General features: G+C 43.5%; 1 protein-coding gene across 1 annotated transcript; it reads left to right on the top strand.

Annotated features, from left to right (window-relative positions):
- The first annotated feature begins 30,834 nt into the window (after nt 1-30,834).
- On the top strand, nt 30,835-139,850 carry AMOTL1 (angiomotin like 1). Its single transcript, XM_067568086.1, has 13 exons — nt 30,835-30,846; nt 30,933-31,131; nt 58,632-59,541; nt 90,858-91,146; nt 97,623-97,767; nt 99,466-99,555; nt 111,567-111,712; nt 119,750-119,899; nt 126,132-126,322; nt 128,234-128,359; nt 130,878-131,104; nt 132,630-132,902; nt 135,008-139,850. The coding sequence occupies exons 2-13, from the start codon at nt 31,035-31,037 to the stop codon at nt 135,112-135,114; spliced, it is 2,751 nt and encodes a 916-aa protein (XP_067424187.1). The 5' UTR covers nt 30,835-30,846; nt 30,933-31,034; the 3' UTR covers nt 135,115-139,850.
- The last annotated feature ends 4,329 nt before the right edge of the window (nt 139,851-144,179 follow it).

Here is a 144,179-nt window from a genome sequence, read left to right as displayed (position 1 = left end):
AGATGGGTGCACAACTAGCTGAGAAATCATACTCAAAGAGCAGTTATCAATGATTCACTGTCAAACTGGGAGGATGTATCTAGTGGGGGCCTACAGGGATCTGTCCTGGGCCTGATGTTAGTCAATATTTTCATTAATGACTTGGATAATGGAACGGAGAGTATGCTTATAAAATATGTGGATGACACCAGGTTGGGAGGGGTTGCAAGTATTTTGGAGGACAGGATTAAGAATTCAAAATTATTTTGACATATTAGAGAATTGGTCTGAAATCAGTAAGATGAAATTCAATAAAAACAAGTGCAAAAGTACTATGCTTAAGAAGGGAAAATAAATGCAAAACTATAAAATAGTGAAGGTGGTAGTACTGCTGAAAAGGATCTCGAGTTTACAGGGAATCATAATTTAAATACGAGCCAACAATATGATGCAGCCGTGAAAAAGGTTGATATAATTCTGGGGTGTATTAACAGGAGTGCCGTATTTATGACCTGGTTTCCTGCATTATTCATATTTACAGTCTTACATTGTACATACTTAAAAACCTTATGGAGATCATTAGAAACAAAGATAGAAGAAAAAGGAAGTGGAAAAAGGAAGGCACTAGGCCAGGCTTCCTACCTGGTTGTCTATTGTCATCATCCTAGTGTCCCAGCAATGGATGGCTTTGACAAGCTTTTACACAGTTTCCCATTCCATCCATATGCATCCAGAACCATATGAAGTCTCAGCCCCCATTCAGATTTAGTATTACCAATTTTAAGTTTCCAGTTGTCCATATGTGGTTTTCCAGTTGACCATACTTACATATTTCTGACCTTTGACCCAACCATTTGTGTCCGGCCCTTTCCCAATAGTTTTAATTTGTAAATGCGGTTAGCACTTATTACAAAAAGCCCTTAAAATGTCTCTTATTTGTGGCTGATCTGTTTTATCACCAAATGCATTGCTAAACTATCACAAAATACATTTTGCTAAATGTTATAACCGTAAGTCAAGCTTGTCTTATTTCAACTGTCAACTTCTACTAAGTCTCACTCTACACCCTTAACACTTAATGCTTAAAACCTATAGCCAAGCCTATTTTCAATACATATATTTTGGTTCTTCTCATTGCTGTTACAGTTTAAATAACTTCCATTATTGTTTCTATAAGCACGCTTAGCAGGACAGATGATATTTTACCCAAAACTATAGAACCTCCAAGATCAGGTCAGGAGTCAACAGTCAACCATCTTGCTTTCCAGAATATCAGCTGTCATTTTTTTTTAAAGGCCTCTAGCTGTTGTAATTGCAAAGACAAGCTCAGAAATGTCCAAGGAGTATAACTGATGCGGAAATGAATCTGGAAGAACAGCTTGGAAAGGTGTGAATTGACTCATTCATCTCAGTGAGGGATTAATTTAGATGCCTACTGATCATTTTAAATGTCAGCGTTACCCATTTCATTCCTCGTGTAAAAAAGGAGAGAGAGGCTCGTAGATCTGCACAGTTTACTATGCGGAACTGCTCAAGTCGATGGCATTTGGGAGACATCATTTATTTTATTTCCTCCCAAATCAAGAAGCCAGCTCCAAGAAGACTGTTATATTCACAGCATACAAACAGAGAAGTTAAATTAAAAAACATAAAATACTCTTTCTGGAAGATTGCAACGTAACACTATACTTTTATTCTTAGAACACAGAATTTTAACACACAGTAACCAAAAAAAGAGAGACAAAGCAAGCTGCTCCTTAAATCAGAGAAGCACAACTCTGCTCACCTTGTTGCAGGGTGGCTTTTGCCAGACTGACTGTTGCACCCAGCTCACGTTCTTCTCTACAGAGCCTTCAAGCAGGACCAGGAGCTACTCTCTTGTCCCTCTCTCCTAAAGTGATAGCTTGCAATTACAGCACAGTCCTCAATACACTACAGAGCCGAGCAGAGTCCATGGATATAGTCAACCTCACTGAAATGGAGCCAAACTCAAGAAGCCCTGTGGAGCTCAGAGAGCACACACAATCATATTCTGAACTTCTGAAATCCAGAGTTAGCAGGATCTTATTTTGGTGACTCGCATAGCCCGAGCTTATTTTGTGGGCAAGATCTGGAAGAGTTTCACCAAAATCTGATGCCTGCTTGGTGCAGTCTAGGGGATTTAATCCCATGAATCTCTTGCTTTTGTATGTTAGTGTAAAGTTGTTACAATTTATTTTCCTGTTCTGGTTGTTTCCTGGTTGTTCTGGTGAATTCCGCACAGTTTAGTCTTAAAAAATTCTAGTGCAGCTGTTACTGTCTGGAGAACGCATGCAGCAGATTGTTTTAAACTGGAAAAATTCCAAACCAGAAGCTTAACTGACCTTTGTTCTCTGACATCTAGTTCTTACAGATTAGAGTTGTAAAAATGTTACTGAAATAATAATTCACATATTACAGTATTTATTCTACAGTTAGGGAGGACTTAAAAGTGAGGACAAAAAGAAAAAAGAATTGGATTTGTGCTCTTTCTTGCTCCTTTATGATGTGAAGGATGTGGGGATTTCTGTCCCACACATCTGAACCTTAGAAATATCAGGAATGTCAAGTCTTATCTTACTCGTTTTTGTTAGAGGACTAAGTTGGAGGTCTCGAGTGCATATCGTAATTTCTTCACCCTTAGTTGAAGGGGTAGGAAATACTTATGTAACCCACTGGTGAGAGTGTTATAAGTCCCTCACTGTGTTAATTCACAGAGGATCTGAGTTGTTATGGCTCCCAGCTACAGAGCCTTGGTTGTTTAGTGCAAGCTGTAGCTGAATGCTTGTAGGTCCCTGCTTCAATCAATCCCTAGTGTGTTGGTCAAGATGGCAGCCATCACTGAATCTTTAACATGTGCTCCTAAATACCTGAGGTGGTTTTGGACATCTCCCCTACCTCTGATCTTCTGTAGGGGTGTGTAAAGCATTTGAGCTAATGGGGTGTTCACCACCACACCACAACTCTCAGCATTCTAAACTGTCTGACTGAAAATCATGTCCCATCTCAACCAGCTTGTTTCACTTCCATCTCTGTGATGCCATAAACAAGCTACTGCCCTCTTTGCCCACAGAGACTTGCATGATGGATGGAAGTGCTGCTGGCTTCCCATAGCCTATATGTGAGTGGAGAAGGGTTCAGGTGGGGGAACCAGGTCTCCCCTGCTGCTTGGTCATGGAAGTAGTAGCTGGTTGGGGAGAGCTGAGGGAAAGAAGTCTTCCTCTGAGTGGCTGTAGGGGGAAATGGGCCCCCAGGCCAGGCTTTCTGCCAGTATTGGCACAACTAGCTCCAGGCAGATGCTCAGAGAGAGCCAGGCAGCAGGACTTTTAGTGATTCAGTGCAGCAGTTTTCAGGATGCAATTTTCAGCACTTCTGTATATAAAGAGAGGAGTTTTACACTAGTGTAACTCTATTGGCTCTGAACTACCTTATGTGGAAGTGAGGGGAGAATCAGGTCCTTCCCATTTAGGTTCCCTCTGATCTAGTCTTAAAGGTATGTGCTGGGGTGTGCTTTATCCTGTAAATCCTGAGGACACAGGTTATACGTCCACTGGGAAGCTTGAACAATTGATTGGTTATTTATACCTTACATTAATTGATGGCAGCTATGGTAGAAGAGGGAGTCTTGCCCCCTAACACACACACACACAAAACACATGGTGCCCACAGCCATAGCATCTACATGTCTAAACTACATTTGGAAGTAATGGCCAGGGCATGCCTATTCTCCACGAACTCTCCATGTGGACACTCTTATTCTGCACTGAACATCTTTTTGCAGTTTAGCTTAGTTCACTAAACTAAACCAGAGAAGGGCACCCTTAGTGCAGAATAATAGTGTCACCGTGGAGAGCTATTCCCCAATAGCTATTTTGGGATTTCCCCATGTAGACAGTTACCTCTTATTAGCTTCAGCTCAAAAACACCCTATGCCCCCGATACCAAGGTAAAAGGCCCCTACTCAATGTGAAAATCATCTAATATCAGTGGTTTTCCACCTGATGTCTGGCTATTGTTCTGCTAAGGTTATGTTAATAAGGTGATAATGGTGGTCCAGAATCTCCCCTGCATTAAGACTGCATCAGTGCAAAGCCGCACTAAAACCAGCACAGCCAGCCACAGCAGGATTGCTTTAGGCTATATCTACACTACTACTTAGTGTGAAAAAACCACATCCCTGAGCGACATAAATTACGCTAACAGAAGCACCAGTGTGGACAGCACTATGTGAACCACTATGAGAGGTTCTCCCACTGACATAACTACTGCTACTCGCTGGGGGTGATTTAATTATGTCAATTGGCAAGTTGTCTCCTGTTGGCATAGAGAGGGTACACAAGAGACCTTAGTGGTGCAGCTGCATCGGTACAGCTGTGCCGCTGTACGCTTTCTAGTGTAGACATATTATTAGCATTGGATCCAGTTCAAAACCATTCTCTTTGTGTAGACTTGCCTCAACCAAACACTTCTCTTTCTCCCCTCCCTTTCCTTTTTCATCAGCTCATCTAGCAGTGGCTTTCTCCTCATTTCTCCAAACTTTTCTTGCCAAAACAAGGGTGTCTTCCTCTATGGTTTCTGCTATCTAGAACAGTCATTCTATACCGCTGCCTGCCTCACTGACTCTTCATCTATTTTCAAATCTCATCTGGAATAAAGCTGTGTCATTTCCCAACACTGCTAATTACCTGTGGATATACTGGTGGTTGGTCATATAAGAAGGACTAGCAATGATTCTGGAGATCCTTTCCACCAGGATAAGATGAGAGGAAAAAAGTCTCTGCCTCCAAGTACTATTAACACCTCACAAATGCAAATCTCCAGGAAATCTGGAAATTGATCATTCAAAGTCTGGTGGCCATTAAAATAATGATAATAGTAATAATATAATTAATTAATATAATACTAGTGTAGATAGTAAATCATTAGGGTTCAGCTCAAAAGCACACTATACTCCATAATTAGAAACTGCTGAATAACATCAGAGAATTTCTAATGTTCAAAGACATGGTCAGGTGGTCTTCAGGGACTTAACGCAGGAGCTCTGGATCTAAAAGCAGGAGCTGCTGCTGCCTTAGTTAAAGGACCAGCTTCTTTAGCCTGAAAGCAGTAGCAGACTCAGAAACCTATTATGTGGCTTAGCCACTATAGGGGGCAAAGAGTCACACTGCATAGTGTGATATAATATATGATATACACTTATGTGGAATTTTTTAAAGATGTGCTGATCAAATTGTTATGCACATGGGCAAAACTTAAAGCAAGTAATTGTAAATGTTTTGATTTAATTTGGCTCAATGCTGATAAAGAGCTCTCCCTGACAACAATTCAAAAAGCCTACCTAGCAATCCTTCCAGTAGCTTCCTCTCATTTAAACAAAGAACCACAAGTTGAAGCAACCCATCTAATTGCTGCTGTTATGATGGTCTCTGAGATACAGGTTATACAGCTACAGAGCTTGCTGGCATCTTTTCTACATTTTTTTTTCCTGAAAAATGCCAATTCATTGAAACCCAAACTGTTCATAAAACAGCATCAGGTTTGAAACACGTGACTCAGAAAAATATTTGTAAAAATGTTTCAACTCTGAACTGGAAAGGTTTTGTGTTTTGAGTTGAAACAACTTTTTGTATTGATGTTTTAGTAAATTTACATTACAATGTTAAAAAGGAAAAGAGTAAAAACTGAAACGAAACATTTCAGTTGACTGGAACAGATTTTTTTTTTCCGGTTTATGACAGTTTTTGAGATTTCAACTTCATCCTGATGTGCAAAGGGATGGGAAAACTTTTTGAAATGTCAAAAAGTTCCATAGGACAGGAATACAAATTCCCATGCACCCTAGTTAAAACCAACACCTAAACATAATCTGGAAACTGTGGACCCTCTCTATCTCCTGCACCCCCATGTGTGGTCTGGGCACAATTTGGCCAATAGGATTAGAAATAGAAATACCAGTTTTACTCTGCTGCAGTGGTTAGCTACTCACAGATTTTGAAGCCTGGCAATTGCAATAATTCACAATAGGTTTTGGTTATTCCTCAGAAAGAACTACAGGAGGCGTTGCCAGCAGTTCTCTGACACTGTATGGAAAACATGGACCTTGGTGACAACTGGAAGCTGGATGAAATCAACTGGCTAACTCACAGTGGTATTTTTCACTTTGCCAGTGACAGAGGAGGTACAGTAGCTGTGCAGCTTTTAATTAGCCTAACCACTTAATGTGTGTCTTGCTCTTTGTGCCCTAGACCCAAAAACCTTCCCAACAACAGTCTTGTGGAAACCAAAATATTTTGCTTCAGCAAAAATGTTCCACCCAACTCTATTTATTTCCCTTTACTGCTGGTGATGGCCAATCCTGGACCTGTTACAAGTGATGGACATTGTCCAAGGTATGTCATGGCCTCTATTCCCACAGATGCTTTCAAACTATAGGGCTTTGTCCTTTGGCTCAGCAGCAGGACTTATGCCACACAACACAGCCAACCTGTGGCACTTGTTTCCCGGGGATGTTGTGAAGGCCAAAATTATAATTGGGTTAAAAAAGAATTAGATAAATGTATGAAGGATAGGTCCATCAATGGTTCTTAGCCAAGATGGTCAGGGATGCAACCCCATGTTCTGGGTGTCCCTAAGCCTCTGACTGCCAGATGAGGAGAATGGACAACAGAGGATGGATCACTCGATAATTGCCCTGTTCTGTTAATTCCTTTTGAAGCACCTGGCATTAGCCACTCTTGGAAGACAGGATACTGGGCTAGGTGGAACCATTGGTCTGATCCGGTATGGCCATTCTAGATCCATAGATACTGGGTTCACTCCCTGGAGACAATGAACACAACCACAAGGATGTGTCCTCATGACACTGATGCTATTCAGCAGTCTCTAGATATGGGGTATAGTGTGCGTTTGTGCCAAAGCAAATAAGGACGTACTAATAATGATATGTCTCTTCCCTGCTTACCAAGTTTGGATAGCACTTCGTGGGCATTGGCACCATCCTAATCCTGCACTCCACCTTTGATAGGTGGAATGTGCTGCATCAGGGGAGGGGGCAGGGAGAAGTCTCTTGATCATGGTCCACCTGAATGTGCCAGATTGTGGGTCTAATGTACTTAAATATTTGCACAAAAATGTAATTGCTTTTCCTCACAGTGCAACTTGGGAGTCGCAGGGGGAAAGAAGACTGTTCCACAATAGTCTATTTGTTTAAAAGAGGGTGAGGTGAGGCTGGATAAGGTAACAGTTAATCTAAGATTCCTAAAGTAATTACTATTAATGGATCTATTAATGGAATTTCTTTATATCCTAGCAAGAAGGAAAGGATGGAAGAGGATAAAATATAGGTAGGATCTGATGAGAAGCAATCAAATGGAAAAGAGTCCCATTCAATTACATCACATAATGGCAGATACCTAAAAAGTGAAATTTTTTTAAAGTACTTATATACAAATGCTAGAAGTCTAAATACCGAGATGGGTGGACTTGAGTGCCTCATAATGAACGAGGATATTGATATAACAGGCATCACAAAAACTTGGTGGAATGAGGATAATCAATGGGACACAGTAATACCAGGGTATAAAATATATTGGAAAGACAGAATAGGTCATACTGGTGGGGGAGTGGCACTATATGTGACAGAAAGTGTAGAGTCAAATGAAACAAAAATCTTAAATGAACTAAACTCTGCCATAGAATCTCTATGGATAGTAATTCCATGCTTGAATAATAAGAATATAGCAGTAGGGATATATTACTGACCACCTGACCAGAATGGTGCTAGTGACTGTGAAATGCTCAGGGACATCAGAGAGGCTGTAAAAATAAAAAACTCAATCATAATGGGGGATTTCAACTATCCCCATATTGACTGGGTACATGTCACTTCAGGATGGGATGCAGAGATAAAGTTTCTTGACACCTTAAATAACTGCTTCTTGGAGCAGCTAGTCCTGGAACCCACAAGAGGAGAGGCAATTCTTGATTTAGTTCTAAGGGGAGCACAGGATCTGGTCCAAGAAGTGAATACAGCTGAACCACTTGGTAATAGTGACCATAACATAATAAAATATAACATCCCTGTTGGGGGAAAAACACCAAAAGCAACCCATTACAGTAGCATTTAATTTCAGAAAGGGAAACTACACAAAAATGAGGAAGTTAGTTAAACAGAAATTAAAAGGTACAGTGCCAAAAGTGAAATCCCTGCAAGATGCATGGAAACTTTTTAAAGGCACCATAATAAAGGCTCAATTTAAATGTATACCCCAAATTAAAAAACATAGTAAGAAAACCAAGAAAGTACTATCGTGGCTAAACAAGGAAGTAAAAGAAGCAGTTAGACGCAAAAAGCCATCCTTTAAAAAGTGGAAGTTAAATCCTGTTGTGGAAAATAGAAAGGAGCATAAACTCTGGCAAGTTAAGTGTAAAAATGTAATTAGGAAGGCCAAAAAAGAATTTGAAGAACAGCTAGCCTGAAAAAGTAACAGCAAAAAAATGTTTAAGTACATCAGAAACAGGAAGCCTGCTAAACAAGGATGATTGAGACGCTAAAGGAGCACTCAAGGAAGATAAGGATATTGTGGAGAAACTAAATGAATTCTTTGCATCGGTCTTCACAGCTGATGTGAGGGAGATTCCCAAGCCTGTGACATTCTTTTTAGGTGACAAATCTGAGGAGCTGTCCTAGATTGAAGTATCATTAGAGGAGGTTTTGGACCAAATTGATAAAATAAACAGTAATAAGTCAGCAGGACCAGATGGTATCTTCCCAAGAGTTCTGAAGGAACTCAATGTGAAATTGCAGAACTACTAACTGTGATATGTAACCTATCATTTAAATCAGTTTCTGTACCAGATGACCGGAGGATAGCTAATATTACTTCAATTTTTTAAAAAGTCTTCCAAGGCAATCCCGGCAATTACAAGTCAGTAAGCCTAACTTCAATACCAGGCAAAATGGTTGAAACTATAGTAGAGAACAGACTTATCAGACCCATAGATGAATACGATTTGCTGGGGAAGAGTCAACATGGTTTTTGTAAAGGGAAATCATGCTTCACCAATCTACTAGAATTCTTAGAGGGGGTCAACAATCATGCAGACAAGAGTGATCCAGTCCATATAGTGTACTTAGATGTTCAGAAAGCCTTTGACAAGGTCCCTCACCAAAGGCTCTTAAGCAAAGTAAGCTGTCATGGGATAAGAGGGAAGACCCTTTCCTGGATCAGTAACTGCTTAAAAGATAGGAAACAAAGGGTAGGAATAAATGGTCAATTTTCAGAATAGAGAGAGGCAAATAGTGGTGTCCCTCAAGGGTCCATACTGGGACCAGTACTGTTCAACATATTCATAAATGATCTGGAAAATGGGGTAAACAGTGAGGTGGCAACATTTTCAGATGATACAAACCTACTCGAGATAGTTAAGTCCAAAGCAGACTGTGAAGAGTTACAAAGGGATCTCACAAAACTGGGTGACTATGCAACAAAATGGCAAATGAAATTCAGTGTTGATAAATACAAAGTAATGAACGTTGGAAAACATAATCCCCACTATACATGTAAAATGAGGGGGTCTAAATTAGCTGTTATCACTCAAGAAAGAGATCTTGGAGTCGTTGTGGAGAGTTCTTGAAAACATCCACTCAATATGCAGTGGCAGTCAAAAAAGCTAACAGTTGGGAATCATTAGGAAAGGGATAGCTAATAAGACAGAAAATATCATATTGCCTCTTTGTAAATCCATGGTATGCCCACACCTTGAATACTGCATGCAGATCTGGTCACCCCATCTCAAAAAAGATATATTGGAATTGGAAAAGGTACAGAAAAGGGCAACAAAAATGATTAGGGGTATGGAAAAGCTTCCCTATGAGGAGAGATTAATAAGACTGGGACTTTTCAGTTTGGAAAAGAGATGACTAAGAGGGGGATATCACAGAGGTCTATAAAATCATGACTGGTGTGGAGAAAGTAAATAAGGAAATGTTATTTACTCTTTCTCGTAACATAAAAACTAGGGGTCACCGAATGAAATTAACAGGCAGAATGTTTAAAACGAACAAAAGGAAGTATTTCTTCACACAGTGCACAGTCAACCTGTGGAACTCCTTACTAAAGGATGTTGTGATGACCAAGACTATAACAGGGTTCAAAAGAGAACTAGATAAGTCATGGAGGATAGGTCTATCACTGGCTATTAGCCAGGATAGGCAGGGGTTACTGTTTACCAGAAGGTGGGAATGGCCAACGGGATGGATCACTTGATGATTACCTGTTCTGTTCATTTCCTCTGAAGCACCTAGCATTGGCCATTGTCAGAAGACAGGATACCGGGCTAGATGGATCATTGGTCTGACCCAATATGTCCATTCTTATGCTCTTATGTACTTTGTCCATTTTGAATATCTAGAAAAAACATTTTATGTGGTCTTATCTCGTATCCCATTACTATTGATTTGTTGAACATTGGTCATGTGCTCAGGTCTGTGTTATTATTTCATATTTATATTATTGTAGTTCCGAGAGGCCCTGATCCTGATTGTGCTTGGCAGTTGAACAAAAAATGGTAGACATGGTTGCTGCCATCAATAATTTACAGTTTAGGGAGAGAGGCAACACAGAAGGGTAGAGAAGAGAGGGATGATCAGATATAATGGTTAGATTCATACAATTTGTGTATGTGTGTGCGTGCATCTATCAGTCTTTATTCCAATCCACGGTATAGTTCTGTAAATAAATATATTAGATCTGATGGGAAATATTTTTAAAACATTTTCCAAAAAATTTATTGCATTTTTGGAATTTTGAAAAGAGTTGCAATGTTGATGAAAATGTTTGAAAATAAAAAATTTCCAACCAGCTGTAAAGTAAACATTGTTTTAACAAACCCTCGGACACCTACCCCCAGTGTCCCTCCACCTAACCATTAAATGTTGGCTGATTTCTTGTTGGCACCATAACATAGTCTTGCCTCAGCTGAGATCAGGAAAAGAAGGATAGACTTGTGGCTAAGGGTTTGGCCTGGAACCCAGGAAATGTGAATTTCATTTTGCAGCTCTGCCATAGACTTTCTGTGCGAGTCTGGGGCAAGTCATTTTGCCTCTTTGTGCCTAAGTTCCCCATCTGTTAAGTGGGTATGATTCACAGATAATAAGGCAAGAAGGTACCACTCTGATCATCTAGTCTGACCTCCTGTATAACACAGGCCATACAACTTTCTTGTTTGAATTAGAGCATATCTTTTAGAAAAACATCCAATAGTGATTTAAAAATTGCCAGTGATGGAGATTCTACCACAATCTTTGTAAGCTATTCCCTTGGCTAATTACTCTTGCTGTTAAAAATTTGCACCTTATTTCCAGTCTGAATTTGTCTGGCTTCAGCTTCCAGACACTGGATCTACCTATGCCTTGTCTGCTAGACGGAAGAACTCATTATCAAATACAGTATAGCATAATAATACTGCCCTGCCTCATTGGGGTGCTGTGGGGATAAATTCACTGATGTGTGTGAAGTGTCAAGATCCTGTGGTGATGGTGGCTTAATAAATTTCAAGTCCCCATGTCTTATCCCCAGTGTAGGATCGTCCCTGATTATTTATTTTCTATTAGTGCCTTGTTAGAGTTTCTCCTGTGGGTGTTAACTTACAGGTGAAAATTCACAGAGCTAAAGGGCTCACTTGGTCTGCTATTCAGGAGGAGGGAGAAAACCAGGCTGTAGTACTTCCCCTCATCCCCATAGGTTGAAATGTACTCTGGCTACATAACATCCCTGTTTGACAGACAAGCGATTTCAGTATCAAGGAGATCAAATCCAGTGACTGAAGGGAAAGAGTCTCTTTGGTTTGTTTATTATTTATTTGTCTTTGAGGCTCTGACCCTATTCAGGGTTGTTTTATTTTAATAACTAAAAAACAAACAAAAAAATCCCATAGAGGGTCGGAGAGTTAATGCCTAATACGTTTGCCTGCTGTGGTTGCCTAGCAACCAGTGGGGAGGCAGGACGGATGGTAAAGAGGGGCCTGCAATAGCTAAGGGATGTATTTGTGTCCGTTCAGGTGGGCACAGGATCGGCGCACTCATTTCTGTAGCCTCTGCTCTGGCTAATGATGCTTCTTCTGGCCAAACTCTGGACCCCGGGTGGACAAAGGAAAGGAGATGGGAGTGGTGGGATTTCTGAAAAGTCTGGAGGACACGGCAGAAAATGAGGTCATAGTTTTGCATGGTGGGATACCAGACTGCACAAGGATCAGCAGGGTGCATTGCAGACCCCTAAGACTCTGCCAACACAAAGCGTATGGGTGCTGGAGGAACGACGAGGTTTCATTCTGCAGCAAGAATATGCTTTGGGTTTGGGGTTGAATTGACCCAAAGTTTCTTTGATAATTGCTAATTTCCAAACAGAGATGCTGAGACAAAGCACCACCTGGCGGAACTAGGGGCAAGCTAAGCAACGGCCTCGCTGCAGTGTTACCAGACGCAGTTTTATTACTCTAACAATATACACCTATGAATCAGGCTGTTTTTTCCAGTCATTTGTTCTTCTTCCTGCAGACAATGAGATTTCTGAAGGTGCACCAGCTCCATTCAGACTGGATCAGTTGGGTAAGTCCCATGCGGAGCATATATTCCTATTTCTTTTTCTTCTGTGCATCTTATACTGTAATTAGGATGAGAAGACTTAGTTAAAAAATAGGGCAGCTGCTGAGTGCAGTCTTGCCGCATAAATGCAACATTACCAGCGGCTTCTTTCTGTGTTGCTTTTGAACGCACAGATCCGAAAGGTGAACACTGCTGGATACTGGGAGATGTATTTAGTACCTTTATGAATCACCTTTGCTTGGGTACTTTTCTTTGTGCCAAGATGTTGCATCTCTCTGTTGCAGAAAGTATAAATGATGCAGCTTTTGGAAGTGTAGTTAAAGTTTAACCCATGCCTGGCACCAGCACTTCTGTGGCCCTGAGATGGTCAGTGCTACAAGGAACTCCCTAAATTTTGTCCTCCAGTATGATATGTTCCTAGTGGTTAGAGCAGAGGGCTAGGAGTCAGGACTAGAAGTGTGTGAAGTCTGAGGAGTGAAGAGTCCAGCTCAAAGACTGAATTCAATAGTTCACTTCATAGGGGTTGTTTTGCCAGGGTTCGACAGACTCAGACTTTCCAAGGGAATATACCACCCATAGTCAGCCCCTTGCTTCCCCACTGGCTGAGGATCCCACCCTCTTTACCTTCAAGGGGGGAGCTGGGTGCTGGTGGCCTGCCCTATCCCTGTTCAGTCTTGTAGCTAGGAGTTCCCCTGTTTGGGCTGCAGCAGGCACTAGATAGCTTCCTGGGGCCAGTGTAGGTGACTGGCTCAAAAGGACATAAAGGCTCTTTTGGGTACTGGGCGACCATCTGCCCAAATAATGCATCAGAAAGAAACAAACAGACTGCTGCTGTCAGGTCTACTGAACTGAGGCAGAGAGACACCCCCTAATCCTTTGCTTGGGGTTCTCCGGCACTTTCATTCTAGGAGAGATGATCTGTAATCTCAAGCAAGTTCATTAGGACTCCTGTAGGCAGTAAGGATCATGAGTCTTCTCTTAGCCCCAGCTCGGCAGGGCCCATGGCAGAAGTAGTCTGTTTCGTAGCCCTCGCTAGAATTGCTGTACTGAGGCAGGAGGGAGAGGATGAGCTGGACTACATGTTGCTCATCAGGAGATCCTCAACAGGTGGCTCATACCATCAGCTCCCTGTAGAGCCAGCTGAAGATATTGACCACCAGGTCTCCTGAGGGATGGGGAGAGGGTAAGCAGCCACAAGAATGGCGAAGCGTGTATGTGGCGGTGGGTGGTGCTGGTGTGGGTCACGCTGTCACGACCACCTGACAAAATGAAAAATGAGGCAAGAGGTTCCAGGGTAAGTTAGAGGTGGGAAAGCGTGGAGGTGTAACGTGCAGTAAACATGCAAAGGGCAGTTATTCCGAGAGAGCTCACTAAACATGTCCTGGCTAAACAGGCCAGTGGCTTCTTCTCAGAAAAGCTGATGGCGTCGCAGCCAACCTGGAGTGCCCAACCTGATCTCCATTGTCACATTGACTGTCCTGCCTTACTGCCATTGAGCGAGATGGCTGTCCAGCTGCAGGTTGTCAGTATAGGAGAAGTGGAAGCTGAGACGCTCACAGCAAAAGCAGCTTATCCTGAGGAAGAGGTCCCCTCTTCCCCATTTAACCCCTTGGTGCCAGTGGACCTAGAACAATGGCTTTCCCTTTGCTCTTATGCTTCAAATCAAAGTCTTCCTAAATTAGGATGGTCTCGAGTATGAGCTCTGTGCTGTTTGTCAGCATTCTGCACTTAGGGCTCTGGGACCAAGTGAAGTTACTAGACGATAGAGAGCAGACCCCTCTAAAACCAAACATTTTAATGATCTCACAAAGGGAGGTGGGCAGGGTCTAATCTGAGGTGCATTGATATTTCAGGACCAGAGTTCTTTGTGGTATATATTTCAACATTCTGTTTAGCTAGACATGAAGAAAGGCCCTTCTCTCGTGGTTCCCCCCAATCCTCCCCGCTGCCTCACAAAGAGTCATGCACTTTTAAGCTTGACCATTGGAGCAGAGCATCATGTCTCACAGAGGACAACATTGTGTCCATAAGAATGTATGATTTCCCACACTGGATCATTAAGTTCTGGTATCCCACCTCCAGAAATGGTCATCACCTAAACATCAGTGGGAAGTGAATCTTCCTTCCCCACCATTCAGAATGCACCAACTGTTTGTGCAATGTAGTGGGAGGGAAATGTCTTCCCTGGCTCCTTCATTGATCATTTTATGCTCTGAAGCCTGAGAGTTGAGTATTGCTGCAAACATACACACCTTTTTTTTTAAAAAAAAATGGATTTCTGGTATGGAGATTGGATTTTATGGAAATACAGCCTGTGATAGATCACCAGCATTCTCAGGTAAAACACAAAGTTGTCCATAGACAGAAGAAAAAATGAGAGACAAGGTGGGTGAAACAACTTCAGGAGACCTGAAGAAGAGCTCTGTGTAATTTCGAAAGCTTGTGTCTCTCACCAACAGAAGTTAGTCCAATAAAAGATATTACCTCACCCACTTTGTCTCTCTAATATCCTGGCACTGACACAGCTACAACAACACTGCATCGAAGAAAAAATGGTCATTTTATCATATACACATCTCTACTGTGAACCACTGGTACTCAGAGTCTGGATTTCTTAATGCAATGGCTAAATGCAAATTATATAATTGCTAGGTGGTTCTAAAAAGGGTTGATGAGCTGTAGCAGTTATTCTCATTGATAACAGTCATGTAATTATATGGATTGTAGGGGAGCTCTTGTGAGCTTTGTGTGCTTGGTGTCAGGATTGAGATTATTCAGAAAAAATTCATACTAGATGAGTGTCTAGTCTAGTGTTGAATAGCTCTAGTGATGCAATGTCAACAGCTTTTCTTTGGCGGCTTGTTCCATTGCCTAACTGATTTTATTAGTCCAAAAATCTGCAGATTACTGAAAATATACTTGCCCTTCTGCAGATTTAAACTATTCTCTCCGGTGCTTTTCTTATTGAGCCCTCACATCTTTACAGCTTCTCTTTACATATGTGTCCATTCAGCGGAGCAGGCCCGTTTCTTTCAACCTTTCCACATAGATCTGACTTGCTGAACATTTTGTCATTGTTTTCATCCTTTCTCATCATCGCTAGTGATGGCTGAACCTCAAAAGTTCTAAGGCCTGGTTTCGTTAAGTGAAACAGCAGAGAGTTTGGAGGTTCAATTAGCAAGATCTTTTGGACCCACAAAACTAGGCTAACTGTGTCTTTGCCACAAGCTCTGAGCAAGGGATAGAGCATTATTGTGCTGCCCTGGGAGTAGACCAGTAATTTTATTGTGACCTAGGACTCTCTGGCTCCATTCCTGCTCCAAGGAGGAAATAATTTGCACCAACCCTATACCCAGTGCAAATAATTTCCCCTGGTGTGCTGGTACAACTGCATTAGCAAGCAAGTTAAGGGCATATCCACTCAGTCCCTGCTCCCCACCTGACCACTTGTGTGGGAAGAGGAGTAATCTGGGTTTTAGGCCCGAAATGGTTATTAAAAATAGTTCTTCTTCGAGTGCTTGTTCATGTCCATTCCACTATAGGTGTGTGCATGCCTCCGTGCACGGTTACCTGGAACTTTTTTCCCCTTAGCAGATCCCGTAGGGCCAGCTCCGGCACCCTCTGGAGCTCCGCGCACATGCCACAGTATATGAGGCGCTGCTGGCCCTACGCCCCCTCAGTTACTTATTTCTGCCTGTGACAGTTGCTGGAACTAGCCTTGCTTGCAGCAAGTATTATTCCCCTTGTTTGGACTTGTTTGATATTCTAAGTTAGTTTTAGTTAGTTAAGTAATTGTTAAGTGTAGTTAGAGATAAGACGAGTCCCTGCGGGGACTCCAGAGCGGCCAGGCCATGCCCCGGTCGCCGGGATTCAAGCATTGTGCCTCCTGTGGGAAGGCCTTCCCACTCAGCGACCCCCACGACCACTACCTTAAGTGCTTGGGGGAAGCCCACAGGAAAGAGAAGTGTAAGATCTGCAGGGCTTTTAAACCGAGGACTCAGAAGGACTGAGAGATCCGGTTGAAAGCCCTGCCGATGGAGGCAGCGCCCGCCCGGCTTCCGAGCTGGTCCGCTCCACCTCGGCAACGAGTGTGACCTCAGCACAGAGTGCACAGCCGGCACCGGGCTTGACTCGGCACTGCACAACATCGCCGGTGCCGAAGAGGAAGAAGCAGCGTGTGGAGCACGGACACTCCCCTGCGCCGTCGGTATGGGCAGGGTCGAATACGGAGATGCACCGGACTCGGCCCGTTGAGTCTTCTCCGGTGCCTGCATCTCTGGTCAGGGAGCCTCCCCCAACTCTTGGGAGTGGGAGAGTGCCCCTGCCAACACTGTCGACACAGGAGGCTTTTCAGACGGCAAGAGCCTTGTTGGCTTTGCCTACGCCACTTCTGCCCCTTCCCCTCCCCCCGGCCGAGGGAGAAGGGGCCTTTGTCAAGGGGGAAACCTGCGTTGGGTCCTCCTGAATGGCGGTGGAAATCCCTGGAACGGGGAGGAAGATCTCCCGCTGGACGGTCTCTGAGGGTAGAGCAGAGCCACTCTCCCAGCAGTCGCTTCAGGTCGGTGTCGTCGAGCCGACCTGCTCTGGCACAAGACGCGGAGTCTCCCTCTCAGTGCCAACGTTGATCCCTGGCATCGGAGGCAGCGCATGCCAGGAGGTGGCACTGGTCGAGGTCTGCCAGGCGGCGCTCGGACAGCTCCCGTTCCAGATCCCTGACACTGAGGAGTCCACCTGTACCTAGACAGCTCAGAACCCAGTTGCCATTGGAGGACCTGGCACCGAGGAGTTCGCCCACACTGAGGTGGCGCAGAACCCGATCGCCATCGGAGGACCCGGCACTGCACAGTCCACGACGCGGAACCCGGTCACCAGAGTGTGGCTTGGTACCGAAGAGTTCAGAGCGGCGCCAACCTCAGTCACCGAAGGTGTCTGCAGGACCACAAAGCAAGCGGCAGCAGAAATCAGTGGTACCGAGATGACGCTCCGGTACCTCTAGCTCTTTGGAGCGCACCTCTGTTCGTCGGCACCGCTTGCGGCGATGGAGGCAGTCCTCATTGTCCTCGAGGTTGGAGGCGTCGAGAGGGTGGTCCCCGGCACGGAAGGGCGCCCAGGACTGAGGATGTACACAGCACCGCTGGCCCAATGACTCGGGGTCTCCCAGGGGAGACAGTCATCGGGAGAGCCGATGCCCTCACAAAGGGTCACAGCCTATGGCGCAGTCAGCCCCAGGTTGGCCCCAGGGTCAATGGCCTCAACAATGGCCTTATGGGGACCCATGAGGTATCCAGATGGGGCGGGGGCCCCAATCCATTTTGTCATCGGGGATACAATCCATGCCTCCGGCACAGGAGAAGGCCCATAGACACCACTCCTCGGACGAGGAGTCAGACCCCATGGAGGGACCCTCAATGGGTGCAACCCTTTGCCAGGAGGGGGCACACCTGCAGGATGAGCCTCAGCAGTCCTCTTCCTCCTCACCGGATGAGACAGTCTCCCAGGACCACTCAGCATCACTGGAGGATTTCAGGGCGCACCAGGAGCTGCTCAAGAGGGTGGCCTCCAACTTGGGGCTGGAGGTGAAGGAGTTGGAAGAGGCTGAAGATAGCCTCTTTAATGTGCTGGCGGTGGCTGCCCCAGCAAGAGTGGCCCTCCCAGTCCACGAATGGGTACTTAAGATCGTAAAGGGCCTTTGGCAAACCCCTTCCTTGGTCGCCCCTACGTCAAAGGTGGCCGAGAAAAAATATTATGTCCGGCCGAAGGGTTTGAGTATTTGTTCACTCACCCCGCCCCGGGAACCCTACTGGTAGATGCAGCTAACTAGCCAGACAAGCAAGGTCAGCCAGAGTCCAGGCCCAAGAAGAAAGACAATAAAAAGCTGGACTTGTTCGGGGGAGAGGTTTATTCTACGGCATGCCTGCAGTTCAGGACTGCCAACCATCAGGCCCTCCTGGGTAGATATAATTTCAAACTTTGGGACTCCCTCAGGAGGTTTGCTGAGGCCCTTCTCCAGGATCAGGCTGCAGGCTTTAGCACCATCATGGAGGAAGGAACCACGGTAGCTAGGGCAGCGCTCCAGATGTCCTGTGACGCTGCTGACTAAGCGGGCAGGGCCATAGTCTCCGCCATCTGTATGAGAAGGTGCTTGTGGCTGCAATCCTCGGGCCTGTCCCAGGAGGTGCAGCAGTCTATTCAGGACCTCCCCTTTGATAGGTTGGCCCTATTCTCCGACCAGAGCGATGCAAAGTTGCATAGTCTGAAGGACTCCAGGGCCACGCTTCGCTCCCTGGTCCTGTACATGCCCTAGTTTTCCAGGCGTCCGACACAGCCCCAGGCACAGCAGCAGCCAAGGCCTCTGCCCAAGCCTTTTCAACCCTATAGGAATAGGGGTTTAGAAGGAGAAACCAGGTGATGACGGACAACACCGCAGCCATGGTTTACATAAACAGGCAGGGGGGAGCGCGCTCCTCGGCCCCCTGCGAGGAAGCTATCCTTCTGTGGGACTTTGCCAAGAGGCATGATTCCCACTTGACTGCCTCTCACCTCCCGGGAGTGAGGAACGACGAGGTGGATCGCCTCAGCAGGTCATTTCTATCGCATCATGACTGGTCGTTGCACCCAGAGGTGGTGGCTATGATCTCCAAGAAGTGGGGTGTTTCCCAACTAGATCTATTCACGTTGGCTTGGAACATGAAGTATCCGAGGTTCTCCTCGCTCCCTGGTCGCGAGACTGGGTCGATTTCGAACGCGTTCCTCATGGACTGGATGGGGGCCCTCATGTATGTGTTCCTGCTCATTCTGCTCCTACCAAAGGTCCTGCTCGGAAACAGGAAACCTTCCACACAGCTCGTGTATCAGGCTAAGTGGAGGTGGTTTACCTTTTGGGTGGAGTCCGGGGGTATTCTGCCTAGTCTCTCGCCTATACAGGCGATCCTGGAGTACCTGCTCCAGCTAAAGCTCCAGGGCCTGGCACTGGCCTCATTGAAGGTTCACCTGGCGGCCATTTCGGCCTTCCATCAGTCGCTAGAGGGGAGATCAGTGTTCTCCCATCCCATGTTGGTCAGGTTCCTCAAGGGGGTGGAGAGGCTTTATCTGTAGGTCCATGACCCAGTGCCTCCCTGGGATCTCAACCTGGTCCTCTCGAGACTCATGGGACCCCCCTTCGAACCCTGGCTTCATGTCCTCTGCTCCTGCTTTCATGGAAGGTAGCCTTCCTGGTGGCCATTACCTCAGCCAGGAGGGTCTCTGAGATTAGGGCCTTGACCTCAGTGCCCCCTTATACAGTATTCTATAAGAATAAGGTCCAGCTGAGGCCACATCTGGCCTTCCCGCCCAAGGTGGTTTCCCAATTTCATTTTAACTAAGATATTTTTCTCCCTGTGTTTTTTCCCAAACCTCACGGTTTGGGGGAGTAGAGGAGATGGCATTCGCTGGACATGAGACGAGCCCTAGCCTTCCACATTGAGCGCACAAAGCTGTTCTGGAAATCGACGCAGCTCTTCATCTGCAGTGGCCAACCAGATGAAAAGCTCACCCGTCTCCACCCAGCGCATCTCTTCGTGGATTACATTATGCATCAAGCTCTGCTACGAGAAGGCGAGAGTGCTGCTTCTGGGAACCATCAGAGTGCACTCAACCAGAGCTCAAGTCTCATCTACAGCCTTCCTGGAGAGAGTGCCTCTGTAGGACATCTGCAAAGCTGCCACCTGGTCGTTGGTGCATACCTTCAAGTCCCACTACGCCATTGGCCAGCAAGTGAGAGAGGACGCGGGATTCGGCAGATTGGTGCTCAGGGTAGCTCACCAGTAACTCCAACCCACCTCCAAAGGTATTGCTTATTAGTCACCTATAGTGGAATGGACATGAGCAAGCACTCGAAGAAGAAAACAAGGTTACTTACCAGTAACTGATGTTCTTCGAGATGTATTGCTCATGTCCATTCCGCAACCCACCCCTCGTCCCCACTGCCGGAGTTGGCAAAAAGAAAGGACTGAGTGGGCGTAGTGCTGGCAGCACTTCATGTACCACGGCATGTGCGTGGGGCTCCAGGGGGCACTGGAGCCGGTCCTACAGGATCTGCTAAGGGGAAAAAAGTTCTGGGTAACCGTGCATGGAGGCGTGCACACACCTATAGTGGAATGGACATGAGCAATACATCTCGAAGAACATCAGTTACCGGTAAGTAACCTTGTTTTTCTGTTGCACCTTACATTTCCATTGTTTCTTCCAAACATAAAGTAAGACAGGATCTCAGATCTAAACTAGATAAGACCAAAACAGAATATGAGATAAGTGTTCAAAAATGGAAGAACAAGGAAAGATTAGATCTCACAAGAAGGAAGAGAGTTTTTAGCAAGACAGGTGTGTATGTGTGTGTGTATGTGTGAGAGAGACACAGAGAGAGAGATCCTCATGGTCAGATAGCAGGACATTGGTCCGAGTACAGAAGTGCACTTTCATGAGATTCTGAATCATGAGCTTCTGAATGAGATTCTAAATGAGATTTCATGAGCGTCTAAATCATGAGATTCACTTTCATGCACTTTCATGACAGTCTGGTCTTTCCTGCTTCCTATATAGCTTGAAATATCATGAGAACGGTCTTTATTACGGTATTTTGGTTCTTTGGCTTTCAGCATGAAACATAATAGAGAGGAAGAAAGTTTAACCAAGTTTTCCCCCAAACCTCATAAAAGGTTTGGTCAGGATGATCAGTTCTCACGTCCCTAGGAGTCACCGATGGGTCTGATCCTGCATGATGAAGGGCATCTCCTGAGGGGTGCTCAGCATGTTCAGTTTTCATAAGAGCATGGGAGCTGGGAGTGATGAGTAGTCTCAGGAAGTGCTCATCATCTGGCAGGATTGTGCCCTTATGTAGCTGCTAGATGAAGTGCCCCTTTCTCATTCCTAAGTTAAAATGATTGTGATAAGCAAACACTGAAAGCCTCATTTTGTCAGGGGTCCACAATGATTATCCAGAAATGAACTCCTCTCTCTTCTCCTCATTCATTCTGTCCCTCCTCTCCCACAATTCAGTTACAAGATTTCTACACACATGATTCCGCCTGTGACTGTTGTGTTCCTTTTGTTCTGTAAATGATTAAAACAGAACATTTCACATTTGCTTTGCAGCATAGCAGAAGAATGTTGTATTGTTTCCCCATGAGCCGTGTGGTGGAATTTTTGGTCTTGGAGAAATGCAGGGCAAGGGAGAGATGCTTTCTTGAGCAAGGGCATCAGCTGATGCTGCCACAGCCACATCCTGCTTCTGAGTCACACCCAACTGGAAGTGTCACTAGAAATTGGTCTGTCTGCTGCATTAGGATAAGATAGTTGAATATCAGGAGGAAGAGAGGTCAGATGAGGAAAAATGCATGGGGGGAAAAAGATCTGTCTCCTTATATGAAGGGATCAGAGAAATCTGTGATAGAATAATGGACATTTGAAGAAAGTAGAGTAAAATAGGAGTGAGATGGGAAACCAACCTGCCCAGAATCCAGGTCAGAATGCTTCTTTTTTGTAAAAGACATAATACATCTGTGGAAATTCTTAGAGGCTGTGCACCAAATTTCCTGATAGCTGAACACATGTGGGATTATCTAGATGTACTATTTATACCCACACTATGTATAAATCTGTTAGGGGAGGCATGCTACAACTACTGTGATTGCAGGAAATACAGCTTCTGTGGTACGTTGTTCCTGTGCAACCATTACAACTAGGAATCCAATTCCATTTGATTTAAAAAAAAAACAAAAAAAAACCCCTAGCCTGTTTGTTCCCATTGCTTAGTTGCCATCCAGCTGCTTTTTTTACTTATTGTTCTGACCTCATCTCTGGCTGGATTGAATCCAGAGAGCTAGTGCTCCATTTAGCAGAGTCCTCTGCCAGAAACGAAACAGGTCAAATTATTAGAGAAAAGAAAAATAAAAGCTCTTTGGCAAAATTGGAAAAACAGATGTGCAGAGATGACTTTGCTGTCTGTAGTTGCAATGCCGCCTATTAAACGCACAGCAGAGGGGAACTGATATATACGTACAGTCGTCACCATAGTGAAAACCTTGCAATGGCTATTAATTTAGCGCACTAATATATTTATTTTAGTGCCCACCAAGTTTTTGAGTTTATAGGCCATCTGGTGGCTAGATTGTTTAAACACCTTTTGCAGATGGAATTATGGAACGAATGCTTGAAGAGCGCAAATGGATGTGCCTCTGCTCATAATTTAAAACATTTCAGAAAAGCTGAAGACTGTTAAAATAATATCTGCTGAAACAAGCTGTGTATCTGGGATAAATGAAGTTAGTGACTAATCAGAACAACTAGCATTCTTTCCGTCTGACAGGGCAGGAGACATGGTAAGGAGATTTTTCTTTTAGTGGATCTGTGTTATTTATTTACTAAACTTACCCTAATGAAACTTCTTCTTTATAGACTCTATTCTAATTCCACGTTTCGTTTCACGCTGTTGTCCAAGCATCTTACCATGACAATTTTGATTGTTCCTATTTTAGGCTGGCTATACATACAGTATAGCAGTGGGTAGTACTAGTGGGGCTGTAGGTTGTGGGTTACCTACATCAGTCACATCAAGAAAGGAAACTGGGTGCAGGCATTTGGGGTTGCCAAAGTGTCGGCTGGAATGTGATTACATGCATGAATGGTTTTAAATGTAATGAGCGTCAATACCAGACTGAACTTACTGTTCAGAATGGCTGGGTCCCTTCCATGGGAGTTCAGTGCATGTAAGAAACAACACAGACCTATATAGTAACTGAGAGTTGCTAACAGAGAATTGACTGGAAACTCTAGATGGCCCATGAAGTTGGTAATGACTCAGTGCAGTAGGGTCACTAGAAATGGGTGGAAAAATTATCATGTTTCAGGGAATGTTTGCTCTGTCCCCTAGCTTCAGCAGAAATGCGGGGGGAAATCTGAGGGAGGGTTTTTTTTCCCCTCATGGATTAGAGGGCCTTCCACTTTTAGATTGCTGGTCTTAAATCCTAGGTCCTTTGTTATCAACAGGTGATTGGACACAGGCCTATGTGAAATGAGATGATATCGTCAATCCAGTTCATAGTGGACTGTTGTCTACACGACCATAATAGGCAGCTTCAGCAGAGAGGTCAAGGATTGAGTAGTCATGGGAAGTGAAATACCCTCTTTCCCCAATAAATGGTCCTTTTGGGGTTAAATTCTAAATCCATTAGATCACTGGCATGGAGAATCTTGAGCTACTGCTGGCCTGTACCATACCTGTTACCTACTAGAAAACTTCAATCTCCAATCTTGCACCCTTCACAACCATTACTTCATTGTGAAGTGAAAACAGAATTTAACAAGAGAAGGGCTTTGAAAGGCACTAGCAAACATGTCTCTAAAAATACAGGATCTGGGGGAAAAGAGAAACAAAATTATATAGGCAGAAAGGGACCATCATCCTCTGAAATTCGAGACGATCCAGATCATGCACCGTGGGTCAAAGGGGCTACACAAAGATGGATTTGGACAGTGGTGCCCAACCTTATTGTACAAGAGGGCCACATAAACCTAAGCACAGCCTTGTGTTGGCCAAACAGATTCTACATATTTTAATAAGATTTAAAGTCACCTGTATTGTTTTATATTTTAAGTTTAGCTTGTTTTGTATGTATTTAGCTAGATTGTTTCTATGTACAGTATTGTCTATTTACACATTTGTGTAAACTAAAATGATGTAAACATGACAACAAAATGCTAGTGAATCGGCCATTAGTATATTTTATTGAAGCAGGACATGGGCCTTATAAAATGCTCTGGTGGGCCGTAGGTTGGCACCCCAGATCAGGAGATAATCCTCCTTTCAGGTGCCTATGAGGACAGGCTGAAACATCAAAGCAAACCCTTCTAAACATTGGCTCAGAGGGATCTCTAGTGTAACTAGACTCAGTTAAATCCCACAAATCTAGTTTTATTCAGACTGTATAAAATTCAATATAGGGTCAAGTTAACTAAACAATGCTTCATCAAGCCAAATTAAGTTGGAAATGAAGAACAGCACTTAAATTGCCATTTTTAAATTGGCTTTGAGAGAGACCCTCCCTTTGACCCCCTGAGATTATAAATAGGCACATTACAAACAAAGGGCCAATTTCTGCCTTCATGCACGCCTGAGTAGGTCCATTGATTGCAGTGGGCTCATAGAAGTATAAATGAAAGAAGCGTTTACCTCCATGGGCTGGGTAGTGTACCTCTCCAGAGGGATCAAGGTCACACAGGAATTCTGTAGCAGAGCAGGGAATCAAATGCTTTCCAAATCCCAGGTTCATGCCCTAACCACTGAACCACCCTTCCTCTCCTTACAAATGTGTACATAGCATATGATCCATTGCGCCCCCCACTTTATCTCATGAGCTCTCATTTCCACTGGTGCATATCCTGTGGGTAGCTATTGACTTCAGTACAATCATTCTGATTTATGCCACTCTAAGTATGAAGCTGATCCTGCATTTTTGAGATTAATTGGAGCTGCTGCATGCTCAGCTCTTAAAAATCAGGCTGCTTACCTAAATGCCTAAATAGGGATATAGGAGGCTAACTTTAGGCACCCATTTTTGAAAATCTTGGACCGTGTGTATTGCGAATCTGCAATAGCACCCAAAGGCCACAATCCAGATAGCAGCCCTATTGTATCAGGTGCTGTACAAAAAACAGGAAGAATCCTTTCTGCTATGTCACCTACAAGATGTGCAAATGAGGAGAACAATTCTATGCTAACTGGTACCATAGAATATAGGTGCAGGTCAGAACTGAATAACCCTATGATTTTATTATTGTTGCCTTCTTCCTTCCTCATTGTTCCTCCCAATACCCTATTGGTTTGTTACTCTCCTTGTGTCATGTCCAGATTACAGGGCAGGGACTCCAGGACAGATTATGTGATGTGCTCCCCATCGTAAATGAGAGCAGCACCTAGGACTGCTGTAATTTACAGCAGCCTTATCCAAGCAGACTATGGAATGCAATACAGCCTGGAGGCCAGAGTTCCCATAGTGTTTTATCACTACAAAGAGTCCAGCCTCCCCCCCCCCCACTTGCCTGCCCCATCCTATCACACACCCCATGCTGGAGGCTGTGACGGGGCTAGCATAGCATCACATTATGGTGGCCCTACACTGCTGCTGCACTGGGGGAATTCTCCTCCGGTCTCTTGCAGCAACTCTCTGGACCCTCTACGCCATCTCAGCAGCACATAAGAACAAGGGCAGAGCCCAGGATCAGCTCCTTTGTCTTTTATGTAAAGCCCCTGGCACATTGTAGGCACTTTAGAAAGAACTACTAGGGTAGGGCTAATCCTGCAGTCACTCAGCCTCTGCTTGAGTAAAGCTAGCTGGAGCAATGAAATACAGAAACCTAAGGGGATGTCTACACTTTCAGCTGGGATGTGATACTCAGCTCGAGGAGACATATGCCAGCTCTGATCAAGCTAGCATGCTCAAAGTAGAGTGTGGCCATGTGAGTGTTGGAGGGGGGTGACCCCGAGTATGTTCCTGTGCTCTCGTATGGGTGTGTACTCAAGGTGGCTAGCCCCTCCTGAGGTGATAGCTACACTCTATTTTTAGTGTGCTAGCACAATCAAGCTGGAACTTGCATCCCAGCTCAAAGTAGAGACATGTCCTAACAACATAGCATCTCTCCTGATGAGAGACAAAAGAAGGAACTTTCCAATCATCATAAGAAATGTTGCCCCCAGGAAATAAAGTATAAGTACAGCACTGAGTAGATGGCATGAAGGGGGTATGCCTGCCTGGCTCCATGTCTCAGAGAGCTGAGTGCACCCCTTTGTACAGTGCATAGAGATCCTCTGATGAAAGGCACTAAGTGCAAAATAGTCACATACACACAAACACACACAACACACGAGCTACTGACATACCGGTAGGTCTCTCGCTTCGCAATCAGACCCCACAGCTTCATAAGTGTGAAGAATGGCTTGCTTAGGTAGAGTTGGTGAGGTTAAATAATGAATAATTCCAGCCATACTGAGAATGCATCTTGTGGAACTGGCATGCTGAACAGCAAAGAACCACTGTGTGCTGACAAATTTCCTGTGTTCCTGTTTCTACAGTACTGCTGTCCAGCACGGCCAATAAATCCACTGCTTGACATGAAGGAATATGTACAGTATGTGATTTATGTGAAAGTGAGTGGGGAGGCAGCTGTGCAAGAGGGAGAAGAGCCTGGATTTAATATCAGTAATGTTATTTACAATGCTCCCCCCATCTGCACATTCGGGATGCTGCTCAACAAGACAATGAGAGTACAAATACACCAACAAAATGCAAATTTCTCATTCAAATTCTAACCAGTTTGAGAGGATTCCCTAACAGAGAGCAAGAGTGCTCTTGGTTAAGGCATGGGACTGGGCTTCTGGAGATCTGGATTCAATGCCTAACTCTGCTACAGATTGTCCATGTGATCTTGGGCAAGTCACTTAATTTCTTGGTGCCTTCCTTCCTTCCTTATTTGTAAAGTGGGATGATGATGATACAGACACACTTTTTCTCCCACCCTTTGTCTCTCTTAGCTCTTTAGACTGTAAGCTCTTTGGGGCAGGGACTGTTATCGTTGGCTGGGGCCTCTGGGCCCTGCTGTAATACAAATAAGTGATGATAAATACTACCAAAGGGGAATACTGATATGTGGGATGGAGTGGAAGGTAATAAACATGGCTAAAATGGTGTTCATCGTTTCATGGAGTCTGAGGCCAGAATGGACCATTAAACCATCTACTCTGACTGGTAACTTGGGTTAGACTAAAGCCCTTCCAGTTCTCAGGAGGTTAAATTTGTGTCATAGGCAGAGAATGAGAGACTGAGGTGCCACCAATGTCTAAGGCCCTGTTTTCATAATAAAAACACTTTTCTATCTATGCAGCTTGGGTACTCATATGGCCCCATTCCCTTAGTAGCTGAGCACCTCACAATCTTTAACGTGTTTGTCCTCATAACAACCCCTGTGAGGTAGGGCAGTGCTATTATCTCCATTTTACAGATGGGAACTGAGGCACAGAGAGACAAACGTTATGTCCAGACTGCCAAAAATGACTCCTGCAGCAGCAAGTCTCAGAGGCCACGTCTATAGGCTCAGGCTCAGAGGGCTTACATTAGGTGACTAAAAATAGCCATGTAGATGTTCCCACTTGGGCTGGAGCAGGAATGTCTGCACAGCTATTTTTAGCACTGTTGCGTGAGTGCCACAAGCCCAAGTCTGTAGACCCAGGCTCTGAGACTTGCTACAGCAGGGTTTTGGTTATTTTATTTTATTTGCATTGTAGACATAAGTGACTTGCCCAAGGTCACATAGGAAGGCTGTGATAGACCAAGGAATCCCAGGTCTCCTAAGTCCCAGGCTGGTGCCCTAAACACTTAAAACAAAAGTCTTAAAGTGTTGGTGATGATGGTTGAAAAAGTGACCATGTAAAAATGGGACCTTCTTGCTCAACAGATCTGTTCTCTGTGTGTATTCTGAGTTATGTCTGTGCCTTTGGTGATTAAGCATTTTCTGCTATTGGGACGTCAGTCAACACAGCTAAGTGAGAATGAGTGCAACTCTGTCTTGACTTGTGTATCACCAAGAGAATTGTTAGATTCATGCCAATTGCAGGGCTAGATTCTTCCCTTAGTTACACCGGTGCAACCCAGTCGTGTTACATCACCTGTGCAATCCCACAGAAGACCCACCAGTTGCACAGATATATGAGCTCTAGTCTCTGCCTCATTCACTTGAAAAGATCATATGAAATAAGTGAGACCTCCATAGAATTTGGCCTGCAAAATCTTTATTACTAGTAGCTTGCCTTCCAGATCACAGGCTTTCAATTAAACAGTAAGCATGGCACCACATTTACACAATCTTTTGCAAAGTATTATCACACTATAAGGTGTGAAGAAAAATTAATTACATGGGTGCCAAGGGCAAGTGAGCTTCATACCCTAGGGTCTAACCAAGCAATAACATCAAAGGTAAAAAAAACCCTTTATCCCAGTATGAACAATGTTCACTGCTTGAGATGAAACTCTGAAACACCAATGTATAGGAGTCACTAAGAAGAACAGACCAAAAAACAATGCGGTACATTGTAATAGATGCATGCACAGAACTAGTGATTATTTCCTCACAATATAACATGCAAAACTAAGGCAGACTCTTACTAAACACAGAGTTGGTGGCCATAAAGTGGAGGTAGACACTCTGGGTAATAGAAAGTATAAATCTGGAGAGATGCAACGGTTTAAGCAAAGGGTAAAAGGAGAGAGAGAGAGAGAGAGAGAGAGAGAAAAGGAAAGATCATTTAGACTCCACTGTCTAAAACAGGAAGGAATGCAAGAATGATACCACCTCAAATTAACAGACATGAGAAGACTTTCTATTATGAAAAGCAATGAGGAAAAATTGTGCATAATCCTAGACAGAAGGAAAAAAAAAAAAAAAAAGGAAGAGAGTGGGCGGTGCTACATAGCAGCCTCACACCAAATCCTCTAGGGGCAATGACAAGCACATCCAGGGGATAAAACGCTATCCTAGGGCTGCTTCTGCTGTCAGTGGTTTACACCTGTGTAATGACACTGATTTGAGTGGAGGTACTCCTGATTCATATTGGCATAACTAGGAGGAGAATCTGGCCCACCATGCCTGCCTTTACCAGAGGTTTGAGTGTCCTGTCTTTTTATACTTTGGCAACACTTGTCTAAGTTGTCATGCCAGTAGAATACTATTGAACTGAAAGAAGTGCAGTAGCCATGAGATGAGGCTCATGGAAGGAGTCTCAAGTAAGAACAGATGACTAGTGGGGAAAATTATTAATGAATTATGAATGTATAAAATGCTTATATAAATATAATTATTGAATTATTTGCTTATTAATGGGAAAAATTGTTTGCTGAATATTGCTGGCCATCTATGCAGCTGGTTGAATAGTGGGAAAATGTATTTGTGAATCCTTTAGGGCCTGATCCAAAACTCTCTGAAGTCAATGGGAGAGTTTCCATTGATTTCAATAGGCTTTGGATCAGAGCCTTCTTCAGCACCTGATGGGATTAGAAACTCATCGACTCAAACTATTGTGATTACTCTGTGATCACCTCAAGGCCTGAATATAGCCAGGATATATACTAATGAGTCTTCATCCTGCAAACACTTATGCACATGCTTATCTTTACAATCCTAAAGTTGCATAAGTGTGTGTAAGTGTTTGCAGGATTGGCATATCAATAAACAAGCATCACCTAAACAAGCAATAGTTGAATTGATTTATGCCATTCCTTGGAACTAGTAGGGAGAGGAAAAAGGGATCACATGGTTCAGGGAATTCTTCTCTTTGCCTCCTTCAAAGGAAGATACTCCGTGCCGCGGGACCTGAAGTTTGCAGAAATCTGATGTCTGGCATATTTTAGGTGTAAGAATCCCAAGACTCTTAATGTTTCTGTTTGGCAAGTGACTGTTTTTAGAGAAGTGGAACTGCAGCATGGCTTTGAGGGAAGGGGGGGGCAGGATTGTGGGATGGTGAGATTTAAATATAAAAAACCACCAACCCCCCAAACTAGGGTGACCAGATAGGCAGTGTGAAAAATCAGTGCAGGGGATGGGGGTAATAGGCACCCGTATAGGAAAAAGCCCCAAATATTGGAACTGTCCCTATAAAATCGGGACATCTGATCACCCTACCCCAAACCAGCAAGATTTGAGTAAAAACCGTTATTATTAATTTTATATTCAAAATAATCTTAAATTGCCTTCAGGGATAGATTCAGTTCCACCCATTCCCGTGTAAATATTGGCAGAAGAAACCTGTGCAAGAGAGCATTCTGATTAGACAATTACCGGATTGCCCCCTCTGTGCTGAGGATGACTCTGCTCCATCTTTACTAGAAGACCACCAAGCATTTCGTCAGTTCCTGGAGTGGTTGCTCAAAATGGTTTCACTGTGGTTTATGCCCTAGAATAAAATCCTAGGGAGCTTTAGATCTGGATCTATGAAACCACTGTTAAAATCTCCTGCTAGAGGGACTTTAAAGGGAACATGCTGCTTTTCAACCACCAGCAGGCCTTACTGTGCCAGTGTCGCATTCTCTGTCAGAGGCTTCACTTGCTGAACTCGATCTCCTGCTGTACCCGGGGTGCACTAGGACCTGGTAGCCCGTCAGCGTGTAGTGTTACCATTGCGATTCCAGCCGGCTCAGCAAAGTCTGCCTGGGACTGAACTCTCGGTGGGTACATGGTGCACCATTAGGACCCAGCGGAGGCTGCCATGATTTGGGCAGTAGGTAAAGCGCTGACATTCCTTTCATTCCAGTGTGAATGGGGCTGATTGTTGTGTTCTGGATCGGAGTTTTCCCCTGCATCTCGCTCCGTTTTCTACACATCAAGTCAAGCACGTTTGCACTGTAGCCGCTTTATGCTATTTTTTTTTTTTGGTGGGGACAAAACTAACCATGGTCGCCTCATGTGGATCGCAAAGTTTCTGCCGGGAACTTGTGAGCAAGAAGTGAAAGGTAATAAACACCCGTTTGTTTTTGGAGGGGATCGGGGGGTTAGGGATTGCAAAAGGGATTTGCTTCATGCAATCTGCTCTAACAGAGCCTGGGGGACTGGGCGGGGGGAGCACTGGGGAAGGGTTGAAGCCTTTGCTGGCGGCTTTGGGGCTTGAATTTTCCACCCTGGCTGTAAACAGCGACTGGGGAGTCAAGTTCGGTGGCTTGTCCCCGAGAGAGGCTGACATATGGTCGCCGTGTCTGAGGTTCTTGCAGTCAGCGCTGCCTTGCCCGTGCAAGTGCCTGCTGCCGCCCTCGCTGCTGAGAGTGGAGCGGACTGGGGACGGGAAGAACAAATCCGGAACAGAGACCCGGCGGGGAGGAGGGGGTGGGGGGTGTCCTAGTGGGGTTTCAAACCGAGAAAAGCTTATGTAAGCCGCATGCTGCTAGGAAGGCTGTGATGAGTAACCAGACTTCGGGGCGACCTTCTGGTACCGGTTCTGCAACCAGCCGCTATGTTTGCACTGTCGGTCGGTCTGTCTTTGTTCCATGGTAGGCTCAGAAACAGGGCACTTCGAGGAAGCCTCCCGAAAATACTTGCCAGGGCTCGGGTGATCACTGGGAAGAGTGCACTGAAAACCTCCCAGAATCTTGGAAAGTTCTGGGCAAGCAACGTTTTAGACATTGGGCCTGATCCTCGGCTGGACTCAAGGCTGGGACTCTGGACGGACAGACAGGAGCTTAAGATCTGTCCCAGGGGCTGGAATGTGGCATGTGTGGCAGTGTAGGAAGAGAGACAGGGAGACATTAATTCATAGGGGCTGCTGTCAGGGAGCGGGGGTCCCTCCACATGTGCACGGTGCCTGTGACAGAGGTGGTACCTAACATAAAGAAGCAGCCAGGCAGTTTATGGTTCAGCTGATTTATATGTTGTCTTCAGGTTTAATACAGTGCTAGAGCCGAACAATCCTATATTGTGCAGAGGAGACTCCATGTTTATTGAAGCAGTAGTTTTTAAAACCTTCCCAAGCAACACACGTGATTTCTGTGCATTTAACGACTTAAAAATAGTTTAGGGTCAATAAATAAATGACCATAATAAGTCCAGTCATTATGTTTCCAGTTTTCTTTTAAGGTGTAATTTGTCAAGGGTTTGATGGGCGTTTTGGTTACACTTTATTAGAGAACAGTAAAACTATTTCCATCTGAACTTTAAGGCTAAGGAATGGAATATCTGTGGGTAGCGATGTGTCCCTCAAAAGTTCCTTATTAAAAAACCCTATAGGCCACTTGTAAAACTCTTCTCAATACTCATCAGAAATGTGCACTATTGAATGTAGTTGAAAGTGGTTTAGGCCATCAGTGCGAGAAGTGTTAACGAACTGCTTTCTTTTACATATTTTAATTACTGAGGTGTGATTAAATTGACATTAATAATTACTCAATCAAGTATCCTGCACTAGAAGTGAAAATGTATGTTTGAAAATACTCAGCAATCTTTAGCAGTTGGTGAAGCCAAAGCGATAGGAGCCTTCAGAGCATGTGTAGGTTAGAATTTGTCTTTCTGGATGTTTGTGCTTAGCAATTTTAGTGAGAGTTTAGACATCAGATGAGGGGAATATGCATGTAAGGGCTGTATGAAGCTAGAGGAGATAAGTAAGTAGAGTATTTTCTTCTTTTGCAGGCAAAGGGGTGGTGAGGTGGTCAGGAGAAGGGACTGATCTAAAGAAGCCTTAGTATTGAGGTTACACTTTATTAGAGGATGGTGAAACATACTAACACACCACAGGAAAGAATGAAGATAAAACTATGCATAAAGGGATAGGGATGCATCAATGGGAAATCTAGTCAATTTTAAAAAGAAAACAATTAAATGCAATTTCAGGTTCTAAACCTGCCTCAAAATCCCCCTGCCAATTATTGTGGTTTTACACTTTCCTATTAAAAAAAGAAAAGTTTTTTCTCTCTCCAGTTGCTGTATGAAAGATCCACAAGAACAACAGTAGAAATTGACTTATTGGCAATACAGTGGTAACAGTGCAAATGATTATTTACTAGATGTTGTCAAACGCACAGTGCAAATTCTGTTATATCTAATCCGTCTATCGAGGCTTTTGTAAGGCCCTGATCACTGTAGCATTTATAGTAATACTTTATAGTGTTTATAATAATCTTAGGTGTTTACAATAGTAGATAAAAAACAAAAAGCCTTAGAGAGAGAGAGTTTTTTAAGTTGATTGGGGTCCTTTTACATTGTCTACATGGAAATTTGAGGGGCTTATTTATGACAGCTATGTTGCAATTAACAAAAAGAGTTACTTGTTTGAAAAGTTCTTATTTTAAAGTTGGCCTGTAAATACTTTATCCAAAAAATGGTTCTGTATTGAGTGCTCCAAATAGCAAAGGTAAAGGGGATTTTCACTCTCTAGTTACATTAAACTGTCCTTTTCCCCCCCAGTTCCCCTTCAGTTGCAGTACCATGCCCTTGCCCATCTGTGATGCTGCAGCATGCCCCCTGTTGTGATGTCATTGTTAATAATAATTCTATAGCAACTTTCATCCAAAGATCTCAAAGCCCTTTGCAGTCATTAGCGGATTACTGTGAGGTGACTCTATAGCAGAGGTGTCAAACATCTGGCCTGTCAACCTTTTTGGTCCGGCTCCTGGCGGCAGTGCGTGCTGCCGCGACATCTCGTGACCTTGTACTCTTTGGCGGCGTCGCATGCTGCCGCCAGAGGGTACAACGCCATGAGATCTCGCGACAGCGCACGCTGCCACCAGAGGGTACAATGCCGCAAGATCTCGTGGCGTCGCATGCTGCTGCCAGAGGGTACAATGCTGTGAGATGTCACGGCATCACGTTCTGCCGCCAGAGAGTACGACGCCGTGAGATGTTGCGGCGTTGCGCGCTCCCGCCAGAGAGTACGACGCCATGAGATCTCACGGCGTCACGCGCTGTCACGAGATCTGTGTACTCTGGCGCAGCGCGTGGAGCGCTGTGTGCACGAGACCCAGTGCTCCAAAAGTGCCCAGTATTTCGATTTATGGTATGTATGGCCCACCTGAAGTACATTTAATTCAAATCCGGCCCGCCATAGCAAATGAGTTTGACATCCCTGCTCTATAGTGATCGCTTCGCTAAAAACACAGACACTTCTGAAGTGGTAGTGGTGTAATAGTAGTGGTGTAACATAGCACAGCAGTCTTGCATCTCATTTTAGTACAGGAGATGAAGTATACTGATTCAAGTGAAACTGCCGAGGGAATGTAAATAATAGGCGGAATGTTATTGGCCAAGTTACCAGAAAAACCCACTGAGCATGGAATCAGCCTATAAGGATTGTACAGCACCCTGCATACTGGGGCGCTGATGGTAGTCAGGGCCTCTGGATACTTCTGTAATACAAATATAAATATAAGTAGCAGGGTGAGGTCAGTGATGTGTTTGGAGGCAACGTGGGCCAGTGGATAGGGCACTGGATGGGCACTCAGGAGTCTTGGGTTCTGTTTTTGGCTCTGCCACTGGCTTGCTAGATGATGTTAGGCAAATTGCATATCGCTCTCTACCTCAGTTTCCCCTTGCTCTGAAATGAGGATAGTGGCACTTATTCTCTTTGTAAAGTGCTTTGAGATCTACAGTGATCTCTCTCACACTGATTAGACAGTGACTACTGCACTATGGGTGTGACACCAACTAAATAGGTAGCTAATTTTGGGCCTTGCAAATCAGTTTCCTGTTGTAGGAGAAATCAGTGACATGCAGTCTTGGTATTTTCTTATTGATGAGTTCCAGAGGGGTAGCCGCGTTAGCCTGTTTTCAGCAAAACAACGAGAGTTCTGTGGCACCTTAAAGACTAACACATTTATTTGGGCATAAGCTTTCGTGGGCAGAAACCCACTTCGTCAGATGGATGGTATTTTCTTAGTATAACTTGCTTTAGTTGCCCATATACAGCAATCCTGAAACAGAGGTAGTCAAAGAGCATGCAGGCAATTGTCTTTCAGGAATCAGCTTTACCCCAATACCCAGTTCCCAGGCAGCAACTCTGCCTCAAGAACTGACTCTAATTAGAGGGATTAAGACAGAGTGCAAACTCCCTTGTGGCTTGCACCAGCTCCCCTGAAAGGAATCTTCATCATGAAACTAACAATGGAGCAGTTCTTCATAGAATGTACATTACCTTCACTCTAAGGAAAAGAAACTTGTAACACTGTAATAATGCCAACTGGTGACTTCTGCTATATCAATAGATATCTAGCATAAAGCCAGAATGTGATATTTCATGCATAATGCTTTTGGCTATAGTGGAACTACAGGAAGAGTCCAATGCTACTCAGTGGGAATAAAGGGTCAGAATCTGGCCAATAGTAAACAATAAGTGAGCAGGAAGCAAAAAAATTCTGACATTTCCTGGCTTTTTCATGCTTTATTGTTATAGAGCTTGAGCATAAACCAGCTACAAATGATTTAAAGGGCAGTTCTGCTCTGAAAAGTGGCTATAAAAATGGCATCATGGAATTCTATATATAGTTACATTACAATGATTCCTAATAAAATTTGCTCAGTTTATATGTAAAAAGTTGTGTTTATTTCCTAGCTGCACCCCTGCCAAACCCAATCAGATCTCTGAAAGGCTTTGAATCTTATGCTTCGTCGATAGCTACAGGCCTTTACTTAAACCATTGTAATCCCATTGTCTTCGAATATAGTTGGGAATGAGTGGGTGCATGTGGACGCGTGTGCTTGAAGGCTAACGGGATTGAACAGGCAGGTATAGATGAAGGCAGAGTATTTATTCCCAATGATGAGGTGTAAGACGGAAAGAGCTCCACTGAACTCTCAGAGCAGAGGCTGAGTTTGTGGCGCTGGCAGGCAGGGAAGAGTATGTTTTTATTTCTGAGCTCTGCAGATTTGATCAGGAATCAGTGAAACAAAAGCCCAGTTCCCCACAATGCCATTTTTTTACACAGCCACTTTTCAGAGTAGACCTGCACTTTAAAGGCCTGAGCTGGTAAAATGTTACTCCAGCTTTTGGGTGGAAATAGCTTGCGCTTTGCAGCATCCTCATAGCTGGAGGCATTAGGGAGATGGCTGGATAAATATTTGTATGGATATGTCTGCACTGGAAACCCCACTCCCGCTCGCGGCAGTGCGTCTAAGAGCCTGACTCGAGTGTACAGGACGTATGCTGTGGGTTTAAAAATAGACGTGTCGAATGTTCCCATTTGAGCTGGAGCCTGGGCTCTGAGACCCACTCCCCTCGCTGGGTTTCTGAACCCGGGCTACAGCCGGAGCGGGAAAGTTTACACTGCTATTTTTTGCATGCTCCGCAAGCCCAAGTCAGTTGAGCTGGGCCCTCACAAGGGTGTGTTTTTTTGGTTTTTTTTGGCAGGGTGTAGATGTACCCTACTCCACACAGAGTTTCTATCTGCTAATATAATAGTCCCAGTGGAAACTGTTACACTCAGGAATATTTTGTGGATTTGGGAAAATCCCAGGAGGGTTTTGTTTTAATAAAACCCTTTTTTTGGGCAGCTTTGGGACAGATATAATCTGGTTCACATTTGTTTCCTGAATTTTAAAGGGAAGAGTCCTCATTCTACTCAGAGCAGCAGCGTTAAATTGAAGAAAAAAAATCACCTCTCTCCAAGAATAAATTTTCTACATGAAAATTCATTGGGCTTCATCTTTTGAAATGTCAGATATTTGTGAAGAGCAAATGGGCACAGTTTCCTTTTAATATTCTTTTAAATAACATCAAATTCTGCTTTTCATTTCCTAGGCATAAATCTGGAATAAATCCGTATAAGACACTGGAGTAACTCCAGATTTACACTGATGAGCTGGGAACAGAATTTTGTCTCACATTAGAAAGAATGCAGCAAAAGGGCAATTGCTTCATCTAAAACAATAGCAGATATTGCGATATTTATTGGCATGCATATCACGTCGTTTCAATTAGCTTGCCTATGCCATGCCATTCTATAAGGGTACCATAGCTGCAATGCAGTTGCCATGCCTTTCCCTGCACTGACGTATATGCCATATTCTGAAATCCCTACCACTGTTTTATTAATCAAGACTCCTGTTGACAGCTAGCATGACTCTTTCATGGTGTCTTTCACGGGAGTTACATGATCTTTGACCTTTTATTGATACAGCATTTTAGGAATACATTGTTTGGGATAATCTTCCCTGGAATGATCCTTACGGTCACAACAGATAATCCAATCTTCCACCACAAATAGAAATGTGCTTCAGATAATGTTAAATCCAGTTATAAGGCTCTTCTGGATACATTTGGGTTAGAGAATAACCAAGGTGCACTCTCTGAGTGAAATTCTGGCCCCATTGAAGTCAATAGCAAAACTCCCATTGACTTCTGGGGTGCCAGAATTTGGCCTCCTCTGTTTGCCAGGCAGCAGGAGTGTCCTTGAACTGACAGCACATACTTAAACAAGAGCTCCATATCTAAGGCTTGCTGTTTGAACATTTGAGAAGGGCAAATCTGGAAGCCTCTTCCATAGTGGTGTCCATGCAATGAGATCTATTGTAGGCAGTGAAGATTTGGATTGATTTCTGCTCGCTTTCTCATGCACTGATCTGCAAACTATTTGGGACTGGCTGATGGGTTTCCCACGGAATAGACCTGAGCCTTATTCTGCAGTACTTGGGGCAATTTAAGTCAAATGTTTACCACTTGTAAAAGCAGCTACTAGTGTCAGTGGATTCTGATCTCTGCCATGTGACAATGTGTGTCCTTCAGTAATCCTGACCTCTGTCATTTGATTGGGACCAGGAAATAAAAACAATTATTTTACCAGATCTTGTGTGTGTCACACCTTTAGTTAAACCACTACATTTTAAAAGCAATTCATTAGGAGTGACTGACTATAAATTGCCTGTAATGCTTTGAAAATGTAAGGCTATGTAATATTTGAACTGATTTTTTAAAATTTCTTTTTCCCTTTGATATGCCATTTAAAGAATTTGAGAAAAAAATCCCAATGCTTGTTTCTGTCACCCAGAAATCATTACAATTGATAAAGCAAAATATCGTGGATACTTATTCTGTGAGTTGTTGAGTCTACAAATTATAAAAGATACAGAAATCAGTAGTTTAGGTAATAAGGTATAGATAAACTTATACAGTTTAATTTTAAAAAAATACTGTACAATTTTTCTACTATTTCTGTTTTGGCCCCATCCCAACTTCCTTTTTGTGCTCACAAGTTTTGTGGTTTCAGTTCATGTCTCTTTGTACTTGCATATCAAGTATATAGTTAATCAGGTAGAATGTCTAGGTGAAATTAATTGTGATTGGTGTTTTCTGAGACCTGAAATTGTAATAATTTTTAAAGGGACTAACACAGTGAATCATGCCATGGATTGGAGTTTTGCAAATGTTTGTCCTGTAAATTGAAGCAGTTTGATATATGGATGACAAACAGGTGCTTCCAATGCATTGAATTGCAGGCTCCATGTCATCCTCTATATTTCAATGTTTTAAGGAGCGTTTCCTGCCTTTCCACTCTCCAGAATGTATAATACTTAACCTTCTATCTCTGAGTAGCAACACTGACATGAGACAGTATGATCATGCCATTGGCCCTTGATGTTACTGATGAGCAAAGTGGCAACTTAAAAAAAATTACTATTTAAATAAAAAAAATTAAAAAAAAAATCCTTATTATAAATCCAACTTGTTGTAGTACCGTAGATCCAGCTGGTCAGGCCTCAGAAGAAGAGAAAAATCCTAGCTAACACTGTCTAGAGGCTTCTAAAGTGCATGCAAAGTATCTTTATTCTATAGATCATAATACAGTTGCTTTAAGGGCGTTGTCTTCCAGGGCCAGAAGCAAATGCTGTATCTCCTATTGCAAACTGTGCACCTTGTGTAGTTCCTTAAATCTGTGCAAAAGAAAAGTGCAAAGTGAGTGTAAAATGTAACCATTTTAATCTGGTAGCATTTTACATCAATTTTGTACTTACTGGGCACGTGATGGAGAATCAAGGCCTTTGTTTTTTTTGTTGCCCCGAGTATTATGCTGTCATCTTGTCACTGATCTAGATGCAGGACTGATTATTGTTCTTCTCAGGGCAGTATAATTTTAATTTATTTTTGGGAGTGGAGTGGGGATGGGTTGAGAGTTGTGAAGAGAGGTATTTTGGAAGTATTATTTTTAAATAGCAGCTGTTTAAATGCTGCAACCCGGCAAGCAGATAAGGGATATTGGGCAGAGTCCAGGTGAAAACAGGAAAAGGTCCAAGATAAAAGCAAAATGGCATCTGAATATTACCATCATATAAGTGGTCTAAAATGTACGCACATGTGCCCTTTGAAATTAGAGCATGAAAAGTTCAGGGATCTATCAGATCTCCCAGGCAGTAGGCTCTCCCTCCTTTTTGGTCCACAGGTGATTTTAAGTTAGATTTTTATCTGACTGTGCTGTGGGGTGAAGGTTGGTCCTATGGTGAAGCCACTAGCCTGGGATTCTTAAGACCTAAGTTCAATGGCCCTGTTCTCCTGTATGGGTAGGACTCTCTTTCAGAGGTATCATGGCCAGATGTCAAAAGATGGGATTTTTCCCCATTGAAAATTTTGATGAAAGCAATTTATTTTCATTTTCATCTATACCACATCATTCATTTCCACTGAAAATGTCTGTTTTTGATGGAAATCTGAAAACAAAAAATAAAAAGTTTGATTTTTGCAAGTGCTACCACAGTGCCTCATGGCAATTGTAGTTTAGGTGCCTCAAGCTCCTATTCTCCTCCACGTGTTTGGCTCTCTGGTTAGGCTACATCTCCCTTTATGCACCACCTTCTTCCCTCTTGGAAAGGGGAGGTGGCACAGTGCAGGAATCCCTGGCCGTGATGCCTCAAGGAGGACACCCCTGGAGAACATGAGCTGTGAACTTGGCTCTGGAGAGTCTCAGGATAGTGTCTCTATAACAAGACCACCCTTCATCCCATGGTGCACTCAGTCTAATAAGATTGCTTCAGTCAGGTGAATCCTGGCTGGTGAGGGAGTATAAGATCCAGTGGTCTGTTTGGATGAACATCGCCTGTTGTTTTCCACATGAATCTTTTGCTTGGTGCCTTGACTAGTTTTGTATTCTACTGTGGTGGATTTTTCTATTATACTTAAAAAAAAAAAATGAGCAATGAGATTTAAGTTCTGTCCAGTCAAGGGAACACCGTATAGCAGGGGAAGAAAACACTACATATTCTCTTTTGTGTTTATAAGATGCATTTCAGATCATATAACTCACTGATGTGCAAATCAGATCCTCATGTGTAATGGGGAGCGTGTGCTTCTTTAATGTCTTTCATTTCTGAGCAAGCACTGGTACGTTAGTTCTTGCGAACTTAGCTGGTATGAGCATGAGCATTATCTAACGATCACGCTAGTATCTTGAAAATAGCACCACCGAGCCTAGGAGTATTTCAGCTTGAAAATCCTTGGGAAGAAGACAAAACGAGAAGCTAAGTGTGAGATCATTTTAAATGTGTTGCAATACTTGTGCCAATGAACCATCTGTGCCTGGATGTTGTACATGGAGACTCTTTTAGCAGCTTGTCGTAATTAGCATTGCAACTCGTGACTTGAAAGAGACACCAGCACCTTCAAAAAATTACTCTTTCCAAAGGGTTTTACCTACTTACCGGTAACACTTGAGATAACTGTAACTGAAAGAGATTAGAGAAGAAAAAATATTCTCCTCTGCTCTGGCCCATATGTATGACTGCAGCAGCTATAGGGGCCAGACAGGCGCTTCAAGGCATCAGGGGAGAATTTCCCCAGTGCAGGAGTAGCATAGGGCTGATGTGAGTTCTACGGAACCTCTGTGAAAATTGTACACAGTAAGATAGAGCAGTCTGTGGGGCTTCTCTTACTCACATTGGAGGCTGTTTAAGTCAGTGCAGCCACCTGGAATCTGGGAAGTGCAGTTAGTCATCAAAAAACCATCTATACCTCACTTCCCTTGTGGGCTTGACTTCTGTGCTGTGCACAGTACAGAATCTAGCTCTGTTTTTCCAGTTTGTTTTGTGCATTTGATAGCTGTTTGGTGGCAGTTGTTTCACTGTTTTCCCTGAGTAGTCAGTTTCCACTGTTTGTTACAAAAAAATCTCATGGAGCCACAGGGGAGAGAAAAGTACTTTGCAAATAGGGTAGCATGGTTATAATCCTCCCCAAATTGGCTGTGGGACTTGGACCGGTGTAGAGTCTGAAACCATTTTAAATATTTTTCATTCTCTGTATCATATTTGAAAATTCTTTATGAACCACAAAATCACTTACAGGAAGATGTAAAATCCACTTATTCCCTTTTCAATTTCAAAAGATTAGTTCAAATGTGATTTCGGAGGCCTCAATCTCTTTTAGGATCATTTGATCAATCTAGTAAAATTTAGAAAATAATTTCTCATAGGAAATATTTTCCTCCACTCTGCACCATGACTCTCTGTTGAACATTCTACTCACGTTCCACTGTCGGAATTCTGATGAACGTCAGAGGAAGTGCCATATGTACAACTAATACAGAATATGCCACAGAAATCCAGATGACTGAGAAGAAATCAAGGTGCAGGGGAGATGGTGAGAAGTGTGAGATAAATTAGTTTATCACACGGTTATGTGGTTTATCACATGATGTGTGCCTAAATGGTAGCAACTTGCAGCTTATCTTTGTAAGACAAGTATTTTCTGTGCCTTGTAGAAGGAGATACATTATGCTCACAACACAAACACTTTTTTTTTAACCATCCAAATAAGTCACACATTGTTTGGAAATAATCCTATTTCAGGTCTGGGTTTAGAAAAATCTGCCGTAACCCTTCCATTGCTGTTCTCTAACACAGTGCTAGAATGCAGCATTCTTGAAATTAGCAACGTTCTGTTGGAACTATGGAGTTACTGAGTGTTACTTAGTACTCAGGTGGTTATTGGCTGGGACTCTACATCTCTGAGCTGGAGCTGCTTGTGTCTCTGTTACTTACTTTGAAAGTTTCTGTGTCTCCCATTTCCATATAAGGTTCCACATTAGCTTTTAATAACCCATTTATTCCAATCAGTCACATAAAGGGTCTCTCTACACCTGCTTCAGAGAAGAAGTCTGTTTCCTGGATGTACCATTATAATTTGAAGAAATCTAGTATTTCTCCTTTGTATTGGTAGGAATGAGCAATACCTGAAGTTTAGTATTGGATCCTTCCTGAACACCAGACTAAGCTCACATCAGAAACAGGAAATGTTTGGGTATCACTATTCTGCCTCTGGGTTGGCCAATTACTCACCTCCATTGGTCTTAATACACGAGTCATTAGAATGGTAACAAACTAATAAGGAGTTATAAAATGTGGTATAATTATCCTTCTGAATATAATATCTCCTTCTATATGATATGAAAAATACCATAATACAAAGATAATACATATAAAATGGGTGCAAGTGGCTACCATTTAGTGAGTAGCGGTGATGCTGGAATTTAACATAGTGCAAAACATGTGCTCAATCATGCTCCCATTGAAATCAGTGAGAATTGGATCAGGTCCTAAATATGCTTAGGATCCACATCAACTACAAGGTATTGGACTTGATGCAGGAAACATTGGATAAATGTCAATTTAAAAGGGAAATATGTCTTGGCCATTTATGCAACTAGATTGAATTCTGGCTTAGCCGTTTCAATTATAGCAAAAATATATGCATATAATAACACACCTATTGGCTTCTTGTTTTAGTGAACATCAAGATTTATTGTTGCTGGAGGTAAATATTGACCTTGGCTTTGCTTCAGACAATATTTACCTCCTAGATCAATACATTGTGATGTCTGCCTTAGACATGCATGTGCACATGCACGGTTCACCACCAATTGAAATGCACACGAGGTGGAAGGTAGCACTTGTGTAACGGGGCACGGCAATTTGGAGAGGAGTTAAGGAGGGCTGTTATATATTGTGGCAAAGCTCTGTCTCCACCTTGGTGGGTCCAGCGCTTCCTTCTAGCGGTAGATCAGGGAACTGCTTCACCCTTGAGTGTTCTTCCACCCTCTAGTTGTGGGGGAGAGTAATACAGCCTCTCTAAGATGGCCATTCCCTGCCGGCTCACAGTCCTGTCTCTGGTTCTGACAGGCCCTTGCCGCTTTGCTGGGGCTCTTGCCCCTCCAGTGAATGGTCAGTAGGGGGTGGAGGGGCCTGGTCCCACCCTCAACTCCGGGCCCCAACCCAGGGAGCCTACAAGCAGCAGCCTTGCATTGTGGCGTGAGGGAGACCTTGGTGCATGTCTACCTTGAGTGCACCAGGCTGCAGACCTGTTCTGGCTCCTCCAGAACCTCCTGCTGAGGTTCTGGCTGCACTTTTCCCCGCACCTGTTCCTCTACGCACACCCCATCTGGGGCCACACAAAGTCGTGGGACCTCCTTGTCAACTGCCTCCTAGCGCTAGCCAAGGTGGCCATCTATAACACCAGGGAGAGGAGGTTGGCTGAGGTGGTACTCTGAGACTGTGGGGCCTATTTCCGTTCCTCTATCCGTTCACGCATCCGGGCAGAGTTCCTCTAGGCAGCATCCGCTGGCTCCCTAGACTCCTTCTGGGAGCAGTGGGCGCTGTCCAGGGTTCTCTGCTTGTTGTCCCCTTTCGGTTCCATCCATTTGACCCTTTGACCCTCAAGCCCTTTCCTGTTTTCTCATTAGTTGTCCCCTGAAATCAATTGAGTCCTGGTTCCAGTGGCTCCTCCCCTTAGGATGGGGGAGGGGCTTTTAGCAGTGGGCGGGTGCAAGCTTCCAGGATCTCAAATAGTAGCACTCTCCGGTAGCCATCTAGTCTGACCCTGTCACAATAAAATTGAAGCTGCAGAGGAAATATAGGTAGGCAGAATGGAATTACTCAAATTGGAATGTGGTCTGGACATCAGAGTTAAATTTATTTCTTGCAGAAAGTGCCTGTGGGCTATTTAATAGCCTGTGGGCTATTTAATGTGTGGTCAGGAACAAAAAATGGCACTGTCATCTAAAAGGTGCTCCGTGGCCCCAGGCAGACACTGGTGATTATACTGACTCGGGGGAGTACCACCTACTGAATCACCAAATCCACTCTCTACCACATCATACAACTTTCCTGTCTGAGTAGTGACTAGGCCAGACTTTGCTTGGCTTCTGAGCTCTGAAAAGATCTCAACTGGAGGTGGTATAATAGACAAAACCGATGGGCCAGATTCTGCCATCCTTGCTCACACTTCATATAAAATCCTGCTGCTCAGTGGGACTGCTTGCAGAGTAAGGCACTGCTCAGTGTCACTACAGGTAGCAGAATTTGGGCCTATGTGATTATCTAAACACCTGATACAGGGCTAGATCCTCAGGATGTATAAATCGATGCCTGGAGCTATGCCAGTTTACACCTATAAAGACTAAGGCCCAGCTCTTCAAAGGTGTTAAGGCTCCTACCACTTCCCACTTGTATAAACTGGCATAGCTCCATGCACTGATTTGTATGTGCATACGATGGCCATGGAATCGTATTCTCCAGAACAGGGTGCCTAGGCACAGTGAGAGACATATTAAAAATAGTTAGCTAGATTGATTACAGGTTTGACTATTGGATCTACCTGTATGTATTGTAATGTCATATCTCTCTGTATTCAAATGTCAAATTTTGGTACATTCAATGCTGGCAATGACTCACTCTTCAGAAGAAGTGTTTTACCTACATAAATAATGTATTTGTGTACAGGCCAGTGACAGTATTCTTGTCTGAGAACCCAAGAAAACTCATGACAAATGAGAAATACAGGAGGCTAGGCGGTGGTCTGTATGATGATTCTCATAGCTAAAACAGTGCAGTGGACCCAATCCTGGTCCCTTTGAACAGCTTGTGTGCAAAGTCTCTGGATGGGGGAAAAATACATGGGGTTGGCTGCATCCATATCTGTCTCTCCAACCTGGGGACAGTAGCATCCATTGCCTGCTACACTTCCCCAATGCCAGGGGATCTGCGGTGATCCCATCCCCAGATCCATCTTCATCAGGCCCAGGGTGGAAGCCAGGGAGATGTATTCCGCAGTGCATGGGAAGAAGAAGAGGAAATGTGCTCTCCTTATGTACCCCTCTTGCTGTAGCAGACTCCGACTGTGTTCAGGACCTTCTGCAACGCACTCTTGGACTGCAGGATTTAGGCATTTATTTGTATAGTGGGGGGAAAAGTTTTCCATTTACCGAAGAAATTCTGATGAATAACTAGCCCCGAAATTCCTCAAAATCAAAAATAAACAGGGCTCAGGCAAACAAGTACATCGAGAAAACCCATCAGCAGTCCATGCATGTGATAAACCTGGAGACATCCCCAGAGCTGCCAGCACAATTGCTGGATGTGGCATCTGCCAGAGAGCTGATGTCCCTGGAAAAAAGATCCTCCATCCTGTAGCTTGGCATATGAAGCCTGTGCCTGGCACCCTCAGAAGAAGGAGAGACAAGGAGAAGAGGGAACATGGTAATGGGAGGATGGTGGGGGCAGTTTCCACCCCAAATGGCCTTGTGATCAGGTTAAAAATCCATAAAACAGTTGCTATAATAATATACTGAATATTCAGACAAAACAAATTCAGCATGGATTCTGTTGCCTTATTTTTTCCCCTAATTTAAAGCTCATAGTTAGCATGCATTCACATTATTTGGTAGTTAACTGGAGCAGAGGTTCATTGTGTATATGTTTATGGTGATTATGTAAGTGTAAGCAAATAAGTTTGCACAATCACTTGTTTCACTGACTTGTTTGAAGCATCAGGGTGATTCCCTGCCATTTTTTAAAAAATTCATTGAGATCTTATTTTGGTGAATTTATTGCCAGTGAAATAGACCAGAGTGAGGGCATTAGAGAGAGACCAAAATTATCGTATCAGCAGATCAGTGCAGCCACTGCAGTGCGACCTCCCCTATAGATCCTAGCCCTACCAGAGAGCTCAGGCTAACCTGCACTGTCCCCATAGGCTGAGGAAGACCTTGCAGGTTGTGGTTGTGCGTGTTGATGGGACTGTGTGGTGAAACTTGTATTACCAGTGCCATTGCCTGTGCTGTACCTGTTCTGCAGATAGAGAATGTTAATCTCCAAGGCTGTAAATCTAGCATCTTTCATAAGCAATAAACTCCCTAATGCCCCCTCTCCAAACAAATGGCTGTATCATTTTTTTCAGTGATATTTGTTGGAACCAACCAAAAAAAGCACCTCACCTTGCTGTTACTTTACAAAGGCACTTCAGGCAGCAATCTCTGGCTGCTCCAGGGAAACATCTTTGACAGAACTCTGAAGGCTCTTTTAAATTCTTTATTTGATTTGCTTCTCAAAGTTTTGTTGGAATCTGTTCCGGGTACATATATCTGCTGGAAATTTCATCTAATTAAAAATCCCCTCGGTTCTAAGCATCTGCTCAGCATAATTCTGAGCAATCTACCTATAAACTGTGCTTTTCAGAACCATTCAGGATCAGCTCACCTAATTCTCTCTCATCCATGAGTGGAAATCTAAGCTTACATTTTCAAAAGTGGCTAGTGATTCTGGGTGCTTCCATTTTTTTGGGGGGCGGGGGGGGGGGAGAAGGAGGGAGCAGAGGAGTGTCCTAACTTGAGAAACCCTGAACAAAATTTTTAAAAGCACTCAGCCTGGAACAGCTTCCATTTAGGCAGCACAATTAGTGGGTGGATTTTCAAAACGGCTCATTATCTTCTGTTCTCAGTGTGAGCTGCAGGGTGCTGGGCACTTCATTCGGGGGCCTAAACGGGAGCTGTGCATTTCTGAAAACCTGGCCCCTTGAGCCTGATTTGCAGAGATGCTGGACATCTGCGGCTCCGATTGATTTCAACAGGTCAGTGCGTTGGTGCTGTGCCCATACCAGTCTCAAGTTAGTAGATCACGCTTGGTATCCATGGGCATGATTTATTGCCAAGATAAATTTTTTTGTCCTCAACTGTGGGCCAAGTACTTGCCTCTAGCTCCCCCTTTTTCTGAGGTCATTCCCATAGTTATGGTATTGCCTAAGTTCAAGGGTCAAGTGGCTTTTTGAAACATGTCAGAAGCTTCACCCCTACAGGCCCATCACAGGGCCCTGGCAGGTCAATACTCTGAATTGCTGTTTCTTATTCGGAGCAAGGTCTGCAGAGCTTTGGCCTGCTTGCAGCTTTGGAGACAGAACTTAAAGGCAGAACTACACACCCGGCACTTGCCTATCATTGCGTGTCTGGACGGGGACCTGTGTCTATCTTGTAACAAGCAACCAGGCCTTTCCGGTGTAGCATCCGCTAGGAAGGTATGGCCTAGGCTATTCTGCCATGGCTCTGGATCAAGTGACCCTAGCCCAGGACAAGTAGCTAGTGGAGGATACCCCTGCAAGGATCAGCATCCAAAGGGACCCAGAAACTCCCCCAAGGTGCTTGAGCCAATATCGCCAGCCACTGCTGGTGACTATAGAGTCATTAGATTGTTGCAGGGACCTTTAAGCCCAGCACCATTTTTCTAATCACTCTTTCTGAGCCTGTATCAGGGGCTTTCCCATCCAGTCCTACCCCTGAGCTGCAATTCCTATTGCATCAGCAGGTAAATGGCTTTATCCAAGACCCCCTAGGACGGAGGCTGGTTTTCTCAGATCTGCATTCCTTCCATCTGGTGGCCCCTTGGGGCCTATCCTCCTGTGCTAGGCAAGTCTGGGATCAATCCCTCTCTCAGCCACAATCCACAGGCTTCCCAAGGGGGCTCCACAGAAAAGGAGTCTCACATGAAACTAAGGACAAGCCAGGGTGGCAGAAAAAATCTTAGTGGGGTAAGCACTAAATTCTCTGGTGAGACACAGCAAACTGCTCCCTTTCAGACAGAGCTGTAAGCATGAGAGACAAAGGAAGGACTTCAGGCACAAACTACCTAAGAAGTGGCAGAGGCTGGCATTTGCTTGTTCCACCACACTCTGTCATCCTCTAACAGGAGGCAGGATGTAGGAGCGGGGGATTCATGTTCCCTTCCAATGGCCTTGGTCTCAAAGACTACATCCTCAAAGAGGCTAAGTTGCCCCATCTCTTCCTGAGACTCCCCTGTGCCAAGGCACTCCAGGCTGAGGGGCTTTCCCAGGAGAAAGAAACCAGAAGGAATCCTTCTCTTCCTCGTGGGAGCAAGGTCAGCTATCTGAATCAGAGCGCCCATGGTCTGACCAGATCAACCGTTCTGGACTGTACAGCCTGCGATGTTTCCAGTCCTCAGCTTTGCGGATGTGGAGGTAGAGGTGGAGCTGGTCCCTGCCAAAGCTCCAAGAAGTTCTGCTTTCAAGAGTGATCTTTTTAAAGCGTGGGGTGGCAGGAGATATCTGTCTTCTGGTCTCATTGGCAATGGGCATCAGCTCCAAACTCCCCTTTCTCGGCCAGTATACAGTGAAACAGAGGGGACAGCAGAAACTGTATCAGAAATTACCCAGTTAAAGAAATGCTGCTAATGAAGGGTCTCACTGATTCGGCTGCTACATTTTCTCAGTTACATCCACATGTTGGATAATAGAATGAGAAGAAAACAAAAGTGCGAAGAGCAAAGGAAAGGGGGGGGGGGGATTAGCTACCCCACCTGAATTATGTCTAGAGAGATGTGGCTCACAGGAGCTAACTAAACTAAGCAGTATTTATTTTCAAATGGAAATAGTGCTGGTGTATGTTGGGGATGAATTAACAGCTATGGCGGTTGAATTCCCCTTGTTACCCACAGATCAGGGACAGTCACTAGACCCATCTTTAGTTCCTCTGCGGAGACTGCTAGGCTCCCAATTTTAGGATGGTGTTTTTGATTATGTGGATACGTGTCTATTAGGAAATGGACTGAGATCAGTAACCCATTTCACATCAGTCAGTCAACAGCCGTCAGATGGCCACAGATCTGGCTTACTACCACCTGAGGGAGGATTTGAAAGAGCTCAAAGTGATGGACTGTATTACCAGCCCCCTGAACTAGAAGCAAATACCAGGCTTGCATTTGGACTGGCAGCAGTCCTGCATATGCATGGCTTTAGATACATAGAGCCCAATCCATGGTGCTGTAACGCTGTCTTTTCTCTGTTCCTGTGCTGGTGATACAGTGAACCAGGATCTCAGACTGTAAACTCTTTGGGGTTGAGACTGTCTCTTATATGTCTGTACAGCATCTAGCCCAATGGGGACTTGATCTAGTTAGATCGTAGGTGCTACGGTAATATAAATAATAATGGTCTATTAGTACTTCCACATTATTTCTCCTAGTCATAGTTCTCTTGCACACATCTACACACATCTTTGTCTTCCTCTTGTCTTCCCAGATACTAACCACTTCCCTTCTCTCCATAACTCCTGTTTAAAAACAATGTTGAAAGCAATCACCTTCCATCCCTTTCTTCAGATAATTAAAGAACAAATAATTGATTATGTAATTCATGCAAGAATGAAAAGGCCCCTTTCAAGGCAGGGTAAAGCAAAAGAGCCACTGTGAGCCAAAAGGCTAGAAAATAAACGCCTGCCACATCCGTCATTCTGTTTTTCCTGTTCCACTTTCCTTCCCAGCAATGCTTCCAAATTCAGATTGTTTTTCAACGTGGGAGATAACCTGCTGCTTGAATGGCTCGAAACACAAATAGTAACTTTCTAAGGAGCCAATTCCTTGTCTCAGTCTCTCTCAGAATCAGCCTTCATATGGTTACATGTGCTGCCTGCCATTCTCTTGCTGCCAGTCCACTTTCTCTTCCTGCCTGCTCCCATTTGCTGTCAGAACTGGTTTTCAGCAGCACTGTTGCTGCCTATGGCACTGGCCCTCTATATTTCTTCCTGCCTGTTTCAGTGTATGGCCTGGGGATTGCTGGCTTTCCATAACTGGGCCAGCAGCAATGTGTGTTTCGTGGAGGGCTGCCACTTGGCCTGATGTTCCCAGCAGGCTGGTCGAGCGTCCTGCCAGCCTAGCCTGCAAGGCCATGAAAGACTCCCATAGAGATTTCCTTCATTGCATCGTCATGAGGACAATGACAAGGTGAGAACTTGGGCTTTGTGTTACTATTTAGTTGGTTTAGAACCAGTGCTGTTGTACAATATGGAGTGACATTGTACGATACACAGAAGTGAAAACATTGTCTGCCTCAAAGAGTTCACTTTGTGAAACAGAGACGTGTGGAAGATGGGTCGCATTAGGAAATCCAGACCCAGAGGGCTCAGGGTGAGATTCAGTGCTGTGTCTCTTGTGCATTAAACCACCTTTGCACCTTGATTTCAGGTTGTGCTGAGGGCCAAAACTCCATGTGGTGTAACTTGGGCAGGATGGGGAAGTGGCATTGCTCACAAATCCCGCTAGTGCCCCTTCTACAAGCCTCAGGTCCCACCCTAGACCCTCCGAAAGGGCTACTTAGGATGGCCTTGTGCATTGCCTGCTCTGGGAGACGTCTTCTCTGTCTGGTTGCCCATCTTACCCTTAGTGTTTAGGTGTTTTCTCTTGTTCCAGTTCATTTCTGGTGGGTGTTATGGAAGAAGTGGTTTTTAAAAGAGGCTTGAATGCAGAGAAGGCAGTGCCTTGGCGATCCACCTGTGGGGAGCAGCATGATAAAATGCTTTGTTGGAAAGCGGTCAGTCACCACCTCTAAGAGTTTGTACACAGGAACAAAGGCTATGCCTGGTAAAGTGACTTTGGGGTGAGTTCTGTTAGCGCAGCCCATTGACATAAATGGAAGTTTTGCCCTTGTCTTTGTTGGGAGCAGCCCCTTCTCCTGCAGAGACAAACGCTCAGTTGTTGAAACTCCATTAATAGCATCAGACACAAAGAGGAGAGACTTCTGCCTTGGACTGGAACTGCCTATTAAGCTTAAATAGCTTTCAAGTTTTATTTTATTGTGTATGGTCTGAGTTCTGGCCCTCTGCCAAACACGGATCTTTCAGCAACTGTTATCTGTTTGACACGCAAACTGGTGTACGTTTTCTGTGCCAATTAAATCTGACATTTTATTCAAACCGATGCACATGGAACATGAAACACCACTACAGTGAGAGACGATGCAGAGAGGGACGATTTTTGCTTGAGCTGGAGTTACTTGCGATTGGGACTGGTGAACCTGAGATCAGAATCTGGCTCTGCATGTGAACACTTCGGGAGATCATCCTGGTTGCCAAACTCTTGTGAGTGTATTTGCGAGTCTTGTGGCATTGATGTTTTACTTAAACCTCCGGCTCCTGGAGACAAGTGATTGGGTGAGAATTTCTGTTTTCATTGAAAAAGGAAGTTGCTAGCTCTCATGAATGCAGAGAAAAGCTTGAAAACATGATGCGAGTGCAGCCTGAAGGCTCAACAACCAGGCAGGTAAACAGAATCCCAAATTATTATTTAAAAAAAAAAAAATCTCATGATTTTAAGACAGTTCCATCATTTTGGGGGCCTGATTCATGATTTTTGAATATTTGGGGTTGGCAGTACAGGATGACAGTTTGTTTTCCTTGCTTACATTTTTCTGACGTGCTGCAGTATACAACTTATAGTCATAAAGCAAATCTAGGCTTGTTTTATGCAAAACTCCCACGGCTTAATTCAAAGGGAATTTTGTGTGTGTGAGGTAGGCAGGGGTTAGGTCGTTAAAACATTATTTTGTAGCAGAATATTATATAATCATGCTAGAAATGAAAATTCCATTCAACAGATATTTTTTTGGTCTATATCGGTATCAACACAAGTTCCAGAACAATTTACCCTGATAATCTGACCATCTTTTTTTGCCTTATATTCACCCAATTGAGTAATCTTTCCCTGCTGCTCTCTAAATATAGATATTCTGTTCAGCAGATCATGCCTAATTTGAATGATCAAATGGTGAATTCATTAACATTTCATGACAACTCTGCTTTCCTCTTCTCTGAGCACCAAAAAAAAAAAAAAAAAAAAAAGAGTTTGCATCTCAGTGTCTATGAAGGTATTGGGCCGAATTCTGTTCTGGGTTACACTCATTCAGCCCTACTGAGGGCAGTGGAATTGATTCAGGGAAAAGTCACTAATGACACTGAGAACAGAGTTTGGCTCATTGAAACCAAATGTCATTTAAAATGTGTGCAGTGTGTGCTATCAAATATTCAGTTATCCTTATCTTACTCTGAGTAATCAGGGGAAATTACTTTGTATCATCCTTGGCTGCTTGTCTCTCCTGCAAGACTACAGGCTTGCCAGCATGCTGTATGCTGCTCGTCATTTATTATTTATTTGATGACAACTCTGTGCTACAGACAGGGGAGAAGATGAAGGGCCTGATTCTCCACTAACTTACACTGATGTACATCAAAAGGACATCCGCCGACGTCCATGCTGCATAAGCATGAAACCAGTGGAAGTGGAGAATCAGGCTCGAGATCCCTGCTGTAAAGAATTTTTCAGCCTAGAAAGATAATATAGACAGGGAGTATTCAAACACAGGAGGGAGTAATGGAAAGTGCAAAAGGCAGAGTGAATGAGGGGCGCAGTTTAGCTCATGTCTTGGTAGTTCTGTGACTTTTGGATGTTTTTTTTTCTTTTTAGTCAAATAAATATTTTTACTCATTTAATTAGTAAATGCTCAGCTAGTTGATAAACACCAGTCTTAGGAGAGGACTGTTGTTGATGATAGGTCTCCTTGAAGAAGTGAGTCTTAAAGAGAAAGGAGGTATTTTTGCCTCATGTAGGGAGGGAAGACTTATAGGGCAGCATGGAAGCCTGCTCAGAACCAAGACCTAGAGAAGAACACAAAGGGGAAGGTGAGTCATGCAGTCTGAGAAGCACGTGGGGACAGGAGATGGAGTGGAAAGAGATAGGAGCAGATGGTAAGCCTAAGCCAGTTTGTGCAGAGCCTTAGAGGCAAGGAGAAGGAATTTAGTTTGCTGCAGATGGTGATGAGAAGCTGGTGATGGAGTCTGAACAGAGGCTGGACATGGTCTGAGCAGTGGGCAAGGGACATGAATTTTGTGGTTGCATTTTGGACTGATTGAAAGGAGGACTGAGGTGATCATTAGATAAGCCAGAAAGGAGGAGACTGCAGCAACGGAGGCAAGAGGCAATCAAGGCCTGGACATGGTGGGAGTGGAGAGAAGCAGGTGGACTTGGGAGTGGTTATAGAGGAAAACAGGCAGGATTAATGTCAGCGGTAATATTCAGGGGTGGAGTGGGAAGAGTCATGGATGATTTCAAGAATAGCTGGAAGAGAGTGGAGTTGACAGCAGTAGTAGAGAAGGGAGCAAAGATGAAGTGAGAGAGAGAGTTCTAAAAGGCAGCCAAGAATACATATTTGGCTGAAGGGGATAATGTAGGTAGATCTGGAAGCCATCAGCATGGTGGTGATTTAATTTGTGCTACTGGATGAGGTTTCTCAGGGGAAAGGTGCAGAGGGAGAAAAGAAAAGGCTCATGAACAGATCCCTGAAAGACTTTGACAGAAAGTGGGGAAGGGAAGGGAAAGTGGGGAAGGGACCCTGAAGAATCAGAAATAAGCAGAGAAACAAGAGAGATCAGGCATCTATCCAGGTATCTGCCTGGTAGGTCTTGCCCACATGCTCAGGGTCTAACTAATTGCCATATTTGTGGTTGGGAAGGAATTTTCCCTCAGGTCAGATTGGCAGTGGCTCTAGGGCTTTTTTTTTGCTTTCCTCTGCAGCATGGTGCACCGGTCACTTGCAAGTTTAGAGTAGTGTAAGTGGTGAATTCTCTGTAACTTGGAGTCTTTAAACCATGATTTGAGGACTTCAGTAATTTAGCCAGAGGTTAAGTGTCCATTTCAGGAGTGGGTGAGGTTCTGTGGCCTGCATTGTGCAGGGGGTCAGACTAGCTGGTCCATTCTGACCTTAAAGTCTACGGGTCTATGAAGCCTACAAGGGAGAGAGAGAGAGAGAGAGACAGAGAGCTCTGAGGAAGAGTGGGAAGTGATGAACCATTTTGAAGATTATAGATCAAGGAGCATGAGGATAGAGAGGAGGTCATGCAACTTGGCCAGGAAAGTTCACTGATGTCATTGGAAAGAGCTTTTTCAGTGGAACACAGCAGGCAGATGCTGATTGAAGAGGATTGGGGAGGGAGCTAGCAGAGAGGAAGACAGGTCAGAAGGATTAGACTGTGCATTCAAGGAGTTCAACAGTGAAGGGAAAGAGGAGAGGGGTAGTAATTGGATGCAAAATTCTTTGAGACTAGCAGTGACAATGGCATGCTTGACGGTTGGGGAAAAGGAGTTAGGTGATAGAGAATGCTTAAGGATGTGGGAGATGGAGGGAGCAAGGGAACTCATCAATCAGGAGGAACTGAGTCTAGGTAGTAGGTGGAATAGTGAGCTGAAGAGAGTAGAAGACATGCTTCTAATTTTTGTTAGCATTATGGCAGCCCTAAGAAATGTGAGCATTGTTATTCGTGATGTGGTTCTGTCTGTGCTCTAGCTAGATCTTCTTTTTTCCATATTAAGAACATCTGTACACACTGAGTCATGTTATCTCTACCTATGTGGTGGAGATGGTACTCTATGAAACAATTATGTTCTACATCAGATGTTCTACATCACTTATTCATGAGTTCACTGAACTTCCATGTAAAATGCTTCATGGACTTTAGCTTGTATTGATTGCTGCCTTTGGGATTGTTATATATATTTGGATTTCTCAACCCTGTCTTTCAATTATACAATCTCTATATTTACTTCCCATTCCTATTTTGTGGACATACCTTCAATTACGCTCTTGCCAAATTTTATAAGCTAAGCAGGATCAGGCCTTCTCAGTATTGGGATGGGAGACCTCAAACGCTAAACTGGTTTGGTGCAAGAATGGTACTGATGATTCAGTAGGTGACACTTGTTCTTCGGAACCAATGTACTATCTTGGTGTTGATGGTCTTGTGCTGTTTGAGTGACTGCCTTTCCGATGAGATGTAAGACCAAGGTTCAGGCCGCTTATGAAGATTCAACATCCCTTTCATTTCTTAAGAGCAGTGGTGTCAGCCTTGGGATTGTAGCCAAATTCTAATTTGGGCCCTGTCTAGACTAAGAAAAAGATTGCTTTTCTCAAGGGCGTTAGCTAAACCCAGCTGAAAACCCCTCTTAACACCAATGTAGACTCAGTTTAACTGTTTTATCTTGATTTTAGTAAATCATGTCAGATTAAAAAGGTAATTGATGCAGTGATGATGGAAATAAATTAGTAATCAAAATAATGTGATTTTATGAGTTTGTTACATACTCTGCCAGGGCTAGAAATTAATTCTTTCTGCCTTTGTGGGTGAGGGTTTCCCAGCTTTCCAATGATATAGAACAATAGTCTAGATTCCTGATGGTTCACAACATGGCAGACCTTCAGCAGTCATTGGTCCCTTAGTCTAACAGTGCTTTTGTGATATTGATCTAGACCTGAATATAGTAAATCCTGAACCGCAGAGCTGTGGAGCTTCCAGTGCTTAGTTTTGAACCTGCAGGGCCTCTTACAGCTGGAATTGCCTCCTGTGTTTGGTTCAAAGGACAGCTGTGCTTTCTTTTCTTTTACAGTTAAGTTTAAGGCATATTTTTTCCCGTGGTTTGTATAACTGAGCAGAACAGTTGTGTTGAATTATGGTGTAGTATAAACCTTCCTGGTACAGTAGAAAAAACAATGTTACATTGTATTGAAGCAATCAGCTGGGTGGCTGACCTTGGATACATTTTCCATACTAAAGGACCAATCCTGCAAGGTGCAGAACACTTCTTGAGAGATACTGAGTGCTCTCAGCTCCTAATGAAATCAATGGGAATTGAATATGTTCAGCACCTCACCAGAAAGCGCTCAGACCTGGCAGGAATGGGCCCTAAATCTGAAATGATGTGAATCAAAAAAGAACTATGGATGCTCCAGCAGAGCTACATTCAGCAACACTCAGAACATTATTCCAGCAGACTGCCAACATGAATCATGGCAGCAAGACTTTTCATTCATTCCATTCAATTCGGCTTATAGGCATTGACATTCCATTTTTCTTTCTTATAGGCCCCTTATCTGCTTGTTACATCCCCAGTAGCCCTGTCCAGATACTGGAAGACATTGGCTTTCTTTATCAGGATCATCAACTGTTTGCCAGCAGGCTTGATGTTTCTCTGTTAACAGCAGAGGCAGTCTGTGGTACTAAAAATAAAGCTGATAAGCAAGCAAGGACCCTTACACACCTGCCTGTAAAATTAACCCCAGTTCTTTTTCCTGTTAGTGACTCCTTGAAGAGAAGCTTAGAGTTTCTTCAGAATGGTCTGAAAAAACGTAAGCAAATTGTGGGCCAAATCTTGATTCCCATTAAAGTCAAGGGAAATTTTGCCATTTACTTTAATGGGAGATCTGGATTTTATCTTGTATCATTTTTCACCCAGTGCAACGTATCATGTTACACTGCAGTACTCAATTGCTCTTCACTGAACAGTGGGCAAGGGTGGCTCTCGTCTTAGGAAAAAGGACTGCAAGAATCCTATGAAAAACAAGCACAGACGTTTTGGTCCAAGTTTTCAAAAATAGGCAACTAAATTGTGTCCCCAAAATATAGAACTGAGGGTGCAAACGGATGACTGGCTAGACTGGTGCTGTAGTGAGACCGCTGCTATCTATGATAACTTGCTTTCTTTACCGTGACCTTGTCATTTGCCACCTTCTATGTGTTTATCTCATCCACATGTTGTGTATTGTCATAACCTAGATTGCGAATTCTTAGGGGAAGGAATACTTTTACAGTGTGTCAGCCTGATGGGGTCCTGATTATTGGCAGTGGCCTCTCGATGCTACGGTAATACAAATCAATAGTAATAGCAAGTGTAAATGCAAAATAGGCAACTATAGGGATGGATTGGGTAAATGCACACACCAATCTCCAGCTGTGAATGTAAATGGATGTTTTTGCATCTGCACATTTTGCAGGCTCACCTTACTGGCCTATTTTCAAAAAATTGGCCCTTGGTTATTGTGCAGATTTAAATGGAATTTATCCCTTGCGAAGTGTGAAAATGTTTTACATTTTAGTGATTTTTACATGTGTTCTCTCTGCACTCAAGCCCTGATTCAGCAAAGCACTTAAGCACGTGCGTAACTTTAAGCAGGTGAGTAGTCTCATTGACTTCAACTACATTGACATAGTGTGATCAAGCCACTTCCTGGCAGTGATTAGACGCTTCATAGGCAGATAATGTCCTCTGAAGGAACTTTGCAGAGTGTGTGGCATGTGGTGCCATGACTGTAGTGAAACAGCATGGTATCCACTCCCCCCTGGAAACCCTACAATCATCCTTAAGTCTTTGCCACAAAAATGTTAATGGAAGTGGCCTAGTTTCATAGCAGAGAGCTGACAGTTTTTCTTTTCTATCTGGCATCCAAATTATATGTAAGTGATCACACAGTGTGAGCAATAACAGACTAAACCTCAGGGAAGTACCAAATCTTGAAAGAACATTTGTTTTTTAATTACTTTCAAATGAAAAAAAATGTTTTAAGTACTTCTAAAAAACTCTTAGAAGAACTGAGAACAGCAGGCTTCAGAAATAACATTTCCAAGAATGACCTCAAAAACTGAACACAGAATGGTGCTTCCTCCTTGCCTAACAATTTGTGATGATTATAGCCAATTCTTGAGGACTTGATTCTAATCTCGTTTACACCCCTGTCACTCAGGAGTAACTTCACTGGTCTTGGTGGAGTTGCACCCTTGTGGAACTGGTGCATGGTAAGTGAGAGGGAAGCAAGCCCTGGTGAGATTGTGTAGATGGAATTATTGCTTTGCTACAGTCTAGGAAATTCAGCAGACTCTGGCTACATATTTCACTTTTTGCAGTTCATTAGTTGCAAATTGTTACCAGTAGCGAACTAGGTGAGTGGGTTCAAGTGTTGGAAAAGTGGGTTGGAATCAGTTCAGACAATAGTAAGTATTTTGCAGTTACTCACAGTCTGTGCAACCTTATTGAAGTTGATGAGTTTCACAGTCTGCAAATTAATGCAGTATTTGGCCCCACTCAAACACAGTACTTAGAGATTTGTGACGTTTCCTTAATGCCTATCCTCCTGTGGCTCAGGATATTGTGCCATCCTTTTTATTATCTATCTCATTTATGTAATATATCTTATCTAACCCACCTCTCTGTGGTATTTTTAAGGTGTCTGACACCTGGGAATCTAACTGCTAAAGTTCTGTGTAAGCAGACCTGATTCACATAGTATTGCATCTGTCACCCTATCATCTTGTTAGAACTAACACGTCAAAATTACTGGTTTTAGTATTAATTATGTAGAGATAGCATTATTAGAAATGAATCAAAATTACTGGACTAAGACAATTCCTGGCCAGATTCTGCCCTCAATTACACCTGTACAAAATCATTGTTTTCAATGGCATTTCAGAGTTTTCCCAAGGTATATACTGCATCTTTTGGTAAGGAGGAGAGGAAGAAGAGCACTTAGTGTAAAAGGATTAGATGATTTCTCAGCACATACAGGCCTTGAGTAATGCTGTGATTGGAAAACATAAATCCTGACTTTCTTCTGTTTTATATTTAGTTGAGGACCCTCTTTGCAACTTCCACCCTCCAAACTTCCTTGGGATCTCAGAGGTGGAAATGAGAGGTTCAGAGGATGTTGCAGCTGGAACAGTATTACAGCGATTGATCCAGGAGCAGCTGAGGTATGGCAATCCAAATGAGAACATGAATCTGCTGGCAATTCAGCACCAGGCCACAGGGAGCGCAGGACCATCCAACAGCACTACAAGCACACTTTCTTCCACAGAAAACCTCACACAAGAAGATCCACAAATGGTCCAGCAGTCAGCACGCCAGGAACCCCAGGGGCAAGAACATCAGGTGGACAATACTGTGATGGAGAAACAGTCCAGGGCCACTCAGCCTCATCAGAACAATGAAGAACTGCCGACTTATGAGGAGGCAAAGGCCCAGTCCCAGTTTTTTAGGGGCCAGCAGCCAGGTGCCGTTGGCCCAAGTTTTTACATTGCCGGCGTGTCCAGTCAGAAATCGAGAACCGAAGGGAGACCAACTGTGAATCGGGCCAACAGTGGGCAGGCTCATAAAGATGAAGCACTTAAAGAACTTAAGCAGGGTCATGTCCGATCTCTAAGCGAGAGGATAATGCAGCTGTCCTTGGAGAGAAATGGTGCTAAGCAACACCCCCCTACCTCAGGGAGCAACAAAGGGTTCAAAACTGGAGGAGCCCCACCCTCTCAGCCTTCTGGCAAAGGAATGGACCCCAGAGGTCCCCCGCCCGAGTACCCCTACAAAGCCAAACAAGTGGTGTCACCAATTAGCAAGCCTCAGGAACACGGGCTGTTTTATAATGACCAACACTCGGGGATGATGCAGGAGATTCTCAAACCCTCCTACCCTGCTCCGCTGCCAGCAAGAACGGAAGCAGCGGTTGTCAGATACCAGCCTCCCCCGGAATATGGTGTGACAAGGTAATTCTGCTTTGTGAGGCCTTTGAGGGCCTTGCTTTTGTAAATACTCTTTGGCCTTGACCTTTTTTTTATTGACATTGTTGATGCTTTTAGGTAAACAAGCCTACTACTCTCCTAACCCAGCTTCTTAGCTTTGAGGGTGAACTTCATCAGCTCCCTAAGACTAGAAAACTGAGTGGGTTCATCTGCGGGCATTTTTCCCCATTAAACAATTCAAACTAAGGAATCAGATTGCACCCGACTTTCCCACAGGGCTGACATATGCTGTGTGGGTCATAAATAACTGTCTTCTGAATGCACAAGTGAAAGTACAGTTGTGCAAAATGTTGATAATGTATATGGCCCTGATCCTGTGCCCATTAACATCAATGGAAAAACTCCAGTTGACTTGTGTGGATTCTGGTCCTATATAAACAAATATCATATGGATCTGATTCTCATTACACGAGAGCCATTTTACACCACTAGCCATGCAAAAGAGCCTTAAAATGGATGTAAATATAATTGACTCCCATTTCAAGGCCCTTTACGCTGCCAGAATGGAGTAAAGTGCCCTTAGTGTAAATGGGAATCAAGCCCCATAATTATAACACTGATGATATATTTAAATACAGTGGACCTGATTCTCTTTCAGTTACAGCAGCATAAATCTGGATTAACTCCAGAAGTCAGAGGAGTTACTTTGGATTTTCACTGCTGTAACCAAGAGCAGAATCAGGTCCAATGTTCTGATAATCTCTGAGCTCTAAAATTCTTCAAAAACAAATATTGTATTGAAAAGTACTTCAGTATCTCAATTCCTATTAATTTCATTTTAGGCATAAACCTAAAAGTATCTGAATATATTTATATAATTGAATTATAATAGAAAAAACATCAATTAAGGATGTAATTCTCCATTACTAATCTAATACCAAGCTGTACAGGGAGGGTACAGATGTTCCCATTTTAATGTAGGTTGTTCAAAGCAACAAAGCTGTAAATCACTGCCATAGGTAGCTAGAGGCGCCATGCAGTTTGTAACGCTTATTATGGTTCAGTTTCTAAATTCAAAGACACAGTGCTACCCTTGTTAAACCCTATTTGTCAATTGTTTATGGTTCACAAGTAAGAAAAAATTGCTTTGGGCTGAGGTTTGGCCTAAAAAATTTTAGTCCAGGAGTATTAAAAAAAAATAAAATGCTGTCTTGGCTCTTTTTAAATGTGAACGTGGGGGGGCGGAAACAATCAAGCCAAACTCTGCGAGGTAATGAGTTACTGGCTTATTTCAGGCCCACCTCATGGAGTGTGAATTTCATTCAGAGGGTGAAATTCTGCCTTGTGCAAAGGAGCCTATGCACCACTTGTGCCACACTTAAATCCTCACAAGTGGGTTTAGGCAGCGCATAGTCACTTGTGCTGACCCCCTGCACAAGGGTGAGTTTCCCTCAAAGTGTATAAAAAGTCATCTTAAAATGTTACCTTCTGTGGACTGAATCTTGAGAGCTATTGGAAACCAGCTGAGCATCACAGCTCCCACTGAATTCGCATACTCCAGTCTGAAGGTAGAGATTGGCCTCGTATATGCCTTAAACAATGAGGCTTCTACTATTCCTCAGAGAATTAGCCCGTAGTCGACTGGACCACGCTGTTAGGACATTTTCCTGATATATCTAACCTCTGTTTCACCCCATGACTCTTAGCAATTCCTCCTTGGTCTCCCTGAACAACATCTCTCCACCCTCCTTGGATTTGGAAGACTAAACAATCCACGTATTTGATGGTGTGTCAATATTTTCCACATTAAAAGTTGTCTAATTAGATATTTATTTATTGACCTTGAAGCTCCTTAAACTTTAACTCTCAATGCTGAGTTCCTCTCCTTTCCTCAGCACTGGCTCAAGGTGAAGCCGGAGTACGGTCTGAATTCCCAGGCCCTGCTCTGCATGTCTGATCGTTTTTGTTTTTTTTTGAAAGCATTAAATCAGAACATGAAGGTTTCATTATTGTGAGTGTCTGAAATACTGTAGGCAACATGTTTGTTTGCAGAATGAGGGCAGGTAAAGACGATTGCTCATTCACATGGTGCAATGGTTGTACAAATTGATTAAATAAACTCTGATCCCGCCAGATGGGGGTGCTCAGGACCAGGACCTTGCTGCTTTATTTGCAAGCACCAGCCTTCACCGATGGCCTGTTGGCCTTCCCTTAAGCACGTTTAGACTTGGGAACATTATTTGAATTCCACTAGCTAAACATGTGTTTTGAATACCAGCATTAGCTATCTGGAGTTTGTGTAATTTTTCATCTGAAAATTATGCTTTCAAGAGCCAAGTGAAAATCCCTGTTTATGCTAAGAAACAGCAATATGAGAGTGGGAAATGCAAGATAATGGGGTCACGTTCAGGTTATATTCTCAGGAAGCGTAACGGGATTCCAGCTGTGATTCATTATGTTAACAAACACTGCAGACACCAAATGGATTAATCTCCACATAAAAGGAAGATGTCTTGATTTTTATAGCTCATGAAAAATGCTGATTCAATAACCAAGGAGCTTGTTCTGCTGAGTCTATTTAAATATTCCTTGGGCAAGGACCTGTGTACTATGCAGCTGAGCTTACTCCTGTTTGTGTGACAGAGCTGTATTGAATTATTTCAAAGTGGGAATGATATAGTGAGATTAATTGATTGTGAAATCGTTTGGGCCCAGTTTGTGAACCCCTTATTGCTCACCAGTGAGCAGGTACTTTCACTAGTAATCCCATTGACTTCAATGAGACTGCTTATTTGGGAATATAAAAATGGCCATACTGGGTCAGACCAATGGTCCATCTAGACCAGACTCCTATCTTCCAACAGTGGCAAATGCCAGATGCTTCAGAGGGAATGAACAGAACAGGGCAGTTATCAAGTGATCCACCCCAATCCAGTCCCACCATCTGGCAGTCAGAGGCTTAGGGATACCCAGAGCATGGGGTTGCATCTCTGACCATCTTGGCTAATAACCATTGATGGACCTATCCTCCATGAACTCCGCTAATTCTTTTTTGAACCCAGTTATATTTTTTACCTTCACAACATTCCCTGCTAACAAGTTCCACTGATCGATGGTGCATTAGTGAAAAAGTACTTCCTTATGTTTGTTTTAAACCTGCTGTCTATTAACTTCATGGGTGACCCCTGGTTCTTGTATTATATGAAGGGGTAAATAACACTTCTCTATTCACTTTCTCCACACCATTCATTTTATAGACCTCTATCATATCCCCCTTAGTCATCTCTTTTCTAAACTGAACTGTCCTGGTCTTTTTAACCTCGCCTCATATGAATCATAATCCTTCCATAATCCATCCTTCATTCCATAATAATTTTTGTTGCCCTTCTCTGTACCTTTTCCAATCCTAATATATCTCTTTTGAAATGGTGAGACCAGAATTGTACTCAGTATTCAAGGTGTGAGCATATCATCATTTTATGTAGTGGAATTATATTTTCTGTCTTATTATCTATCCCTTTTCTAACGGTTCCTAACATTCTGTTAGTTTTTTGACTGCCGCTGCACGCTGAGCAGATGTTTCCTGGTTTCATCTATATAATATATCTGAGTTTTTCTGGGGTTTATTTTCTGGATGTACGTTCCTATTGGCAATGTTTAAGCAATCACCATCTCTGTCAGTGGCAGACAGTTGCTCAGGCACAGTTTGAATAACTTTATTCTTTTATCTGGATTTGTTACAGTTTATTTGCTTTTATGTATGGACTGTGCATGTTGTTCTTTTTGGTACTTCTGACACAGCTCCCCTTTGAAATGGCAATTTATAGTCTGCTTGGCAGCAGGAGAAACATTTAAAATAAGGATACAGCCTTTGGCTGATGTGACACTGGTTTGGGAAACACCACTCTTTGGGCCATTTCACCTTCCATGTCTTTTGTTGAAGTCTTTATTGACATAGTGATGTCCCACAGCTCAGGATTATTTAAGATCAGCCTCGTCAGCAAACGGCTGGGTGTTTCCAACCACACGCCAGGCAGTTCTCCAAACCATCGTCCAGATTTGTTCCAAATTGACAGTGCTGGCTTAGCTTCTTCAGTTGTGCCACATCCACACTGGTGGGCTTGGCAGGCGGCTGATTCCACTTATGGATCTGGAAATGTTCTGCCAGGATAAAAGGTCTCAGTGACAAACGCCTTTGTAAAGTGGCTGCAATCTTTGTATAGCTCATCTCTATCAGCTTCTCTGTCACTGTGAATGTATGCAATGCTGTGTGTATAAGTTTTATTTCCCATAGGTCTCAGAAGAGAATGCTATCTTTGTGTTATATGCTGCACCATTAGCATCAAGAAACTGCTGTAGTCTTTCAATGCATGATTCTCAGTCCTCAGGATTCATCATAGGGAATAATTTTATTTCTAGACCCACAATGATCTTGATTAAAATAAAGCGTCAGACAGGTGCTCCTCACCTCAATTTGTTCATTGTTTGTGGAGTGTTAGCATAGATTGATTATCTAGACATCCCATCCTTTTCACTAATTTGTGGCATTGGAACATGCAGTTGAGGACAGTCCTGAACAAACTACATTAATAGCAAACAAAAGCAATACAGAAGAACATCCGCTAACTTGTTACATCTAACCACTATTAAGGTGGCATGGTATTACACCAAATGCGTAATGTGGTGGAGATGTGTTCCTGAGTCTCTGCTGTTGCCCAGAGCTTTGCCAAGCAGAAGAATGAAATTAATTTGATTCTGGTGTGATATAAAGCTGCTATTCAGAACCTTGGGGCAGTTGTTAAACTGACAAGAGCCATGTCAGCTTTATCTGTGGTGGCTCAGAAAAACTGTAGGCATTGGCATCTGTAGAGATATGCATGGGGAGAAGGACTTCAATAAAAGAGCTCATGTTTCCAAAGAAAAGCTTGAAAATATGAATTCTAAAGGCTCTAAAAACAGAAGGCAAACAAAAAGAACCCAGCCTGTATTGCTGTTCAACAATCTCATGATTTTTAAGCCAATCTCATGATGTTTTGTTTGTGACTCATGATTTTTGAACGCTTGAGGTTGGCCACGTTATAATAAACTTTAATAAGTCTTCCTTGACTTCCTTCTCTTTCCTTGAGGCTGACTACAAGAGAGTAACCATTTTAGCAATGTGACTTTGCTGACTTTCCTTAAGTGCTTTGGTTTGATTATTGAGTCATGAATTATACAGGTCAGAAAGGATCACCGTGATCATCTATTCTGACCTTTTGCATAGAACTTCCCTGATTTAATTCCTGTTTGAACTAAAGCACACCTCTTAGAAAGCATCTAATGTTGATTTAAAAATGCTAGTGATGGAGGAACCATCACAACCTTTTAGTAAGTTGTTCCTTGCTGTTTAAAAATATATGCCTTATTTCTAGTCCGAGTTGGTCTAGCTTTATTTCCCAGCCATTGAATCTTGTTACACCTTTGTCTGCCGGATTGAAGAGCCCTCTCCTATCAAATGTCTGTTCCCCATTTAGGAACTTGTAGACTGTGATCAAGTCAGCACTTAACCTTCTTTTAGATAGATGGTTCCCAATCAGGGGGTCGTGAGCCAGTTTTGGGAGGGCTGCGGGGCACTGCAGCTGAAGCATGGCATCCCAAGCCCCAGCGCCATGGCAGGGCTGAAACCAGGAGCGGAGTTGCGGGCATTCCTGAGCCCCAGCGCCCCCCACGGGGCTGAATCCAGAGCCCCAATGCCCCTCAGGTCTGAAGCCCCAAGCTTCCCCCACTTGGAGCCCCGATCCCCGAGTTCCCCCTCCACGGCTGAAACCTCAAACCCTGAATAACGAAAGCCCCAAGGCCCCCTCCACACCCGGTGGCTAAAGCTAGAAGCCCTAAGGACCCACCCCCTGCTGGGCTCTGGAGTTTTTATAGCATGTTGGGGGGGCTCAGAAAGAAAAAGGTTGAGAACCCCTCTGTTAGATCAGCTTAAGTAGGTGAGCTCTTGAATTTATCACTACAGGGCATGGTTTCCAATCCTTTAATCATTCTCATGGTCGACTTCAGACCCCCCTTCAGTTTTTCAACATACATGTTGATGTGTGAATAGTTCTAGTAGCAGTCACATCAGTGCCAAATACAGAGGCATTATCCTCTCTCTACTCCTACTCAATATTCCTTTGTTTGCACATCCACGGATCACATTCGCCCATTTGGCCACACCATCACACTAGGAGAGCTCAAGGTCAGCAGATTTTCACTGTGGCCCCCAATTTTTTTCAGAGTCACTGCAGAATCTAGGATAGAGTCACTATCCTGTAACTGGCCTACATTCTTTGGTCCTATATATATATGACTTCATAGTTGACTGTACTGAAATGCATATTGCATGATTGGGCCCATTTTACCAAATGATCCAGACTGCTCTGTATCAGTAATCTTTCCTCTTCATTATTTACCTCTCCCCCAATCTTAGTGTCATCTGCCAACTTTGTGAGTAATGATTTTTTGTTTTCTTCCAGGTCATTGATAAAAATGCTACATAGTTTAAGGCCAAGAACTAGTCCTTGCAGGACCCCACACCTGCTCGATGATAATTCCCCGTTTACAGCTACATTTTGAGATCTGTCAGAGAGCCATCTTTCAATCCATTTAATGAATTTAATCCATTTGTTGTAAGGGAAAGTGTTGTAATCCTGAGGGTAAAGGATGGGTTGGGATTTTCAAAAGCACGTACTTTTCAGATGTATGAGACTGTATTTAATGGCACAGATGCAGTGTGTGGCTTCTCCTAGTTGCTTGTTCATTAAAAAGAAAACCACTTCTGTTTTCAGTCATCTTGTTCATCCGTGCTTATTCAGTAGCTTGTTTTTGGCCCCTGAATAGTCTATAATGACATCTTTTGATCTCTGTGAGGTGCTCTATTAATGTTGTTTTGGCCGCTGGCAACATTGGTGGATGTCACAATGATGGATCTGCTATTTTTTGTTCTTCCTAAAGTCAAACATAAAGTTGACTTCTCATTATTTTTTCTTGTTAATTCAGCATAACTCGGTTGTTATTCAAAGGACCATAATTTCAGGTGAAATGGAACCTGACAATTATTAATTCCAAGGAAAGATGAAAGGATTCCAATCTGTCCCAGATGCTATTATAAGTTATGATATTATTATTATGACAGTTGAAATTCTGTGTATTGCTTCATACTGAGCCTAATCCTACTCCTATAGAAGTCTGCTTCAAATTAGGCACATCATCAAATATTTTGCTGAATTGGGGCCATTGTTAACATAACGTGTTAAAAGTCAGCCAAGCTAGATAGCACATAAGAAAGGGAGTGCAGTCTAGTGGTTACAGCACAGGAGTTCCAGGCTCTGCCACAAACATCAGGCAAGTCTCACTGCCTCACTTTCTCCATCAGTAAAACTTTATTTATTATATTTGTGTTACCATAGTGCCTATGAGACTCGGGCAGGGACCTGTTGTGCTAGGTGCTGTACAAATACAGAAGAAAAAATAATGGTCCTCGTCCCAAAGAGTTTACAATCTAACTTTATTTATTTACTTTTATATGGCCCATATCTCTGGAGTCACTTAACTGGAGTACTGCATTCCAATATCCATATGGAACCAACCATACAATAGTCAACAACCCAACTTTCAATAACAATAAAAATGTCCCCAGATCAAAACTGTCAAATTCAACCCTGTGAATTGACAGCCTCCCTAAACACCTGGATAATAATACTGAGTCGTGAGGCTTACTTAATTCATGCTTGCAAAGCAGTCTGGGATACGAGACTGGAAGGTGCTTAAGTGCACATTTAATTATTATTTTATTATTAGTGAAATACAAGCAAGCAAATAAGAAGATGCTGCTGATCGTTATTTTTCAGCAATATTGAAGGTTATATACTACAGCAGACTAAGTAGAGGTAACAAAACTATCCACTCACAAGAGGGCAGTTATCACCTATGTACAGTGAATTGTGATTACAGATATTAAACCTAACACGCCTGATTCTGATCTCACTTGCTGTGGTGTGAATCAGGAATTAGTCAAAATCAGGGCCAATAATTCATAGATTTTAAGGCCAGAAGGCTATCATGATCATCTAGTCTGACCTCCTGCACATTGTAGGCCACAGAACCTCACCCACCCATTCCTGTAAAAGGCCCATAACCTCTGGCTGAATTACTGAAGTCCTCAAATCTCAATTTAAAGACTTCAAGTTACAGAGACTCCACCATTTACTCTGTTTCAAACCAGCAAGTGACTTGTGTCCCACTCTGCAAAGGAATGGGAAGAAAAAAGCCCGGTCTCACTCTGATCTGGAGGAAATTGCTTCCTGACCCCAAATATGGTGATCAGTTAGACCAGGAGCGTGTGGGCAAGACCCACCAGCCAGATACCTGGGAAAGAATTCTCTGTGGTAACGTAGTTTAGTTTTGTTAGGCTAAATAAGCCAAGCTCCTTAAGTCTTCTCTCATAAGATAGGTTCTCCATTCTTCTGATCATGCTAGTAGCCTTTCTCTGCACCTGTTCCAGTTTGAATTCATCTTTCTTATACATGGGAGACCAGAATTGCACACAGTATTCCAGATGAGGTCTCACCAGTGCCTTGTACAATGATAGTAACACTTCCCTGTCTCTACTGGAAATACCTCACCTGATGCATCCTAGGATTGTATTAGCCTTTTTCATGGCCATATCACATTGGCAGCTCATAATCATCCTGTGATCGACCAATACACCCAGGTCTTTCTGCTCCTCTGCCACTTCCAAATGATATGTCCTCAGCTTATAGCAAATATTCTTGTTCTTATTTTCTAAGTGCATGACCTTCACTTTGCACTTAATCTTATTTCTATTACTCCAGTTTTCAAGATTATCCAAATCTTCTTGTATGATATCCCGGTCCTCCTTCATATTGGCAATACCTCCCAATTTTGTGTCATTTGCATATTTTATTAGCACGCTCCCACTTTTTGTGCCGAGGTCATTAATGAAAATGTTAAATAAGATTAGTCCCAAGACTGATCCCTGAGGATCCACTAGTAACTTCCCTCCAGCTTCACAGTTCAGTCTTCAGCCTGACCTGTTGTAGTCTCCCCTTTACCCAGTTTCTTACCCCACCTTTTGGTTCTCGTATTAATCCCCATCTTCTCCAATTCAACTAATAATTTCCTATGTGGAAGTGTATCAAATGCTTTCCTGAAATCCAGGTAGATTAGATCTACTGCATTTCCTCTGTCTAGAAAATCAGTTATCTTCTCAAAGAAAAGGATCAGGTTTGTCTGTGATAGTTTTACAAAATGTAGATCATGTTATATTTTATCTCAATTACTGTTTACCTATATGTCCTTAACTACTCTGTCTTTCTGTCTGTGTTCTAAGACCTTGCATACAATTTAGGTCAAACTAATGGGCGTGTAGTTACCCAGATCACTTTTTTTTTCCTTTCTTAAATATAGGTAGTATATTTGCAATTTTCCAGTCGTAGGGTATGACCCACAAATTTACAGATTCATTCAACATTCTTGCTATCAGGCTTGCAATTTCATGTGCCAGTTCCTTTAGTATTCTTAGATGGAGATCCCCCGATTTGCTCCAATTAAGCTTGGCTTCCACCTCAGATGTGGTAATTTCTATTTCCATATCTTTGTTTTAGTTAGCCAGCCTGCCACTGTCCTGAAGCTCCTCATTATCCTTATTAAAAAATGAGGCCAAGTATTCGTTTAGGTGTTGGGCCATACTTAGATTATCTTTAATCTCCATCCTATCCTCTGCTTAGTGGTCCCACTTCTTCTTTCCTTGTTTTCTTTTCTATATGGCTAAAGAAACTTAAACTATTGGTTTTAATTTTCTTTGCAATGTCCAAGTCTGCTTGGCTTTTTCCTTACGCTTTCTGATCTCCAAGAAGTAGCTTTCATGGCTCATCCATTCCTTCTTCCTTTCCTTGTAGGCTTTGTGTTTTTTCTCAATAAGCTCTTTGAGATGCTTTTATTATCCAGTTTGGTTTTGCAACCGTTCCCTACAGATTTTTTCCATTGCGTGGGATCCAGGCTTCACATAGTTTCTGCAACTTTGACTTAAAATAATTCCAAGCCTCCTCCACATTCAGATCCTTGAGTTTTTCAATCCAGTTCACTTCCCTAACTAGTTCCTTTAATTTTTTAAATTTTGCCCTTTTGAAATCAAGATTCTAGTTACATACCTATTTTGTTTATCGTTCCCTTTGGTTTAAACTGAATTAACTCATGATCACACCAACCAATGGTGTCCTCTACAACCAGTTCTTTTATGAGGTGCTTGCTACTTACCAATACTAAATCTAAAATGGCATTACCTCTTGTTGATTCAATGACCATTTGGTGAAGAAATCTGTCAGCTATCACATCCAGGAATATCTGAGCTCTACCATTATTAATAGCACTTGTCCTCCAATCTATGTCTGGAAAATGGAAGTCTCCCATAATCACAAAATTCCCAGTACTTTATATTTAATTAAAAGTATTAAATAGTTTCTATCCATATTCAGATCAGATCCTGGGAGTCTGTAGCAGACCTCCAGCACTGTCCAGGTGGAGTCTCTGTTACCTTTCTTCCCCAATTGATTATGATCCAGATTCCATTTTATCCATTCCATCACTTCTAGTTTCTTTACAGCCTACCTATCATTAATATATAGTGCTACTCTACCACCTTTGTCTTTATTTCTGTCATTCCTGAACTGTACATATCCTTCAATACCTTATTCTAATCATGATTACTATTCCACCATATTTCCATTATCCCTATAATATCTGGTTTCACTTCCTGCATCAGTAATTCTAGATCTTCCATTTTGCTACTGAAGTTTCTTGCAGAGGTGTACAGATATCTTAGTTGTTTCTGCTTGGCTTCACCCAGGTTCCTCACCGAATTAGGCACAGTTGTTTTACTGCTAGTATTGCCTATCTCATTGTTACTGTCAGTGATGTTGGCACTATCTTGCCTCTTGATGTCCATTCTCCTACCCTCTGTTGTTCCTTTCTTCATTGCTGTATCCTATTTTACTTGATTTTCCTGCTGCTCAAATATTAGAGCCATGCACTGAGATTACATGAGCATCTCCCAACCATCTCTCCTGAATTCCTAGTTTAAGGCTCTTTTTATCAGTTGTGCCAACCTCCATCCCAGAAGTCTGTTTCCCTCTTTAATCAGGTATAGTCCATCCCATGAGAACAGTCCTATGTTGGTGAAAGCCTCCCAATGGTGTAACACCTCAAGACCCTCTTCATAGGACCATTGCCCAAGCCATCTGTTGATCATCATAATAGTGTCTTGCCTCTGCTCTCCTCCTCTAGAGACAGGTAGAATCCCACTGAAGATCACCTGAGCTTCCATTTCTTTAAGCATCTTCCCCAGCCTGGTGTAGTCTTCCTTAATGCATCCTAATGAGAATCTAGCAGTATTCTTTGTCCCCATGTGAAGGACAATCAGTAGATTCTTGCCTACTCCCATTAGGATCTTCTTCAGCCTTAGGTCCACATTCCATATCTTAGCTCCAGGAGGACAGCACGCCCTTGTGTTCTCCAGATGAACTCTGGTGACAGGCCTGTCTTTTCTTCTTAGTAGAAAGTCCCCTATCACATTGACCTGCCTCTTCCTCATGTTGGTGCAATTCTCCAGCCTTTCCTATTCTGTTGTTTCTGGCTGCAAGTTTTCTTGTCTTCTGTTCTCATTTGCAATCTTCTGCAAGTCATCATCTATCCTCCTGGGGCTCTGAACTCTGACTATCTCCATTGTCTCTTCCACTCTTCTTGTAGGACTAACCTCTCTTCTCTTCTTTCTCACTCTCCCATCTTTTGTTATTGCCTGCCTCCCCCCTTCATTTTCCAACTCAGCAAACCTATTCCTCAGCTCTATGTCTCTGTCGCTAGCCAGTCTTTTCCTCTGTCTTATTCTCATAGTCACATGCTTCCATTGGTCACTTTCCTCATCCACAGTACTTCTTCAAGTAATGGTCCCTATTGTATTCCATTGAGGGTAGTGCACATGTGCAATGCAACTGGAGCCAGAGCTTTTCAAAGTAGTAGTGTTTGTTGGTCTGCACATGTGCCCCTGCATTGCCTTGTGGTTTCAATTGAGGCGATAAAGGGCAGAGCAGACCGACTGCATCTTCAGTTCCTTCTCACTGCTGCATGGTCCAAGTTGGACCTTCAGCTGTTCTCCCATCATTGATGACACGTTTTCCAAACTTTTCTCAAAAAATAGTTTTTATTCTTGGTTAAGTCAGGATTTTGTTGGTTTATGTGGTATTTTCTTGTTTCTGCAAGTTTTGGAGGATAAAGAACTGGGGATGCCACTGTGGCGGTTTCCCGCCAAGCAATTCACAACACTTCCCATCCCCAACCCCAGCACCCGTATCTAGGTACATTGTCAAGATTTCTGTAGTATTCTGGAGTAATTTTCTTTTTTTTCTTTTTTTTTTTTTAAGTTCTACAAGTCTCAGGAGTTAGGATGCCACTTTAGCAGTTCCCCGACAAACAATTTCCTTTCCCCCCGCTCCAGCACTCGCGTCTGGGTACTGGAGTTTGACAAAGATGCTGGGATTCAAAGTGTGTGCTTCCTGCCCTTTTTTTTCTCTCTCTCAAGGACGAACACTGATGCTGTCTGTATTGCTTGGGGGAAGCCCACGCTACGTCCAGGTGCATCATCTGTTTCTCCTTCCCTGCCCATACATGGCAAAGTAGAGCCCTCAGCCGTGAGAAGCACATCATGGAGGTCACCATTGGGCTGCAGTTGGACCTGACTGGGGAATCCACATACATTGCCTTGAACAGTCCAAAAGTATACCTTCTGCCACAGAACCCCAGCCTGGCTCTGCCAGGACCAGTGCTATGGACCCCTTGCCAGGGCCTAGCTATAAGTCATGGAAGTATGCACATAGGCATGGCAGTAAGTCTTCCTCCAGATCTGAGAAAGACACTGGGCCGCCTGCAAGCTCTGCCCGAGGATGGGCACCACACTCTAAAACCCACAAGAGTAACAAAAGGCTGCATCGATTCCCATATCTGTCGGTCTCAGTTACGGATCGGCATCAGCTCCACTGGCATCCAGTGAATCATCGGTCCCCACACTGGTAATCTTATTGGCCTCAGTTTCATCCATTGATTGTGTGCCATTGATTCCGGGGAGACTCACAACTGCTCCTGGGCCTCATGAACTGTTCGACCTGGAAAAAAACACATTCTCTGCATGCCCTGGTACTCTCACTTACTGAAATTGGCCCATCCCCTGTATCGGATCTGCCACCATCTGGCCATGTTCATACGACACTCCCTACTCTGGTGGGTCCATTGGTACTGCTGCTGATGCAGGACATGGGCTCCTCCTCGGAGTCTGAGGGCTCAGACATTACATAAGGCCTGCCACTTCCATTCCAAGGACATGACTATCGGAAGGTCCTGATGGCACTGTGGCAATACCCTCCCTTACCTCAAGCCAGGATACCCAACTCCCTGGGTTCCACAGCTGTAACAGCAGGATCAACCAGGTTGGAGCTCATGGCCCCAGTATTCTCCTTCAGAACTGTCCCATTCAATACAGGAGGGCTCTCTCTTATATCACCAACCTGATTAGAAGATGCCCCTATCAGCCCATTCCTGATAGTAATGGCGGATCCAGAAGGATGCCCCTCGTCATCCCCGGACGAGACCATATCGTCAATCCCTTCCTCTACCCCAGACAACCACCAATAATTTCAAGACCTGCTAAGTAGGATAGCTCATGCCCTTGAAATTCTGTTGGAAGAAGTGCAGGACAAGCAGCAACACCTACTAGACATTTTCACACATCTATACTGGCCCTACTGATAAACGAGGACATTCTGCAACTGGCGGTCACTGTGTGGCATATCTTGGCCACATGCTCTCCCACCCCGAAAAGAGCAGACAAAGGTCCTATGTGCCCACCAAAAGGCCCGAGTTTCTCTCTTCGAGTGTTTGCTCATATGCATTCCATCATAGGTGAGTGCGCGCCCCGTGCACGAGCCTCCGGAAGCTTTTCTGCCCTAGCAACCCCCTGCGGGTCGGCTCCTGCGCCCCCTGGAGTGCCGCGCTCATGTCGCGGTATATAGGAAGCCTGCCGACCCCGTGGCCACCAGTTCCTTCTTTCCGCCCGTGACGGTCTTTTGGAACGCTGCCCCTTGCTGTATCGCAAGTAGCAATCTCCTCAACCTGTTCTAGTTATAGTTTTATAGTTGTAGTTAGTTGTTAAAAGTTCATAGTTTTAACCTGTATAGTAAAAAAAAAAAAAAAAAAAAAGTAGTAATAGTTTTAGTGGTTTAAGTACTTAGTTAGCCCTTACGGGCTCCCGGCGCCATGCCGGGCACTTCGGGGTTTAAAGCCTGCGCAGAATGCTCGAAGGCTTTCCCCATCAGCGACCCGCACGACCGCTGTCTTCGCTGCCTGGGCGAGCTCCACAGGAAGGACAAGTGCTGCATCTGCAAGTCCTTCAAACCCAGGACACAGAAGGAGCGAGATGCCCGCCTTCGGACGATCCTAATGGAGTCGGCGCTTCGCCCGGTCTCCGAGCCCTCGGGATCTCCATCGGCACCGAGCGTCTCATCGGCGCACAGCGCGCCCCCGGCACCGACAGCGGCACCGGCGCTAAAGGTGCCGAAGAAGAAGAAGCGGCTGGACCCGGTGCCTATGGACTCCCCCCTGCTACCGGTACAGCAGGGGGTACGATTAGAGCCGACACCGGCGTCGCCACGCAGAGAGCCTCCCCCGACCCCGGGGGGTGGGGGACCTCTCCTGCAAGGGCCGTCGACGCCGGAGGCGTTTGTAGCGGCACGAGCCCTCATGGCCATGCCAACGCCTCCACCCCCCCCTCGGCCGAGGGAGTCAGGGTTGGCGTCTCGGGGTAGATCCGTGCTGGGTTACCCCGGTGGGCAGCGGAGACAGGAACCATCGTCTCCCCCCAGACGGTCGAGGACGGGGGAAGCGGGATCCCCCCCTCCTAGCTCCGACCTTATGTCGTTGAGCACCTCGGTACCGCAGCAACTGGAGCGGTCCCGAGGTTCCGAGAGCGGCCACTCTCCATCGCCCACCAGATCCTCGGCGTCCCTCCATCGTCAGGAGAGCCTGCCGGCACCGAGAGAGACTGACCATCCTCGCACTTCGGTGCGTACCTCTCGGCACCGATCTGGTTCACAAGCGGAGCAGAGGCGCTCTGAACATCCACGCGGGCGCCACTCTCGCTCCCCGGTGCGCAGCTCCCGGCACCGAACACCCTCTCCTGGTGATGACCGGCACCGGTCGGGCTCTAGGCACCGAGCTATACGGCACCGGTCGGACTCTCGGCACCGGTCAGCCTCTCGGCACCGTTCGGGCTCTCGGCGCCGAGCTATACGGCACCGGTCGGACTCTCGGCACCGGTCGGACTCTCGGCACCGGTCGGACTCTCGGCACCGCTACAGCCCTCGTCACCGGTCACGATCTCCGGTCCGGGCCCGTGAGCGTTCCCAGGACAGCCATCGCTCCCCATCCGCTGGCAGCCGTCGGGGTCGCCCTGCCCCGGAACCCTACCACCGGTCGCCGTCGGCGAGGGCCCCCAGAGTTACCCCGAGGCGGTCCCCGGTGCCGCACGCCCGGCCACTCGGAGACTCTCCGGAGCACCGGAGAAGACGCAGCCGAGGGAGAGACCGCTCTAGGTCGCCTGGCCACGGTAGAGCAAGACGGTCCCGGGGCCGCTCGTCTACTTGTAGCCGCTCCCCGCTGCGCCGGCGTCACAGATACCGCCGTAGCCGCTCCCGCTCCTCCAGGAGCAGATCACTGCAGGATCGGGGCAAGGACAAGGGGAAGCGCCCGAAGTCCCGTAGCCCGGCACCTTCCGGGCCCGCAACATCCACGGCACCGGGACCGGTGCCAGCATGGATGCATGGGCCCTGGCAATGGCCATATTGGGGACCATGGCCTCAACAACAGACCCAGGGTGCGGCGTCGGTCCCCTCAGTGGCGGTCCAGCCCCCTCCCCCACATCCTAGTCAGGACAGACCGGACTCCTCGGATGAGGAGTCCGACCCGATGGAGGGTCCATCTACGGGTCCCCTGCACCAGTCCTCCTCCTCCTCTCCTCCTGACACCACCTCCAGGGACCAGAGAACACCCCTGCCTGATTATAAGACCCATCAGGAACTGCTCAGGAGGCTAGCTGACAATCTGCAGCTCGACCTAAAAGAACTTTCGGAGGAGGAGGATCCTCTTTTCGGGACCTCTAGCTCAGCAGGCCCCTCCCGCGTCGCGCTCCTGTCCACGATAGGGTCTTAAAGGTGGTCAAGCCCCTGTGGGAGACCCCAGCGTCAGTGTCGGCCACTTCTAAGACTGCGGAACGCAAGTATTACGTTCCCGCCCAAGGGTTTGAATACCTCTACAACCACCCCCCCCCTGGGTCGTTGGTTGTAGATGCGGTTAATCAGAGGGACAGACAGGGGGCCCAGTCCAGTACACCAAAGAACAAAGAAAATAAAAAACTGGACTTATTTGGTAGAAAAATTTATTCGACTGCGGCATTACAACTCCGCATTGCGAATCACCAAGCGCTCCTCGGCAGGTACAATTTGAACCTGTGGGCTTCCCTCCAACGGTTCCTCCGCGCCTTGCCACCTGACATGGCGGAGGACTTCAACACCATCCTGCAGGAGGGAGCTACAGTCGCCGGAGCGGCCCTCCAATCCTCAAGCGATGCCACCGACGCAGCGGGAAGGGCTATGGCATCGGGCATCGTGATGCGCCGGGCCGCGTGGTTGCAGTCTTCGGGTCTGTCATTGGAGGTGCAACAGGCCATCCAGGATCTGCCTTTCGAGGGCGTGGGCCTGTTCTCGGATAGAACAGACAGTAAATTACACGCCCTCAAGGACTCTCGAGCCACCCTTAAGTCCTTAGGCCTCTATATGCCACAGGCCACGAGGCGCCAGGGCAGACAACGACCCCAACGGCAGCAACAACAGCAGCCTGCCCCTCGACTGCCTCCTCGACCAACTCCATCCAGGCGAGGTCGAGACCGCTTCAGGCAGTCGAACAGAAGAGACCGCCAAGGCCCTGCAGGGGGCTCCCAGCAGGGCCAGCAGAAAAATACCAAGCGGTCCTTTTGACGGGACGCTCGAGGGCAGCCCAGTAACCATCACCATCCCACTGGTTTCCACCCCCCTTTATGAACAGACTACAACCCTTCCTCCGAGAGTGGCAGGGAATAACCTCGGACTGCTGGGTACTCAGCATAGTGAGACGAGGCTATGCTCTCCAACTCTCGGCATTTCCTCCAGACTCTCCCCCTACCCCGTCCCTCTTCAGGGACCCATCTCACGAGCTACTCCTCGTCCAAGAGGTTCACTCTCTTCTCCGCCTTGGGGCGGTAGAGGAAGTTCCTCCTTCGGAGAGGGGCAGGGGGTTCTATTCCCGCTATTTCCTTATCCCCAAGGCAAAGGGAGGCCTCAGACCTATTCTGGACCTTCGTCGTCTGAACAGATTTATCAGACGCCTCAAGTTCCGGATGCTCTCCCTAGCCTCCATCATTCCCGCACTAGATCCAGGGGATTGGTATGCTGCCCTCGATTTACAGGATGCTTACTTCCATATTTCTATTCTCCCTGGGCACAGACGTTTTCTTCGTTTTACGGTAGCAGGTGTCCACTACCAATTTTCGGCCCTACCATTTGGCCTCTCCTCAGCACCCAGGGTCTTCACGAAGTGTATGGCGGTGGTAGCGGCCCACCTCCGCCGCAGAGGCGTCCAGATCTTCCCCTATCTCGACGATTGGTTAATACGGGGAAGATCCAGGGTTCACGTACAGAACAGTCTAGCCCTGACCTGCACAACCTGTACCAGGCTGGGCCTGCTCGTCAACGAGCAGAAGTCCACACTTACTCCAGTACAGCGGATAGACTTTATAGGGGCCACCCTGGATGCAGTCCACGCCAGGGCCTTCCTACCGCTGCCCAGATTCCAGGCCATGACCGCCATCATTCAGGAACTCTTCAGTTTTCCCACGACGACAGCCAGGCGCTGCCTTCAGCTGTTGGGTCACATGGCGGCATGCACATATGTGGTGAGACTAGCTCGCCTCAAACTCAGGCCCCTACAAGGTTGGCTAACCTCGGTGTACACCCCAGCCAGACATTCACTTTCCAGGGTGGTCACCATCCCAGCCCAGGTCCTAACCTCCCTCATCTGGTGGACGGACCCGAGCGAGGTTCTTCGGGGGTTCCCTTTGCAGACTTAACCCCATCGGTGACGCTGATAACAGACGCTTCAGATGTGGGTTGGGGAGCCCACATGAGCAACGACCTCAGCACACAAGGTCTATGGTCGCCTCACGAACGGCACCTGCACATCAATGTCAGGGAGCTACGTGCAGTTCGTCTCGCCTGCAAGGTCTTCCTCAGGTTCATAACGGGCAGAGCAGTACATGTCCTCACGGACAATACAGCAGCCATGTTTTATATAAACAGGCAAGGGGGGCACGCTCCTCCACTCTGTGCCAGGAAGCCATACAGCTATGGGACCTTGCGGTGAGGCACGATTTTCACCTCTCTGCCTCTCACCTCCCCGGGGTCAGGAACGACGAGGCGGACCACCTCAGCAGGTCGTTCGTACCCCGCCACGACTGGTCACTCCACAAGGAGGTGGTGTCTTTTCTCTTCCACAAGTGGGGCACTCCCCAACTGGACCTGTTCGCCTCTGCGTGGAACAAGAAGTGCCAGAGGTTCTGCTCACTCCGGGGACGAGAGCAGGGCTCCCTCTCGGACGCCTTTCTAATCAACTGGACGGGGCCCCTGATGTATGCGTTTCCCCCGTTCCATTACTCCCCAGAGTGCTCCTGAAAGTCAAGAGGGACAAGGCGAATGTCATACTCGTTGCACCAGCCTGGCCCCGGCAGCACTGGTTCACTATGCTATTGGACATGTCCATTGCCGAGCCGATACCGCTGCCGAGGCGATACGACCTCCTCTCCCAGGACCGGGGCCGCCTCCTTCACCCGGACCTGGACTCCCTCCACTTGACGGCATGGAGGCTTTGTGGTTAACTGAAGGGGAGAGAGCCTGCTCAACACAAGTACAGCAGGTCCTCTTAGGGAGCAGGAAACCTTCCACTCAGATGCTGTATAAGGCTAAGTGGAAGCGCTTTACCCTTTGGGCAGAGTCCCGGGGGATCTTACCTAGTTCATCGCCCATACAGGCAATCCTAGAATACCTCCTTCACCTAAAGATGCAGGGCCTCGCACTGGCTTCCCTGAGGGTGCACCTGGCGGCCATCTCGGCCTTCCACCGGCCGATGGAAGGGAGATCTATCTTCTCTCATCCTATGTCCTGTAGGTTCCTGAAGGGGATAGAGAGATTATACCCGCAAGTTCGCGACCCGGTACCTCTCTGGGACCTGAACTTGGTTCTCTCCATGTTAACCGGACACCCATTCGAACCCATGGCTACATGCCCTTTGCTGGTCCTGTCCTGGAAGGTGGCTTTCCTAGTAGCCATTACTTCGGCCAGACGGGTCTCCGAGTTAAAAGCCTTGACCTCGGAGCCCCCTTACACTGTCTTCTATAAGGACAAAGTGAGACTGAGACCCCACCCAGCCTTCTTACCCAAGGTGGTATCCCAGTTCCACTGTAACCAAGACATTTTCCTCCCCGTATTCTTTCCCAAACCCCACGGATCGGAGGCGGAGCAGAGATGGCACTCCTTAGATGTCAGGAGGGCCCTGGCCTTTTACATCGATCGGACAAGGCCTTTCAGAAAGACAACCCAACTGTTCGTCGCGGTTGCTGAAAGAATGAAGGGTTTACCTGTGTCTTCTCAACGCATCTCTACATGGATTACCGCATGTATCCGCACTTGTTACGAGCAGGCGAAGGTGCCGCTTCCCAGCTCAGTGACGGCACACTCGACCAGAGCCCAGGCCTCGTCAGCGGCCTTCTTGGAACGGGTGCCCCTGACGGACATTTGCAGGGCAGCAACCTGGTCATCTGTCCATACCTTCTCTTCCCATTACGCCATTGTACAACAGGCAAGAGAAGACGCGGCCGTAGGCAGAGCCGTCCTAAGAAGGGCTACTCAACAGTGACTCCTACCCGCCTCCATGGTATGGCTACATAATCACCTATGATGGAATGCATATGAGCAAACACTCGAAGAGAGAAAACAAGGTTACTTACCAGTAACTGTTGTTCTTCGAGATGTGTTGCTCATATCCATTCCAAACCCACCCTCCGTCCCCGCTGTCGGAGTCGGCAGAAAGAAGGGACTGGTGGCCACGGGGTCGGCAGGCTCCCTATATACCGCGACATGAGCGCGGCACTCCAGGGGGCGCAGGAGCCGACCCGCAGGGGGTTGCTAGGGCAGAAAAGCTTCCGGAGGCTCGTGCACGGGGCGCGCACTCACCTATGATGGAATGGATATGAGCAACACATCTCGAAGAACAACAGTTACTGGTAAGTAACCTTGTTTTCTGTTCTGTTCTCCGCCCAACTCCCCAGTGATTCAGGCTGCTACGGAGTGGGTTAAACAGCAATACCCACATTCCAAAACAACTTACAAAGAGGGTAAGAGACTGGACCGTATAGGCTGAAAGGTCTTCTCCTCAGCCGGCCTCCAGTTCCAAATCTTGAACTACCTGGCGCTAATGCCCAAATACGACTTCTTACGCTATGGACAGATGATGAAATTCTCGGATAAGCTACCTCAGCAGGATTGTTCCAAATTCCAAGCTAGACTAGAGGAAGGCAAGTTGGTCACTAAATCCATACTTCAGGCTGCGGTCGACTCAGCAGACACATCCTTGCACATTTTGGCAACTGGAATCATCCTGGGGAGGGAATCCTGATTACACTCTTCAGGTTTCCCTAGGGAGGTTCAGAATAAAGTTGAAGATCTCTATTTTGACGAATCTATTCTTCAATCAAAAGATGGATGACTCCTTGCACTCGCTAAAAGATTCTAGACCTATTTTACAATCCTTAGGTATCTATACGTCAGCACCAAAGTGAAAGTTTTATTGCCCACTGCCTACACAAAGTTACAGGACTCCCCAGTTCTACCACCAATAGGCCTACAAATCTCCCCAGACATGCCCCAAAGTTCACAGAGCACGTCCACCTGTTTCGACAATGCAATCCTCCATATAACACACTTAATCTGCGTATAAGTGATATTTCTGAGTGCAACCATTTTGCATCCCAATGCTCTGGCCAACCACCCCTTTCAGGGGCCATCTCAAACTCTTTCTGCCAGCATGAAATACAATTACAATGTACAAGTGGGTCCTGGATAGGGCCAACCCTAAATCAAATGAGGCCCCAGATGAACAGCATCTTCGGTCCCCCCCTCATTTTTTAAAGTTTCAAATATGTTATTTTTTATTGCATTTGTAGCCCATTTCACAACTTTGATGCATGCTTTATTGCAACTGAGCTCTCACTTCACTTCAGTTCATTTTTATATCTCAGTGACTGACTGGTGACACTCCACCCCTTATATACCAGCGAGGGCATAGCTGACAACATTCTAGGAGGTTTGAGGAAAATGTAGTTCTCAGAAAATGTGGAAGGTTCCATGAGATCCTCTAAAGGTCCAGAACATTCTAGAAGGTTAGTGAAAAATGAATCCACATACAGAATACCTGATACATTTTACTTCAAACATTCTATTTTCACTTTTGTCGCTAACAACAAAAACAGCACCCCAAGCCTTGCGTCTCCCCAAGGCCAGCACCCCAGGTGGTCGTATGGGTCACCTGCCCCTAAATCTGGTCCTGGTCCTGGGTATCATTCGACATGGATATACCATCGAGTTTATGGCGCTACCCTTCCCCTCCCTCCACATCTCCTACCCTGATCTCTTTACAAGGATCACTCTCATGACAGTGTTCTTATCCTAGAGGTGGACTCCTTCCTACAAAGAGGAGCAGTGGAGCCAGTCCCTGCAGTCCTTCAAGGAATAGGATTCTACTCCAACTACTTTCTGGTACCCAATAAGAAGGGAGGATAGAGACCAGTCTTGGATTTCAGATGCCTCAACCGTTATATTCACAGACCGAAGTTCTGCATGGTCACACTTGCTGCAGTCATGCCCTCACTAGAAAAAGGCATGTGGTTTATGGTTGTTCATATGCAGGATGCCTCCTTCCATATCAACATACATGCAACCCACAGACAGTTCCTGAGGTTAATGGTGGGTCCTTGACATATTCAATATAGGGTCCTCCCATTCGGACTTACCACTGCCCCATGAGGGAGGGAGTTGGCTGAGGTGATTTCAGAGCCATTGGCTATTATCTTTGAAAGCTCGTGGCAACGGGGGGAGGTCCCTGAGGACTGGCAAAAAGCAAATGTAGTGCCCATCTTCAAAAAAGGGAGGAAAGAGGATCCAGGGAACTACAGACCGGTCAGCCTCACTTCAATCCCTGGAAAAATCATGGAGCAGGTTCTTAAGGAATCCATTTTAAGGCACTTGGAAGAGAGGAAGGTGATCAGGAACAGTCAACACGGATTCACCAAGGGAAAGTCATGCCTGACCAACCTGATTGCTTTCTATGAAGAGGTGACTGGCTCTGTGGATGTAGGGAAGGCAGTGGATGTGATATACCTTGACTTTAGCAAAGCTTTTGATACTGTCTCTCACAGTATTCTTATCAGCAAGTTAAAGAAGTATGGGTTGGATGAATGGACTAGATGATGGACTAAATGGATAGAGAACTGGCTAGAGCATAGGGCTCAGCGAGTAGTGATCAATGGCTCCATGTCTAGCTGGCAACCGGTCACAAGCGGAGTTCCCCAGGGGTCGGTCCTGGGGCCGGTTTTGTTCAACATTTTTATTAATGATCTGGAGGATGGGGTAGATTGCACCCTCAGCAAGTTTGCGGATGACACTAAGCTGGGGGGAGTGGTAGATACCCTGGAAGGTAGGAGAAGGATACAGAGTGACCTAAACAAACTGGAGGATTGGGCCAAAAGTAATCTAATGAGGTTCAACAAAGAAAAGTGCAGAGTCCTCCACTTAGGAAGGAAGAATCCCATGCACAGCTATAGACTGGGGACCGACGAGCTAGGCAGCAGCTCTGCAGAAAAGGACCTGGGGGTAACAGTGGATAAAAAGCTGGATATGAGTCAGCAATGTGCCCTGGTTGTCAAGAAGGCTAATAGCATATTGGGCTGCACTAGGAGGGGCATTGCGAGCAGGTCACGGGAAGTGATTATTCCCCTCTATTTGGCATTGGTGAGGCCGCATTTAGAATATTGTGTCCAGTTTTGGGCCCCCCACTACAAAAAGGATGTGGACAAGTTGGAAAGAGTCCAGCGGAGGGCAACAAAAATGATTAGGGGGCTGGAGCACAGGACTTATCAGGAGAGGCTGAGGGAACTGGGCTTGTTTAGTCTGCAAAAGAGAAGAATGAGGGGGGATTTGATAGCGGCCTTTAACTACCTGAAGGGGGTTCCAGGGAGGATGGAGCTAGGCTGTTCTCAGTGGTGGCAGATGACAGAACAAGGAGCAATGGTCTCAAGTTGCAGGGGGGAGGTCTAGGTTGGACATTAGGAAAAAGTTTTTCACTAGGAGGGTGGTGAAGCACTGGAATGGGTTACCTAGAGAGGTGGTGGAATCTCCATCTTTAGAGGTTTTTAAACTGAGGCTTGACAAAGCCCTGGCTGGGATGATGTAGCTGAGGTTAGTCCTGCTTTGAGCAGGGGGTTGGACTAGATGACCTCCTGAGGTCCCTTCCAACTCTAATATTCTATGATTCTATGAGTCTTCACAAAGATTTTTCTCTGTGGTAGCAGCTCCCCTCTGGCAACAAGGAGTCCTTATCTTCCCTTACCTAGACAACTGGCTGCTGGCAGCACGGTCCAGAACAGAAACTTGGGAATCGACGTCAAATTTCTTCTATTACTCTCTTCTCTAGGAATCAGCAGCAACATTGAAAAATCGGCTTTGCACCCTACACGATCCTTAGAACTCATAGGAACGTGCATTGACACAGCCTCCGCATGTGCCAATCTGCAAAAAGACCGTTCCAGAGCTTACAGGTGTATGTCACGTCATATCTTTCTGTCCTCAACTTACCTTTTGGGAACCGAGAATGTGATTGCTGATGCCCTCAGCAGACACTTTGCAACCCATCACAAATGGGAGTTGCACGACACAGTGGTCGCGGACATTTTTGGCTACGGGGGAACTCCAATCAGGGACCTCTTTGCATCTCGCACCAACACCAAGTGCATCCAACTAGAGGCAATGTGTTGGGGGGAGGGAGAAGCATGGTCATGTGCCCCCACAGAGTTGCTTCTTGGCTTGTACTGAGCACGCTCACATGGACTGAGCATGCTCAGTAACATCTGCTGAAGCCACTACCCTCACTCTGCCCATCCACTATTGGCAGCTATGCATCGTCTCTGCATCCAGTACTGTTCCAGGGAAGGGCTTGGTGCCCACTCGCAGGGAAACGTCTTGGCTGTCGACTGGTCAGATTGAACCAACTATGCCTTCCCTCCACTGCCACCCTACCACACTTTCTTCACAAACTTAGACGGGAGAGGGCAACAGTCATCCTGATCGCCCCATATTGGCCTCACCAGTTCTGGATCCTTCTTTTTCTCCGCATATCGAAGCATTCCCCACTCCTCCTATCAACGTTTCCAAAACTACTCACACAACACAGTGGCAAACTCAGACACTCCGATCCGAGGGCACTCTGCCTGACAGCTTGGTTTTAGGATGGATGCCTCCGCTGGTGCAGGAATGCTCACCAGCAGTCCGCAATATCCTCTCCAATAGCAGAAAGGACTACACAAGGCGATTCTACCAAGTCTAGTGAGCTTGTTTCGCTGCCTGGCTCAACACAGAGGTCTTACCGCTGAGGCTCTGAACATTCCTGTTCTATTAGACTATAGTCTGTCTCTAAAGGCCTCGGGGCTCATTCTCAGCTCCATCAAAGTGCATGTAGCAGCCATTAGTGCCTTCTACCCTTCTGTGGAAGGACATTCCATCTTCACCCTCTCCCTGTCTTGACTGCCAGATTCTGGAAGGATCTCTCCATCCAGACTGTCTCTCCTCAGTGGGATCTCAAGCTGGTCCTCACATCATTAATGAACTCCTCTTTGAACCTCTCACCTCCTGCTCGCTTTCTCTTCTTTCTAAGAAAGTAGCTTTCCTGGTTGTGATGACTTCCCCAAGGAAGGTCGGTGAACTGGGGGCTAAGATCACTGACCCTCCTTTCACCACATTGCATAAGGAGATCTCACTGCACCTGCATCCCAAATTTCTACCCACTTCCACCTCAACCAACCCATGCACCTGCTTGCTTTCTTTCCCAAACTGTATACCTCAAATGAGGAACAGAGGCTTCATTCCCTCGATGTATGTAGGGCTCTGGCCTTTTTCCTACAAAGGACAAAGCCATTCCAGAAATCTCCAAGACTTTTCATTGCCATATCGGAGAGAATTAACGGGCAGGCCATCTCCACCCAGAGAATCTTGAAGTGGGTCTCAGGATGCATTACACTCTATCAATTATCCAGACGGTCTCTACCGGGTGGGATACAAGCCCATTCCACAGGAGCACAAGCATCAACTACTGCCATGCTCTATGACATGCCCCTCGTGGACATATGTAAGGCAGCCATGTGGAGTTCGATACACACTTTTTCTTCTCATTATGCTCTAGTGCATGATTCTGTGATGGATGCCTCGTTCAGTGCAGTGGTCCTATGCTCCATGGTTCCGTCATCTTCCTCCCACCATTCGCCTATCTGGGTACTGCTTGTTAATCACCCTCATTGGAATACAATAGGGACCATCACTCGAAGAAGAAAGGAAGGTTACTTACCTGTAACAGGAGGTTCTTCGAGATGTATGATCCCTATCTGCATTCTAGTCCCACCCTCCTTCCCTTCTGCTGAGGATCTATAGGTCTGTGGTGGAGAAGGAACTAGAGATGTGGTCATACCCAGCCCTTTATTGCCTTGGGCGAAACCACAAAGCAATGCAGGGGCGCATGCACGGAACAACAGACACTACTACTTTGAAAAGCTCCGGCTCCGGGTGCATGGCACACGTGCATTAGTTTTAGTGGAATACAGATAAGGATCACACATCTCAAAAAAGTTACAGGTAAGTAACCTCTCCTTCTCTGGTCCAGCATACATCCACAAGTCTTGAGGTTTCCCTTCAGCCTGCTCTCTTCTTCCTTCTATCATCTTCTCAAATCCCCTTAGAAATTCAACCATAGCTTCCAACTGCATCTCCAAACCTCAGATCTTCTCTTCCTTTAGATCTATCAGGTGACATTCATACAAATGAAGCACCTTTCAGGTACCCTCTTCAGAATATTGTACATCCTGCTGCTTCCCCATCCAGTCACCTTCATTGTCTCTTTTATTCCTTGGGTCCTTGCCACTGCTGTCTCGATAGCTATCAAAGCTTTCCCTCCTAAGTGCCTGTCAAGAAGGAAAAACAAACAAAAAAGTATCCTGACAGCACTAAAAAGGTACGACTAGGGAAAAAGTTATAATAGAAAACAATGAGAGCAAAGCTGGTTGAAAAATGATTTTGTGAAAAATTTCAAAATTACGTGTTCAAAATGGACCCATTTTTCATAATGTTTTAAACTGAAAAATTAATCAGATTTTTATCAAAAACATTGAAATTTTCCATTCCCAAAAGCAGTGTTTTTTTATTTGATATACAAAATTTTCATTTACCAAAACACCAGATTTTCAGTAAACAAAAAATGCCACTGAATTCTAAAACAATTTTGACAAAAATATTTTTAAAAAATGGATAAAATCCTCATTTAAAATGTTGCAAAATATGGAAAAATGTCTATAATCTTCAACATTTTTTTCCAAAGATTCATGATTTTAATAATAGGTAATTTTTACATAGAAAATTTCAGCCAGCTTAAATACAGAGTAAAACCACCATCTAAAAGAATACAGGAAAATCTTTGGAATTTGTTTGCCCTATTAAACCAAAGGAGCACAAGTCTGTTGACTTTCAGGGCACAGGGTAAAAGAAAGTTTGATTCATTTATTTATTCAGGCTTTAGCTTGAGGGGTAGGATATGGGCTGAATTTGACATCATCAGGGAGTCTTATTTTTCCAACTGCCACTTTGTTTGTTTGGATTGTTGTGTTGTGTGTATTGTACATGCACCCAGAGGTTTGACAGTGGGTTCCATTTTAAAAATCTTCAAAGGAAAAATTCTGGGACAAATGGGACTTGTAAACAGTAAAGAACAAACAATTCATCAATAATGCATTATGTTTAACACATCAAAAGAAGCAATATAAATCATACAAGTTGAAGATGGAAAATACTCATGAGAACATCTTATGCACTCTGGCCTGTGCAGAATCTATGGCCTGATTCTGCTCTCGCACAGGTGTAAATCAGGAGTAACTCAGTGAATACCCCAAAAATCAGGAATAACTGAATTAACTGGGCCTGATTCTCCCCTGACTTTTCAGTGTAAATCTAGACTGACTGAAGCCAACAGAAAAATGTAAAACTAATACGAGAAGTTAGAAGTCCCCAAATAGGACAATCAGGGCTTATCTACACTGGAAAGTTGTATACCCAGAATAGTTAAAGTAGTACAGCTCACCTAGTTTGTATGCAGGTATATCAATATATAGGTGCTTTATACCAGCGTAGCTATTCCTGTACAGGAAGGGGAATTAACTATTGTATACTGGTATAAGTCACCTTTATACTGGTATAATTGTGTCCACACTAAGGCTTTTACCAGTATAACTATTTGGATAAAATAAACCCCAATTGAAATAATTATATTGGTAAAACTATTAAGTGTTAGACTAGGCCTCACATAAACTAGTAACATTCCATTTACTGGTTGCATTTGGAAATATCTGATGTGTTCAGTACATTGTATGTAACATTTCATTGCTCAACCCAGATTATAATATTGGTCATACTGTTTTTATATTGTTAATTTTTCTAAACAAAAAGAAAATTCAGTTCCCTGACAAGTACAGGATACTGGTGGTTTCCTATAAGGTTTTACAAAGTAGGTTGTGATGAAGAAAAGGGCAGTAACAAAATGGTCTCAACACAAGATCTTTAGAAAATGTGGTATTTCTTGTTTGGAGTACAATCTCAGACTTACTTAATGGTGTTAGGGGAAGCTTTCAGGAAAGGGAATGAGTGAAAATAAAAGTAAGGGCTGGTGTAAATTGGTGTACACCTGAGAAGGTATGGACAGTAATTTGGGGCTGTAGGATAAACACAATAAATGCTTCTGCTGAAGTGATCAGTAGTGAGATAGTTAATGATGTTGATGTTTACACTGCCATCTTTCAATGACCCACTGAGATGAATAAAGCATCTTACACCTCTCAGAGCTGTTTCAGGCTGCCTGCAGACTCTGGAAGACAATACTGAATCAGTTTAAACATAGTTCATATTTTCTAGGTTATCTTCACAACAATGGAGGCCAAATGCTGCAAATGTCATAATTGTGGAATTAAGTGCTAATAGTGAAAATGGTACCCATGTAAATAATTGGGCCCATAGACTATCACTCTAGAATAGAAGACGATTACATTCTGTTGACAACCTCTAATTCAGTTGGATCCCACTTTACTATGTGCTGAGATATTTGAGTTTATATGGAAGTCTCAGGGGTCAAAATAAATTGTTCCAATCTTAGATGTATACCAGTGAACAATAACTGAGGTCAGACCTTGACCCTGGGTCCCTGTCTCAGGGGGCGCACAGTCTAACATCTGAAGGCCACACTGTTTAGGTTCACAGTACACTGTTTGACCAGGTATAGGTCCAACCTCAAACAGCATTGCAAAGGAATTAATAAATGAGGCACTTGAAAGGTCTCCCACACAGCATGTGCGCCTGCATGCACACAGTCCTTTCCTTTCTCTGGTTTTATTGGTGATAAGGAGACAGATGTGGCAGAGTGCCATAACATTTCCAACAGTCCCACCTGTGATACTGACCCTTCCACACAGGGGAGCACTGCGCACACTTCAGCCCAAGCAGAGTATATAATGTTTACTTCCCATTATATCAATACTGAGAACAACTTTGCTGTAACTTCCCACCTGCTCTGATATCATCTCTGGTATAGCAGAGTAGGAGAATTCCCGGTTCCAGACAGTGTTCCATTCCACTAACAGTGTTTTTGCTTATTATAACTTGCCTTATTTCTTTTCCCCTGATGCTCTGTGACCTTGCTTTAGCATCACACTTTATGTGGCATATGTGGGATGTGGCATGTAGTGTGAAGAGGCCGGGAGGAGGGAAGTTTTGCCAGAAACATTGAAGCAGAATCAGATCTATTTCCTGATGTATTTGGTTCAAGCTCCCATGCCCTGAGCTGGTGTAAGCAGGTGCAGCTCCATTGAAGTCCGTGGAATTGCACCCATTTACATCAGCTGAGGCACTGTCTAATCTGAGGTTTCTCATGCTTTTCCATAGCACACATACCTTTTAAGAGAGAGATTGTTTCATGAACACCTCCCCTCCCATTCATAATTGTGGGTTCCACCTTGCCACCTCCTCACAATGCCACAAACCACCTCCCCCTGGATAACATGACATCTCAGGGGCACCTACAGCAGTTGCACACCTGGAATGTAGTTTTAGAAGAAGTAGCTAGAAACAAGGCAAGGAGCCAGCACCATATAACCAGCCAAGTCTCCACAGACCACCAGCCAGGGCACCACAGACCGCAGTTTTGAACTAGTTATCTGTCCATAAAGACATAAGATAGAACACTTGTAACTCACCAACAGGCCAGCTGCTTAGCCATTGTTGTTAGGCTGTGGTGAGCTCTTCAGTATCTGGACCTTTGTTTTTAGGGGAGGATTTTCGAAAGCATTCAGAGTTCGTTTAACTCTGCTCCCATTGAGGGCAATGGGATGTTGATTCCAGTGGGGGCAGAATTAGGCCAGCGCTAAGTGCTTTTGAGAATCCCCCCTTTTCCTCCTTGTGAAGCACCATACACTGTGAAAACAACATCGCTCACATGTACTGTGTATTTGGCAAAAAATATGCAGTGCACATAATGCTGTGCACATTCATAGATTTTAAGGCCAAAAGGGATAACCATGACCTCCTCCATAACACGGGATGCAAAAATTCACCCAGTGATTCCTGCATCGACTCCAATAACTTGTGGTTGTCTGAGAACTTATCTTTCAGCAAAAGTGGCCTTGGTATGGCTGCAGATGATGGAGAATGGGTAATTGGAGATTAAGTTTGATCCAGTGGTTAGGATGCTAACCTGGGAATGAAGAAATCCAGGTTTGATTCCCTATTCCATCATAGACTTTCTGTGTGACCTTGGGCAAGTCACTTAGCCTCTCTGTGCCTCAGTTCCTCATCTGTGAAGTGGAGATAATAACACTGCTGTACCTCACAGGGGTATGGTGAGGATAAATACATTAAAGATTGTGAGTCAGTCGGATACTTTGGAGATGGGGACATAAAAGTAGCTAAGATAGAATTACTCTCACTGTTAAAGAAATACACCTTATTTCCAGTCTGAATTTGTCTAGATTCAACATCCAGCCCTTGGATCTTGTTATACTTTTAACTTAGCAGATAAAGAGATCTTTACTATCAGAAAACATATCCCCATGTAGGTACATCTAGACCATGATCAAGTCACCTTTTTGTTTTCACTAAAATCAATAGATAGATTAATGCATCTGAATATAACTCACCTATTCATACAATTAACCGAGTGGCATTATGAGGTCTCTCGTAAGATGGCTTTGATGATTTGAAATAACTGATCAGGGTTGTCCAGCCAGCAGTTTTGTAGCAGTCTGTCCTTTGCTATGTTAAAGTTATTCAGGAACACCACACTGCTCACTTCACTTCCTTCCATCTTCTCATTCAGCCTGTCAGAATTCGACTCACCCCCTTGCTCCAGGCAGGTCATGTTTGAAGTATGTGGAATATATAGTTTGCTTTTAAATGATCATCCATTAGCCAGTACTCCTGAACTATGTTGGTGTCTGAAGTCTGTAACACTAGTGCATAGACAAAAGCAGGACACCCAATGCTTTTGGATGGATCCCTTTTTATAATTTTAAAGATCCAGATCAATACATCAATCGTTGTCAATCATATGTGAGCAGATGCTTTACCTGGAGTATGGTTGTTGTGATTTATATTATGGTAATGCTCAGAAATCAGGTTCCATTGTTAGGTGCTGAACAAACATGTAGTAAAAAGACATGCCTTATCCCAAAGCCCTTACCGTCTGGGTGAGTAGTGTATTTTCAGGGCAGTTTTTCTGGACTGATATAATTACCTTTTCCCATATTTGCTTTTATTTAGCCGACAATGCCAATCCACTTTTCCATCGGTGCCGGTACAGCAGCACAGTCCAATGTCCTCCCAAGCCTCCACCATTACCGGCCCACTGCACTCGGGATCCTTGCCACCGCTCCCGTCAGTTGTAACTGCCCAGCCGCCTCCTGCGACTCCACCAAGCCAGCAGCTCACGCCTGACGCATATGCCATTGTGGAGCGAGCACAGCAAATGGTGGAGATGCTGTCCGAGGAGAATCATGTTCTGCGGCAGGAGCTGGAGGGATACTACGAGAAGGCAGACAAACTTCAGAAGGTACGTGGAATGTTCTCACAGGGTATAAAAGAGGCAAGCCCCTACTATCGGGCGTCTGACGTGTGTCTGTTACTCTCCTGGGTACAGGCAGTGATCGAAGTAATCCTTCCTAACAGGAGGCACGCAAACCTCCTAACACAGCCAGTGGTTCCTGTTGTCACCACACGGGCCCTCTGTAAAGTCCTTGCCGGTCACTGGAAGGACTGTGATTCCATTACAGTAGGCCAGTGGTTCTCAGGCTTTTTTTCTGGGACCCTCTTCGAAAATATTACAGGCTGTAACAACCCTCCCACCAAACCATGCCACCCTTATTTCTGTGCTGCTGCTGCTGCCTTCAAATCTGGGTGCCCGGCCAGCAGCTGCAACTCTCTAGCCACCCAGCTCTGAAGGCAGCGCTGCTACCGGCAGCAGCACAGAAATAAGGGCGGCAGGGTATGGTATTGCTGCCCTTCTCTGCTGCTGCCGGCGGTGGCGCTGCCTTCAGAGTTGGGCGCCTGGCCAGCAGCTGCCACTCTCATGATCCCCCTACAATAGTCTTGCAATCCCCTGTTGCGTCAGGACCCCCAGTTTGAGAAACACTGCAGTAGACTATGCAGACTCCTTTGCGATGAAGATGTTACTCCGAAGGCTTGCCATGTGTCCTTTTCTGGGGAACATCTACTTCAACTTTTTATTCTTGCCTTAGGGAAACTTCCTTCAGTAGTCTCCCTTCTGGAGTATAGCATTTGAATCTATGGCATTTTTAAACCAGCACCTATTTACAAGTGTAACATAATCAGCAACACTGTGTACATACCTGAAGTGCAAAATATGCTTAGTGATCACAACAAAACCCGTCCTGTGTGGTCTTGCACATGTTGTTAGATTTGCATTAGTCCCTCTTTTGTCATAAGAAAAATATATACTAATACTGTGGATTGACTGATGTTTGGGAGTTTGGTAAAAAATATTTTCTAAGGAGTTGTTTTTAAATTAAATTAATAAAAAAACATTTCAGAGCCCAGTTTTAAAACATGGGCACCTAAAGTTAGGTGCCTAAATCCAGTTTTAGACCTCTAAATAGGTGGCCTCGTTTTCAGAGTTGCTTTCTTTGACCTCATCATGGATTAACATACCCAATTGGAACATGGTGGCCTAAACTAATGGCACCCACACCCTGTGTAAAATAATTAAATAGTTAAACACTTTGTTCATATTTCTGTTATAGTGATGTTCTGTGTCATGTTTTCACTGTGCCTATTTGCATGGTGAGTAAGGCTCTTTTCAGTAGAAAAGATATTTGTCTAGGTAATTGTGTAAAGCAATAATAGAAGGAAACGGAGAAAAAGAAAATCGAGAAAGAAGACGGTACATAAAAATGAGCCCCACTACGAAAGAGTGGGCTCTGCTGTCTGTCTCCTGTCCAGGCTAATAGTGGATTGCTACTTCAGAGCTAGATTTCTTAGGGTCTGTTTTTCGAAAGTGGAATCTGTACATCTTAGGGCATAAACAGTGATGTGCCTACCTTGAGTTCAACCCCAAGATCGCCTATAGGCTTTAACTCAAGCTGCTATCCCAAATTAAAAGCCACTTTGCTGTGTCTTCATTGCTGTTTTAACCCAAGTTATCTAATGTGGATTAGCAAACAGATTAAGAACCTTTTTTTGCACTATAGACATTCCCTAAGTATAGGAAATAATGCAAATACAACAGTAACGTTACCTACATGCAAAGCAAAATGCTGTGAAGAATTTACATGACTGCACAATCAACAGCACTTTTGTATATCCACTTTGAACTTCATGGGTCAGATTTTCAAACAGTTGAGGCCAGAAGTCCACCCCCATACTGAATTTTGTGTATAGAGAGTTTAAAGATTTTAATGGTGCCATCTGTGTGGCCTTGTTGGCCAAAAAATATTCTTTGAATAGGGTTTGATTCCAGATGTTGGTTTTACAAAGGCTGCTTTCTTTTATAAAACATATTTGAGTATGATGCACAAAAAATGTATTTATTTAAGAGTCTTACCACTTTACATTGGTTTATAATTGCATTATCTTTCTCTTTTTGGTGCTCTGGAAGTTTGTGGTATTAGACCCTAAGGCAGGAGAGCACATGCTTAAGTGTCATTGACTTCAGAGGAACTTAATTATGTGCTTAAAGTTAAACATGTGCATAAGTGCTTTCCTGAGTATAGACAGTTCCCTGAATCAAGGCCTTAACAAGTGTATTCCTTCATTGATAAGTCATTTAAAAGGCCTCCATTTTCTTGCCTGCTTTGATCTGATGCACAGACAATGAAGCTCCTTTCTTTCTTCTTTCAAAGCTCCTGAGGTTCCTGTTGGACTTTAGTGGGAATTGTGAGAGTTCGGGATCTCCAACAATAAAGCCATTAATTTGGGTGCCTAGCTTTAGGCACCCAAGTCTGTAAATTTTTGCCTTAACCTCTGTGTCTTAGTTTCCTGACCTGTAAAATAATAATAATGCTTATCTGTTTCAACTGAGGGTTGTGATTAGTTAAATAATGCATTTTGGGCTTGGAAATTGCTCGCTATTATTGAAAAAGGCTGTACGTAATTTTTTCTAAAGCAAAATGTGTCACTGCAAAATAATAATAATTAATAATATGGAGCTCTTATAGTGATTTTCATCAGTAGATCACAAAGCTCTACACAATCCTTAGTGTATTTATTCTCACCAGACCCCTGTGAGGTAGGGAAGTATCATTATCCCCATTCTACAGATGGGGAACTGAGGCACAGAGAAGCTAAGTGGCTTTCCCAAGCTCACACAGGAAGTCTGGGGGAGCAGGGAAAAGATGTTTGCAATGTGAGGGACAGCCTTTCCTTCACTGATATTCAGAAGAGAACAGAAGACAAATATTGGGGAATGAAAAGCAGACCGTGTCCCTGATGTGTATAGCACAGTGGGTAGTGTGTGTGAACAGATTGTCCCTAAGTGCTGTCAAATTCTAGACCATGTTTGAATAGACATTTTGCAATGAGTTACAAGGTGGCAATTAAGCCTGGCATTGTTTGAAACGTTGTCTCATTCTGACTTCTAAAAGAGCTGTTATCTTTTTTATATTTCTTTTTTAGCTCACTCGTTCATTGCTTTCCTTTCTTTCTTTGCTGTGGTGGTGGTGGTGGACTATGACATTACCTCTTTGAAACTTAATGATAAGGTTGGCATGGTTTCAACCAACGTCTCAGCATGTAGGTTGTTTGAGTGGGTTCGCATCAGAAGCCATCTGGGGACAGAAGGCATTGGGGGTTTTTTGAAAAGGAAATTGCAGAGCTGCTGAGAAACATGACCATGATTTATTGAAGTCCCCCTTGTTCCCCTCTTTCACTTTAAACAAAAGCAGCTTTGACGGAAGCTGTCCTTTTATCCTGCAGTAAGCCTGCCTCTGGTCATAGCTGTTGGACCATGTGGAGGGACTTGCGTGGTAGAGTGTGTTTTGGGAAAAAAATTATGTCTAAAGAGATAAAGGGCATGGAAGGAGGCTTCACTTGTATGACTTAACAGTATTGATCAGCACTAATAAGCTGTTAAACTACCTGGCTGTGTTAGTAAATTAATTTTATAGTGACAGGAACATTATGTAGTGGGTGGCTTTTTAGGCAGGAAAGACTAACATAGGAGGATGGTTATGAGGATAAAGCACAAGCCCTGGGAACCAGGAGAGGTAGGTTCTCTTTCTATCTCTGCCACAGACTTCCTGTGTGACCTTGGGTAAGTCACTTTGTCTTTTGATGCCTAATCTGTAAAATGGAGATAACCAGTGCAATGTGAGGTCCCAAGGTGATGAGATATCTAAAAGGGGTAACACAATCCAGGGAAATGTTGAGAAGGAGCAGGGAGGTAATATTACCTCTGTATACGGCATTGCTGAAATGGATACTGGAATGCTGTGTCCAGTTCTGGTGTTGTGTACTTGAAAAAGGATGTTGTGTCATTAGAGAACATTCAGAAAAGAGACACAGGAATGATTTGAGGTCTGGAAAACCTGCCTTTCTGTGGAAGACTTGGAGAACCTCAATCTGTTTAGCTTGTTACTTATATATATATTTAAATAAAACTGAGATTCTCTCATAATCCCAGCACTCCAGGAGCTGGTTATGATGAAATTCAGCAACATGGCAAACCAAATCCTTCTTTGACTCCCCTCCTAGCACCCTTGGACCTAGGTTTGGATCTGAGTACGCAGCTTAAGTCTATCTCTGTAATGGCTTGAATACCAGATCTTGCCGTTTTGGCCTGAATGCGCAAAAGGAGTTAAGACCCTAGTTTAGACCCCTAAATCCCCAGTATTGGGATCACTGGGATGCACTAAATTCCTGCTGAATCCTCTAGGCACTTAAACTCACTGAGCACTGAAGTTTCAGCAGCAGAAATACTCTAGGCATCTATGTTTTTGCCTCTGACCAAGTACATGCTGCCTCCTTCTAGGTGTCTGGGTGCCCTAACAATCAGGATATAGACTCATTCTCATGCTTGTGCGCTCTCTCTGGCACAAATAACAAAAGAGAGAGAGAGAGAGAAGGAACAGAGCACTCATTTGGGAAATGGGAGACCCAGGATCCAGTCCCCCTTTGCTCCAATTACTCTAAATATTTAATCCAGAGTGCAACAGCTTCAACTGGAGAGATTGTGGGAGCCCCACATCAGAATATCCCATAGCCCAAGGATTAGAGCACTCCCTTAACAGATGGTAGATCCCTGTTCAAATCCCTTCTCCCACTCAGGTGGAGATGGGCTTTAGCTAGGGGTCTCCCACATCCTACGTGAATACCTTAACACTCTCATCCTTAGAGCCCTGCAAATCCATGGATGTGGATCCAAATTTTATATTTAAAGCCCTGCAAATCCACAAATATCTGTGGATCGTTTTTGCAGATCGTGGATCGGATGCAGATACAATTTCTGTATCCGTGCAGGATTCTACTCATCCTCCATACTAACAGCATAGGTGCCTACCGCCAAGAGAGGATTTACAGCTGACAATCCCAAGCAGAGCTAGGTGCCTCCCTGCAGCCTGGATTTAGGCATCTACCTCTGAGACAGAGGGTGGGACTTAGCAAAACCTGTCTCACTGGCATCTCCCATTGGCTAGTTAGGCCAACTCCCCACCTAGTGTGCTGGCTTTTGTTTATTGCAGTCTAAGGTGCCTATCTCTCTCCATTTATTGTATAGGAGCTTAGGTGCCTACCTCAGGCTTTGTGAATCTGCTCAATGTCACAACGCCAAATTCCTTTTGTGCATTCAGGCTCCGGCAATTTGTGTAAATGTGGATTGGGATCTAGATTTCTACAGCCTAAATGCAAGAGTGTTCAAATCCTGGATTTTGGTTCAGTCCATTAAAGCAGAAGTTCCCAATCTTTTTTCTGAGATGACCCACCAACTGCATTTTGTCTTTTTTTGCAATCAATCATTACATATATGTATCCTCTGCCCCTGCACTGCAACCCTAATCCTGGTCTGGTGCAGAGGGGAGGCTCTGGGCGTGGGGAGGTGGGGTTTGGAGAGCAAGCCCACACTACATTCACCTCACAGTGGCAGCCCCTTTTCCCCCGGGGCCAAATCTGAGTGGTGCTGTGAGCCAAGACCTCAGGCTACAATGCCTGGAGTGGGGATTTGGATTCAGTCCCGTGGGGCAGGAGCTTGTGCTGTGGGCTGAGTGTGGGGTGGGCTTGGCTCCACCCCATGCCCCCTCACCTATCCAGGGCCTACCCTCGGCAACAGGCCAGGAGAAGTATATGTTTAGCTAGGCCAGGAACCAGTGATGGATTAATCTGGCCCTGGACATGGCAGTCCATCTAGAGCTCTCCCGGGACCTATTGGAGTTTGGAAAACAGCATGTTAGAGAGATAAGGGGCCAGATTGTGATCTCACTTATGCTGGTATAAATCAGGAGTAACTCCACTGAAATGAGTTGATTACAACAATGTAAAACTGATGAGAGATCAGAATGTGGCCCAAGACGTTCACATTGGGATCTGGTGTTCAAAGCTGAGTTTTGTATTTGTAATTCATTCCTAATGGGGGAAGTGATAAATCATGCCTCCCAAATCCCTTTCTAAGAAAAAATTCAGCCCACTCTAATGTGCATATTTCCTTCACACCCCCTGAGGACAGCTTTCAAGTGGAGGCCTCTGTAGCCGAAGAAAGAGGATCAAATAATTATGTTACACTATACTCCACTTTGAATTTGCTTGGAAGCATTTAGCTGAGCATTGGCCTGTGCTATTGTAGCAGAATGTTTTTTTGGAGAGGGTGGAAAGTTGATTGCTCCTTGCAATAGGGATGTTCAAACAAGCACAGGTCTCAGCTTTGTCATCTGTCTATGAGAATTCTTATTATAGAATCATATGCTCGTGTGAAAATTGGAACATGCATCTCCCTGACACACAAAACCCCCTTGGAAATGCTCCAAGCAAGTGTCAGAATGACATACATTTTTGCTCTGGTTTAATGGGAGGTCTCTCTCCTTTTAGTTTGAAATAGAAATTCAGAGGATTTCAGAAGCCTATGAGGGCCTGGTCAAGACCACCACTAAGAGAGAATCTCTGGACAAGGCTATGAGAAACAAGCTTGAAGGAGAAATTAGGAGACTTCATGATTTCAACAGGGATCTCCGTGGTACGTTAAGTTCTTTACACAGTTTTTTACCCTGAGTGACATGCTGTATCATTCCAAAATTGTCAAGCCCCTAATTTCCAGCCTCAGGCTTTAGACAAACTGGTTCCCATGTGTTTTAGAGAAATGGCTTGAGAAATGAAGTTCTATTTGTTGGTAAAGGATAAAAATGCTCTCGTTTGCCAAGTTACAAACAGGTCCCCCAGCAAAATACATGAGACAACTTTAAGCACTGGATTTTTGTTCTAATCCTTAAAACACCAATTTAACCTCATGACCAAAATGATAAATTCTGCAGTAAAACTCTAAAAGTTATTCTACCCCATCTGTAAATCTAAGCTTTCTATAATGAGCTCAAAAGCCAGGCATATAATATAATGTAATATATAATATAAAATATAGGCCTCAAATGTTTTACAAACATGTAAAAAGGCAAATTTTCGAAGGGTTTCCCTTTGAATAGGCAACATCTGTAGACACCCTTTTGTGAGTGCAAACGGATGCGAACGTTGTATAATTGTGCACCTAACTATCCACTGAGCGTGCACAGACTCCTCTGTCTGCACTCGTCCGATGGAGGCCCTTTAATAATTGGGCCATGATTTTACTCAGCACAGCTGGATGTTGGTAAGTTTCACAGCCACCGTTTTAGAGATGGAGAAAGGGAAGTGGAAGAGGCAAATTCGGGCTAGAGCCAGTGGAACAATGGGGTGGTGGGGAGGTAGAACAGGGTGGTGGAAGAGGGTATCAGATGCCAGTGAAAAGGGGAATCACGGTTCAGGGCAGCGCTGGTGCTACACTGGTAGTAGCTGCTGGTCAGGAGTGTGAGGCTATCCCCTTTGTGGTGTACAGCACAACCAGCCACAGCAGGAGTGCCCTGGCACGTACAGGGTGAGGTTCACCCTTGTACAGAGAGCTGGCACCGTGCTTTCGCACCACTTCATTGCCCCATCGTCCTCAAAAGTAGTTCTCAATTGGGATGAAAGCCTGGGCCGTGTTCCGGCCCTCAGCCTGTGACTGAACTTCACCTGGATCCCACAAGCAGTCACATTAGAGTACTTTGTACTGTGATCCACAGCACCACAGGCATTCAGGTCCTTTCTATTTCCTGTCCTGTTAATTTCAGCCTTTCACCTCCTGAAGCTGGACAAATTCAAACAGGAAATAAGGGGCACTCTTTAACAGTGAGGGCAATTAACCACTGGAACATATTACCCAGGAATGCATTTCAAAGAGATGCTCTAGCTCAGTGTTTCTCAATGACCAGTCTGTGGACCGGCACCAGTCCCTAGATCTCCCTGATACTGTTTAGGAAGGCAGCAAGCTGGTCCCTGGTATCAAAAAAGTTGAGAAACACTGCTCTAGCTCCAGTCACTGGGTTTGAAACAGGAATCACTGGGTGAAACTCTGTGGCCTGTGTTATCCAACTCGATGATCTAATATTCGTTCTGGCTTTCAAATGTATGAAGGCTGAACTCTGCCAACCAATAAACATCTTCCTACCAACCAGAAACTAAGATTGCTCTTCTGAAGGAATCCAGAGTTCATCCTTCACTGTTTGATATATACCTCAGCCTCCTCCATTTTAATATCTCTCCTTGAGCTTCTATTTATACCATGCTGCTGGCATGCATTTTCTTGGTTGGCCTACAGTTTTATATACATATATTTATACTTAAAGTATTTCCTGTTTATGTGCAGACCGACTGGAGACTGCCAATAGGCAGCTAGCCAGCAGAGAATTTGATGAGCATGAAGATAAGGCAACAGAGGGCTTTTATTCCTCTCAGAGTGAGTACTGCATTCGTCTCTTCTGAAGATATGGTTTTGAACTGGAGTGGAGGAGGGAGCTTAGCCATCATTTTGGTTGCCTTTGTGGTTTGGTTTTACTTAGTTTATACGTTATGTAACCTATTTCAGTTATCAGACCGGGGTCTGTAGCCTGTTGTTTCTCTGTGCACCAGAACCATGCAACAGGAGTGAATGGTACATACAAATTAGCTCATTTTGAATAAATATTTACTTTAAAAATGTAAAATGTTGCTCGCAGGGACAGTCCCATGAGATACACACATCTCAGAGAAGCCAAATTCTTCTTTCAATTGGGATGGGTCCAGAGTAACCTCCACTGACTTCATGAGAATGACTCCGGATAGACACCAATCTGAATGACAGCAGAATTTGGCCCCTAGTTTGCAGGAGGGAACTGGAGGCTCAGCAGCCCTACAATTTCTTGTGGCATCCCAGGTATATATTTCCCCACAGTTTTAGGCTTCCATATTGGTGGAGTGCTGTGCTGTTCCAAAACAGAACAAAAACACATGAAAAATTTCCCACAAAACAAAATTCTGGGAGAAAAAAAAAAAGATTTGGGGCAATCAAAAAGTTTTGTTTCAATAAAATTAGGCATGTAAAAACGTGAATGTTTAAACAGCTGATTACCGTTTAAACTGGGGGGAGGGATGGAAGTGGCAGCTGAGCAGCTCTTGCTCGGGGGGAGATACAGAGCCTAGCGTGGGGAGCGGGGCGTAGCCGCAGCTGGGATTCTGCAAGCGGTGGGGAGGCGTGGAGCCCAGTTCTGGGGGTAGCCGCAGCTGGGCTCAGCTCCCTACGAGCAGGGGGAGGCGTGGACCCCAGCATGGGGAAAGGGGGTAGCTCAGCTCAGCTCAGCTCCCCGTGAGTGAGAGCTGCCCAGCTACGGCTCCGCAGGCGTGGCAGTGGGAAGCTGCAGCTAGAAAGCTCTCACTTGACAGTGAGGAGCCGAGCCCAGCATGGCTTCCCCCCCCCCCCCAAGGTGTTTAGCTGTTTAAACGTTCTATTTTTAGAACGTTTAAACGGGTTTTTAATTAAACTAATTTTTACATCCCTAAATAAAATCAACATTTTTCTGATTTTTACCTTTTTAATTTAAAAAAAAAAAATTAACCTAAAAAACAATGGGTTTTGTTTCAAAATGTCATTTTGAAATGGAAAATTGAAACATTCCATTCTGAAAATTTCTAAATGGGACATTTTGCTGTTATCAAAATATTTTATTTCTTTTATTTCTAAACAAATGTTTGTCGAAACCAACATATTTTCCAAAATGTTTCAATTTCTACAAAACCAGAGTGAGTTGTCAAAAACCCATTCTGATGAAAAATTTCCAACCAGCTGGACCAAAGGAGTTTCAGTGGGAGCTCATGGTGTTGAAAACCTCCTAGGTGTTGTATGGCACCTTGTCAAATGTGGTCCAGTTGAACCCAATGTCCTGTATATGACTTAGTCTTCCTTTTTTTTTTTCTTCTGTGTTGAGGGTTTCTTTGGATGATAGCATCTGATTGTATAGCATTGACTGTATAATGTATACTAAAAATGTACATATGCAGGAGGGCGGAGTTCAGATTGCATAGACAACCTTAATCTAATCAGTGGATGATTCACTTTGCAACTGTAGCTGTCTTCTAGCATAGTTTTTTAATACGGAATTTCCTACATTTAAAAAAAAGGAGAAATGAAGAAACAGAAATTCTACCATCTGCTGCTATTTGCTAGCAACACTAGAACGCTCTGCACTGCACAGTGTGTGGAATCTGTGAGGTAGGAGCCTCAGTCCATGCCCACCTGTCTATAATGTATTGACTTTCTTTCTTTCTTGTACAGTGCTTAATAAATACTAAATAGTTCTAGAGGTTTCAGAAGTGTTCTTCTTCAAGTAGATGCAGCTGTATATTTCACTTAAGTGTGTGTGGTCCTAGCTCTCTGGAGCTGGAGAATTTTCCCCAGTGGTACCTTTAGGAGGTCAGCACTCGCGCCTCATGGCGTTAGCTAGCATCTCCCCTGGCTATATGAGGTGGTGTCGCCCCGACCCCCTCAGTTCCTTCTCATCACCTGTAGTTGGAGTTGGAGCTCTGTGTGGTTTTCACCTCACAATCCCTGCTCACTTACTGAGAGTTTTTTTCTGTATATAGTCAGTACCCTGGGTAGTGTTAGTTAGGAAATTAGTATAGTTAGTTGCCTTGGGTGATGCCCTCTCCAGGGTTCAAATGCTGCCTGTTGTGGGCATGGGCAATCCCTATTAGTGATCCCTACATTAAGTGCTTGTTCTGTGTGTGCCAGGGTCATGGCAAGGAGTGGTGTTTGATTTGTAAATCATTCACAAAAAGGCTCAGGTGGATAGAGACCTTTGCTTGAAACAGCAGTTCCTCAATCAAGCCCTGAGGCCTGTTTCAGCACCGAAGCCTGAGTTGAATCGACAGTTGCTCTCAGGTTTGGTGAATGACACTGCTCTGTGTTGCATGGTTGACATCTCTCCCAAGAGACGGAGAAGCTGTTCACCTCCCTTGAGTGCTCTAAGGAAAAGGTCTCATAAGACCAATGGGGACTGCTCCAGGTTTGGTGGAGGTCTTCTTCTTTGTCTAAAAAGAGTATCGACTGGTGCCGTGCTACTGCTGGCACGCGGTGTGGAGCAGGTCCTTCAAATTGCTCCCAAGTCCACATAGAGACATGGGGAAGCCTGTACCATTGACTCTGGTTCCAGCTCTTGAGTGTCCGTGGAGTCTGGTACTGATGACACTGATGCTGGCACCAGCTGTTTACACACTAATGGTATGCCAGGCAATAGCAGATCTACTCTACCTATCGGTTCTGGGCTTCCCACTCCTCCAAGACTTAGCTGGGGTTGTGGCATGTCTGGTTGTGTCACAGTACTTCAGGGTCCGTTGGCCACACAGCCTGGTGTCTGCCTGCCACAGACTGCAGAGTTGAGGCCAGTGCTGGGCCCAGTACTGAGAAACTCTTCAGCACCAGTTCACTCCTTGGTGCTGACGTTGTCTTGGCAGCAGATCCTGTCTTCCACCTCAGCACTGTCCGCTGCGTCGACACTGCTGCTGACATTGGTACCAGCATCGCTCCTGGCACCAGATGTAACTGTGATGTATCTGGTGCCGGCTGGGCCAATTCCATCATCAGCACTGATACCTTTTTCCTACTGGGCAGTGGATGAGTTGGACCAGCTCTTTGTGCCATTGGGGCTAGCTCCACCACTGTTCCCAAGGGCTCCTTTGGATTCAGGTTGGGGTTCTTTTCCTGCTGTCTGTCACCTGATCAGCATTGAGGAGCTGCTGGTACCAAGACAGGGGCCCCTCGCCTGGAGACTCCTGACCACCAGTGCCCTACCCGTATCCCCAATGACCTCCCTGGATTCTGTGGGATGCTCCTCGGTCTCAGAGGTCACTCTTCACTCCGTTCCAGAGCAAGCTCCTGGGATACGTTGGTGGCTGTGGCTGCTGTTCCACTGCAAGTTCAGGCATCAGCTGAGCTTCCCATCTCGGGGTCTCCAGAGTTGTTCCGTCCAGGTCTGACAGTTCAGGGCAGGACCCATGCCTAGTGGAATTGCCGCTTTGTCATCATCCCCTGATGATTTGATGGTACCAGTCTCCTCTTCTCTCTCAGTGTCTGAGGACTTCAAGGCCTACCAGGACCTTTTGCAGCATTCGGCTGCTACCTTGGGCATCCAGGCAGAGTTCCTGCCGAAGAATACTCACAAACTACTGGATACTTTCCAGCCTTCTGCCCAGGGGAGGATAGCCCTCCCTATTAATGATGCACTCCTGGAGCCTTCAAACGTTCTTTGGAGTACTCCATCTTCAGTGCCATCTGCAGCAAAGCAGTCAGAGAAGCACTATTTCGTATCTATGCAGGGTTTTGAGGGCTTTTATTCCCACCTGTTCTCTAATTTCCTGGTTGTGACTGTGGTGAATGATAGGGCCTGGCAGGGCAGGTGTAAGTCTGCACCCAAAGACCAGGAGTTCAAGAGAACAGATTTAATGGGTAAATAAATCTATACCTCCTCTTCCCGGCAAATGTGTATTGCGAACCAGCAGCCATTACTATCCAAGTACAATTTTATTAATTGGGCAGCTGTGTCTAAGTGTGTAGACCAATTACCTGAAGCCTCCAGGGAAGAATCTCGACTGTTGGTAGCTGAGGGCTATTTGGTGGCAAAGACATCCTTTTCTTTGGCTTTGGATGTGGCGGGTTCATTGGCCAGAGTTATGGACTCACTGGTAAACATGAGAAGGGCACCTTGGCTATGAAATTCAGGCATAGCACCTGATGTGCTGCAGACTATTGAGGACCTGCCTTTCAAAAGTTGAGTGTTTTTTTAGGAAAAGGCTGATGAAACAGGGCTACCCTATGCTCTCTTGGCAGTGCGGAGATGCACTTTTGGCAGTCGGTGGCAGCATCAACTGTACTGCTTGCAATTCTCATTGGGCAAACCTTCCTCCTGAGGCAGCAAGAAAGGGTCATAGATCCCAGAGGTGGAGGCCATCAGGTCATGGGTTTGGCCAGTTTATTCATCCTCCCACAGCATCTACCAACATCTGTTTTGACTTGTATGTTCAAGGCAGCCATCCAGTCGTGGTCTCTCTATCTCCATTCTCCTTGTTTGGGGACAGGCTGGTTTGTTTTCATGATGTTTGAGGCTCAATTACCACTGACAGCTGGGTACTAAACACTGTCAGATCAGGTTATGCCATTCAGTTCTTTTCCATCCCTCCTCACCACCCTCCTACCCTGTCCCTCTTCAGGGACCCCTCTCACTAGACACTACTTCTCAAGCAGGTTCAGTCTGTAGTAGCGTTGGGAGCTGTAGAGGAGTTCCCTCTGCAACACCAGGACCAAGGGCTTTATTCACAGTATTTTCTGGTTCCCAAATCCAAAGGAGGTATCAGACTGATTCTCAATCGCTGCAACCTCAACAAATATATCAAATACATGAGATTCCAGATGGACACCCTATCAGCTATTCTCCCCACGTTAAATCAGAATGACTTGTTTGCTGCTCTAGATGTTTAGGATGCTTATTTTCATTTGACAGTTTTCCCGAGCCACAGACGGTTTCTCTGGTTTATCATGGCACACCGACATTATCAGTATTCCACACTCCCTTTGGTCTGTCCTCTGCTTCCCGGGTTTTTACCAAATGGATGGTTGTAGTGGCAGTATACCTCAGGAAGAGGGGAATTCATATCCTCCCGAACCTAAATGATTGATTACTGAGAGGCAAGTCCAGGGAAAAAGTGGTCTCTCATGTACATTTCACACTACACTGACTCGATCATCTGGGTCTCATTCTCAAGAGAGACAAGTCAGCATTGGTCCCCACTCAAAGAATCAAAGAACTGAAGCCTTAATAGATTCTACAAGTTTGAGAGCACTTCTGCCGACAGACCATTTTCAGACGATTTGCCATCCGTGTTTGAAGTTTCAAATGAGTGCTTGCTAGTATGTATACATATTGTTCTGTGAGCATAGACTCCAATGTGTTAAAAGAGTGTTTAAGGTGTCGTTACTCTGCAAAGTGACGTTGTATGGTTTTCATATCTTTTCCTTCTCCATGGCTTCCATGTTTCTGTATAAAGTTTGCTCAGTTTACAAGTTAAAAGTAGGGGGCCAGTAGGGTGTAAATCAGCCTATTTCCATTGACTTCAATGGAGCAAATGCTGATTTACACCAGCTGAGGATTTGGCTTAGAGTTCCCAACTGCCAGTCATGCTAACTCCACCTGGGGTTTGAAAGTCATGCTGTGTTCTTTCTGGCTCATGCAACGTCATCAGTAATAAAGATGCTACAGTGGTAATGTAGCTGATAATTTTGTTGTTGATACACAAAGCAGCAGGCAGTCTAGCCTACTCTTCCATAGCCATGTTGGTTCTGCAGTGTTAACAAATGTCATTAGACCTATAGATGTGCTGAATACAGAAGCAGGTCTGTTGAATAAGAAGATACCAGTTTCACACAAGTCTTGCCTATTCTGGGAACAGTTTCATCAAGGGTAGATTGCATCAATGCAATTTGCAGCTTATAGTGCCTTTGCCTTTCTATAGAAAGGGTCTGTACCAGTGCAGCTATACTGATGGCAGGGCAACGGATGGCTAAATTGCCAGTGTAGACAAGGCTGTAGTCACTTGTAACTGTTATTGACACATAACCAGAAATAATGATTTAACTTCAGGGTATCACTGACATCAATTCACAGCTTATGAACAAATATAGCTCTTTGAGATCATATCATACAAATTGGTGTGGATTCTTGGAGTGTCTACTAGTCTAGGTCAGAGAGGTAAACGTGACAAATACGACATAAAGCTTATCTAAGAATAGAAAAAGAGGGGGTACAGAATTTACAAACTAGGCCATCTTTATTTATATTTTGTGGGCAGTGGTGGCCTGTGGAATAGATTAGTTTGTTGTCAGAATATCAGTCGAGTGCACTGGTATTGAGATCCAGAAGGCATTTCTCTTTCTCCAGATGTAATGAAAATCCCTTTGCAGTCCAGGTTTAGCAGGGATCATGTGACAGATGTCGCGGATACAGTGTTGTTTACAAGTCCTTTCTGAGGGGCAGAGCACAACTTTACTTGCATTCTGTTGCAAGCGAGATCTGGTGGGTTTTTGCAGGTACCTGTTGTACACTCTGTTATATTTTTAGTAGGTGCTGCAGCCAGAAAACTGCAAGCTCTTTGCAAACTGGTGGCCAAATTGCAATCTGAATGTACTCAGTATAACTCCATTTATACGTGTATCTATGTATTGAAATCAACATCATAATTAAATGGGACATGTGGTGGTGGTGGAGTGGGCAGCCTTTTTTATTGCACAGGCAATCAGAGTTGAATTCCTATCTTAGATACATATATGCCCCTCATTTTCCTAACATCTGAGCACCTCACCATCTTCTGTGTGTTTATCCTCATAACTCCCCTGTAAGGTAGGGATGTTCTATTATCCCAGTTTTACAGATGGGCAACTGAGGCAGAGACTCGGTGAATTGTCCTATGTCACACAGGCAGCGTGGGACAGAGCAGGTCTCCCAAATCCCAGGCTAGCACCCTAGCCACTGGACTTACTTTCTCTTGTTTTTTTTAAATCACCCAGTGTACAACCCAGGACAGAATGTGGCCACAACCACTTTCATTCTAAATGGAATCGCTCACCTCAGGGTGTTTTTCACAACCCTTTCTATTTTTAGCTAATGTGGTGTTTAATTCTGCTTACAGCTGTTAATTCTGACAATGCCGTGCAGAGATCTTGCCTTTCTGAAGTGTGAATTCCTGTAGTTATTTAGTCTTCCGTCAGTCTTACAGCCACTAGCTCTCCAGTGAGCTTTGTCATGAGCACACCCTCTGTGACTGAAATTGCAGGGGGAAGTGAAGGAGTGTGCACATGCAGTTTTACCCTGTTGTGTATATATAATCACTGTGATTGTGTGTGCAAGTGTGGGAATTTCACTCAGCCCTTCCCATCTGAGAAGTGAGGGAAGGAATGTGAATAGAGCATAAACATTGACAAGTCAAGTGCAAAAGTATACTTATGCAGACCAAAAAATAATTTAAAGAGCAACTAGTAAAAGATACAAAAACTAACAGTAAACAATTTTAAAGTACATTAGAAGCAGGAAGTCTGCCAAACAATCAGTTGGACCACTGGACAATTGAGGCGATAAAGGAGCACTCAAGGAAGACAAAGCTGTTGTGAAGAAGTTAAATTAATTATTTGCATCAGCCTTTACTGTAGAGGATGTGAGAGAGATTTCCTCACTTGAGCCTTTCTTTTTAGGTGACAAATATGAGGAATTGTCTCAGATTGAGGTGTCAGTAGAGGATTTTGGAAAAACTGGATAAATTAAATAATATTAAGTCACCAGGACCAGATGGTATTGACCCAAGAGTTCTGAAGGAAGTCAAATATGAAATTGCAGAACTACTAACTGTAGTATGTAATCTATTGCTTAAATCAGCCTCTGTACCATGTGACTGGAGAATAGCTAATATAATGCTAATTTTTAAAACAGGCTCCAGAGGCAATTCTGGCAATTACAGGCCATTAAGCCTAACTTCAGTACGAAGCAAATTGGTTGAAACTATACTAAATAATGGAATAAGCAGACATATAGGTGAATGCAGTATGTTGGGGAAGAGTCAACATGGCTTTTGTCAAGGGAAATCATACCTCACCCATCTATTAGAATTCGTTGAGGGAGTCAACAAGCATGTGGACAAGAGTGATCCAGTTGATGTAATGTACTCGAACTTCCAGAATGTCTTTGACAGGGTCCCACACCAAAAGCTGTTAAGCAAAATAAGCAATCATGGGATAAGAGGGAAGGTCTCATGGATAAGTAACTGGTTAAAAGGTAGGAAACAAAAGGTAGGAATAAATGTTCTGTTTTCACAATGAAGAGAGGTAAATAGCAGGATCCCTCAAGGATTTTTATTGGTTCCTATTCTGTTCATTATACTCATAAATGATCTGGCAAAGGGGACAAACACTGAGGTGGCAAAGTTTGCAGACAATACAAAATTACTCAAGATAGTTAAATCCAAAGCGGACTGCAAAGAGTTACAAAGAGATCTCACAAAACTGGGTGACTGGACAACAAAATGGTGATGAAATTCAATGTTGATAAGTTCAAAGTACTGCAAATTGGATATACACACAAAATGATGGGATCTAAATTAGATATTACCACTCAAGAAAGAGATCTTAGTCATCATGGATAATTTTCTGAAAGCATCTGCTTAATGTGCAGTGGAGTCAAAAAAGCTAACAGAATGTTAGGAGCCATTAGGGAAAGTATAGACAATAAGACAGAAAATATCATGATGCCACTATACAAATCCCTGGTACACCCATACCTTGAGTACAGTACGTAATTCTGATCACCCCATCTCAAAAAAGATATATTAGAATTAGAAAAGGCACGGAGAAGAGCAACAAAAATTATTAGGGGTATGGAACAGCTTCCGTATTAGAAGAGATTTAAAAGACTGGCACTGTTCACTTTAGAAAAGAGATGACTAAGGGGCGATATCAGAGCAGTCTTTAAAATCATGAATGGTGCAGAGAAAGTGAATAGGGAAGTGTTATTTACCCCTTCATGTAACACAAGAACCAGGATTCACCCAATGAAATTAATAGGCAGTAGGTTTAAAACAAACATAAGGAAGTACTTATTCACACAATGCATGGTCTACCTATGGAACTCAGTGCCCTGGGATGTTGTGAAGATCAAAACTATTCCTGGGTTTAAAAAAGAATTAGATAAGTTCATGGAGGATAGGTCCATCAATGGCTATTAGCCAAGATTGTCAGGGATGCAATACCATGCTCCAGGTGTCCCTACATCTCTGACTGCCTGAAGGTGGGACTGTTTGACAGGGGATGGATCACTCAATAATTATCCTATTCTGTTCATTCCCTCTGAAGCATCTGGAATTGGCCACTGTTGGTAGCCAGGATACTGGGCTAGATGGACCATTGGTCTGACCTAGTATGGCCATTCTAATGTTCTTTTGTCTCTAATGTTGACAAGATTTACACTTTTCTCCAAATTAGTTATTTTTCCCTGCGAATCTGATATTTGCTTGGAATGAAGAGGCTCATGTCCCAACTTTAAACTTCTCCATTGGAGAAAGAAAGGCTACATTATATTAAAATGTTTCACTGTTGCCAAGTAGTTCTCTGTGTTTTATTGTAGGTTCTACAGAGGCTTAATAGGGACTAGTTTTACAAGATGCTGAATGGTTACATGGGAATCAGTGGGAGCTGAGAGTTGAGAGGAAGGATGGCCTAATGTTTACTACGCACCCCGGGCACGCAAAAGACCCAGGTTCAATTTGTTGCTCTGCTATGGAAATCCTATGTTAAGTTAAGGAAGTCAGTGGGAGTTAAATTCCTTAATAATAAAAATCTGGCCCATACAGTCTGGGTGTCTCAATTCCCCATTGGTAAAGTGGGGATAATAGGACTGCCCTGCTTCCCAAAGTGTGTTGTAAGGATAAATATATTAAAGATTTTGAGGTGCTCACATATTACAGTAACGGGGAATGTATAAATACCTAAGATAGAGTGTTTAGCAATCCATAGGATCATATCTCAGAAGATGTTAAGTCCTGGCTTCCATTAGGGTACAGGAAATTAGAGAAACCAATCCAATTAGCTACGGTCATGTAAATGGTTTACTTCAACAAGGAAGAACAACTATCAGGTACCTGTAAGTTTTACTACAAATTCTGAATCGTCAGAATCCATATTACAACTGGAAAAACCTGAGCTATATATTAAAAGGATTTGGCACTTAAAGCCCTAAAGCCCTGTCAAGTGTTGTCTGATAGGGAAATGATTAACTGTTGATACTGGACCATTTTGATATTTTCAGAAAAAAATGTTTTGAATTTTTTTTAAAATACCTGTTTGTTTTGAGTTTTTTAAATTTTGCATTGTGTTCCATCATATTTTAATACAAAATAAAAAGGGTTGAAATCAAAATGAGACATTTAAATTTTGTTGAAACAAATTGCTTCAATCGACCTAAAATGAATGTTTCCCCAAATTTTCCTTGGCAGAGAATTTCAAAATTATTAGTTTTCATTCTGATTCAGAATGAAGCTAGACTTTGATATTTTGAAATTCTTTGTGAAACAGAACTGCTGTTCCCTGCACAGCTCTAAAAATAACTCCTTCAGGTAAGAGACGATCCAGTGGCCAGCTTTATGCATATGTAGTTTTACTTACATTCACAGGAATGGTTTCTGGAGTCTGGGCAGTAGTTAATTGGCATTTTTGTCAATAGGCAATTAGCCAGCAAAGATGCTACCTGGGCCTATGAGTTGTTGCTTAGATCTTGTTGACTTCTTGCTAAAGGAAAGATGCTGAGCAGAGCTGGTTGTGAAATTCGATTATTTTTAAAGTCATTTTTAATTTTGAAAATTGAAACTTTGTTTAAAAAAAAAAAAAGAATGAAGTATTGGCAAAAAATGTCCCTATTTTTTGATCGGCTGTCATGGCGAAATTAGATCTGGCAATAGAGAGGGTTACACCCATGTCAGAGTTTAACAGTGCTTTGTGTGCTCTGCCATCAGGACTGCCTTCATGGGTGGTTTCTGGTACGTTTGTTGTGAAGGAAGAGATCACTCACTACTGGCAAATGAACTAGTAGGAGAAGAGCCAGGTCATTGGTAGTCACAGCAGAGCTGAAGGGCACACAGGTCATGTTGGGTTAGAGACTCAACCAGAGCCCCAGTCGGACTAAAGATTAAATTCTCTTTGCTGGAACTACTTCTGCAAATCCCTACTGCAGGCCCTATAGCTATTCAGGGGCTACATATCAGAAGAATGCCAATGACTGGTGGGTTACCTTCCCTTCCCTTTTAATAATAAAATAACAATTTCAGTAGGGTTCTAATGGACCCGAAAGATGAGGCTTCTGAGCTCTGATCAGTGATGCACTGTAATTAGCTCCCCTGTCTGGCCTAGCACCTGTATAAATTGGTGACCTTTGCCCTTTCACTTTGTGACACTGCGATGGCACACCAATGGCAAGGCTGGAGTCTATATACAGCATCCATCAAAACAGATACATTCAGGGATTGTCTGGGGCCCATTAGCTAGCCACTCGTTGGTTTTGCCGTGGATTTAATGCAGTATAATTTGAATTTACTATATGACACCTGTGCACTTTCTGTATGTAGCATCTTCCATTCAGGGATCTCAAAGGGACCTGGTCAGTCATTTCTCTCCAGTGTCGGCCGTAATGTAAAGCCAGACTGTGAGCTGGTGCGTTCTGACATATGAGACTCCTTGCCCATCACACCACTGCACTGTTGAATCTCAGGCACTGTGCTGGAGTAGCCCAGCCCTCTGTTGCTTTGCATAGTTTTTGTTTTTTTAACAGGATGCCAGCTTACCTCTGGCACATGGCCCAGAGCCTGTACCCTGTTCTGATAGAGCTGCTCTTGTTCTTGTCTCTCTTCCAGACAAAGAGCACTTGAAGGAGAGAGAGAAGCTGGAAATGGAATTGGCAGCCGTGCGCTCTGCCAATGAGGATCAGCGGAGACACATTGAAATCCTGGACCAGGCACTGAACAATGCTCAGGCCAAGGTCATCAAACTGGAAGAGGAGGTGAGACGAGGGCTTCATTCCCTCTGCTTTGCTGCAAATGGTTGCTTGTATTTAGTATTCAGTTTACAGCTGTAGTTCAGTCCAGCCCCTTACCTCTTTCCAGCACAGGAGTGGCAGTCCCTCTCTTCCCCAGACCCTTCCATACAGAAAACATAGTTATAAAACACCGAGCCAGACAGGATAAGAAAGGAAACCACAATCACAGATGCTTTCTGTATAACCAAGAGCTTGACTGAATTTCACCAACTGATGGCTAACCTAATGTTAGGACATAGGGCAGTCATTCTCAACCTATTTACCATTGTGGGCCGCATATGCAGCTCTCTATGTGTTATGTGAGCTACAGCGGCACAATATATATACTATCTGTATGGCCCTGAGGATGTCACATGGGCTGCAGCTGTATGCTGATTGGGCCGCAAGTGGCCCACAGTCCACAGATTGAGAACCACTGACATAGGGTATTATAGAGAGAAGACGCCTAAATACTTATTTAGAACTTGTGTAATTCATAAGAAAACGTCTTATATGGCTGGGTGCACTCCATTCCTTTCTAAAGAATCCCAAATTTCATATATATAGTGCGTGGCTGTGTATACGCACACACACAGAGTGCACCACAACTATACAGCCACCTCTGGAACAAAAGGTGGCAGTCAGCCAGTTAATCAGTTTATAGAACTCAGTACAACAGGACCAAAAAACTTGCATTCAAGAGTATTAAAAGAAATGGCTGAGGAGCTCTCTGATATTTAATAAATATTCAAAGTTCCAAAGGACTGGAAAAAAGCTAACATGCCAACATTTACACCTCCCAGCTTCGTATCATCCGCAAACTTTATAATTATACTCTCTATGCCATTATCTAAATCATTGATGAAGATATTGAGCAGAACTGGACCCAGAACTGATCCCTGCATGACCCCACTCGATATGCCCTTCCAACTTGACTGTGAACCACTGATAACTATTCTCTGGGAACAGTTTTCCAACCAGTTGTGCACCCACCTTATAGTAGATCCATCTAGGTTGTATTTCCCTAGTTTGTTCATGAGAAGGTCATGCGAGAAAGTATCAGAAGCCTCACTGAAGTCAAGATATACCACGTCACCGCTTCCCCCCATTCACAAGGCATGTTAGCCTGTCAAAGAAAGCTATCAGGTTGGCTTGACATGATTTGTTCTTGACAAATCTGTGCTGGCTGTTACTTATCACCATATTATCTTCTAGATGTTTGAAAATTGATTGCTTAATTATTTGCTCCAGTATCTTTCCAGGTACTGAAGTTAAGCTGACTGGTCTGTAATTCCCTGGGTTGTCTTTATTCCCCTTTTTGCCCTTTTCCAATCCTCTGGAATCTTTCCCGTCTTCCATGACTTTTCATGCAGGGATAATCACGAATGGCTCCGATATCTGCTTAATCAGCTCCTTGAGTATTCTAGGGTGTATTTCATCAGGCCCTGGTGACATAGGTCGGTTAGCTTGACATCAGTCATGGGCAAATCTTGGAAAGACTGATTGAGTGCAATCAATAAAGAATTAAAGAATAATAGCATAATTAATGCAAATCAGTATGATTTTATGGAAAACAGTTTTGTCAAACAAACTTGATACTATTATGTGATGGGATTACAAGTTTGGTTGACAAAGTTTAAAATAAAATACTCAGATGTCTGTATGACATTTGACTTAATATTGCACAACATTCTGATTAAAAAATTAGCACTATACAAAATCAGTGTAGCCCTTATTAAATGGATTAAAAACTGTTTAACTGATGGATCACAAAAAGTCATTGTAAATGGGGATTAGTCAAGCTATGGGGATTTTTCTAGTGGATCTGTTCTTGGCCCAGTGCTATTCAATATCCTTGTCAATGATTTGGATGAGAACATAAACACATTGCTGGTAAAGTTTATAGGGTTCTGAAAAGAGCTACAAGAAATATGGAAAACCTGCTTTACAGTGAGATCAAAGAAGATCAATCTATTTAAATTACCCAAGAGTTGTTTGAGGTGACTCAATCACAATGTCTGAATATTTATATCACAGTGTAGATGTATGTACATACAGAGAACATTCTAAAATTAGGGTACACATTTTTAACAGTGAAGGTAATTAACTATTGGAGCAATTTACCTATGTGGGTTCTAGCTTCTCCGTCATTTGAAGTCTTTAAATCAAGATTGGATGTCTTTCTAAAAGATCTGCTGTAGCTCAAACAGAATTTATGAGCTTGATGCAGGAATCACATGGTGAAATTCTGTGGCCTGTTTAATGCAGAAGATCCAACTAGATTATCATAATGGGCCTTTCTGGCCTTATCTATGAATAGTAGAAAGGGAATTTTTGAATAAGGAGAAAAAGGGTATAGGATCTTTTATGTCTATGCAGAGCAGATAGGACCTTGGTGAAAGGGAGGGTTGTCCAGAGGTTAGTGGGCTAGCTAGGACTTGGGAGACCCACGCACAATTCACTGCTCTGGCACAAAGTTCCTGTGTGACCTTAGGCAAGTCACAAGTCTGGCCCATATTTTTAAAGGTATTTAACCGTTGCTTCTCTCAGCAACATTGCTGCAACACCTAACTGATTTAGGAGCCTAAATCTTATTTTCAAAGAGGATTTAGGCACTTAAGAGCCAGAATCCCCATGGGATTTAAATCCTTTTTGAAACTCAGATTTAGGCTCCTAAATCAGTTAGGCAATGCAATGCTGAGCACAGCAATGCCTAAATAACTTTAATAATCTCAGTTCCCATCTGTACAATGGGGAAAATAGCACTTCCCTACCTCACAGGAGTGTTGTGAGGGTAAATACATTACAGATTGTGATACTGCGGTGATAGGAGCCATCTAAGTACCTTCTGAGGTCTCACCTGTAAGTTTCACAAACAGCAAAGTGCATGCAATTCAATTTCTCTCTCTGTCTTGGAAAGATAAAAGAGTGAATTTCCCTTCCTAGAACTTGAAGCACGGGTGCCAAAGAATTTAGGTATTCAAACCTGATGATTAAATTAATCAATGTTATACATACTCTTGAATATGTAAAGTGCTATGTGCAATTTCTAATGATTATTATTACTTTAGTTTAGACCACTAAGCCATCTGTTTTTGAACACACAGTATTAAATTAACACGAAATATGTAAATTATAGACTCAGTGTATGGTACTACAATGGGAGTTTTACCATTGACTAACTAGTTACAAAATGAACAAATAAAGGAACAGCCTGTGTAGCAAAACAAATTGAAAAAGGCTGGTCAATAAAGACACTAGACTGGGGTTCAAGTCTTTGCTCTGATCACAGACTTCCTATGTGATCTTGGGCAAATCACTGAGCCTTCCTGTTGCTCCATGGCCCATTTGTAAGATGAGATATTAAATATTTCCATTCTCACAGTTTTTGTCTGTTTCTAGTCACAAAATTAAACCACATTTTCAAAAGAGCCCACTGATTTTGTTTGTGTCACTTTTTGGTTGCCTGATTCTCATGAGACATGTTCAGATGATCATTTCTGAAGTTTTTGGACCACATTCTTATTAAGCAAGACATTTTTAATGTAATTTGGAATACACAGAATGAAGGGAAAAATTACGTTAGGGAATATCTATACTTTTATTAACAAGGTTTTACCACCTGCAGATCTTTGTAAATCTCTATGAATTTCTTGTATTGCCAAATCATCATAATTAAGTTAAAAAGCTTTTTTTAATAAAACTAGGGCAATTGTAACTCAGAAATATTTATGAAACATTTAAAAATGTAAATAACATACTGCCTAAATCTACAGTGTATGGAGTGCCTATTAATAGACAGGTTTTATTTTAAGATATGAAGGTAGTATTACTGCTGTATATGGCATTAGGAATTCCCATTACTAGAATAGTGTCCAGTTTAGTGTCTGCACTTCACAAAAGATGTTGAAAAATTGGAAAGGGTTTAGAAAAGAGCTACAAAAATTATTTGGGGTCTAGAAAATGTATCGTATAGTGAGACTAAAGAAGAAGTTCAATCTATTTAGTTTATTCAAGAGAATGTTAAGAGGTGACTTGATCCCAGTCTACATCCATGTACATGGGAAGAGATTTCTAATACAAGAGGGCTCTTTAATTTAGCAGAAAAAGGCATAATGAGATCTAATGGTTGACAGCTGAAGCTAGACAAATTCAGTATAGTAATAGGTGCAAATTTTTATTAATGAGAGTAATTAACCATTGGAACGAATTACCTAGAGATGTGGTGAATTCTCTGTTACCTGCAGTCTTTAAATTAAGACTGGATATCGTTCTAAAAGATCTGCTATAACTCAGACAGGTCTGGGTTTCATGCTGAAACTCATGGGTGAGGCGCTATGACCTGTGCTATGCAGGAGGTCAGACTAGAGGATCATAATGGTCCCTTCTGACCTTAAAATATATAAATCTAAGGCTAGATACTGAGCCAAGAGAGAACCTTTTTTTCCTGATAACTGGGCCAGGACCAGCACCTGGAAAAATGTACTGATCTTATGAATTTTTGTATTGTTCCATTAATTGTTTCTTGCTTAATAGGTCATGAGTTATTGGTTCATAAAATTAGATCATTCTCATTACACTCTTGCTTCTTCACACACAGTCCAGTTCTGAACTGACTAGCATTTATTTCCCCATCAAATTTCTCCTGTTCCATTTAGCAGACATTTTTCATTTTCATTTTTAAAGGTATGTGTGTGAATTTTAATATCATCAACAGAATTGTTAACTAAGGGCTTGATACTATGAATACTTAAACAAGTGCATTACTTTACTATACTGATTAAAGTTACGCACATCCTTAAGCATTTGCCGGATGGGAGCCTAAATTCCAATTGCAAAGCAAAATTTAGCATTTCGTTAAATCAGTGCAATTCCTTTGCAGACAGCAGGATCTCTCAGGAATGAATGAGAGAGAATTTGTTTTCAAGTGTCTTTATTGCTACCGATGCTGAATGAGGTGGAAAGAATCCAGCTTGACTCTCTGATCACAGGCTCAGTTTGCAGGCTTGCAGTTAGTAAAACCCTCCTTTTACTTGTGAACTGATCATCTCTGATCAGTAAACCACTGAGGGGGGATCATGAACATGGAACTCCACAATATCACTTTCACAGAGTCACACGCCTCTGGGGAATGTCATCTTTTGCTTGCTTCTGGACATTGGTCCAGATTCTAATTTTGTTAATACCAGTGTAAATCCACTGAAATAACTGCTGTTTATAGCAGTGTAATGGAGATGAAAATCTGGTCCATTGTTGTTGGGTCCGGAAAGGCTGCTTAGAATAAGCTTTATTTTGTACCTCTATTGTAAAAAAAACCCTCTAATTTCATTCTAATTTTTGACTTTGGTGTTTTATGGCCACAGAAGACAATTCTGAGGACTAAGAATCCATTGTAAGTACAATCTGTGGGAAGGTACATAGCTTGATCTAGCATTGTGCTGGAAGAATTCCATTTATTCTGAATGAAACACCTGAGCCCCAGCCTTAAAATTGCTAAGAGCTTCATACAAAGGACCACACTCAGGAAAGCATTTGCAATCCACAACAACAACTGTTATTGGTCCTACAAAACCCAGGAAGGAAGCTGCATGTTCTGGAGTGCTGTCTAATGACACATTATCTGTTAACTAATTATTTACTAGAGCTGGTCAGAAATATTTTTGTCGAAAAATGCCACTTCATTAAAACCAAAACTATTCGCAAACCAGAAGCAGGTTCAATGAATTTCCTTACTCAAAAAAAAAATTTTTTTTTTTTAATTGTTGAAACATTTCATTTTGACATTTTCAGAAGGACTAATTTTGGTTTTCCAGTTCAAAAGGACTTTTTGGTTTGAAATTTAAGCTTGAGATGAAAAAAAAAAAGTCAAAATCAAAAAGAAATTTTTGAACTTATTAAACTGAAACAATTCAATTGACCTGAAATGGAAAAAAAAAAAAAAGGGTTTTCCTTTTTGCAAATGTTTTTGGAATTTTGACTTTTCATCCTGATTTAAGAGGGGCAAAAATATTGAACTCTTGAAAATATTTGTGAGACTTGAAAACTACTGTTTACATATATAAAAATCTCTCTCTTTATAAAGCACTCCTCTAACAATAACTGTGTTAAATGTTAGTCTTTCTGCCTCTTGTTTGGCCTGTAAAATGTGCACAGAACCAGTCTTTGCCACATGAACACAAATAAACGAGGAAGAGTGGGAGTGTCTGTGTATGTAGACTAGAAGTCAGGAATCCTACATATGCTAGGAATCAGCTGTGACTTTGGACAAGTCATATTAACCTCTCTGCCTCACTTTCACATCTATCAAATGGCAATAACCACACTGATCTCTGTAAAGTCTGTATTTTACAAAATGCAAGCTGTCCAACCCCAAATCCAGGGTCAAGTGAGATTTTCAATAAGACTAGAAATGTTTTTAATTGGTTTGGATTTGCACCCTTGCTTTATGCTAATTGATTTTTTTCTGTACAACAAAATAGGTATGTTTTAAAGGGGATTAAACATTTATGTTTTGGGGACAGAAGAACAAGAACATAATATCTTGCCAGAGATAGGCTTTGCAGCCTGCAGGGTGAAATCTCAACTCCATCTGCAGCAGTCAACATGATATGTGTGCAAGTTTGTGGTTACCATCCTACCTCCATGAGAAAGAGGACTTAATCCTATTCACCTTTAATAGAAACAATTTACATTTTGAATTACACAGGGACAGATCCTGAGAGGTGCTGAGTACTTGCAACTCCGATTGACTTCACTATCCCTCCATTTTTTGTCCCATTTGCTTCTCTAGGATCAGTTTTCACAGAAGGCTTTGATACCCTTCCCACTAAAATGTGCCTTGGGCAGTCTGTGACATATCTGAACTCTTCCCCAAAGGTTCTAAGGCATGTTAATCCCTGCCATGGATTAATATCATTTTACCTTGTTGTCCTGAAATTACCACTTCTGTGGCATAGTGGGAGTCAGTAAGAATAATGGCTCAGATAGATGCTACAATGCACCTAATGTCTGACTCCACTTGCATGCCTGAAAGGTCACAAAGAAAATCTGCAGTCCACTTCCACAAACTCCTATTAGCGTATGTTACTTGAGCAAGTCAGGGATTAATCTCAGGTCATAAAATGGCATGTTGCAAAATCCTTATGTAACACTGGGCCTATAAATCACTGCAGTACATGTATTAGGAGTAAGAATGGTTTTAATTGATACTAATAGTCACCCATGCACATCTGTAGACAAGAAAACATCTGGAAACCACCCAGCAGTTGTATACTTTCAGCTAAGGGTCTGCAGATGCTTTTTCTGTCATCAGAGACTGGAGCATGCAGGGTTAAGATTTATTTCTAGATTCATAGAGTTTAAGGTTTAAGTTTTCCATCCTTAGAGGTGTTTAAGGTGCAGCTTGACAAAGCCCTGGCTCGGATGATTTAGTTGGGGTTGGTCCTGCTTTGAGCAGGGTGTTGGGCTAGATGACCTCCTGAGGTTCCTTCCTAATCTTCTATGGTTCTATGAAGGCTAAAAGGGATCATTAGATCACCTCGTCTGACCTCCTGTATATCAAAAGCCAATTAAATTTCACCCAGTTATCCCCGTATTGAGCCTGTAACTTGTGTTTGGCTAAAGCATATCTTCCAGAAAGGCATCCAGTCTTGATTTGAAGACATCAAGAGATGGAGAGTCCATCAATTCCCATGGTACTTCATCCAGGTGATTAACCCCACCCCCCCACTGCTAAATAAGTGTGGCTCATTTCTAATTTGAATTTGTCTGACTTCAGCTTCCAGCCACTGGTTCTTGCCCTGCCTTTCTCCACTAAATTAAAGAGCCCTTTAGTACCCAGATTTTTCTCCCCAGGAAGTTTTAGCTTCAATGAATGCCGTGTTAACATGCAACATGCATGTGCCAATGATTTATGGGATCACATCACAACCTGATTCATAGACATAAATGTTCATGTCATGTTTGTTTGGCTTCCGCTCTTCTCTTAATGACACTGTGTCCTCTGCTGCGCTATGCCCTCAGTTGCGTAAGAAGCAAGCCTATGTTGAGAAAGTGGAGAAACTGCAGCAGGCTCTGACCCAGCTCCAGGCAGCATGTGAGAAACGGGAGCAGATGGAGCGGCGATTGCGCACACGGCTGGAGAGGGAGCTGGATTCGCTGAGGCTGCAGCAGGTGAGAGGCTGGTTGGTCATGGGCCACAAGCACATGCATCCCTGTGCCTGGGTGAACAAGGATGGAATGCTACATGCCCTGTACCCCTGGCAGTGGTTGCAAGAATTTCTCTCTGATGTGACCCTGGCCATAATTAGCCAAGCCATTTTGTTATCTCCAGATTGGATTAATGATGCAGTGCTCTCTTTGTAGGGCTACCCATGAAAGCCCCTTGGAAGCTACAGCTCATTCAGTATATGCCAGCTAGCTTGCTTAGTAATCTTAGCTACAGGATGCATATTACACAAGTGCTTCAATGGCTGCCCTGCCTCCTTATTTGATTCTAGGCACAATTCATTAGGATCTTTAAAGCCTCTCATGGCTGGGTCCTAGTTAGGAGAGGGACCACCTCTTTTCCCATGCAGCATTGTGTCAGCTGAGATCAGCTGAAATGCTCTCACTGTTACAGATCTGACTATCTAGGGGAAGGGTCTTTTCAGAGAGGGAGTTCTTTGTTGTGTCCCTACTGAGAGGTCCTTAAGTCAGGTGCTGAAGTTACATTACAAAGTACATGATGATAGGCTGTGCTACTCAGGCCTGTGCTGTGTGAATATCCATATAGCACTCAGTGAACTCCTGTAATCCTGACCCTACATATGCTTGCCTTGGTGTAAAACCCACAAAGACTTCTTTGGATGCTAAATATACCAAAAAGCAAACCAGCTCAATGACAGCTAAACAAATACAGGAGCATTTTGGAGAATTGTCATATTCTTAAGATTTTATTTACCAGTCATGCTAGAGAGATTCAAGTGTTCCTTGACTCTCTGGGGTGTTGTCAGGGCGCCTGTATTAGTGCTGTGTGAGCGCCTGGTTGAATCTTAGATTTCTGAGTTTTCCATGCAGCACTGAAGCAGAAACTTGGATGCTTAAATACTCATGACTGGACACAGTGGCAAATACTGCATGCTTTTTTTCTTTTTTTTTAATCAGGACAGTCATTTTTAAGTATATCAAAGGTCATGTTGATGGCGATTTCTGGATTTTAGATTAATCCTTTGTTTAGAAAAGCCTTTTTAATTGCTGATTTTAAATAGAAGCTTGAGAGGATTATTTATTATTTCTCCGCCACCACTGCTTGATTCAGCTTGGCTCTTTCCAGATGCTGGGGAGGTGCTAGTCATAGCTCCATAGTTAAGGATGAGTATAGTTTTGCACTGAAAGCAGGGATTGATCTGCTTTGATATGTATGGAGAATACAGTGTATCCTCCCCAAAATTTCTTTTAAAAAACAACCCATTGCATCAGATCTGTTCAACAGGGAGGAGAAAACTGTATGTGTGCACACGTGCATGCAGAGGAATGTAGGGGTTGCAGGAAGGCGTGGGAAACAGGGGGAATATGGAAGGCATGAGGGAGGAGGAAACTGGGGGGGAGGTGTAGGGGATTGTGGGGGATAGGCTGTAGAGGAAAAGTGGGGAATATACTCCATCTGTGTTGCATTGCTGTAAACCCATCTGTACTGGGTAGTATGTTCTGGCAGCTTTGTGCTGCTGCAGGGAGGTGTAAACCACCAGAGTACACTGGTGAATATAAATATAAAAGGCTTAAAATTAAAAAAAATTGCAAAAAGATGTTTTAAGGTTGATACTGAACATCTTCATGTCATTAGACGTATTGCAAGGCAACATTCTTTTTGGTTTCCTATTTAGTGTTTAATGTATGAAAATTGTAATTAAAAAAAAAAAAAACACAAGGAAATTCCCAGACAAAAACTATGTTAAGCTGGAGTTAAGTTTGAGCGTATATATATATATATATATATATATATATATATATATCAGTCATTTAGGATAAAACACATTATGGAATGTTGCAGTTATCCCCCAAACAACCATTATAAACCTAGGACATTCAGATTTCAGGCTAAACTTACCATAATCAAAATATGTTATGTCATGGAAATGCAGAATTGGATTACTCAAGCAATCTTGGCTCTGCCTTGTGGTGAAACAATGATGGGGGGTGGCAGTGGGACGGGAAAGGAAAGCAAAAAATCTAATGTGTTTTCAAAAATCAGTCTAATTTGGGACTAAAAGCACTAAAATTCCTGAAGTGTAATCACATGGTTATTGCATGGTGTCACTACAGGGCAGAGTTAAAGTCCTGAATTGGGGCCAATGTAAGTAAGGAATTCATAATCTAGCGCTTAACTACACCCTCCAGCCTTAACTTTGGCAATTTCAGACTTTTAAACACTTCACAATTCAACAGTATTGTTTATAAAGCTTGGATCTATCTGCTGAGAATCTGGCCCATAGTTTTTTTTTGAAGGACTTTTATTGAAAATGCAAGATACAATCAAATTGGATCCTACAGAACCAAACACTCAAACAGCATTTAATAGCATTTTCTGTTGTAACATGACATAGATTTGGTGTATGGAAATACATGCACAAATTCAGAATAATTTTACAGGATTACAAAGGACCATTCCTTCTGCTACTCCAGTATATTATTTATACATGGGTTAAAAACAAAATTGGATGGAGGTGCAGAAACATATAGTTCTATGAATGTTCCCTGGGTCTCATGGTTCTTTTTGGCAGCTCTCTACATCTTTGTGTTTGAGTGTGTACTTTTATGCTTAGTTGAACTGTCTTAGCACATCTAGGTAAGTGACTGCCTCTCCCCTTCACTTCCCACCCCCTTCTCAAAACAAATCGGAATGTTATTCTGGGGAGTAGAGTAGTTCATGACAAAGAAAAAGCATATGAAGAATTAGCGCGGAGAATTCCCAGCAGGCAGCCAGCACTGAGATCAGAACATGTGACTACTGGATGCTGAGGGTCAGCAAACGGATGTACTAGTACATAAAGCCCCATTTGAGAAAGACAGCTGAAGGGTGCAAAAGGGAACATAACTGAGACATGACATGTAGTTTTCACTTAGAGAGTTCACACATTTCCCACTGTCGAGAAACACTGCTGCTGCCAGAAACCTACTGTAATCAGGAGTTGTTATTGCTAAGACTTGTGGTGCATGGACACATCGCTACACAGTGTTGTTGCTTAAAAGCAAAGGGCCTGATTCTGCTCATAGTTACATGGGTGTAAATCAGGAGTAACGCCATTGACTCGAATGGGGTTAAAACAGTGTAAAGCCAGTGTGAGAAGCAGATCAGGCCCCCTAAAGAGAAGATAGTTGCCATTAAGTAACATTCAAAAAAATCTTATTTTCAGTATTCGAATATCAGTGAGCCATATCACTCTGTGGTGTAATCAGAGTGGGCTTCTGGATCAGGCACCAGATTTGAGTTCAGGGGATGTGGGGTCAATCTGGCTTTGCCACAGGCTTTCTGTATGACCTCACACATGATTCAATCTCTTTGTGCCTCAGTTCTCATCAGGAAAGTGGGAAATCTGCAAATATTTCTCTACTTCAAAGGGATGTTGGGGGGATGAATCCATAAATATTGGGCAGGCACTCTGCTACTACACTGAGTGTTTTGGAATTGTAATTAGCACCGTGTTTAGAGTGTTGTAATTCTGGAATCCCTTTTCCCTTCAGATTTTCACTTAAAAAAGTTGCCATGGCCTCACATCGAACTTGTCAGATTTGAGTGGAGGCTGGTATGAATGCTTGGGTTATTTTTTTTTTTTTAAGAGAGGGCCAAAGTTGGGCCTATAAAGGAAACCTAGCTCTAATTGTGACTGTGAGGTGAGTTCCATCACGCCATAAAATGGTACCTTTTTATTCCACACACCTATTATCCATGTATCACAGTCATATTTAGGGAATATTGAGTCATGCCAAATAAAATAGATTTTTACTACTTTTTACCCCAGTGAGCACTACAGATCCAGTCCACCTAGGAGAGAATGAGCTGGATTCTATTCTGGCTCGGGCATCATCAACAGAATTATTAACTATGTTCCAAATGGCCAATCTTTATTGTTGGTGATGCATGAGCCTGGGAAAAAAGAACCTCTTAACTTTATGTTCCAGGTTGTGTTTACGGAATTGGCGTTTATTTTGATCCAGAATTAATAAGACACTCTATACATACAGGATACAGTTTTTACAGAGTGGAATTGCTTTGTAAAAATATGATCATACCTTCTGGGACTGCCATTATCTGAAGGAAAACAATGTTTTTGCTGGTGAAGAGTCACAACGTTGCCCCCAAGGTTTGTGCCATAATGAATTATTCCAGAAAACATCTTCCAAAAATGTTAGTATTACTCCAAAGCCAAAGTTCACTTAAGTCTTCTCCTGGATTCTCAAGTCACATTTTCTGTCATTAAGAGGTAAGGTTCCAAAATGGAGAACTAGAGGCAGTAGTATTTTGTGGCATGAATTCCAGAGACTGGGAAGGTATCTTACACTCCTGATTTCATGTTGTTCATACATCACATAGGGCCTGCCATGCCCTGAACAGCTTGTGATGTGGCGCAGTTGACAAACAGGGGTGTGCATGATATGGTTAATTTGTCTCTGACACAATCTTATGTGCCACTAAATGCAGCACCTCTCTTGTACTTTATAAAAACACTTCACACTTCTGTGGTGTTTCCTCTCTGAAGGTTGCAGAGAACTTAATTCTCACACCATCTCTTATGGATTAGATAACTAATGTTATCCCCATTTTAGATACAGAAAGGTTAAGTAATTTGCTTACTTCACTGTTCCATGCAGAGTTCCTGGCGGAGCTGAAATCCCGAGTTTCTGCTCAGTTTCAAACCAGGGACTTTTTTGCATGCTAGATAAACACACGGACCTCTACACTACCGAAACCACCTCCTAGGCATATGGGGGAGAGCCAGGAATAGAGCCAAGGTCTTTTAACTTCCAGTCCTGTGCATTAGCTTCCCTGTTTGGATAAACAATTTTCTGTTCTGTCAGATTCTTTGCACTGTGTCCATTTTGCTTATCCCATAACTCTGAAATTTCAAAACATGATGCCAAAGGAGATCATGAGATATTGTCTGGGTAAACAAACCGATCATTGTTATCCATAACACAAAAAAGCTTTATCAACACTCATTGATTGATTTCTATATCTTATGATGATGATGATGATGATTATTGAAATGCCGTTAATATGCTCAGTGTCATAGAAGTACTGTAGCTGGTATTAAGAGTGTGACATAAACCCTATAAATGCCTAGGGGAGACAGACGTTCTGAAACTGGTCCTTAAAAGTCATAGTTGATATAGAGGGCTGGATCCTCAGCTGCTGTAAATTGTCATAGATCCATGGCCCATAATTTTTGCCCATAGGTTTGAAAATGCTGACCTAAATAACAGCTGAAGGAGAGAAAAATGAAGGAGCCTGGGCATGGTGAAGAGAGATTTGAGAAGAGATAGCAGGCTAATAAGGGAGTGAGACATAGGAAGGCTTTCTCAGACAAGAGCTGATCTCTTGCACCGGCAGCAGTGAGATTACATGAAGGGACCGAGGAAAGAGGGGAGTAGAGACAAGAAGTCAGAGAATCCTGTGCAGTTCGTGTGCTGTGTGGTGTGGTGGGTGGCTGCCCCCATCTGTTTCAACTGCCAGGTTGTAGTGTGGGCTCACTGTAATAGGCAGCAGACATGCCATCTCTGTTAGCCTATTTCAGAATCCCACTGCTTTTTCAGCAATCCATCAAGTATGTTGTCTGGGTAGGTGTGGGCCCTGGATAGCAGCTCTCGCTGCCTATTTCACCACCTCATGCAGTATATCCACATGTGAGGATGGGCAGCTAGAATGCCAGCTTTACCAGCTCTTGAGTTATTAACAAGCCGTGATGGAGAGCTGGACTGGTCCACCACCCCTTTAAGTGTGTGCCTGCTGGGACCACCAGCTCTTCTAACCTCTTTCGACATTTTTAGTCCTCAGACAGTCACTTTCAAGAACTTTGGGAGGGTCCCACCTTTAGCTGGAAGTTTTACACTCGTCATCAGTAGCACTTGCCTACTTTGCTAAACAATAAACCAGCTTTTGTTATGCTGTTGAATTGCTAGGGTCGTATTCTAGAGCAATCTTGCATCTTACTGGTTGTGGGCAATAACTAACTATTGGGTCACTCTTTGACAAGGAGCCTTATTTAAGCTGTGATCATCAGGGTGGCTATTGGTTCAGCAACAGGCCACTCAAAACATTGAAAGCCCCTGGGTTTGTTTTGCAGAAGATTTTGTAGAAGAGATGCCTGCATCGCTCATTTTGGTGCAGGCTGAATATCTTTTGTTGTTTCCCTCTCTCCAACTCCAGAGACAGGGGAACTACCAGGCGACCAGCCCACCAGAGCACAATGCGCCAGCACTGATGGAGCTAGTGCGGGAAAAGGAGGAGAAGATTCTGGCTCTGGAAGCTGACATGACCAAGTGGGAGCAGAAGTATCTAGAAGAGAGCACGATCAGGCACTTTGCCATGAATGCAGCCGTCACAGCTGCCACAGAGAGGTAAGATAACCTTGCTCCACGCAGTCAGCACTCAGTTGAGTGAGGCTTCAGGTAGTAAAGAAGAATGTGTGTTTTCTTAGGGACAAATTTGGTTTGTTTTATCTGTCATGTAGTCCCATTGACATTAATGAGACCACTCACCATAGCAATGAGACCTTGTCATTCTGGCTCAGGACCAATGGTCCATCAAGCCCAGTGGACCAGCTGCCAGTAATGTCCTATAACAAGGGCCCTGTGTAAAGCATGGTTGATTTTTTTTTAGAAAATTCATGACAGCATGAATGGCCAACTATTGAATTTCATGGGGTTTGCACACAATGAAGCTTGCAAGTAAATTTAGTCAATTTCAAGGACAATTAATTTTACAAGTATTGTTCATCAGTTTCAAGGACAGAAAATTCATTGTCTAGTGTTACTTGTAAAATTCATTCCATCCTTGAAACCGGCTTTGTTGTAGATATTTCCATTAAAAAGTATTTAAAAATCTTTGTTTGGGGGCATGTTCACAACTTCCACACCCTCCATGAAATCGTGATTTACGCAGGGTCCTACCTATAACTCTTGCTTCAAAGGAAGGCAGAAGTCTTTCTCAATATATGGGGCTTAATGCATGGGGCACATGTAAGGAAGGTAGGGGGGTATTTTTCACCATAGTATTAAGGGAGCATGAAGGAGTTTCCCTCCATTTACCGCCAGATTCTATCAAGTATTTCACATAGACCCAGGCATTTTAATATACCCAAAAAATGAATGTATTTACTGTGAGCTTGATTTTCAGAGGTGCAAAGCACCCACAGGTCCTACTGACTTCAGGTAGACTTGTGGGTGCTCAGCACCTTTGCAAATCAGGCCCTTTGTGTCTTCAAAACAGGGTGTTTAATCTCTCTGTGCCACAGGTAATGCAAGGCATAGCTGCTCATGTGTACTGGTATCTAAAGTATTGTAATTAAAAGGACTTGATCAAATATTTTAACTCCTAAATGTAGGTGTAACTTTATAAAAAAGTAAAATAAAAAATGACAACAAAACCAAGATTTGCAAAATCTCACAGAAAGATTTTTTCTGTTGTTTTTAAAATCAATTATATAAACATTATCTTGAAAATTTTCCCCTACAGCTTCAGAAACCCAAACTCCCCAGTTTTGTGCTAGTGTATGAGAACCAGAAAGTGAAATTGAACTTGAAACAGGAAATTAAACTGACCAATCTCATTTTCTCATCCAGCAGACAAGTGCAAAAGGAAACAGCAAATTAGATTCAATGTTGTTGACGCTTGTGATTTTCTTTCAACCCTCACACTATTTGGTTTTTTTCTTAAAGCCCCAGCACGTGGAGCCAAGTGATTAAATGAGAATCTCAACTTTCATTACATTTTTTAAAAATTTTCAAGCACTTGTGATTGTACAGAAAAACATGAAACATGCTTCAAGTGTACTCCAAAGGCTCAGAAACCTGAGGGGAGTTTAAAAACAATCCACAATTCCCTTGTTTATTATTTTAAATCACAGCTAAGGATTTATTGTTTAAAATACGGGACCAGGTCTTCAGCTGATATAAATCAGCATAGATTCGTTGAACCCAATGGAGCTGAGCTGTTTTAGACTGGCAGAGGATCTGACCCATTATTTTTATCTTGCTAGTGTCCTTTAATTTTAATTCATTTTAGAACATGAGATTTCACCTCCAATTTGTTTCCCCCTCCCCCTTTTGTTTTATTTTAAGAAATCCTCATTTCATTGGACTATTACACCCTCCAAAGGTATATATGATTCATACCAACAGGTGTCTTAGCTGTAGATTTCCATTGTAACTTGAATGGTGAAATAATAGGTGCATGCCTGTTCATACTGAAAGAGGCCTTTTCTTGAACCAAGTGTTGCTAAGAGGTGTGGCTATGTCTTGTGTTGCTAGGGATACCTCAGTCATTAACCACTCACGGAATGGCAGCTACAGCGAGAGCTCCCTGGAGGTTCGGATATGGCAGGAAGAGGAGGAGATTGTTCAAGCCAACCGGCGGTGTCAGGACATGGAATACACGTAAAGGACAGCTGTTAAATACTTACTGCGGGATTTGTGCTAAAGGTCTTATCATGAGATCCATTGCATCCTAACCACTCAGATCCTTGTATAAGCCAGCACACACGTCATTTAGCCCTCCACATGCCAACAGACACATCCTAAAAAGGAGGGATTTTGCTTCAGTTTGACTTCTAGTCATTTCACTCTTCAACTATTAAAAGATAAAGAGAGATTAGGTTCTGCCTCCTCCCCCTCTGGATTTAAACCTTCTTCAAATCGAAGAGAGACCTTAAAAACAGATGGCTTCCTTACTAGAAAAAGGAGGTTGGCATGAGAGGCAGCTAAATGCTTGCATGATCTCAGTCAAAATTCCACTTTTTAAAACAAGACTTCCTAGTAACCAATGCTGTAATTGTGATTTCATTGATGCCCAACCGAAAATGTGTGTATGTATCCGATCTCTCTCTCTCTCTCTCTCTCTCTCTGAATTATATGAAATTTACTATGGCATGTAGGGACAAACCTTCAAATCTGAACCCGTGAAGTTGACCCCATAAAAAAATGCATATGCAAATAGGTTGATAAATTGGAGAGGGTCCAGAGAAGAGCTACAAGAATGATTAAAGGATTAGAAAACATGCTTTACAGTGATAGACTCAAGAAGCTCAATCTAGTTAGTTTAACAAAGAGAAGGTTAAGGGGTGACTTGATCACAATTTATAAATACTTACATGGAGAATGAATATTTGATAATGGGCTCTTCAGTCTGTCAGAGAAAGGAATAACACAATCCAATGGCTGGAAGTTGAAGGTAGATAAATTCAGTTTGGAAATAAGGCATGAATTTTTAACAGTGAGGATAATTAACCATTAGAATAATTTACTAAGTGAGCCTTCATCACGGCAATTCTAAAATCAAGACTGGATGTTTTTCTGAAAGCTATACTCTAGGAATTATTTTGGGGAAGTTTTATGCCTGTGTTATACAGACAGTCAAAGTAGATGATCACAGTGGTCCCTCCTGGCATGGAATCTATGAAACCAATAGTTGGTACAAAACCTGCACACTCAAGTAGAATCATAGAATATTAGAGTTGGAAGGGACCTCAGGAGGTCATCTAGTCAAAGCAGGACTAACCTCAGCTAAATAATAGGTAATTGGATGCACAAATATGCATTTGCACATGCAGTTTTCCCATTTTGAGCATGCAAATGCAAACACATATGTGTCATTAGAGCTGGTCAAAAATTTGTAATCAAAACTTTTTTGTCTTAAAAATGGCTTTTTGATTTTTCAGAAATTTTTTTGAGAAAATTTCTGTTTTCACAAATATTTTCCAGGTTTTGTTGAAAAACTAAAAAAGGAAAAAAAAAAAAAACCCCACAAAATTCTGACAAAAAAATTCATTTTCTTCGTTTTTTTCAGAAAATAAAAAACATTTTTGACCACTTCTGTATTTTAATCTTAAGCGAATGCACACACAAAGAGGACTTGAAATCAGTGGGAATTTTGCCATTGACTACTTTAGGTGATGGATCAGGATTTTATGTTGGAAGTGCAAATTAGGCATCTAATTTTGAAAATGACAGCCTTAAAGTTTCCACCTCTCTCATATGTTTATTTAGACCATATGTGACATTTCTATTTTAAAACCCTCCCAAAAATGTCTGCTGTGTTTGGCTATATTTCATACAGCTTGATTTTCCTTAGACTGGTATTTCAATTTGTTGGTTCAAATCTTTTCAGTTTGATTCAGTCTTAAATTTCCCACCACCATTTTCCCAGAGCCTATTTGCAGATAATTGGTTCTTTATAATCTTAAAACACTTTCAGAGGCTATAGTAGAAAGCTGTTGGGGCTTCCAGTGATGTTGGAAAACACAGATCATTAGTTATTTCCACAGCTTTCAACAGAAAGGGCCCAATCCAGCTCTGAATGGAAGCCAATGGAAGTTTATTTCATTTATTTCAGTGGCAGTTGATGTGGGCCCTCAGAGATTTTGGCAAGATCATTTTAATTATTAAAATCTTTATTCCAACCTATAAGGCCAACTCCTGAGGTCTTTACTGAGTTTTAATTAAATCAACCTTGATTCAGGCTAAACTCCCCATGGCAATCTGCTGCAATAAAGAATTCAGGATTTAGTCCATAAGTATTATGGGGCAACGATAATTGCTCCTTTACCAATCTGAGTTGTCCCATCAGTCCACAGCATGTTCAGGACTATTTTTCAGATTATTCTTGCTAGTTTATAGAAGTAATATCAATGGATCATCTTAACTGAAATCTATTTGTTTATGTAATCTTACAAAAAGGCATTATTATTGGCTGAATAGCAGGGAATATTGGCCAGTTAAACTGTGCAATCGCCCCCAAAGGAAAAGGTGGAAACATCATTACTTGAATCGCTTAAAACTGGAAGGGGCAAAGCAGCAGAGAATGTACTACAGTGAACACTGAAAAGGCAGCAATGGAATACCTGGGATCTAGAAGTTATTTTCCATCTTTGTAAACAGAATATTTATATTTTGGCAGGATAAAGAACCTGCATGCGAAAATCATTGAGAAAGATGCCATGATCAAGGTCCTTCAGCAGCGTTTGCGAAAGGATGCCGGGAAAACAGACAGCACAAGTTTACGGCCTGCTCGATCAGTCCCTTCCATTGCTGCAGCAGCGGGCACACATTCCCGCCAGACCTCTCTCACCAGCAATCAGATAGCTGAGGAAAAGAAGGAAGAGAAGACCTGGAAAGGCAGCATAGGTGAGCTCCAGTTTGAGGTAGCATTGGCAGTGCAAATGGTCTCAAAGGAAGGAAGGCTTAATAAGTATTTACCACTGCCACCATCTCCAACAACTTCTGTCTGAACAAGGAAAGCTGTATAGGATGATGTCACATTGCCACAGACAGTTTCTTACTGGAGAGAGGTCACCAGAAAAAGAAATAACCTCATATGACTGACATAAAGTGAAGATCGACTGTGCCACGTTTTCAGAAATATAGCTTATTCCCTGTATTAAAATTAATTAGTAAAATCTGTCTGTGGCCAGAATAAGACTTTGAGGGACGGACATCAGAGAAAATGGCAGCCTTTGAAAGTGTAATGGGCCACTTTCCACAAACAGAGTTTGAACCACCACTGTGTGTGTTCAGGCACAGCTGTATTCGGGTGAGAATCATACCCAGAGGAATGCAGGCAGTGTATGCATACTTCATGGGACTAAAACCTATTCTAGGCTAGGAAAAGTTGCATTAAACTAGAAAGCAGACAGCGCTGTGGATAGGAATTTGCAATGTGATGTGGCAGGAAAAAAAAAGATGCATGCAATTTTGGACTGTGTGCAAAAAGGCATTACAGGCCAGAGATATGCAGTCTCTACATGGTACTGCTGAGACAGCAATTTTAGAATTTTAGCTGTGTTCAGTGTGCTGAGTGTCAGAACAGTATAGGCAAATGAGAGGGGATTCAGAGAAGAGCAATTGTTCTGAAAGGACCGATTTATCAGAAGAGGTAAAAATGACTGAATCTGTTCACCTTAAGGAAATGGTTTATGGCAGTGCCATGAACACCAGAGAACAACGTGAACACCAAAGAAGAAGAACAATGCAGGATATCATGATTGGTGATGGGATCGAAGTAAGGGTCTGGTGCCTTTATCTGTTCACACAGGCCGAGGGAAGCAAATATGCATGGAAATGAGAGTGGGAGAGTGAAAGTTTGAGAACCGAATCCTCACTATATGCTCCTTCCCACCCTGGTAGCTTATAGAAGCTCCTCTATCCCAGCTCTACAAGTTGAGGGCCTCCGTGGCTCTGGGGAATGATGGAAGGGGTGCATAGCAACTGTTGTATGAGGCGCACTCTAGTCTTAACCAGTCAGCTGTGCCTTTTTGAGAACCATGGGATGAAGGGGAGGTTGGGTGGCACGACAGCTGGGCCAGCACACCACTGAGTACGTTCTGTGTCTCCAATTCCCTCATCCCTGAGGTGAATCTCACACCATTCCTGAGCCCTCTTTCCCCTCTAAGGGTTTTACCATGGAATCAAGAGAAGGGACCTTGTAAGCTGAATATGAGGAAAATCTTCCTGATAGTGAGATCTAGGAGGCTGCCTCTCTGGGGGAGGCAGCCCAGGTGGGTTGCGGAAACCTCATTAGTGGATATATTTAAAACTAGTCTCAACAAAAGCCCTGGAAAACAATCCTACCCTGGGAGAAGGCTGAGCTGGGGGATCTAGCAGGTCTTCTCCATCTCCAGTTTTACTAACATGATTGTCATTGTGTTTTTAGGGTTGCTTTTAGGGAAGGATCATCATGACCATTCATCAATCCCCTCGCTGCCTCCCCCACTTCCCTCTTTGTCCTGTGCATCCCCCTCATTGCCACTGAGTGCCTGCCATGCTAAAACAGGCAGCAAAGACAGCAGCACTCAGACTGACAAAAGCTCTGAGCTTTTCTGGCCAAACACTGCCTCTTTCCCAGGCAGGGGAAGGCTAAGCACCACCTCTTCTAACAGTCCTGCCCTGAGACGCACAGGAGCCAAGGGCACTAGAGATAAACTGGGTAAGTGATTCCAACCTTCATGATACAATCAGTACATAGATATTATGTTGACTCGTGCTGTATAGGTGCCTGAAACACATATAATTATAGACAGACAGCTAGATAGATATATGTACTTCTAAGATGGATGGATAAACTGGTATTGGTTATTATCTCAAGACAATCAAAAGCATTCTTTAAGTCAAATTTAAGAGAGAAATGTGTGTAAAACTACCTGTTTGGGCCTTACAACGTTTCCTATGCAGAACTTAGATTCTTTTTTACCGGTTTTCATTAAGTTCCATTAATTTGCAGAAGGGGGAAATTTCAGCATATACAGTGTAAAAAGTAACACTCCATCCTGGAGCAGATCACAGTCTCGTATCTTAAAAACATTCCACATTTGTTCCCACATTCAGACAAATATTTTTTTGGAGAATTTTCTAAGTTTAAACTATTTTGGGGGGGAAGAAACCATTTGCTTCATATTTTTACGAATACTGGTGGAAAAAGTGAGCCGAAAACACAAAATGGCATACTTTTGTGTGAAACTAGGGAAGCTAGATTTAGAAATTCTTTTTGACAGATGAGTCTGTTTCCATACAACCTTAGTTAGATGAGACATTTATTTTAAAGATATTATTTTTAAAAAGACTGTTTCCTGCACAATCTTTTATTCCCCATGAGAACAAATCCATTGCAATTAATTGAAAGAGGTTCTGTAAATTAATTTAAACCCTAAATTTAGGCTTCATGAAGGGAAATAAGATGGGGTGTAGAGTTGTTTTCAGTCCTTAGATACTCTTGTGATGGGGTGCAATAGACAGATAGATTAAAACACATAGATTACAATAGTATATTGGACTAATTTTTCAAAATGTTATATGGGTAGAACTGATTTCACAGATAAAAAGAAAGAATAAAAACAGCTTTAAAATATGTAGGGATTCTGCACTCAGTTATATCACTATAAATCCAGAGTAGCTGCACTGAAGTTAATAGACTTATTCTGGGTTTACACTGGCCCATAACCTTCCCCTTGCAATGGTAAACCCTACAGAATACTGACATTTTCCAATTTTCAATTTTTCAGTGGAAGTTTGGATTTTGATATCCAACCTGAGACACCTTAAAGTGGCCAGAGCTAAGCAGCCATCTTCTAAAAATCAGGCCTCTACAAGTAGTGTGCTATTGGGAAACCAAAAACCACAGCCCCCAAAATCACTAGTCTCTTGAAAATTTTGGCCAGTATGTTTTCCAGAATTCAGATCTGGGGGTTAGTTCAAGCCCCTTTTCAATTAACAATAAATTAAACTTTTAAACTTCTTTGTGCTTTAATGATCTGAAAGATTTTTTCTGCTTCAAGAATTTGAGGATTCTTATGGTGATGAGGGCACTTTCAATACCTAGAAAGGCATTTATTGTGTTTCTTAGCAACACAGGTGAGGAAACATTGTTAAATGTTAATGAGTTCCAGAGGGGTAGCCGCATTAGTCTGTTTTCAGCAAAATAACGAGAGTTCTGTGGCACCTTAAAGACTAACACATTTATTTGGGCATAAGCTTTCGTGGGCAGAAACCCACTTTGCATCTGATGAAGTGGGTTTCTGTTCATGAGAGCTTACGCCCAAATAAATGTATTAGTCTCTAAGGTGCCACAGAACTCTTGTTGTATTGTTAAATGTCATTTTTATCTTTATCATGTCCCTTTAATTCACATTGTACCCAATCCTACATTCTTTGCACACTAATTCACCTACTAACGTCAGTGGGATTTCTTTGGTACACAGGGAATTCAGGGTCAGGTTCTACTATGAAATACATGCAAGCCTTCTTGATGCAAATCCAGTTTGCCACAGAGAAACTCAGATGTTGCAAGTGGAAGGGATTATATTTTCAAATTGTAAAACTGTAACATAAAAACAAGAATTCACAAGTGACTGAGGAGTTGTTCCACTCTGGCATGTGCAAAGGAGCTCTCTCTGTCACTCTTGCAGGGATGAATCTGGCCTTAAATGTTTTGAAAGTATAGTTAGTGATTTCCCCTCGCCCAAAAAAATTTTGCATTAGTTTTAGAGAAGTTTCTGATGAATTTGAGAATCATGTGCTCTTTCCTCACTATCACAGAGAACTCCCCCAGCCACGGGAAGCTGCCTGATAACAAAGGCCGAGTAAGCAGTTTGGTCCAGAAGCCTGAATTTCCTGATGCCGACATGATGGAAGTCCTCATCTGAGGAAAGGATGACCTTCCTTAGGATTTTGTGCAGATACATTCAAGTCCATTGGCCATTGTTGTGCAAATCTTAAAACTTAATAGTACTTAACTTAATATAAAAGTTTGAAGAAAGTCTGAGAAAGATTGAGGCTGGAAGGAGATGAATAAGACTTTGAATGAGAAGGAAAAGAAAGAGATGCAAACATGAAATGAAGGATGCTGAAGGTAGACAGGAATTGCTGGAGTATTCTAACAAAAGGTGGTAAAGAAACATGGATTCACAAAGAGATGGTAAAGGAAATAGGACCTGTATTTTCTATTGTAGAGAAAAGGTATCTTTTACCATTTACAGTGGATACATTCACAGTGTTCTATAATGCTGTTCTATTTTACTCTCTAGCTACAACCAAGACAGAGGATAAAATCCTGGCTCTGTTGAAGTCAGTGGGAGTTTGTGAATTGTCCAGGAGAAGTTTACAATTTTCTCAAATGTAGTCATTATTCAAAATTGTTCTCCAGATACTTTTAGTGAAAAATTCTTGGTCTGCAAAGCAGTTTGTTGTGAGTACTTGTTTCAAGCCGTGTAGGTTTCTTTTGATGGGATGTATGGGGCTCTCCGGATTGGATGAGTGCTACTCTTGGGATCAGGTTTCCAAAACAAACACTCACATTTTGCAAATTCAAACTTCGCTCAAAATTCACTATTGTCCTGAACAAATGTTGGCTAGAATTTGCATAGAAGGTGTGTGTAAAAGGGGCATCAAAGCAATTTCTTTTACAAGTTTGGTAACTATTCAAGGGGAAATGTTGAGAGTTTTCCCTCAGCTCTAATACATAAAACACACATGCAAATGCTGTTTAAGCAGCAAATCGTACAGACATTCAAGTGCTAAAAGTTTTTTCTCATGACGGTTTGGAGACAACAGGCATTCAGGATGTTCAGCACCTCACAGGGAACAACATGGTGCCACCGTCAAAGGATTTTCTGACTTGTTAAAATAATACTACAGTATTCTGCAGTATCTGTCCAGACTCTTTCAGCACTGTCAGTGGGGCAAATTCTACCCGGCAGGTGTGACAGAGGGTGAATTTGAGCATGTAATGGAAGTTAGAGTTTCAGGCCAGGGTTACTGCAGTGTTTGGGGCCAATTACTGTAGAGATTTGAAAGGAATGCGGAGTTCATTGACTGATTTCAGCCTAGTTAATCCATGTTTACTGCTTGCAGTTGAGATCAGAATCTGGCCTCTGGGTGTGTATTAAATAACAATAAATTAATCAGTACACTAGGCATCAGAAATAATAAATGTCCTCTCATTTAACAATGGATTTCCCTGCCATGTAGAGACCCACTGCACAGGGCACTGGAGGAGTTAATTCTCACAACTGCATAGCATGGTTCAATGTGTTGATAAGATTTCTACAGCACTTCATAGCTGCCTGTCTGGGATGTTTATGTTTATTTTAAAAGACAGCCTGGTTGTGTAAATGAGAAAGGATATTTCTGAAAATGCACGGAAACTCCTTATCTTAAAGGGACCAATACAGCAGCCCTTATATAAGTAGCCATTCCTCATACGAGATGAGGTTAGAGGACTGGGCTCGAACTTTAATTATGACACAAACGCAGATGTGTTAGAGGTGGAAGCTTTAACATTTCTAAATTCACTAGGTTAGGGTCCCCGAGGGATATTTGGGTGGTGAGTTTGTATATTTACACGTGCATAACGATTACTGGGCATTGCCTGTCTAATTTATCATTCCTTAGAAGTGACATTCACCCCCATGCAGAGGTGCCATTACAAGACCTATGCCCCACTTAAACCCTCCTAATAAGGCTTAAATGGGACTAAATTTGTACATGTTCCATGGAACGAGATTCTCGTGCTGGCTCTCCGCACAGGGGTGAATTTCATCCTACGTGATTCATCCAGAATTTGGTCAAATCAACACAAGTTTTCATGGAACAAAACGATGTATGCAAAGTTCCTCGACAAGGGCTATTGGTGCTGGAATTTACCTTTTTATCAGTTTGATTGTGAGGCTGGAGATTTTTTTTCCCACTCAAACACAGCTGGAGATTTTTTTTGTTCCAATTAAAAAATAAATCACATCTGGGCAGAGCCCAAACTTTGAAAATGTCTCCCCAGAGATCAGAAAGCAAAGGTACGGAGGCAGTGTAGTCTAATAAACTAGCGTAGAACTCAGAACCTAGAAACTTCCAGTGCTCCACCATTGTCTCGCTGTGTGTTTGGGCAAGTCAGTTAATCTCTCTGGGCCTGATTCATCGCTATATTACTCCAGTATTACATCAGCATAACTTCATTGATCTCCGTGGAGTGTCATTGACCTAAGATGAGAGGAGCGCAGTATAGCATTGGGCCTTGTGTGTCTGAGTGCCTCCAGCTGTAAAATGGGGATAAGAATGCTTTCCTTCCTGTCGGGGGTATTGTGAAGGTTGGTGCTCGTGAGTGCTTTGATGAGGTAAATCTTTGGGTTCTCTTATCCACTGAAGGTAGGAATAATACGGCCTTGAGATGGGGCAAGGGGTATTTTGGAGGAAGCCACACTGGTGGTCAAAGATTCAAAGTGTGGCAAGGCACCTCCTCCACCTCACTGGGCTCAGCACTTCCCCCTCTGGCAGTGGAGGGGGTCGGGAGTAAATCAGCCCCACTCCGGGTGGTCTTTATTTTCCCACTTGGGGTTTGTTTGTTAATATTTTCCAGGTAGGCCTAGGGGCAGGCCCAATGAACGCTCCTCCACCAAACAAACAGAAACAATTCCACAACACCAAGGGGAATACCTTTTCCTACCCTTTTTTTTTGGCGGGGGGAGGGGAGGAGTAAGGTGACTTTGTAATTGGCCTTGAGGTGCCAGTTCATCCCCTAAACAGGCAGGCGGTTAAGTAGCTTCCTCTGTAGGATGATGAGCAGCCTCCCACCATAGAGGGAGCCTTTGTCCCTGCTGCCTTTAGCCCTGCAGCAGCTTGTCTCTCCCCCTCCTCATGCACCAGAGGAGGGTTTTTAAAGTTCTCAGGCAGCCCTTAACTGGACTCAGGTGTCCCTAGTGGACCTGAGGTAGCCCTTTTCCATCTTACAGGGGAAAGGGCCTTTATCAGTCTAGTGCTCATCTACCTGCCTTCTACCACTCTCTTCCAGCGGTCCAGCCTCACTTTGTCACAAAAGTCACGTATTTAGATGCATTCATGAGTTCAGGGCCGGCCCCAGCTCATGTGGGGGGCCCTCTTGCAAACGCTTACACTGAGTTCTTCCTACTCGCCACTAGATTATGGAAAGTGCAGCCACTTTCAACTCTGCTCCCACTGAAAACTTATGCTCTGAAGGCCTGCAGATGCTAAAAGTCAGCCCTGTCTGATACAACATGTAGCAGTGCCTCGCAATGCGAAACTTTTTCTTAACTAAACCATGTTGTTATATCTACGCACTTATTTTTGTCTATACATAGAAAGATTCATATATCACCGTCTGCCCTCTCTCTAGTTTTTGCACTTGTTAAACCAAGAAGTAGGGTTTGTTTTTAAGTATTAGAAGCTTTACCTTGCAAAGCAGATGCATAACCCTTTGAAAGATGTTATGCAGCTTAATATGCATTGTAACACTAATTCTTTTTCCTCACTTTGTTTATTTAAATGTTTTAAGAGCATATGCATTCGCCATGTGTCCGCAATATGGGAACGACTGAATATCTGTCCTTCGTATGGTCTTCATCCTACAACCTTGACTCACATCAGTAATCCTGACTCAAGTGAACAGGTGGGGCAGGATCACACCCTTTTATTGGGAGTGGCTCTGCAGAGAGACAAGGGAATAAAAATAAAACTAATAGTGATAAATATTTCACCAAATGGACCTTGGACCTTTTCCAATGCATAAGGATGCACAAAAGCTTTGCAGTCCTTTTGTTTGCTCAGTATTTTATTGCTAGCTGTACTATTTCCTTTCAGACAGAACTATTTAATAAATGCTGTACATATATGCAACTAGTCATCCAGCAAAAATGGTGTTTTATTAACATGCATGATGTTGTTTTTTTCACACAGTTTTATCTCCTAGCGGTATAACTGCTTAGAATACAGTTCTCCCTCTCTCTTTATATATATTTCCAGCATTTCTTTAAGCATCACTGCCTCCAGTTTCAATACCCAAAGGTGTGTGTTTACAATTGATGCTGCCCAGGATTGCGTTCATCTACAGTAAACTATTTATTACAGAACTATAATGTAGACAAATTTAGATAGCTTTTGAATTCACAGGTGAAATAAATGTAGAGGGTAATTCTTGTTGGTTTTCTTGAGCTCCTGACTTTTTTCTTTTCATGCAAAGGTAGGCAGTGGATCTCTACCCAAAGTGAGAGCATTAGTGGCAATATGTGTAAAGTACTACTGTTGGTAAATCAGTTCACCTAGCCTCAGCAAACCAGTGTAACTGCACTTCTACTGTTCTTCCCAACTGCTTGATCTGTATTGTGCTTTGTGAAATTGTGCTGTAGCCATTCCAGGTGACATCAGTAACTGGTTGTAAAATATTGTCATTTTCTATTGTTGGTTGTATAGAATGGTTGGTGTACAGTGTTGTACAGCTGGAGGGGTGCTTGTACATACATGGGGAAATGAAGAACATTATGTGTCACTCACGGCAAATATTGATATTTGTTGGTCAGCCAAAGATTTTCCTATTCTTTGCTGCTTAAACTTGTGCCTTAATATTGTATATAATAAATGTATAAAATGTTTCCTTCCTTGCTTTTCCAGTGTGATATGTATTAGATCTATAAAAAAACCCATGAATGTTTAAACAGTTCTCTAAGCTTTCGAAGGCCAGTTACTAAAATTGGGAAACAATAGCTCAGATATCTTCAGTTCATTTCCCTTCTTTCATAACCCTAAACTATACGCATCATGGCATATCTTGTCAATGAACACCAGTGGAGAGGAAGTTGATTGTATGTCTCATCTGAAAGACAAGGACTCATATAGATAGGCCTGCAAAGGGAAGAGTAAAAACAAATAAATGAAAAGAACCTAGCTATACCCCAGCAAGCATGATGAATAGGATCAGAAAGAATTAATTTATCTTCTCTAGTTGGGAGACACCTGTTCTTTCCCAGACGGGAATACAGCCTGATTCTGCTCCCACTCAAGTTCATGGCAAAACTCCCTCTGATTTCATCAATTCAGGACTGGTTCTTTAGTGAATTAAAATAACAATATCCATGCTAAGGTTATGAAAGGGATTATATGATGGTGTTGCTTTCATTAACAGGGGACTAGACTTGATGACCAAAGAGGTTCCATCCAGTGTTATGTCCTATGTAAGCAGTTAAGACCATTGGACCATTTCTGTATGGTTTTATGGAATTTGAGGGTGCCCACTCAAGTGAAAGAAACAGCAGAGGAAAAAGTGACACTTGCACAAGTGTCTGGCATTTAGTAACTGAGATCTGCTCAGCAGACTCTCACATGCTCTTGAATGAGTCTATTAGAAAATTCCTGAAACAACTCCAAAGGAGCTCCATTTATGTAAGGTATGAAAACCACGAAGTGCATCTCCCCGTCTGCTTGCCACATTCCTGCCTGGCTGTCCTGCACCTGTTTAAAAAAAACAACCCTGGAATTAACGTGTCAGAAGACACACGGGATGTCATAGATACTAGCGTGGATGGCATCGTTCATACATTGCTGCAGACTCATGTCCCACATACTCAACACAAGCTTCAGTGCCAAACTGGGTCTCCTATCTTATCACTCTCTCCAACATGCAGCAGATGTATCTATTTTTAGTGCATGTGGGCTTTGCCAACAGCAGCAACCAAAAGTTAGGTAATGAACTCAGGCCCATAGAAAAATCTAGTTTGTTGTTTGAAAAAAGCTGGCTCCTGGATTTTGTAGCAAGATTTAGGACTTAGCTTAGTGGCTTGAGATCATGTTAGGAAACTAACCAGCCCGAAAAAAAGTAATAGTAGAATGGAATCTGCATACCATTCATAACCATTCAAAGTCTTCATAGATAAATGGAGATTTTAGAATTCTCTCTCCTTTGCTCATTGAAGGGGGTCTTCAGGAGGTAGAAACTTGGGGCTGCATAGTCAGGGCACCATCCATTCTAATCCCATGAAGTCTATGTGTGGGATAGTAGTAACCAACCCAATCATTTCTCCCCACTCTCAGCCCCCCATCAACAGCATCAAAGTCCAGTCTTGTCTACAGTCTCCACCACTGCCAGTGACACCAATAATCCCAGGAGCTATTTAGCAGTCACTAGAGATGTTCTGGATCCAAATCCTGATGCCTTGGTCCATTTCTAATATGGGTCTGATGCCTGTGATGTCTGAGGACAGACTCTTATTTGTACAGCCTTGTCTGCATTCAGTAACCTATCATCCTTGCTAAGGTACCTGGACAGGCACATTTGCATTTCCCCCCATAGTCACCAAAATCACTCTTCTGCTTCCCTGTGTTTGTTGGCTACGTATCCACAGTGCAAATTGCATGCCTGGTACTTTGAGAAGGATATCCTTCCAGGACCTGATAATATCCAGGCGTGCCCTTAATGGGCTACCATTCCTTTTGATTTGTGTAGAAAGCTTGAGTTTGAATGTGGCCGCTGAGCGATAGTATGAACTGTACAAGAGTCCCAGCTCTCATCGTAGAACTCACATTGTGCAGGTCTATAGCACTTTTCCTCAGAGGAGCGCAATGTACTTTTCCAAATATTCATTATTCTCCAACCCCATGAGGTAAAAGAATATTATTAGCACCACTTCATAGATGAGGAAACCAAGGTCACGTGCCTTGTCTAAGGTCACAGAGCACTGGTGGCAAACCCAGCCGTAGAACCTAATACTCGTGTCTGCGGATCTTGAGCGCTAACCCTCACATCAGTTACGTTTATATTTCTTTCCAGGATTAGTCTCAGAGAGGCGCTTTTAAAGGGGGAAAAGCAGTTTTACCCTGCAGGTGTTTGCCATATGCTTTCCTTCTTGCAGCAGATAATAGTTATACATTACATTAGGAAAGCTAGTGTAACCAAACCCATTTGTAGGTAAGATGAGAGCAGAGGCAGGATTTGCACTCCACAAAGTTCTAAACACATTTTGTAGTGTTTTTACAGAGTGAAGTACGGTCTCGTAGGGAAGGCCTAGAACAAGGAGTCAGGCGTCCTGCACTATATTCATAGCTATAGCAAAGATTAGCTGAGTGCCCTTAGGTAAGTCACTGAACCCATCACTGGTCAAATGGGGATAATACTTCCCTACCTCACGGTGGTGTTATGAGGCTTAGTGTAGCTGTTGTAAAGCGTTTGGAGCGTGTTGGCTTGAAAGTGCCAAGTATTATTTGTGTTCATTTTCCAGTTCAGTTGTTTCTGAATTTTCTCTGCTCACACTCTAGTGGACTGTGCATCCGGAGACCCCAGTTCTGTTCCTGTCTCTGCCTCTGACTTGCTGTGTGAATTGGGCAAATGATTTCGCCTCGCTTTGCCTCAGTGCCGCATCTGATAAATGGGACTAATGCGACTGACCTCCTTCGGAAAGCTGTGAGTTCCACAGGTGAAAAAAACATATAAAGACAATGTGGTGTTGGTGATAATCCATTCGTTCTGCCGTTTTACTACTTCTCATGACCGATGAAAGCCTCTTTTACAAAATAAAGCCCTACCTCAGAGCCCAGTTAGCCCGCCCTTGGTATAACAACTTGCATTCAATATTTTGACTTAAACACGTCTACTGTCATTCACAGCTCAGTTTTGGAACGTTTTCTAACTATCGCACCCAGATGTCAAAAACTGTTTCATTGATCAACACCTTCAGAATCTGCCTCTATTGTTCTGTGCTGAGTCATTTCCTTGCCTTAAATCCACGGGACCTGGTGGCAGCAGCATGGCTTGAGATATTTAAAACTCAGTGTGACCAATGCAGATGGCGGCTGTGGCCAGGGTAAGGAATAAGCTGGCACAGCCATCTGTGGGCACGGACTAGGTGATCAGAGAATTTCTATGAGCGCACCTTAAACCCGTGCTTCCCGCTTTAGCATGCAGTTGGCTCTCAGTGCAAAAACCTATGCTATTTAGTATGTAGACTGCTGTTACAAATGTGAATTGCACTGCAGCTCTGCTATGTTAGGCAGCATTTCCATCAGACAGCAAGCAGGGAAAACAAAGAATAATGAGCAGCAGTTTTACAGCCATTGGTAAACCTGGTACAAGACGAGCAGTTGTCATCATTTCTGTTATGTATTAATGGTAATCCATACCTTAAGCCATGGCTTTGTGGGCAAGTGACACTATCTTAGACGACACAGCAGTCTCAGGCTATAAAAGGGCCAGGAATTAGATGACACTGGGGCTGAAAGACTCCCTAGGGCATTTTCTTTCATAGCAGCTACTTCAGCTTTGGATAAATAAATCTCACAGCTCATAGTTTCCAGAGGATGCCTTGGCTCAGCGGCACAGGGAGTGAAATTCCCTCACACACAGAAGTCCAGTGCGCCACTTTAAGTCCTGTTTTGATGTAAATCAGGAGTAACGCCATTGAAGTCAATGGAGCCACACTGGTGTGCACACTATCAGAATCAAGCCCAAAGTGTACAGAATTAGGGCCCAGGCCTGTAAAGTGCTGGGAGTTGAGAAGCCGCTGATAGCGGCACTCAGTGCCTTGCAGGATTTTGACTTTTCCTGGGTACATTCTGCAAGGTGCTTTGAAAGCCAGTGAGCTTGTATCAGTGCAAGATCGTTATCAGTTACTGAACATCAGGCCACAGTGGCCAACAGTTCGAACCTTTCCTAAAGGAAGACCAGTGCCTTTGACAATCAAGTCACTTCTCTAACGTGCCACAGGGTTGAGGTGCCTAACTATGGGCACCAGTTTGGAAATTGTACAAATAATGACCACCTCATTGCCCAGCGTTCTCCTGTTGTATTTTCAGTTACTGATTTCATGTAATTAGGAAGGTTTTTGCCTCGCTAGGTGATGTGATTTCTAAGTCCCTCAACTCTAAGATGTCAATGTACAACCACTTGTCTGGCAGAATTAGCTATCAGGAAGAAGCAGCAGCTGATGTTTCTAGGGCT

Source organism: Emydura macquarii, unplaced genomic scaffold (genome assembly GCF_026122565.2).
Source record: "Emydura macquarii macquarii isolate MOO-44397 ecotype Brisbane River unplaced genomic scaffold, CSIRO-AGI_Emac_v2 contig_318, whole genome shotgun sequence".
Taxonomy (NCBI): domain Eukaryota; kingdom Metazoa; phylum Chordata; order Testudines; family Chelidae; genus Emydura; species Emydura macquarii.
This window is presented reverse-complemented; position numbering and strand designations above follow the sequence as displayed.

What these genes read in the sequence shown, in the direction of transcription:
- AMOTL1 (XM_067568086.1), top strand. Translation starts at nt 31,035, where the DNA reads ATGCTATTTTTTTTTTTTGGTGGGGACAAAACTAACCATGGTCGCCTC. An exon ending in TCATCAAACTGGAAGAGGAG is followed by an intron (nt 111,713 to 119,749) that starts GTGAGACGAGGG and finishes CTATGCCCTCAG; the next exon opens with TTGCGTAAGAAGCAAGCCTA. An exon ending in GTCACAGCTGCCACAGAGAG is followed by an intron (nt 126,323 to 128,233) that starts GTAAGATAACCT and finishes TTGTGTTGCTAG; the next exon opens with GGATACCTCAGTCATTAACC.